The 142,238-nt window shown below is 40.7% G+C and overlaps 1 protein-coding gene and 1 long non-coding RNA gene across 4 annotated transcripts; one reads left to right on the forward strand and one right to left on the reverse strand.

Annotated features, from left to right (window-relative positions):
* The first annotated feature begins 43,215 nt into the window (after positions 1-43,215).
* On the forward strand, positions 43,216-56,966 carry LOC117021077 (uncharacterized). The gene is made up of 3 exons (XR_004422806.1): positions 43,216-43,498; positions 53,673-53,766; positions 56,811-56,966. It is a non-coding gene; the product is annotated as an uncharacterized LOC117021077 (long non-coding RNA).
* CYSLTR2 (cysteinyl leukotriene receptor 2) lies at positions 55,668-111,586 on the reverse strand. 3 transcript variants are annotated; one of them, XR_004422805.1, is made up of 4 exons: positions 111,510-111,586; positions 108,445-108,498; positions 75,012-78,494; positions 55,668-56,236 (listed from the first exon to the last, which is right to left on the reverse strand). XR_004422805.1 is itself a non-coding variant. In XM_033103826.1 (3 exons), exons 1-2 carry the CDS (start codon positions 94,770-94,772, stop codon positions 77,480-77,482), a joined length of 1,032 nt encoding a protein of 343 aa, XP_032959717.1. In that variant the 5' UTR covers positions 94,773-94,933; the 3' UTR covers positions 55,668-56,236; positions 77,445-77,479. The 3 variants fall into 3 exon arrangements, 1 of the variants encoding a protein (XP_032959717.1); XR_004422804.1 differs by lacking the exons at positions 108,445-108,498; positions 111,510-111,586 and adding an exon at positions 94,756-94,933 and having other exon boundaries at positions 75,012-75,095; positions 76,108-78,494; XM_033103826.1 differs by lacking the exons at positions 108,445-108,498; positions 111,510-111,586 and adding an exon at positions 94,756-94,933 and having other exon boundaries at positions 77,445-78,494.
* Positions 111,587-142,238: the final 30,652 nt, after the last annotated feature.

Consider the following 142,238-nt stretch of genomic DNA (forward strand, 5'->3'; position numbering starts at 1 on the left):
CCCTTTTGCATTTGCACTATGATTTTGAGCCAAGAGGTTTTGACTGTGTGTGGTAAGTGAGACTCCAATTGGACAAGACACAGTGCTTTTTGATTGACAGGCCATTAAGCCCTAGACTATGCTATGAAAGCCAGTGTAGAATCTCTTACAGTGAATGGAATATAGACCAGGTTGGAAGGCTGGTGCGCGTTCTCTGTAGAATAACCCTTTCTCCAGGTTCCTACCAGATCTATGGCTCTAAGATTTGAAAAATATGTTTTAAGCCCAAGGTCATGGCTGCTTGTGAAAAATCAATGAGGGTACAGGGCTTTCCCATTTAGCTTTATATTTTTACATCCTTAGGTCAAGCTGGTGAATGTAACACTCAGAAAAATGATAGACTGCCCTGCTCAGAGCCATGAGAAGTAAAAGGAGAAATATGGTGCACGTTCACTTCAGTGGCTGCCTTTTTGGACTTGGGCCTGGCCCACAATGCTGCTAACCTGTAAAGACCTCACCATCTGTTGATGTGACCAGAGTCCAGTGATTCTAATTCTGAATGTATTCTTTGGTGTGGTCACTCTCGCTGTGGTGCAGCCTGTTACAAAGAGCAAGAGTAGGCTTTTATAGAGGTAAAGCAGTCTTCGTTTACAACCCAGGTCATCTGCTAAGTCTCACGCGCTTCCTTTCTATAAGGAAGAATGTCATTTCTAAATTATAGCCTCTTAGATTTTTTGAATTCATCAAATATAGGCAAGAATTGTTCCCCTGTTATATATCCTGGAAAAATGGGTAAACTTTCTCATCATCTCAACTTATATAATATTTCTGCTACAAATATGTCGCTACTGAGAATACAATGGAGAAAGCCATGGACAGGTCTAGGGCATTCCAGGTAGGAGCATATGTGTCTTTACATAATACCATGTTTCCCCAAAAATAAGGCCTAGTCGGACCATCAGCTCTAATGCATGTCTTGGAGTAAAAATTAATATAAGGCCCAGTCTATTGTTGTTTTTGGTAGGAACAAGACAAACAAATGAGAAACAAAAACTCATAGACACAGACAATAGTTTAGTGGTTACCAGAGGGTAAGGGGGGTGGAGGGTGGGAGATGAGGGTAAGGGGGATCAAATATATGGTGATGGAAGGAGAACTGACTCTGGGTGGTGAACCCACAGTGGGATTTATAGATGATGTAATACAGAATTGTACACCTGAAATCTGTGTAATTTTACTAACATTGTCACCCCCATAAATTAAAAAAAAAAGACCCAGTCTAATATAATATAATATAATATAATATAATATAATATAATATAATATAATACCTGGTTTTATATTAATTTTTGCTCCAAAAGACACATTAGAGCTGATGGTCGGCTAGGGCTTATTTTCAGGGAAACGCAGTAGCTATGTCAGACTGATAGGGGCCTTGTGGCTGTAAGTGACACAAACTATTTTTGTTTGTTTGTTTTTGCACTGAGATCTCCCTTCTGCCAAAACAACAACCCGCGGCCATCAAGGAAGGCAGATAACACTGCTGTAGTCAGAGAGCTCGCTTACCAGCTCCCTGGGAAGTAAGGTCTACCTTTAAAGGACATCCTGGTGGGTGAGTGGGTTGTCTAGGAGGTGGAAATGGTGGGATCAGCAAGCTGTGCTGCTTCCACACTCTCCAATTTGAAAGAGGGGTTCAGGTTCCATTCCCCGTGGCTCTCAAAACAAAGTGGAAGCTAAAATTACCAGCTACCTCCCATCACTCCATCTATGATTCATAGAACCATTTTTGCTAGAGTGGACTGAGAACAGCATATCCCCATCAATCACTTAAATGGAGGGTGTTTGTTTCAGCTCTGAATTTTTTCCTACCCTACTCCCCACCCCATCCCCGCTTTTAGATGATGTTCTTGCCCTTCTCCTACCACTGACAATCTCTACACAGTGTCTGAAATGATGCTCAATAAACTGAGTAAGATTGATAATCCATAAGAAAAAGATGCGTTTAAGATATAACTACAGAATTCAAAATCTTGAAGTGAAGTAAATGGAACAAAATATCGCTATCAGATACCGACCACTGAATTCAATGACCACTTAATTTGGCAAGATAGAGGCCATTGATGTCCTAGCCAAGAATAGTCTCAATAGAGTGGTGAGAATCCCAGTTGAATTGGTTGGAGGAGGGCAAGCTAGAAAGGAAAAGGAGACACTGTCTAGAGGCAAGTTTTGTAAGAAGTTTTACTATGAAAGGGAATGAGGTCAAGGGAGGGTTTAAGATAGAAGCTACTAAAGCAGGTCTGTCTGCTGGTGTTGATGCTGTTTCTGATCTAGGAAAAAGAGAGCATTGATGCAACTCATTCATCTATTTTCCTTGCTCCTAAAACCAGAGTCCTCCGAGAATGATTCAATTTTGCTTAATGGCCGCTTCCTTTCCTCCTAGTTTATAACTGCTTCAGGGTAGAAATTATGTCTGATTCATTCTTGCATTTCAGAAAATGCTTTGTTGCAAGGTTCACAGGACAGGGATCAGGACTGTCTTTATCCTTGCATCCATAGTGGTTAGCGCAGTACTTAGAACATAGTAGGTTCTCAATAAACAGTTGTGGAATTGAATGATTCTGTACAGGATGAGCACATGAACATATGAATGAACAAATCCAATTATCTATTTTCTGGGGTTTCGGTTGGAAAATTTAAATCATGAGCTCTTTTCCCTCCTCTGTCCTTCCCAATTCTAAAAACTTGCTCTTGAAACACAGAAGTACACCCAGGAAATGTTAAATTTGGTAAACATTCATCTATAAAAACATATTTGTTGCAAAAGAACCTACCTACTTGCTTCAAGTTCCCCAATCAGTGTAGTTTGGGGGATTTTCCTCCATTTTGGAATATCTTTTAGCTTATAGTTTTCTTCAGAGTTATAAAGTGCTTTCATACCTGTCATATCATTCTCTTATCAGTCCTGAAAGGAAGTTAGGCTAGAAATTATTATTCCTATTTAAGGGGTGTGGAAACACAGGCCAAGAGGAGTTCAACGATTTACTCAGTCACAGAGCTCATTGGGGCAGAGCAGGACCTTGACATTCAAATAGCCTTGCTGTCAGTTCAATGAATTAGTATTTAAGTTCTTGATTTAGTAAGAGCTCTTCACCCACATCCTGTGACTCAGAGGATCCACTCCTGTTTTTATTCCACTTGTTTTATTTCTGTGCAAAGCAATAACAAATTTGTATTTCTTAGGGCAGGACATGGTTCATTAAGCTTCTGCAAAGTTTTAACCTTTTCCAAGACTAGAGGCAGATGGAACAGGCCAGAAAGAGGCTGACTTTGCTTGGTGGGAATTGCCGGGTTGGAGCAGATAAACAGCATCCAGCCTGGAAGCTGAATCCTCAAGTGGCGTTTAGGGTTTCGTGATATGCAGCCTTCTGCTGCAGGCAGGCGAGGGATGAAACATTACTGTTTACCAAATTGAAGCAGATGTTCTACTCTTGGAAAGGTGAGATTGGAGGCCCCTCCCTCTGAAAAAGATTGTTGTAATTGAGTTCTGCTTTAAAGTGTGTTGATCTGGGAAATGTTGGCTCCAGTTGCACAGAACTTGTGACTATATTATGAGACAACTTTGACAAGCAGAGGATATGTTCCCAAATCAACAGTGGACACAAGAGCCTATTGTATTTCCTGGTAAATTAAATAAACATCAGGATAAACCGAGGACTTAGTGCATACCACAGATGCTAAGGTTAGATTCACTCATATATGTGTCCAGGATGTACTCTCAGTCAAGTGCGGGGTGTTTGGCAGGGCTGCCATATGCACACAGAAAATTCAATTTCACAAGCTGTACTGTGTTTTCAGACCAGCAGTTTAATTAAAAGATTCAAAATGTGAAAAACTGGGCACTACTGCTATGCTATATCAACTCTTAAAGGGATATGTAGTTTGTTTTTTCTTTTTTTTAAATTTCAGCTTTATTGAGGTATAATTCGTAAATAAAATTGTAAGATATTTAAAGTACAGTGGTGATTTTGTATATATATAGTATTATTGTTTCTTAATCTTTAATTTCTGATTAAAAAAAGAGTAAGCTTGAAGACTTGACATTGTCAGGAGTTGACTCAGTGAAATAATGATACTAGTGAATTAGAAAAAAATATACATACATTTCTATTTACATTTTGTTTTCACATAATCATGGGGGTGTTTAATGGAAGAACTGATTATTACTGAGTTTTGATTGACTTATTTCCTCCCTTCCTCCCTTCGCAGAGCACACGCTCTGTGTTAGACTCTGCCTCGGGTATTGGGGATACAGCAGTGAATAAGGCAGACACAGTCCTTTGCCTCACGGAGCTCACGGTTGAGATGGGGGCAGTATGGTACATGGGGTGATTTAAAAGCAAAAACCACTAATTATGCAGATAATTAATTATCATGTTTATACATGCTGTGTAGAAAAGTAGGGTGCTTGAGCATGGAAGACAGAGAGAAGTGGATATATTCAAGATATAGTTAGCAAGTGGAATCAATGGGCCCAGTGATTGATTAGATGTGGGTGGGGGTGGTAGTGAGGGTGAGTCAGGGGTCAAGGATAGAACCGGATGATTAGCTGGACGGATGGTAACCTTCTACTTGGAGCAGGAAGACAGAGTCGAACAGCTGGTAAGTCACATCCAAGGGAAACATCTGAGTGAAGGATCATACATGGATATTTCTCTCTCTCAATCTCTCTCTCTCTCTCTCTCTCTCTCTCCCTCTCTGTCTCATTCTCTCTTCCTCTCTCCTGTCTCTCCTTCCCCACCTCCCTCTCAAAGAAAATAGAAAATTTGAAAGTCCTTTGGTTCTCCAAAAGAAAGTTGTCATCTTAATGAGCCATGCAGACAGGTCCAGAAAAAACCTGTTGCACAGGCTTTTCCACACCTGACTAAGGACCATTCTAATCTCACCCTCTTTAGGAACCATGATGGTGATCCACTTGGTTATTTAATGGCCTGCCACTTATATGCTTTTCCTCTCCTTGTTATATATTGTTCTGTGAGCTTCCTGAGGGTGAAGGTAGCATTCATTTTCTTTTCTCCCTCGGTCTAATATATTGTGGCATTTAGTCGGTAACACAAGTAAATTATAACACAGTAGTACGCACGCTGGCTATAATGAACTTGTATTCTTTTGCACTTGCCTAGACATTGTGTGGTCCTCCTTAGCAGGGTGTATATTCATGTGTGGCTCCTTTTAGGGAAGGAGTGTGCCTGTCTTTCCAACCACTAAATCTCCAATCCTGATAGACAATTAGCTTTCAAAAATACTTGTTCTGTTTTTGAGGCAAGGAGGGCAAAGTGATTCAAAAATCTCTGAAAGCATTGTGCATATTACACAGGGTAAAGTAATAGATAGATAGATAGATACATACATACATACATACATACATACATACATACATACATAGATAGATTGATCCATCTATCTATCTATCTATCTATCTATCTATCTATCTATCTATCTATCTATCTATCTATCTATCTATCTATCTATATGCCACTGGTAAAACTGAAGAGCCACAGAGGTTTGCTGAAGCTTATTTACAGAGGAGAGCATTGTTACCCACGGACTGTTTACTTTTAGGTTAGCCAAGTTTGGTTCAGGTATTAATTAGATCCTAAGTTACCTTTCACAGTTGACAAAAAATTGGACTACTCTGACACATTGAGACTCAAACTTGAAAGGATGGGGACTTTATTAGTTTTCAACAGTGTTTCAGGAGACTTTGGGGTTTCATGGAAACCTTGAGTAAAGCAATTGGAGGGGGCTCCAACCTCTTAGTTCTGCCTTCATCCAGGGCAGCTCATTGGTATTTGCCTTGTTTACATATCTGTAAAGCTTCCTTTGAAGGACAAGCTTCATGCTTAAAAGAAAAACTTCAAAACCAGTGTCACATAACAATCCTAAAACTGTTGTACATAACTGTAGTATTCCTACATGTAAAATTCCTATGTTGGTAGTGGCATGCTAGTTGTCTTAGGAAAACAAGTTTGGTCTCACAGAAAGCATGAAAACTTTTATCAGTTAAAATGTCAGAAAGCTACAGATATGTTTGCAAACAACACAACACATTGAAATCATTGCGTTTATTCTTTTTTTAAAAAGCTCCCTGTTTTCTTGTGTGTGTCTGTCAACTAAATTGTAAACTCTTTGAGAGCAGTAACAATAATTTTTGTCTCTATTGAGTTAAGCACAGTGCCTAGCATGATAAAGTTATACTGAATGAATAAATGGATGGATGGATGGATGGATGGATGGATGGATGGATGGATGGATGGATGACTTTGACTGAAAGAAAAATGACTGTGACACAACACCAATAGCTGGGACTTGGTAATTGTGTTCTAATCCTGTCTTAGCAATTCTGTTTTTGTAAGACCCTGAATAAATTAATTTTGTATCTCATTATGTTAATATAAAATTAAAAAATAGAGTGTGTATTGCAAATTAAGGATGATGAGTCACTGTTTCTTGGGAATAAAGGGTGCATGAGAAAATTAATTATAAAGGCTTATGTTATTATAATTACAATGTTAATTATTACACATAGCTGCTGTTGATGAAACTAGCCCAGAAAACAAATGTAATATGAGCAGTTGGTTCAAATCTTGGGGTGATACTGTGTTGGACAAAATTATTATTCATTACTCAGAGGACCTTAGACCAAAGTTTGATGCAATATAGGCCGTGTTGGATTTCTGCAGATTCAGTAACAGCAATGATCTAGTAGCCAAAGAAGACATTGAAAACCAAAGCAAGTCTGAAGGGCAAAAGCAAACAGTTGTAAAGGTAAAGTTTTTTACCCCTCATCCACTGCCATGCTGGATGAAAGTGTGTATGAACACATTTGGTAGAATTTACTAAGCTGCTTTCCTGTGCAAGATCTGCTGTGGAAGGAAATTAGAGATGAGTTACTAAATCAAGGGAGTCAGGACATATACATCTAACAAGGAAATTATTAGGGGCCACAAGAGAATCAGTATTCAAGTGGTATGAGAAGTCATGAGGAGGAGAATAATCTTTCTATAAATATTGCTTATTACTTGGATTACTTATGCCTGGATTTTCAAATAAAATAATACCTTTCATCTTCTCCACAGAGTCTTTAGCATAAATAAATATGTAGATAGTGTTTCTGCCAAGGTATGCATTCCCTAAAGAAGGAAGCATTTCCATAAACATAAACTTTTCTTTGTTCTGATAGTTAGCTCCATTTTGTTTCCATTTTGTGGCATAAAGGCACTTGAAATTGCGAAGCTGTCTCTGACTCTGGGCCAAAGTTGAATCATCAGATTGACTGACCTCACTATGCCATGTGTTTTGTATTAAAAATATGTGTGTGTGTGTGTGTGTGTGTGTGTGTGTGCATGCGAACATGTATGTGTTTAGCAAATGAAAATGAGGATTCCCTAAGTCCTACATTCTTTCTTACTAATCCATTTACCAATGTTTTTACTATACTGTGAAAACAATGTGTCTCTGATATATTTAAAGTACCTCATTTTTACAATGTAGGATGTTAATATAATCTAGAAAGACTAAGAATAAAATTGGTATGCATATCTGCTTCAAAACAACCGAAACTTTTGACCTTCCTATAAATCTTTAAATTTGCATGTGTTTGATCAATTTTCCTTAAAAAAAAAAAGATAAATAGATCTAAAAGAAAGGTTGAAAAACAAAGACATACATAATCTCATCCTAATTTAATACTCAATTTTTTTATTTTCACATATTTCCTCCCAGTTATTTTTGTATTCACGTCCTTACCTTCCACTCATTCCTAACCCACCCTAGTCTGACTTCTGTCCCTACCAGGCCCCTGAAATTCCTCTTGTTATCGTGTCCTAAACCCGGTGGATGGCCTTTCAGTTCTTACCAGTCTGCGTGGCCTATCAATGGCGTTCAGCGCAGCTGAGACCCGCAGCCTGGCCCTCATTCTCTATGTTGCAGGCAGTTGGGGCTTGATTCAATTTTTTGTACACACTGTGTTCTTTCCCTCCCCAGGCCTTCTATGGAGATGTGTTCTATACTTCCTTCTTGGAAGGTTCTTCTTCCCAGTTCCTCCTTCCTCTTTACCCAGTTAACCTCTTCTCTTTTTTCAGGTCTCAACGTAACTGTTATGATGTTAGATTAGATCACTGCAATTCTGCTTCAAAACAGTCATCAGACAGGTAATTGCAGGTTCTCTCTCTCTCTCTCTCTCTCTCTCTCTCTCTCTCTCTCTCTCTCTTTCTCTCTCTCTCTCTCCCCATGTCTCTCTCTCCCTTACCCTATAAGTCCCTGGAAGGCAGAGGCCACTATTATCTTCACTGTTGATAACTCAGTACTTAGTTCATTGCCTGGCACATAGTAGATGTTAAAAATTTTTGTTGTGGTTGAACGGATTTATGAATAGTTGCAGTCATCGTCTACATACAATTTTATATCCTGCTTTTTAATACTACGTGCATATCTCCATGTTATTCCATTATTTTTACTTTTATCAAAATTATACATGTATCCATGTACAAGAATGCTCAAACTGGAAATAACTCAAAAGTCCATTAATAGGAGAATGGGTAAATTGTGGTGTTTTCATTAAATGGAATATTATACAGCAATATTGCAAGTGTTACTACACATAGCATGGATGAACCTTACAAGCATACTAGCAAAAGAAGCCAGAAACAAAAGAGTACATGTATATGATTTCATTTACACAAATTTCGAAACCAGTGAATCCTGATTTATGATGTCACAAGTCAGGATACTGGTTATTACTGGTGGGAAGTTGGGAGGGGGCAAAAACGGGACTTTTTGGTAAAGTTCTATCTTTTGATTTGGGTGCTGTTGCATGCTGTTGCTCACATGGTAAAAAAAATGCATTGAATTTATGATTTGTATCTCCTCTCAACTTATAGCTCAAGAAAATCAGAAATTAATGAATTTTACATGCACATCTTTTAAAGAATCAAATCACTCTACAAGATTTAAAAGCAGCATTTCTCTGCTTCCCATTCCCTTACATTCACTCTGCAATAACTCCCCACAGATAATGTTTCAACTTTTTTTAGTTGATTCTTTTGCTTTTGACCTCTATCGCACTACATAACATGCTTGATTGCATTTCCTAATTTTTCAGTTTGAAGCATTATCTATTGACTTCTCAACATGAAAGATGGGGTTGTACTTTTTCTTTCATACACTCCCTGTATATATTTATATATTCTTTTCCACATATATATATGTATCCTTTCCTGCCTCTATAACCTCCCAATATGGGTTATTTGTCATTTTGGCTTGATTAATATTTAATGTTTATGTGATATTTTCTATATAAGTTTTTGTGCAGAAGTGACTCCATTTAGAAGCTAATCTACCATCTTGACTTCTGAGTCAACCCAGACCCTTGACCCCTCCCAGTTCCCCAGGTGGATTCTGGAATGTGTACAGAGGTTCCAGGTAAATCACGGAATTCCCATTAATCCTTCTGCTAGGGTGAGGTGCCCTCAATGTTATCTGGTTCTTAACTCACTCTGGTGCCAGAGTCTCCCAGGCCCTCCCCCTTTGATCATCCACGCATTCCTTTCCTAGCACGTAGGCTCACTGCTTAGGGGATATAAGCAGATAAGCATAGTCTGCGGGGTAGAAGGTATGGGAATATGACTGTTTTGTGGCCACCCAAGACTGCGTCTCTGTACATAAGTTCCCTATTAAACTCATTAATAAACAAGCTGAACTCGTCCCCCTGGTTCTTTAGTTTCTCCACTCCTTCGGCTTTTGGGGGCTGCTTTACATATATGACCTTTTCACAAAACTGTTATTACAGCTGAGCTATGTAATAAACTATAATCTCTTCTCTTTCTTGTTTTCTTTGCTTTGTTTGCTTGTTTAATTTTCAGAGAATTCCAATCCCAAATGTTTCACCACTTGTTTAAATCTTCCTTCGTGGTAATCAGACTTATTTGTTAAACTATCAATTTAATCTTGAAGAAATCTCTTCTAGATTCTTGTGATTTTCTCCATTCCAGGCTGATTGCCCTCTATATCTGGTTCAAAGTTCTTACCCAGAGACTTCCCTTCAAAATTATTCTGGGCATTCACTTTACCGTCTTCTGTGTTGGTTTTCTGTTTCCTGTTTTACATGTAGTCTTCCTTTTTTGTTTATTTCCTTGGTTTAATGGAGAGCATCCTTTAGTAGCTTTCTGAGACAAGGGTACATGGGACATAAAATGTTAAGGCCTTGCATTCATGAGAATGTTTTCGTTCTGCTCTCACACTTGATTAATGGTTTGGTTTGGTGTAGAATTCTATATTCAAAATAATTCCCTTTCAGAATTTTGAGAACATTGCTCCATTGTCTTATAACTTTCTGTGCTGATATTCAGAAGTCTGTGGCCACTCTCATTTCTCTTTTGTGTATGTGATCTGTTTTTTCTTTCTTGTAGGAGCTTCTCTTTATACCTAATGATCTGACATTTCATATTGCTGTGTCTTGCTGTATGTAGACCTAATTTCACCTAATATGCTGATCATTGAGTAGGGCCTTTTTATTCCGAAAATTTAAGGCTTTCTGCTCTGGGAAATTTCTTGAATTATTTTGTTAATGATTCCTCTCCTCTGTGTTCTCTGTTCTCTCTTACTAAAACTCTTACTATTAGATCTCCTGGATTAATTCTCTAATTTTCTTATCTATAATTTCCAATTTCCTGGTTTTTTTCATGGTTGTAATATACTCTTATCTCTCTGAGAATATCAATGATTTCCTTTTTCCTTCCTCATGCATAGTCTTTGTTTTCTACAAGTCATTTTATTTAATTATTTTTACTGCATATTTATTTTGGTCTCAGTCTTTCAAACTAATGACTGCTCAGATGTCTGGTAATCTTGATAAAAAGTTCAGTAAATTTGATCATAGCTGAGGGATTGGAAACTCTGAGCATATGGGTGGGACTTACTGATTACTGTAGGGTGATGAAACACCCATGGTTTCTCTGGGACTATCCCAGTTTTAACACCGAAAGTCCCCCATATTAGGAAACCCCTCCATCCCAGCTGAGGTCACCCTAGTTACAATTATTTACATAAGGTGAACTGTCTGGAAATTTTCCTTGGGAGCTCAATGCCAGTCAGTGTCTGTAGTTCTTTTCCCCTGAGTTGGCAGATTCCCCAAAGGATGTTATTCCAACATCCTGCAGGGAGACCAAAGCCTTGTTGTGAACTTTTTTGAGCTCGGGTTAGGGGAGTGCAGCAGGGATTGTCAGCTTCCAATATGAAAATATCCTCTTAATCTCACTTCAGCTGTGTCTGGTTCTTCTCATTTACTATTTAGTGAATGCCTGTCATGTGTCAGGTTTTCATGCCATAGGCCTAGAACCAAGGCAACCCTGTTGGCCAGTTTGAGTCATAGTACTAGTATCCCAAGTGATGTTCAAGGATAACTTTGATCATGTATGAGACTGCCTCCATACTCAAAAGTTTGGGGACAAAAGTGACTATAGCATGTTTGGTCTGCAACTAAATTAAATGGTATTGTCCAACTTTTTTTGTTCTGGTGTTTGAGGGTTTTGATTTTTCTACTCACTAAGTTGATTTTCACTGATGATATGCGTGTGACCCTTTCTGATCAGGAAATCCTTCCCTTCTTTGTTTACTGGCAAATTTAAAGCCATCTTTCCAGGCTAAGCTCAGTCCTGAAGCCTTCCCAAGTACTTGCTGGCAAATTAGGCCAACGTATCCAGACCATTGTGTATGAAGCACTAGTGTAGCAGTTATGATGTTGAGTCACCATTGTTTGCATGTCTCTCTCCCCTCTAGCCTGTGTATGTCTCTAGAATAGGGACTGTACTGTGTATATTAGTTTTTGTAACCCCAGTGTTTAATGAAATGCTTAGCACGTGGTAGACATTTAATAAGTATTGTTGAATGAATGAACCAGGAATGGAAAGTGAGGTAGAAAGAGAACCATGGTATAGATAGAGGTGTCAAAATATCCAAGAAAAACATTTAAGAATGGAAATTGGTCAATGAGAGGAATAATTACTACTAGTTATCAAAGGCCTTCTGTATTCAAATAGCTCTATATGCACTATAATCTTCCTTACGCATCGCCTTACTCATTTTATGGATGAAGAAAAGTTAGCACTAGAGAATTTAAGTAACTTGCCCAGAATCCCATGACTAGTAAGGTGAAGCAAGGATTTGAATCCAGTTTGTGCGTTTCCACTACTTTCCCCTGCTTCCCTGATTCAACCCTGTCAGAGGCTAAAGAGAAATCAAGTGGGGTGATCAAAAAGCATCCACTGAATTTGGCTATTAGGAGGTTATTGGGACCCTTAGTGATTTCAAGGCTTGCATCCTATGTGTCCAACTTTATTTCCCATAATGAAATTTCTGATCACAAAGTGTCTTGTCCGAACATAACTCTTTATTAACAGAAGTGCCATTGAGTACCCTTCAAGAGACCACTAGGTCTCCAAAAGGAAGCTCAAGTTCACTATGGAGAAGTGGGTCTCTGTTGTTCAGAACATTCAGGCCTGGGACTCATTTTCAGGGAAAAATTAGGAGACACGTCCTTGCATCGGGCAGGATGTAGCCTCTGGATCCAGGCCCTTGAAGAGAACTTTCTGGAGAGGAGTGGGGTGAGTGGGGGAAGGATGTATGTGTGTAGAGGAAGGGATGTGTGTCATTCTTGAGATAAGCTCCCAAGGATTGATGACGGTGGGAAAAGCTGATCTCTGAGCTAATGAGGATGCATCTATTTACGTAGCATTGGGACAATGACTAAAGTCCACTTGCTTTCTGGATAAAAATATTATGCTGATGCAGTGCTAAATGGAGGTTTGCTAAGTGTGAGTCATGATGACGAACCACTGTAACAAGATATATTGAAATACCCTCCCATACTCAAAGTCATTGTTGGCTACGATGGTTCCAAAATTTAAAATTTCCCCAATTTCTTTATTTATAACTTTGCTAAATTAAATGTAATAACGTGGTTTTGGCTAAACCTGTGTGGAACTTAAACCTGTAGAAACAGAGAGTGCCTCCTCCTGGACCCCCAACCAGCCATAAGATGATAGGGATGAAGACTTCCTTTCTGTCTGAAGGGGGAGAGGAGATATTCGGGCATGGGCAGGGAAGTGAGGAGAGAGATGGAAAGAAGGTGAGTCAGTCAGTGTCCAGTTCCCAGCCCAGCCCAAGCAGAGACCACATTTAACTTTCTGAAAGAGGGTCTGCAGGCAGAAACCAAGGAAACTTGGGCAAAGGAACTCTTTGAGATTTGGGGTCCAAGTAATTCTGCTTTGGAGTCCAGTGACAAAGGACAACACAGAGTAGGGGAGAGGGGCACCAGTGCCATGAAGCTCTGTTATCCTGCAGCTCAGTGCAGCCTCTATGAGGGGTGCAGTGCCTGAGGAGGCAGAGAGAGCCACTGGGGCACGGTGTTCTGTTCTCTCTGAGGGCCCAGCAGCTGTGACAGGGGAAGGCAGGCAGCAGACCCTGCTGAGCTGGTTGGGGTGGAAGAGCATGAAGAGATCTGTCACTGAGCAAACATGAGATACACCTGAAGAACCTCAAATAAATGGGAAGGCTATCGGGGCAGAGATGGTGGGATGAGGGTCTGCACATACACAATTAATGTTCATGGGTTCCATCTGAACCCACAGACTGCTGAGGTACAGGAACGTCTGAGTGGTATCAATATGGAACCAAGAGGATTAAAAATATATGTGATCTTTTCCGTGAATGTGGAACTGTGCTTGTAGATGGCTGTGATGAAAATAATAATAATGAGACTGTATTTTTATAGTGCTATAAATTTTAAGATGTACTTGTATATGCTTTCTCTTATTTGAGCTCCTCACTAAGCTTGTAAGAGGAGCTGGGACCCTCCATTTTGCAGATGAGGAAACTGAGGCATAGAGTAAAGATATCTAAGTCTATCCCAGGTTCATGACCCAGTTTGAACCTCGGTCTATATCCCTCCACATCCAGTGCTTCTTCCACTAGATAAAGCCATTGCATTGCACAACTGGAATGGCACCCCTGGAGTTGTGCCATGTGTACCACAGCTGGTACACTTAACCAAGGTGGCCCTGCCACCAGGCTACATGATGCCACAAGAATGGAATAACTTAAGTGTACTCCTGGCTGCAAACTAACAATTCTCATCTTATTTTCAGAGTGGTGTGTGTATGTATGTTTCAGAAGACAAGGCTTGTCACTGGTTTTACCCCAAGTATTTGGCAGGCAGGCAGGTCCTATGAAGGTCATGGGGAGGTCATATGAGGCTGTGCATGTATGTGTATGCATGTGTGTGCGTGTGAGTATGAGCGTGTGTGTATGTGCATGTGCCTGTGCTAGCGTATGTGTACATTGTCTACCGTGCACTCTGCCCCACTGCTCCACATCTGGAAGGACACATGGGCTCCACGCTGGTGGTCTTGGTCTGGTGATCTAAATAATAATGGTACTCTCCACTGAAGTCTGCTGTCATTCTTAATATAGTGTGGAAGATGTGAGCCTCCCAGATTTTCGTTCCCTACTTGGCAACTCCTGGGACACGCTCCCTTTCTGTGCTTGGCTCTCACAAATCACCCCCATTGCTCTTGGCTAGGCTTAGGTGGACCAGCCATGATAGAATCTTCAGGGAGGGTCAGTAGTGGGGCCAAGCAGTGGTTTGGGTGCCTTTAGCTACCTATAATTTCCTTCAGCCCCCTGAGTAAGCCATCCTAAATAGATATGCAATGTAAGTAAAAAAACGGGCTTGTTATGCAAATGCAGTTTCAAGAGAAATCTCTTAGCATCTTCCCTGACTAGCAGAATGTTGCCCTTCAGTTTACCCTACATAGAAATGTATTTCTTTCTCCTTATCCCTGCCCTCCTGGGTGCTCCCATGGCTGTTTGTACCTCCAGAGTGATGCTCTCTGCTGTATCAGAGAGACAACTGCATGTTTGCCACGTCTCTCCTTCTGGATCCCGAGCTTCCTGGAGGCAAGGCTGTCTCTTATTCATGTCCGAATTCCCCACATTCTATAGGATCCCCATAGCAGGTACTCATTCAACCAACATTAGTCTACTTGAATAAGAATATGGTACCCACAGCTCCAATATCATCTCAGCCCAATCCTTGTCACTGAGAGGCTGGCACCACAGCTGAGGTTCTAATCTAACACTGCCCTCTCCCAGGCTTCAAGATATCTGTCCACTATTCTTCATATTGGGGAAAAATAATGGAATATGAAAGGATTGCTTCTTGCTCTCCCGTCCCCTGTTGACACTCACCACTTTTGGTCCTGCTGACTTGTCTTCTTCTCGAATCCCCTCTCGCATTACAGGGCTTTGGGACCACGGAAAGACACCCTTCTCTGGCTGAAGTCTGCGCTCCCCCTCTGGTCCCTACAAATGCCATTCTTGGAGACCTGGTTCTGTGATTACCACTCTCCCTTAACATGCATAATCTCCTATCTAGGTCTCATCTCAATAAAGCTAGATCAGAGCTCTCAACCTTAGCACCACTGACATTTTAGACTAGATAAATCTTTATTGTGGGGCTGTCCTATGCATTATTGGATGTTTAGCAGTAACCCTGGCCTTTATGTAGTAGGGTCTGCCTCTTCCTCCTTCAGTTATGACAACCAAAAATATCTCTAGACATTGCCAAATATCCCCTGGGCGGCAGAATTATCCCCGGGCAAGAACCACTGTTCAAGCCTAACTGATATTTCATAAAAATAGATGAACAGCATTGAGCCTAGACATTGGGAGTCCAAAGAACTGGCACTTGGTAGTACTCACCCAGCTGTGTGCTGGGAAGGGAATGCCCTGAGCCTCACTGCAGTTATCTCCTGATAGTAGGAAAGAGGCACGGACATCACATGCCACTGTTATGGGCTATTGATATCCTCCAAGTAAAGTCTTTGCTCTGATTCCTGTCTTGCTGGAAGACTTTAAAATGACCTTTCATAAAGTAATTACCTTGAAAGGGTCAGCCAGTTTTTCTCAAACCCCATCTTCCCTTCTCCTCATTATCTCCAGACTTATATTATGCCCCAGGGATCCAATTACAAAGTCAACCCCAGAAAGAAGACTTTCATAACTAAACAATTGCAAAATTTTGCTAGCTTATGTCAGCAAATATTGTGAATACTTTTGGAAATGGATGCTGAGGGTACTAGACCAAGGATAAAGAATATAACTTTAGATCAAACTGTATTTACTCACATGAATCACTTATCAGAGCCTCTGGGTTCAATCTACTAGTTTTAGCAGCTGGGAGTGTTTCTAAATGTTTGCTTCATTGGTCGACTAAAACTTCACTTTAATGGTGGTCTTCATTTTTTAAAGTTGATAGGCCAGAAGTTCTTTGGTATAATATAGAGCATGGAAGCCAAAGCTTGGGAAATAGGCATGTTGGAGGGGATTTAAAGTGGGTGATCTGTTCACCCACACTCTAACTATTTCTTTCCAGAAGTCCCAGAGAGCACCCCCTTCACCAAGCCTTTGAGAAATGTATTGATTGGTGAAGAGAATGTCAGCACATTTTAAAGGTACTGTGGGGACTACAAACTTTAGGTCAGGGAATCTAATAAGAAACACTGCCATTGAAATATAATCCCGATTTTACATGGGGATACCAGGAAACTGGGATGGCAGAGGCCAAGTAATACTACTTAACTGTCAGAGGCAAAGCACGTATGGCTACCATTATCGGCATCAAAATCAGTACATAAATCAGGATAAACAACAAGCAACAGTCTTTATAAGAAGACTAATTCATTGGTTCTCACACTTTTGTGTATACCAGAATTACTTGGAAGGCTTGTTAAACCACAGAGATGGCTAGGTCCCATCCCCAGAGCTTCTGATATAGTAGGTATGGATGGAATCTAAGCATTTGATTTACTAACTAATAATCTCCCAGGTTATGTTGATACAGCTGGTCCAGGGACACTATGAAAACCATTGATCTCATTGATCTTCAGTCCTGAGAACCAGTGTAGATAAGGAGACCATAAAGATATGACTTAATTTGTAAATCCTTCCCCCAACTCAAAGAATTATGAAGGAAGTCTTTACCTGAGTCACCACAAAAGACTCACTCTCTCCCACTCTATTCCCAGGTTGAGTCAATTTACAGCTAAGAGCCCCTTGAATGGAGATAGGCTGGTACCACTTACAGAAGGACCAACCAGGCAATCATCAGACATGCACTTTATTCATAATTATTATTATAAATAATAATGTTATTATAATTATTTTATAATATAGTATTATAAATATTTATATGTAATATTATAAATGTTTGAAAGGCCTATATGCTGAAAACTGTAAGACATTTTTAAAAGAAATTGAAGAAGACACAAAGAAATGGAAAGACATTCTGTGCTCATGGATTGGAAGAATCAACATAGTTAAAATGGCCATATTAACCAAGGCAATATATAGATTTAATGCAATCCCCATCAAAATCCCAATGGCATTTTTAAAAGAAATAGAACAAAAAATCATCAGATTTGTTTGGAACCACAAAAGACCCCAAATAGCCAAAGTAATCCTAAGAAAAAAGAATAATTCTTGAGGCATCACACTCCCTGACTTTAGCTTATACTACAGAGCAACAATAATCAAAACAGCATGGTATTGGCAGAAAAACAGACACATAGACCAATGGAATAGAACTGAGATCCCAGAAATAAAACCACATAAATATGGACAGATAATCTTTGACAAAGAAGCAAAAAACATACAATGGAGAAAAGACAGCCTCTTCAATAAACGGTGCTGGCAGAATTGGAAAGCCACGTGCAAAAGAATGAAACTGGGCTGCTATCTGTCACCATGTACCAAAATTAATTCAAAATGGATCAAAGACTTAAGCATAAGACCTGAAACAATAAACTGCATAGAAGAAAACATAGGTACTAAACTTATGGACCTTGGGCTCAAAGAGCATTTTATGAATTTGACTCCAAAGGCAAGGGAAGTAAAAGCTAAAATAAATGAATGGGACTACATCAAACTTAAAAGCTTCTGCACAGCAAAAGAAACCATCAACAAAATAAAGAGACAACCAACTGAATGGGAGAAGATTTTTGCAAACAGTACCTCCGATAAGGGGCTAGTATCAAAAATATACAAGGAACTCATACAACTCAACAATAAAAAAACAAACAACCCAATTGAAAAATGGGCAGAGGACCTGAAGAGACATTTCTCCAAAGAGGACATACAAGTGGCCAATAGACATATGAAAAAATGCTCAACATCACTAATCATCAGAGAAATGCAAATAAAAACCACAATGAGATATCACCTCACACCAGTTAGAAGGGTTATCATCAACAAGACAAACAGTAACAAGTGTTGGAGAGGCTGTGGAGAGAAAGGAACCCTCATACACTGTTGCTGGAAATGCAGACTGGTGCAGCCGCTATGGAAGGCAGTTTCTCAAAAAATTAAGAATAGAATTACCATGTGACCCGGCAATCCCTCTCCTGAGTATCTACCCAAAAAATCTGAAAACACTTATCCATGAAGACAAGTGTGCTCCAGTGTTTGTTGCAGCTTTATTTACAATGGCCAAGACATGGAAATAACCAAAATGTCCTTCGATAGATGAATGGATAAAGAAGTTGTGATATTAATACACAGTGGAATACTATTCGGCAATACGAAAAGATGAAATAGGACCATTTGTGACAACATGGATGGATCTTGAGATTATAATGCTAAGCTAAATAAGTCAGATAGAAAAAGTAGAGAACCATATGATTTCACTGATATGTGGTATATAAACCAAAAACAAAAAAAGAACAAGACAAGCAAATGAGAAACAAAAACTCACAGACACATACAATAGTTTAGTGGTTACCAGCGAGTAAGGGGTGGGGGGTGGTGGATGAGTGTAAAGGGGATCAAATATATGATGATGGAAGGAGAACTGACTCTGGGTGGAAAACATACAATGTGATTTATAGAGGATGTAATGCAGAATTGTATACCTGAAATTTATGTAACTTTATTAACAATTGTCATCCCAATAAACTTTAATTTAAAAATATTTATGATATAGTATAATATATTCTAACAGAATATCACAAAATATTTATAATATAATATTATTATATTTGTAATCATCAGACATGTACTTTCATCCTATAGTTTCTCCAAAAGATCCTGTGATCACTTACCTACTCTATACAGGACATTACACACTGTCTCTGAATAACACTAATTTCCAGAAACCCTCTAATCCACTCTAATCCAGTCACAGTAGAGGCTAATCAGGGTCATGTGATAAATGGAGATTTAACTTGAGTTCCGCCTCACAGTAGGCTCATGGAGACCCCATAGTTATTTCCCTAGTGTCTTAGCTTATCATTGGCATACATTTACTCAACAATACTCGAATACCCTCATTAGGTCCTTGACCAATAGAATAGGATTATTCTAGTTAGAAGAGTCAATTAGAAACTGCCAGCTCTCTCCCTTCGTACTAAAACAGTAAATCAAAAGTAATGTCTCATCCTTGTTAAAATCAAAGAACATAAATGCCATCATTATGGACCTGAGAAGATACAGGGGTGGGACGGCTTGCACATTCTCATTTGATTGCCATTTTGGCCAGTATTCAAAATGAAAAGATTTTCGATAATGACAGCAATAATTTGAAAGCTTAATCAGGGAATAATTACAATTGCATCTATTGTTCTGTATGTGTTTTGTTGTTGTTGTTGTTTTTTCTTCTTTTTTTTTTTTTTACTAAAGCAAGTATACACATTGTATGGCATCAGCATGCAGCTCTAATTCTCCATCCTCCACGAACAGAAGATATCTAAAGTAGTTTGCCTTCACCTAGTGAGGAGAGCTGTATACTTTCAGTGTATTGCTCAGGGTGACATCAACTCCCTGTCCTTGTGCCACAAGTCAGTCTTCAGTGACCTTGATGATTTCATCATCTCACAGAAGAGCATGCTGTTCCACTATAGTAATGAAATAGACACCAGGGAGCAAAAAGTTGCTGGAACTCGATGTGTATTGCTATGGTTGAGGATGCCAGATGTTGGGAGAGAAACCCATGAATACTAGGCTCAATACCTCACGGAACTTTTTGAGGGTCCAGTAGTCTGGGGCACACTGGGATAACTTTAAAATCTGAAGGCTTGTTGTTGCATCTTGTAACCCCTACCAGTAAGGAAAAAGAAAATGCTTAGTGGAAATATTTGGTTTGTGTAGAAAATGTGTACATTTGGGTATTCTGCTTCTACCCATTACCTCTCGAAAGACAGGCAGCTTTGAATGGAAGCTGGAACAGAGAATTTTCTCCAGCTGGTCAAGGTTGAAGTGGCAGAGCAACAATGCTCAAAGTACTAGTATTTGTGGCAAGTTGTGATGTCAAACGAAGCCTATAGAAAGTCCCAGTGGGATTATCACAGAGGAGATCCCTAAAATTTAAGAGCAAGTAAAGGCGCTATTAACCTTTGAAAAATATCTCTTGCTTGCTAGTATCACTGTTAGGGACCAATAGTGGGACAAAAGGTAACTACTCATATATGGTGTCAGCTCTTCAGAGTTATATTTTCTCTATATATTTCTTTCCTTTCAGTGTCATGCTTATATTTTAACTAGTTTTCTTCTTTTCTCTCCCCCATTATTTTGCACAGAATGAGTTTATAGTAGTTTCCTTTATAATCTAGTCCACAGAATATTATAGATATTATAGAATATCAATACAGGTATTCTTCTAGAAATAGAAAACGCCCATTCAGAGTTCCAGAACATGAGCTGGAGGTAGGTAGTACCTGACGAGATTTGGTGTTATCTTTTTGAGGAAGGAGTGAGAGACTGCATGATTATATGAGGGATGGTTGAATTATTTTAGGCAGGAGCATTTAAGATGGAGAAGAATGTGTGTTAATGTTGGACCGCCAAAGGGATGGACAGCGGTGGGCATTTGTCATTCCGACTAACAACATCTCAAACTCCTTAGTGATTCTCAAACCAAGTGTGGTACCTAATATTCAGTGGCTGAAGCAGAGCATTCTTACCACACCAGTTCTTAGGCATGATCTGGGGACTTGCTCTTGGTTACATACCCAAACTTGATTCTATAGCCATTCATGATTCCAAATGTTACCCAGTACTATTTTAATAAATTACTTTTGTACTTAAATCCATTTGCATAGTCATTTTCTACTGCATCTAACTGAAAACCTTAACCGATCTTCTCACTAAAACAAAACTTCTGGCCATGATAATAAGGAAGGGGATTCCTTGGATAATGGATACAAGCATTCCTGTCCCTGTAAAGGGATATCTCCCACGGAATATTAAATAAATTGACATTCTAATGCAAACATTGATCTCTTGTAAGTTTGGTTAGCATATATCCATCTCTGCTGAGCCTAGTCTCTTCTGGGCACACTAATAAAATCCAGTAACTTTGTGACAGCCAACTATGAGGTTCTGTCTTAATGGTTACCACTGATCCCCTGTGATCTCTGTCTCTTTCCCCCTCAACTCAAAAATCGTGCCATCATCTACCTCCTAGAGCTCACATCTCTATGGAACATTCACATGCATTTCTATCTTCAATCTAGAGACAAAAGAATTAAAGTGAAGGGAAACAGTCAAACATCTAGAGACAAAAGAACTAAAGTTAAGAGAAGAAGATACATTCAACCAGCTAGTGAGAAACAGATCAGAACCCAGAACTTGAGACTTTGGACTCCTAGACTATCCTACTGCAGAGAGTGACAGCCTCACTTACCTGATTCACAGGAGCCACAGAGATGGAGAGATGCTGCGTCTGGAGCTAACTCCTTCCGTGTCCATCAACGAACACCTGTAGAGATCATGGGAGAGACCTAAGTGAATATAATTCATTTCTCCAGGGCTTGAGAGTTTCCACACCTGTGTCTTATGCTTGTTTTGTTTGTGTTTGCATTGTTTTGAGCTCCTAAGTTGTGTTTACACTGCTGTCTGATATCTATACTTCTTATTCCCATGGAACCTTATGGTTGCTTTTCCCATAGCCAGATTCACACAAATGTGAATGTATTGTTCACCAGTACCCTAGGATTCTCATACTGAGCCCATGGGTAATGCGAGAGATTTCACTCTTTCCAGAACATGCAATAGTGAAGCACAGAGATAAGCTGGTTCAAAGGGGTTCTGTGGCAACTAGTGGCAGATTTTTTCACTTCTTCACAGATTACTTATTATTAAGTAGATCACCAAGATTGATAAATTATACAGATCACCATGGGAACAAAGTTCTTATGAAAATAAACCTTTCATTGAGAGGTTCCTTTTTTGAGAGCACACAGAAAATGAGCCTTAACCCTCTGGACTGTGCACATACATTTTCATCCCTTTAAGTTTGTTTTCAACTCCCACTGTACGACTTTGTTCTAGGACCCACCTCAGTATATTAAACTGAAATTGTCACTTACTTTACTTTGTCACATCTGAAATTTACCAGCAGACCCTATTGCTTACATTACCCTTTCAGAAACTTACAACACCCAAATATTTCTTTCCTTATGTTACTCTTACATAGTAAATCATTTCTAGGGTTTTTTTTTATATTGCTGATAATTCAAAATCAAAATGAATAGGCTTCTATGAACTAGTATTCATCTTCTAAAGAGGATAAATCAAGGTATTCTAGCAGCTCTTCACCTTTGCTGTTCCCTTTCTATGGCAATGCTATTCATTCATTCATTTGTTCATTCATGCAATCATTCATTCAGTTGGTTCAATCATTCATTCAATCATCTGTTAGGGATTCAGCCCTATATAAATGTCATTAATTGTGTTTTAAAAGAAGACAGCATGACCCCTTCTAATCAGGAGCCTACTACCTAGTTAGGTTGTGAGATGTAACTAGAGATTATATGGAACATAATGTAACTATATAAACACGTCCATATGCGTTCTGAGAAATACAAATGGTCTGTGCATTCTGTAACATGATATACAAGTATAGGGTACATCCTTTAAATTTTGGCAAAAGTGAACAATTTCCTCAGCTGACAGAATTCTTGAGGATCTAGAATAGGCTTAATTGCTTGAACTGCTCACTGATTGCTGACAACTTTTGTTATATGTTGGCCATGAGTTCTCTGTCAACGGTCCTGGGATGCAGACCTCCCTAACTCAGCTGGTGGTCTCCCCACTTTCCTGCTAACTGCTTAACTAGCACTAGGGAAGGCAACCTTCCCAACCATGTGGCAGAAGATGACAGAAGGAGAACAGACCACAGAACCTCATCTCCATGAAATGCAGCAAGACCACATGGCAGTCTTTCCAATCAGAGGGGACTAACTTTCTTCTTACTAAAAAGGAAAGGAATCATCTACATGGCGGACTCTATTAAGAATCTTTTTTGGTATCTTCTAGATCAATTTCATTTTTAGGTTTACATTAAATATTAGCAATTCTCTTAACAGAAAGTATTATTTGAGTTATCTGAAATTGACATAGATAGAAGTGGGAAGATTATATATTCACATTTGAGGATTTTAACCACAAGTTTTAGATAGAAAACTTATTAGTTTAAATGGAGCCTTAAATAACCCTAATATAGTCTCCTCCAATATTATGGGTGGTAATATGTTACTTTTATTTCTGATCTCATCAGCCCATCTTCTTTTCTCTACCCAAAGTTCAAGTCAAACCACAGAGTGTGTTAAACAGGCTGTGGTTTACCATTTGAGCCTGTGTTTCTTTGTTAGGATTGACTCATCTAACAAGACTAAATTGTTTCAGATCTAGAATCTATTTTTTTCCATAAAGAAAGTCTGTTCATTTCTATATAGTCTTCCTGAAAATGGAGATAGGGCCCTCTTCTCTCAGGCTTTCCTTGCAAATGACCTCGGAGAACCCATAGCACATACCATAGTTCCAATAAAGTTGAAGTCTGTTATTTATCTTCTATCTATCTATCTATCTATCTATCTATCTATCTGTCTGTCTGTCTGTCTGTCTGTCTGTCTGTCTGTCTGTCTATCTATCTATCTGTCATTATCTATCTATCATCCATCAGTCTGCCTGTCTGTCTGTCTGCCTGTCTGTCTATCTATCTATCTTGTCTGTTCGTCCATCTTTCCATTCTCCACTCAAACATGTATTGATCACTCCCCAAGCCATGCCAAGCATAGTGTTGGGCACAAAGATACACAGATGAATTCATGGAAACAGAAGTAATAGTGTAGTAGAGGAGATAGACAGGTAATCAGACTAATTAAAATACTGTATAGGCATGTGTTTTTAACTATATTTTCACCCTTGCATTTCTTCTATTGAGAATGGTGCCTAGCACAGAATAGGCACTCAAATACTAATTGGAGCAGAGTGAGTGAAAGGGAGACATGTGGATGAGGCCAGAGATTGTTTTATTGTTTCTGAGTTCATTAAACTGCCTGTCTGTGTTTTCTTGCATCTCATTGAGTTTTAAGGACAGCAATCTTGAATTCTCTGTCATTTAAGTCACTTAATTCCATATCTTTAAGTTCATATTCTGGAGACATTTCATTTTCTTTCTGAGCTGTTTTGTTACCTTGGTTATTCATGGCAATCAAGGAATTATTATTTCTCTTCCTAGACATCTACAGGAGTGGTTTCTGCAACAGTTTGATAAGAAGAGGTCTTTCTTTTGCTTTCCACTAGGTGTTGGTAGAGTGTTTTATTTTCTCTCCTATGGCAGCCTTTTATTCTCTCTCATATTGTAGTGAGAATAAACATTTTCTCTGCACTGTTCTGGCTTCTCACACAATGGGTGGATTCCCTGGAAGGCAGGCTTCTCCTCTGTGAACAGTTCACCTGGGTCATAGGACACCGCCTCCATGGGGGGATGTGGAGAGTTTCTGAAGTTTCAAAGCTCTTCCTGCACCAGATTCAGAGTCTGTGTGTTTCAGTGGCTCTGCTTACTCCTGCAGTGATCCTCCCAGATAGGTGGGGACACGGGTGGGGTAGTTTGTGAGAGGTGGCCCAGAGCAATGGTGGTGACCGCCACCACAGCCAGTTCTGTACCCAAACCCCCTTCTCTTTGCCAGAACTAGCTAGTTGGGTTGCGAGTCCATGGCTGGCAGCCACAGTTCTCAGAACTGCAAATATTCTGTTATTTTGATCTAACACTGCTACTGTTCCGCTTCTAGCACTGCGGAGGTGGGGTGAGCTCTGAAAGGATAGGGAGCGGGCGGCTAGGCTCAATGCCTATGCCTTCTGTTCTCTGCTCAGCAGTGAGGGCTTAAACCTCCATTTTCACCCTTTTTCCCTCAGTCTTTGCTCCGAGTTCTCTGCCATGATTGTTGGGTTCAGCTGCATTATATGCTGATGCCTCAGGCAGGACTGTGGGCCACAAGTGTAGCACTATGTAGCAGTCCAAGTTCTTCCCTCTCCCGCAGTTGTGGTAGTTCTGGGATGCAGCAAGTTCAGAGCACCAAGCTAGGTCTGCGTCCTATGCCCTCAGGTCCACATCTCCACACTTCCCACTTTCCTCCTCCCTGCACCCACTCGCTGAATTTGCCCACCTTTAGATGTTTTCATTTGCCACCTCTTAGTCTTGCCTGTCTGCTGTGCAGGAAGTCCTTTGTGGAGTTATAGTTCAATTTGTTGTAAATTCTGGTAGTGATTTCAAGAGGCTCACCTCACACTGCCATTTTTATGACATAATCTTCCATGTGCTCTTTAATTCAGGAATGACCATGTGACTCATTTTGGCCAATGAAATGTGAGCAGGTAGTACTTCTGCCATTTTCAGGTGAAACCCTTAACAGCTGGTACATGCTTCCCCTCATTTTCTGTAGCCTCTGCCAGAGCAATTAGAAACATTTACTTGGATCTATCTTTCTTTTCTTTTTTTTTTAAGATTTTTATTTTATTTTATTTTATTATTATTGGGGAAGGGGAACAGGACTTTCTTGGGGAACAGTGTGTACTTCCAGGACTTTTTTCCAAGTCAAGTTGTTGTCCTTTCAATCTTAGTTGTGGAGAGTGCAGTCCAGCCCAACTTGTTGTCCTTTTAGTCTTAGTTGTGGAGGGCACAGCTCAGGTCCAGGTCCAGTTGCCGTTGTTAGTTGCAGGGGGCACAGCCCACCATCCCTTGCGGGAGTCGAGGATTCGAACCGGCAACCTTGTGGTTGAGAGCCCACTGGCCCATGTGGGAATTGAACCGGCAGCCCTCGGAGCTAGGAGCATGGAGCTCCAACCGCCTGAGCCACCGGGCCGCCCCGAATTGGGTCTATCTTTAGACTGAGGAACGTAGAGCTAAGCCCCATCTGACCTTCAGTGATCATGTAGCATTATCTAGAAGCAAATTTTTGTTATAAACCACTAAGATTTCGGGGGCTGTTTGTTATTGTAACATGATCCATCCTATCCTGACTGATACATCACCCTAAATATAATACTCTCAACTCCTTCCCCAGTTCCCCATCACCCTCAATTTTACCACCTCCTAACATAGAATATATTGATTTTTCTTTCTTTGTTTTTAATTTTCTCCCTCTTATTTGAATGAATTCTCCATAAGGACAGAGACCTTGTCTGATGTGTTTGCTGTGGTGTCTAGCCCTTAGAACAGTATTTGGTTTGTAGCAGGTGATACAGAAACACTTGTTCTGTGAATGAGGAAAAGCCTGGGCTATCAGTGAGCACTTTTACAAAACAGAGAGTATTGAAGCTGTATCTCCACGAATGCCTAGGAATGTGTCAAGAAGAGGAAATAGCCTATCGAAAGACCTGGCAAGTCCAGGGGACTCTAAGAAGTTCAGCATCCTTAGAATGTAGGGTGAGTATAGACAGTTGTGGAAGGAATTGAGGTTTGGGGAGATGGAGTGATGAAAGATGCAACTAGAGAGATAGATTGTATCCAGTTTATGGAGGAGCTTCTATGCCCTACTAATATACTTGGACTTTAGTTTTTGAGCAGTGAAGAGCCAATGAAGTTTTTAAGTCAGGAAATGAAAAGATCAGTTTTGACTCTGCCCAAACAAATTACTTTCAGGGAGCAATCTCTGATCGACTAATATTTTCATTTCTATTTGCCCACTGCAGCTATGTCACCTTTCATCAAATCATTTATCCATCTTTTCCCAACAGATATTTACTACTTTCTATGAGCAATGTACTACGGAAGGTGCATGGCAAACAAACAGATGCAAAAGACACTGCTTGGCTTAAATGAGTTTCCCTAATCTGGGATTCAAAACTAACACACATAAGGAGTAATTATGCCAATCAGGTGAGCAAAACCCTGCATTGGGGTCTCTGGCCTCTATGAACTCTTCTTTCCATTGACGCATTGACTCTTATTCCACATGTGAAATTCTCTGAGGTTTACGTCCCCATTTCACATCACTTTCTTCTATAAGAAACAATCATTGTCATTGTTATTGCCGTCATCCTCATATCATCATCACAAAACAGCAAAAGTTAACATTTATATAACACTTCACAGTACACAAATCACACTGATATCCATTATCTCATTTAATCCTTACAAGAACCCTATGAAGAAGTGTTACAGATGAAAAAACAAAACAAAACAAAACACTAAGTTCTGAGAAGTTGTAACTTGTCCAAAGTCACATACTCAGACATGCCTGGAATCTAGGTCATGAGGAATAGAGAGATGTCAGAAATGGTCCATGCCCCACTTGCAGATTTTCTCACCTATAGTTTCCTACTTCATTTGTTTCTCCCTCTGAACACAAGTATTTTCTGAGCATCCATGGCATTTTAGGACTGCAGAAATAGTGGTAAAGAGAACACACATAGCCTCTGCTTTCTTGGAATTTCGTAGGGCTTCGTCTAGCTTACCCCACGGGCACTTTCCTTTCACTGCCACTCCTGGTAAGTTGGTGAGGGAGGCCTTCCTCTCCATTGGTCCGTGCACAGAATGGGCACCCTGCCAACGTTTCTCCACCCCAGCAACAGCCCCTCTTCATTGGTGCTTTGTTTCCTCCTGGTGGAGCACATACACGTTGGGTTCTGCTGTTCCTGCCATTGTCTTGCCTCAATAGCCACTAGACAGTAGCTCTCTCTTGCTGGCCGGGGACATTAAGTTGCCTGGCCCTCAGGCATCCTAACTATTCTAGGCAACAAGAAAATCTCCTTAGAAAGCCTGTGTCACTTGTCCCTTTCCTCACCACACCTTCCTCTCTGTGGCCAGAACTATTGGAATCTTGGTAACTTCTAGGGTCAATATGCAGCCAGTCAAGGGGTTGAGTTCGGTCAGGGACTGGAAAGTACCACAGGCAGCCAACAGGCTTGTCATTCTGCACTGGAAAAGCCCCACCTGAATGCATTTTGCAATTTTTTCCTTATGAATGCCTCTGGGTCAGCAAGCCTAGTTCATTGAGCCAATCCCGAGGTTCCCATTTATAATCCTGCTATCTCTTGGTCTTTAGTGTGCCTGTCCTCCTGCTCTTCCAGCCAGGGCTGGGCTACCTGGAGGGTGTAACATCCTGTTGGTGCCCAATAAATAATTCCTTATCCCTGATAGTCCCTGATCTACTGGAGATGTCTGCAGGCCACAGCACAGCCTGTGGACTTTTCCTCTGCTACCAGAATTCTATCTAAATCCAAAACAGGAATAAAGAATTTGTAACCACGGACTGGACTTTTGATCCCAAAGATTGACAATGATGGTCAACCGGGCCTGAACTACCAGTCTACAGTACGTCTGGCCTAGTGACCTTAAATGACAATAGAAGAGGGGATCTGTGGGTAACAGGGGGATCTGTGGGTGTCTTTGGTTGGGGGGCTTTCATAGTCATCACAGCTGCTGCTCTCTCACTTTGTTTTGATCCATTTACTGACCTTCAGGTGGCTTGTGAAGCTAGGAACTGGGAACTCATCTGGATGTCACTGGAAAGCTCCTGACAGGGATAGTGACACAGGTATTTGTAGGCTGCAGACTGTGCCTCTGTCTAATTCTGCTCCAAATAGTCCCTCCACCCATCCACAGCCTTTGCAGTGGGGTTTACCTTCAGCACCTGAAAGTTCTCTATCCTTAAATCCTAACAGCCCAATCTTCCCCTGGTGTGGGGCTGAGAAGGGCGAGGGAAGCTTCTCTCAATAGAAACGAAATGATTTCAGACATGGAGAGCAAGATGGAAACAGGCAGAGCAGAACATAACTTCCTATCTGGAAAATGAATAATGTAGAGATGAAACTCCATACCACAGGCAGCAAGAGTGATGGAAGACAGGGATGATGAGAAAGGGAAGATGTGTGTGTTTCTTTCTTAGTTCTTTTTTTTTTTTATGCAAGTTACTGTATTTCTGATTATAAAAGTAATACAAACTCACTGTGGAGAATTTGGAAAACGCAAAAAGGAACTACAAAGAAAATACCCATAATAATTGTACGTAACATTTCAAAGTGCTGCTTTTGACTTTTTTCTCAGTCTATAAATACATAAATAAAACTCCTCTCTTATTTTTGAATATTTAAAATATTTTCTTTCTTTTCTTTAATATTTTCAATTTTGCAGTTATACAACTTCGTGCTGAACCTGTTTGTTCGCAAATATTTCTCTAAATTATTTCATAGTGATGTCTTTCTTCATGACAGAATGAAAACACCTCAAGAGGAGGTGAGAGTGGATGTCTTTTGGGGGGTTCGATGGAGGAGGGGCACCCTGGGAGAATGACCAAAAAGTCAGGGTTCATAGAGGTCAAGATTTTTTGTGTAGCTTCTTTCTCTTGTGTGCTTACACTACTGCAGTTTCAGACTATTGTTGACCTTGTAGCGTATGGAATCATATAAAAAATCCGTGTGATTCACACTTCCATCCTTTTCACTTTAGCTTCATTTTATGAGTATCTGTCAGTTTGGCCTAAACATTGATTGCCTGGAATGTTATTGTGTGTATTGACAAGCTCTACTAGAAGTCCAACCCTTTTTTATCATAGCATGGGGAGATGGGAAGCTAAAATTGACATTTCCCATGCTTTCTTTTAGTTAGGTTTCAGGATGTGGTTTAAAGGCTGCCAATCAGATGTGCTCATGGTAGAAGGGATTTGGAACTGAACCAGGAGGAAGAGGAGGAGAAAAGGAGGAAGCAGGCATTCTTTTGCATTGCAAATAAGGCTCAAGTTTCATCTGCCCACCTCCCCAATCCTTGTTCTTTTCCCACCCCAACACTGCTAACAGATTGATGTGCATTGTTCCATTCTCCTTTCCGTCCATTTTCCTCATATACCTATTCACGTATATTCTATTTTTGTTTTGTTTCTCCAATTTTTTGTGATAAAATTCACATAACATGTAAGTTACCATCTTAATTGTTTTTAAGTATACAGTTCAGTGGTATTAAATACATTCATGACGTTGTGCAGCCATCACTGCCATCCATCTCCAGTACTCTTTTCATCTTCACAAACTGAAACTCCACACCTATTAAACAATAACTCCCCATTCCCTATAGCCCCTGGAAACCATCATTCTACTTTCTATGAATTTGACTACTTTAAGTACCTCATATAAGTGGACTCATACCGTATATGTCTTTGTGTGTCTGGCTTATTTCATTTAACATAATATCCTGAAGTTTCATCCACATTGTCGTGTATGTCAGAATTTCCTTCCTTTTTAAGGCTGAATAATATTCCACTATTTGTATAGGCCACATTTTGCTACCCCATTCATCCATTGGTGGGCACTTGGGCTGCTTCTGTGTTGCAGCTATTGTAATCTTCTACGAATATGGGTGTACAAATATCTTATCAAGACCCTGATTGCATGGTATCAATGAGCTGAGGCCTGTAACACTTAGCACAGTCTGGCACATAGTAAACGATGATGGAGGTGGCTCTTCTTGCTGCTATTGCTATACCTCTCAAAGTCCCTCTGTAGATGGAGTCATTCTGTTACAGCCCTTGTGGAATTTCCATCATTTTGTTATTACTGCCAGATTGTCTGCTATTGAAAGGTGCTAACATACTGTGCAGCATTTCTAAACTGGCCCTTTGAAAGGAACCCACCTGATGTGGACTCCCATCTCATGAAACTACTTGATACTTTTAGTTTAATATACTGAGTATGTGCATGAGTCCTGTTCAAATTCTTCCTGAAAGAACCACTTTTCTGTGCACTTGAGGTTACCTACACTTTTCAAAGGTTTTCCATACAAGAGGCTACAATTAAGTTAATCTCTTCAGAATGTCTATTTTCAAATGAAGTGAACTGCACTCATTAACATATTCAGTTTAAGGAAAAGGAACATATGGCCCCATTGTAAAAAAAGGCCGTTAGAGTAACACAGGCTCTCATGGCGGGGAGAGAGAATGTGACTAGCGTCAGAGAGGCCCAGGGCTGACTCCCTTCCCTGCCTCTTATTAGCAGTGAAAGACCCTTAACATTTCTGAGCCTCAATATTCTCATATTTATATTTACTTCACGAGGTTGTTAAGAAGATTTAACGAGATAATGTGTGTAAGGGCTGGCCACATAGGACAGCCTTAGATAATGTTCATTCCCGACTACCCTTTTAGTCATTTACATGCCCCTCTGAATTCACCATCTGTTTATTGAGTGTCAGCTACATGCCAGTAGGCACTTTATGCGAATGTTGTGGCCATAGGGGAAAGAGACACATCAGAGAGACAGTCCCAACTTCAGAGGGGTTTTAAACTAGTGAGGAAGACGAGACAAGGCTAAGTGAACTCAAGAAAATGATAAGTACAATAATTACACTGTGTCCTGTGTTCTCATCTCCCAGGAAATAAGAAAGGCCGTCACAGAAGTGACACTTGAGTTGCATCTTGAAGGATGAGAATGAGTTCACCAGGCAGGTAAGAAGGACAGATGTAAAAGCAAAGGTAGAAAGAGCATGGAGTTTTGTATTATAAAACTGATGAGCAGTTCTCTTTCTTCTCTAGAATACCTGGCCCAGAATTCTTACAGTGTCCTTCGGCTCATATCCATGTTCAAATCTCTGGGTATTGCAAGTCAATAGAGAAGCCGAGAATGACAAATGCCCATGGCAGAGTAGAGCTCACAGCTCCATAAATGAGCCCAGCCTGTAAGTCTATCTGGAAAATGCTTAGCTCCTACTTTTGTCTCTGCTATCATTTCATGGGGAGAACTAAGCTAATCACAACGGTGGGGTCTGGCTGTACATAGGTCCTGCGTGTCATTGTTGATCATGTGTATAGAGCATTAATTATGAATATAAACTGGACGCTAATCATTTTGATAGTTACGTCAGTCACAAAGCGGCAGTCACGCCAGAGCATCTCGTGAAAGGCGTGACCAGTGAACACCCTAAGCAGATAACTCCAGAGCAGGGTGGGGTGTGACCATCTGGACAGCTCTATCAGATTGCAGATGGGTGCACCGCACCCAGTCTTGAGCATAAAATCAGAGCTCTCTGATGGCTCATTCCTCAGGCCTCAACTTATGAACTGACAGCCGCACCTGTGTCATCCCAGATGGAACACTTGAAGCCTCGCTTCCTGACCATCTTACCAGCCTGGCCTGACCCCTGATGCTATGCACCCCGGCACTGAAGGGACTCTCACTGAAAACCAGACTCTCTTTTGTCCTTCTTTCATAAGACTCTGTTTACCTTGCTTAACCCTATTGCTTGCAAACCTGTGTGACCCTATTGTATGAAACCACTCTACCTCAACTATTGGAGGCCGTCTTCTGGCCAGAGCCTTGGTGAATGCCCGTGGTAAACCAAGTCAATAGGACTAGATACATGGCTTTATTCTAATAAAGTCTGACATTGTGGAAAGACACAAACATGGGTAAGAATGCTCCTTTGATAGCCACACTTGCTCAGGACAGCATGAGAGATTTTTCTCTCTGGTATCACATCATTTCACCTCATTCCTAAAAGTAGTGCTCAGGTGCTGGGTGGGTAGATACTGCTCATAACAACAAATGATCAATGATTCTTCCAGCAACTATAGTAGAAAGGTCACCTAGTGGGTAGAAAAGTGTGTTCCTCCATGTCCATTTAATTAAAAAAAGTCCAGAGCAAGAATCAGTGTGTTATTAAAAGTGGCGATTCCCAGATATAGTTCTATGTCCCTGTAGTCTTTTATAAACCATGGGCACCTGCCAGCTGCTGCTGCTGAGATGGGAATGTTTACACCAGACAGAGGGACAACAACTTGGTAGAGAATGAGCAAGTTGAAACCAGTAAGAAGAAATACTGGAAGAAAAATGCACAATCAAATTTTGTTGTGTATTTTAAAAGAAATTCTAGCCCACTGGTAGCTAAGAGATGATTCATCCTGTCTACAGAAGGACCAAGAGAAATGAAGCAGAAGGGATGAACAAAAACAAGATTCTGTTTTACATAATTCTCATTTTCATGCAAAGAACTATTCAAACAGCTCATGAAATTAGCCAGCAATTTACTTCATTATTTAGAGTGTCAGGCAAAGTGCACGAAATTTTCCTAGATAAGGATTATGACAGCTGGTCAATAAGATAGCTGTCATAGACCTTGTCGCACCACACAGAACACTAGGAAAGTGTAAAAGCCTCTCAGAAAGACTGGGAGAGTGATGTTGCGGATCTTTTGGTTGCAACAGAGACCCATTCAAGTGACCTCAGAAAAGGGCGTTCAGAGAGTTATCAGTAATTCTCAAACTTGGCTATACATTCACTTCACCTGAGGAATTTTAAAACTACTGAGGTCTGGGTCTCATTCCAGATATTGTCATTTATTCAGTCTGGAGTGTGACTTACAAATGAGAACACTTAAAAATTCTTTTTATTTACCCTTTTTAAAGGTAGTTCTAACATGCAGCACAGCTTAAGAACCACTGATAGCAATATATAACTACTGGAACTACCATCGAAAGATGCCCAGAAGAAAAACCATCAGGGCAACCACATTGCAGATTCAGGGAGCACCCATCACAAGGCATTCTGTGTGAATGGTGCCCCGTAGAATACAACTCCAGATGTGCAATCTTGCGGCAGTATTGACGATTGATACTTTCTCCATCCCTTTAATTAGGGGACAGATTTTTACTCACGTCTCAAACGCTATCTCGTGCCATTTCGTTATAGCTATGTTCCTAATCACCCAAGTCACTCGATTTCCCAATTTCAAATTCTTGAGAGAGGAATTTAATATATCCAGCTCATCTTTTTGAGATAGATGACAATCACCTGCTTCTGACCAGCCTATGGTACACTTGAGTTAAGTAGCAACCCCAGTTTATCATGAGTGGGGAAACATGGGGTGCTGGCCATTAAGGGACCAGAGAGAGCTCTGGGCATAGCATTTTCTCTCAGGAAGTGTGAGTAGGAATGTGATGACTTGTATCTTAAATACAAAGAGTTTGCCAGAAGCTGACAGATTTCATTAACAAGGGTTGCAGTTTGGCTGACCATAGAATTAACTGACCAGATCAGGACACTTTTGAGAATGAAAGAGTGCTATATATAATAACATTGGGACAGTAGGTGTACACTGGGACAGTCCCAGGCACAGTGGCATGTATGGCCACCCTAGTTTGGCTTAAAATTATGATAGAAAAAGAGAATAAAGGACCTAGATAAAATTTCAGGATATGGACATGAAAAGTAATCATGTGTTATAGATATAGAAGTAAGAACCATAATGAAGAAAGGGCGGGGAAGAAACATACTCAGGTGATTTCTCCTACATGGAAATTCATGAAGACAAAGGTCCTTCATTCTGGCAGGTGTAGATGAGCCGACTACCCACCTATGACATGTATATTAATCTAAAGCTACCATAACAAATGATCACAAATTGGACGGCTTAAAACAATTTATCCTCTCACAGTTTTGGAGGCCAGAAGTCCAAAATTAGAGTGTCCCTGGGCTCGTGTTGAAGCCTCTGGGGGAAATTCCCTTCTTGCCTCTTGCATCTTCTGGCGGCTTCTGGTGCTCCTTGGCTCATGGATGCATAACTCCAACATTTGTCTCTGCCATCACATGACCTTCCTCTCTTTCCTGTCCATGTCTTGTCCTCTTTTGTCTCTTATAAGGACACTTGTTATTGGATTTAGGGCCGACCCAGTTATTTCAGTATATCTTATTTTGAGATCTTAAACTTAATTACACCTGCAAAGACCTTTTTTGCAAATAAGATCACATTTACAGGTTCCAGGTGGACATATCTTTTGAGGAGCCACCATTCAACCCACCACAGCAGATAAGGACCTGAGTCAGCTTCATCTAGAATAGTATGGCCTGAAGAAAATGTATTCAAGAATCAATCCATTTTCAGGTGCTATATGTTATAATAGTTAGACTCTACATTGCAAGTAGCAGTAAATCTATCTAAAACTGGCCTAAACAATAAAGTAAATTTGTGGGCTCATGAAAAGTCATGATATAGGGTTAGCTTCAAGTGAGGCTTGAATCAGCAGCTCAATCACATTTAATTCTAAGCTTCCACTTTACCCTTCATAGAGTTGCTTTCTCATAAACCTGATTTCATTTGTGATCCTATGAAATGGCAGCCTGTAGCTCCTGGGGCTGGAAATATTCTTTTTTTTTTTTTTTTAAAGATTTTATTGGGGAAGGGGAACAGGACTTTATTGGGGAACAGTGTGTACTTCCAGGCCTGTTTTCCAAGTCAAGTTGTTGTCCTTTCAATCTTAGTTGTGGAGGGTGCCGTTCAGCTTCAAGTTGTTGTCCTTTCAGTCTTAGTTGTGTCGGGCGCAACTCAGCTCCAGGTCCAGTTGCTGTTGCTAGTTGCAGGGGGCACAGCCCACCATCCCTTGCGGGAGTTGAACCGGCAACCTTGTGGTTGAGAGGACACACTCCAACCAACTGAGCCATCCGGGAGCTCAGCGGCAGCTCAGCTCAAGGTGCCGTGTTCAATCTTAGTTGCAGGGGGCGCAGCCCACCATCCCTTGCGGGACTTGAGGAATTGAACTGGCAACCTTGTGGTTGAGAGCCCACTGGCCCATGTGGGAATCGAACCGGCAGCCTACGGAGTTAGGAGCACGGAGCTCCAACCGCCTGAGCCACCGGGCCGGCCCTGGAAATATTCTTATTCAGGCAGGATCTCCAGGGAAGAAGAGTCCATCTTCTTTTTTTTTTTTTTTTTTTTAATTTACATTGGGAAACATTGGGGAACAGTGTGTTTTCCATCAGCTCCATGTCAAGTCGTTGTTTTCAATTTACTTGTGGAGGGCGCAGCTCACTGGCCCATGTGGGAATCTAACTGGTGACCTTGGTGTTATGAGCACTACGCTCTAACCACTGAACCAACTGGCTGTCCCAAGAGTCCACTTTTTAATGATGCAAACTGAAACCACTGGAATTAATCTGTTTGGGCTGTCATTGGTCTTGACTTAAGGTAATGGGATGCTCAAATTGGCGTAAGTCAATTGGCACTCTCACCCCTAGAGTTGGGATGGGGTCAACTGAACCCTAACCTCATGGCTGAGACTTAAGATACTATTTAAAAGAAGGAAAATAATAAGGATGTTGGAGACATAACCAGCATCACAGAACCACTGCATGTAATCATCAAATAATGAAAATGAGAAATTAATGACTAAAAGTAATATTTTCTGAGTGCTCATCATGCACCATATACCACACATGAACTATATCATATGTTCACCACAATTATAAGAGGTACTATAATTATTCCCATTTTACAGATCAGAAAACAGACATGAGATGTTAAATAGCTTACTCAAAGTCAGTCAACTAGTAAGTGTATTATTCTGAAAGCAATGAGGGCTGTCATGATCAAATTTATTTTAGAAATATCATTCTGATAGTATCATGGAGAAAGGATTGGGAGGACAAGAGGGGCTGCTGGAAGGCCAGTAATCTAGAAAAGCAACAATGAAGACCTGAACACGGGCATGGCCAGAGAGGAAAGGGAGAAGGAACTGGTGTGAGGAATATCAAGGAAGTAGAACCACTGGACTTGGTAAATGCATGTGCAGGGACAATATAGGAATCAGTAATGAGCCCCAGGTCTGCAACTTGAATGACTCAGCTCATTTACTGCTACCGTGTTTCCCCGAAAATAAGACCTAGGCAGACCATTAGCAAAAATTAATATAAGACCCGGTATTATATTATATTATATTATATTATATTATATTATATTATATTATATTATATTATATTATACTATATTATATTATATAAGACCCGGTCTTATAGTATAGTAAAATAAGACCAGGTCTTATATTAATTTTTGTTCCAAAAGATGCATTAGAGCTGATGGTCCGGTTAGGTCTTATTTTTGGGAAACAGGATATTAACTGAAATTGTAATAATATTAGGTTGGTGCAAAAGTAATTGCCGTTTAAAAGGTTAAAAATAATTTCAAAGACTGCAATTACTTATGCACCAACCTAATACATTTATAGAATGCTTACTTTGTACCAAGCACTTCACAGGGACTTGCTCATTTAATCTTCACAATATCCTTAATGCTACATGACAAACAACCACAAAATGTCAGTAGCACTTATCAATAAGCATTTATTTAGCCAATGTGTGTCTGCGAGTGGGGGACGGAAGTCAGCTAAGGCACAGCTGAGGAGGTTTGGCTCTGTCCCACATGTCTCATCCTCCCATTGGGACCTGCTGGTCCCAGAAACCTCTCGTACCAGATAACACTTATTGCAAGTATGTATCTAATCTAAGATAGTGTGATATTTGCTTAGAGATAAATAAACCAATGGGATTTTTCCCCAAAAAAAACGTTGGTGAGGGCATGAAGAAATGGAAACTTTGTCATTGTTATTGGCAGTGTAAATCAATACAACCACTTTAGAGAACAATTTGGCAATATCTAGTTAAGTTAAAGATGTCTATAATCTATGACCCACCAATTCCACTCTTAAGCTGAAAGAGCAGAATCCTAGTATAAGGAAATCTGATACATGACAGAAGTAGCATTCCAAGTCAGTGGGAAAAGGATGGACTCTTCTATAAATGGTACACTAGTACATTACACAGAAAAAGTTGAAATTAGTGCCATATCATGCATTAACACGAAGATAGATTTCAAATGGATGAAAGATCTAAAATTATCTTTATGTCTCTAAGAATGTCTTAGACCTTGGGATGGAGAAAGATTTCTTACAAAGTTGAAAATCATTAAGGGAAAGGTTGATATATTTTAATACTAAAATTAAAAACCTCTGTTTGACAACATAGCCAAGGATTATAGCTAACATTTCCTTTAACTGGCAATCATTTAGTATCCAAAATATACCTAGAACTTGTTTAAATCAATTAAAAATGGTAAACAACATATTACTGAGGCAGGCAAAGGATATTAAGGAACAAAAATAAAAAAAGAAATTTGAACTGCCCATATGATTATAAAAGTTTTCTCAACTTCACTAGGAATCAAAGAAAAACAAATTCAAATCACCACCAATGTTGCAAAGATTAAAAAGTCTGACATTATCAAGAGTTAGCAAGCATAAAAAATGTCAGGATCATGGTATATTTTTTAAAAGGCTGGGGAATTTTTCTAGATTAAAAGGGGTTAAAGGAGATTAAAGATACATGACAATTAAATGCCATATTCTATCCCTAATTATATTCTGGACTGGGGGAAAAACTATAAAGAGCTTTGTTATAGGTCAATGGGGAAATTAGAATTTGGACTATATAATAGATAGTAGAAATGTATCAATTTCCTGAGTGTAATGATTGCATTATGCTACGTAGCATAGTGTCTTTGTTCTAGGATATATATACATATATATACATATATACATATATATGTATATATAAATATATGGAATATAGTACTTATTTTGAATATATTAATGGATAAATATATATATTTCAATATATGTGTATGTGTTGAAATATGGAAAACGAGATTCCAATTTTAAAGTGAGAGAAAAGGAAAGCACATATAGCATAATGTTAATAATTATTGAATCAAGGTGAAGCATATGCATGTGTTCATTGTACCATTTTCAGCAACTTTTCTGTAAATTTGAAATTTTTGTCATAAAAAGAAGGGGCCTGTACATTAAAAAATGGAAACTTTTTATTTTTATTGACCATATAAATTAATACAGCCAGTTTAGGGAACAATTTGGCAATATCTAGTAAAGTTAAAGATATCTAATGCTCTAACCCACCAGTTCTACTCTTTTTTTTTTTTTTTTAAGGAGGGCGAAGCTCACAATGGCCCATGCGGGGATCGAACCGGCAACCTTGGTGTTATCAGCACCATGCTCTGACCAACTGAGTTAACCGGCCACCCCATACTCTTAATTTTATCAAATTGCACAAGTAGATGTGTTTAAGACAGTTCACTGCAGTATTGTTTGTACAGGAAAAAAATGGAGACCAACAAAATAGAGACCAATAACAAAATAGATAAAGCATTTAGTTCTACAATTCAGTAGACTGAATGATCTAGTCCTACGTGTACCAATATTTTAAAATCTCAATAATAATATTGAGTGAAGAGAGCAGTTTACAGAAGGGTCAATGCAGTAATATGTCATTTCTATACTGTTAAAATAGTTCAAATCAGTATTAAATCTTGTTTATGGATCCATACATATGTAGTCAATGTTTAAAAATATTGGGGATGATAAACATCAAAATTCAAGGTAGTGGAGGGAGAGGAAGGAATGTGATTGTGGCCCCCTCCCCCCCATAGGAATCTTCAACCTTATCTACAATTTGCTTCTAAAAATAAGCAATTAGGGAACAGTACAGCAAAATGTTAACACATGATGAAGCTGGGAGGTAGACAACAGATGTTTGTTATATTTTTCTACCATAAGCAGTAAAATATTCACAATTTATTTTTGAAATTTTTAGCAAGACAGGTCTGGGATATATGTATTTTATTTTGCTTTTGTAGGAGGCATGCTAGAAACTTGCTCAAAACCCAGGAGAGGCTAATTTCAGAAAGTATTTCTTGTGAGATGGTAAGATTGTCGCAGTGATTTTGTACCCATGGACACCACTAAATTGACACTGTGAGCATTGAGTCGACACTAAAACACTACATCACTGTAGTTTAAAAATGCACACATCCATATCTGCAAAGAATTTAGAACAGTGGGTGCAAGCTATGGCCCTAGAGTGCCTCATAATTAAAAGTAGACAAACAGCCTGAAAGTTAATTATGAATAAAGCAAATCGACTGACAGCTGGGTTTCCCTCAGGAAGAGGCCCTAGCTATTACTGAGAATGAGAGGGACATGGGGGCCAGAGAGATTGGCCCCCACCCTGACTCCTTACTACAAACAGGGACCTCCAGTCAAGCATCCACAGGCTCTTGAGGAAGCCCCAGGGATGACTTTCCAGATTTCCCTGTAATAGGCTCAGCGACGTCCAGCACGACCCAGACTCTCGCTTGTTTTGGAATGCAAGTGAGGCCTGGAGCTCAGAAGTGGAATTGCACAGAGCCTGCTCCTGCTTTTAAATATGAACTAGTTCTATGGCTCTCTAACCTGAGAACAAACAGGTATTAAAGAATTCATTCATTTGTAAACATTCAATAGTGAGCCTCTATTTTGTGCCAGGTACTGGGCTGGACTGAGTGGCTGAAGATGAACAGGGCAGGTCTGGGCCCTCAGAGAGCTCATAGTCTAGTGTGAGGGGCAGGCAAATGGGTAACACACAGTCAGAGAAGTGGTCCAGTGTAGTTGTTGCAGAATCCCCTGGGAGCAGAGAAGAGAGTACGTGGATGTCTGATGGTGGCCATGAGGTTCTGCAGACGAGCTAGGTCTGAGCTGATGACAAGTGGCCAAGAGGGCATGTGCAAGGCCTGGGCATGTGAGAGAGCTTAGTGAGTTCAGGGCTGTGCCTTTGAAAGAAGGAAGATGGAGAAAAGAGATTCCCAAAGCGTTCAAGGCACATAGTACTGTATTTGAACAACCACGACTTGAAGTCTGTTTGGGTTGGAGATTTCTAAATGTGCAGGCTTTCATTTTGGAATAATGAATGTCTTGTTTTGTACCCAGCCACAGAGGGCCCAGTGACAAACACCTGTTTGATGGAGCTGTTTATCCTTAGGCTCCTCACTCCTTCAGTGTAACCTCAGGTGACACTTCAGCTCCTGGAATGTCCAGCCAGCCCAGGAAGCTGTTTCTCTGCAGGCAATTTAGTTCACCAAGAGGTCTGGGTACAACTGGGAGGAGAAGAGGCTGGAAAGAACACTGCAGAACATTCAGGAGTCGTGCCAACCCCCTCAGACTTCCTGTATGCTCTTGGAGTCAGGATGCTGAGGTTTCAATCCTGTCTCTGGATTCTAGCTGTGTGCCCTGAGACAAATTATTTAACTTCTCTAATCATTAGTTTGCTAATTTGTCAAGTGAGAATATTAATAATTCTCGTGGGGTGGTTGTAAGGACTAAATGAGATAAAGCATATAAGGCAGATAGCACTGTATGCACTTAATAAATGTTAATTATCATTACTGTTGTTAATATTATGTTCATGCTTCTTGATAGCTTCTTAAAAATCCATGTCCTTTCAATGCTTTTTCACTCTATCTTTTCCATATAGCCACAGGATAGATTCCATCAAGCTTTACTTCCTGTGTTTATATTATGAAAAAGTAGGCATATTAAATGTGCTTTCTCAAACCACTCCTGCTCCCCTGGAGGTCCTGACACCAGTTTCCCTCCCCACCCTGCACCACTGGTTGACAAATGGGTCACTGTATGCTTTAAAGCAGAAGAGACATAAGACTAGATGAGGTTGCTTGCAATATCACTTAATTATCTTAGAATCACATTTATAACTTGTCTAAAAATAGTTTATAAGCTCTTGTGTCTGTATTTGTCAGCCACCTTAATTTTTTATTTCTGGGGAGATGATACACAGGCTTATCGTGTCTATTGTCCTACTCTGGGCCCAGAGATGTTACATTTTACATGCTGTTGAAATAAGCCCTTGTCATTTTCTGAGCTAACATTCCCTGGATGAGTCAGATATTTGCCTCTGGGTGGCATGGCCTCTGCAAGTGGCCTTGCCTCCAAGGGTCAGGCTGCTCTTAACTCTGAGGGATCCCAGCTTGGCTGCCACCTAATGGCAACTTTCGTCAGTGAAAAATGGCTCTTAGAAATACTTCAAACTCACCCTTGGAAATGAGACCTTCTGTCACTGTGAGTCATTCCGGATGAGAGCATGATAGACATTTATTCATCTTTATAAAAGATGACTAAGTGCTTCTGGCCGATGGGGGCTGTCTTTGAAAAAGAATTCTATTTTGTTTTCTTCAAATATGAATTTCAGGACTTTCTAAAGATATGAATGATCTTTCTCTTCAACACTCACCCTGGCAGGGGAAGGACTACGCTAGCAGGGGTGAGGGGGAGGATATATTGCTAACATTTGTCAAGCTTTTAGTGTGTACTAAGTTCTGTTGTAAGATTAAGAATATCTCACTTAATCCTTATTTTAATCCTGTGGTAGATATGGCAATAAAACAAAACTAATGATGATTATTTTTGTTATTGTTGTGGTTGTTATTTTATACATGAGGGAATTAAGGTTAAGGTCGGTCTAACACCACTTAGCTAGTGTGTGGCAGGAATTTTAACCCGGGCTTGTCTGACGTCAGTAACTGTGTGCGTGACCACTCCGCTCTTGACCTTCACTTCTCTACATCTGCTGGGTTCCAACATCAACTCCTTCTGCAACTATGTGTCAAGGCCAAGAATGTGCACTCTATTAAGTACTGGTTATCAGTCAGCAGACCCTTCCCTCACGGAGCTTATAGTCTAGTGGGAGAAAAATAAATACATAAATAAGAAACTGCAATAGAGCTTGTAAATGCTACATGCATTTATCACATGTAGATAAGCACAGGGTGCTAGGGGGCCAGATATATAAGTGGTTTGTGGTGTAACCTTTGGGCAGTCAGGGTAGACTTCCCAGAGCGGGTGACCAAGGTAACTTCTGTGGGACGAATGGGAACTAGACAAGTCCAAAGAAGGACACTTCAGGCAGAATAAGCAGCAGGCACAAGGGACCAGAGTTCCAGGTAGGTGCCAAGTACTGGGAAAACACTCTCATGAATGGAGACTTTCAGAGCAGGGCCAAGGAGTAGGCTCATTTGGATGCTGACGTTTATGTTCTGTGTCTAGCAGGGGGCTGGCCACCTCATTCCAAAAAGAACATTGTTTGGCAAAGGAGAGGCTCTGAGACAGAGGTAAGAAAGTTTTTCTTCCTCATTATGGCCTGAAATGGTTGTGTGAATGCCATCCTGGGCCTCAGTGGGAATCTCTGAGAAGCCTGGTGACGATGCTCTGTTAGAGAGCTCCAAGCTCAACCGTGGCGGACCTGGTGGACTGGCAAATGGCTGTGCGGTCAGGACATCACAGCGCCACATCAAAGGGCCCTGGTGCATCTCAAAGCCAAAATCTGAAAAGATGAATCTTGGTTTCCTATTCAACATAACTGCAGAGGAGAAGGAAACCACTGTAATGGAGTGAATCAATGAGAAGGCTCCCTCTTGTGTGCGGCTAGTACCTCCACAGATGGTGTGAAGGAAATCTGGGCTCTTCTCTAAAGGGTGAGACCTTTCCCTTTGCTTTTTCCATGGCACTTCCCCACCAGTGGTCTTCAGCACAACTCTGTTAGTTGGATGCTTGTTGGGCAAAGCCACTTCACAAAATTATGGGTAAACCACGAAGCAGGTAACTTACAGGTATGCCATACATTCAGTCTACTGGATTTGGGTCCACACAGTGATTGGGCTGTTGCATTTTTGTCTCTTCCGTTTACTACCTGCTTAATTGGTCACCTCACCTGGGCCTTTGGAGATACTTTGGACTTTCTTGTTAGATTTAACCCTTTGATTCGGGTTGGAATGGTTGTTTCATAGCCTCCTGAATCCCAGTCTTGTGTTTCTTTAGCATTTTGCTGTCTCTCTTAACCAAATCTCCCCTCCTGGGCCTTTTCTTTCCTCATGGAGAAAGTCTCCCTCAGTGATTGAATTCCTTTATTTAAGTCTTTGTAGAAGCAGTGGGGGTCTTCCAGTCTCACTGGCAGTGAATCCCAAATAGGAGAAATTGCTATGGCACATGGGAGGAATTGGCACCAATTTTTCCATATCCGACTTGTATTTAGTATCCTGTTAAACCACTTTCATGATGTGGTGGTTAAGAACATGGCTCAAGTTCTGCCACAGCCTAACTAGAAAAATCTTGGACAAATTTCTTAACCTCTTTGTGCCGCATTTTCTTCACCCGTAAACTGCTATCATAAGAGTACTTAGTTCACGGTGTTGTCCTGAGGACTAATGAGCTGCACCTGTGCAGCGCTGAGAACAGTGCCTAAGCCAGAGTAAGCACTATTGAGTGTTTGCTTTCTTCTGGTCGGCTACGCTCTTTTCTGACTACTTCCTGTGATCCCTCCAACCATGATCAAATCATCACTTATGTCTTGTTTAGATAACATTTGCCTACAGAAACAAGTTGCCAAGGAGTTCACAATGTTTATTCAGGAAGTAGCATTCCAGCTCATTCCTCCTACTCAACAAAACCACACTCTAGCTTTCTCTAGGGCCCCCTTCCAAATGCCCAACTGTAGACTGTTCTAGTTGTTGCGCCCACTTCCTCTTCTAGTATTAGTTCTGAACCGTCTCAAGTAATCTCAAGTAGTAGGTGTAACTAATTTCTATTAGATAGTTTTCTATTAAAATTTGTAATTTATACTCATGTAGATTAATATTCTATTGCGTGCTATTTTACACTTGTTGGTCTTGGAATCTGCTTCATGCATTTGTGGGTTTATGAACGAAGTTTAGATAGACGTCTACCTTGGTGTTTTTAATATATTCTATAAGCCTGAGCAAAAGCCTGACATGGCACTGCACACCCAACATTTCCTTCTCCTCAGGAATTACTCTGTGCAGTAACAAAATGCTATTCCTTCTTAGTGATTTGTTTGTGACAAAAGAGCCAGAAATTATATCCTGCTGGAGAAAGATCATATTTGCCTTTAAAAACAAAATTCTATTTCTTTCAGGTATAATATAATTTGATTTGTCATTTGCTTCATGGATATTATATTTTAATCTTTGTTTTTCTGAATTCTAATATTCTAGTTTACTCTGTTTTATCATGGAGAAGATGAGAATTTATGGCAAAATTTCTCAGTACTTTTACCTTTGCAAAAGTGTAAGAGATAAAATGATCATTCCTGATGTTAGCTCCTCTGCCCTGTGGAAGGGACAACGATAAATTTAACGGGAAGCCATGCCCTAGTGACTTTGCAGTTGAGAAATGGTAAGGGTAAGGAATAGCATCTTTATTCACTGCCACGACTATTTGGCAACAAGGAGAAACACTCTAAGCTGTTAAGAGAATACATTAGCATAGTGGCTGTGACATCTGAGTAGGTTACTGTATGTGCACTTTATAGGATTGAATCTCCTAGTCACTGGGTGATTTCAAATTCATCTATATAACCTTTCCATAGTCGGATGGGAAACTGGAAATCTCATATAGGGCCTCCTCAGTAAAAGGGCTCGTGTGTCTCCTGCTTATAAGATCACAGACCCCCATGCCTCACCCTGAGCTGGTGGTGGCCTTGGGTGCTCCTTGACAGCATATCCTAAGTGGAGGCCACCTAGGATACCTTTCCACATTCCTTTCAGGGACCCTTCACTCCCCTCTGGGCTCACTAATCCTCTGGAATCTCTGGTTACCCAGAGCCCTTTGCTGTTGAGCCTTACCCTTGGCAGCATTTACCCCTTTCCCTTCTTTCTTGCTGCCTTTGATAGAAAAGATAAACACGTAACATTAGCTTTTCACACCTACTTCCATTTCAAAACTCTCTGTCTCTCTACTTATCATCTACATCAATGATTTTTAAAATTACTTTACTGAAAAAAAAGAGAGAATAATAAACCCTGATATTTGGATAGTAAAAATAAGTAAGTAAATAAATTAAAATTGTTTAATTTTTCCAATAAAATAAAGCATGTATAGGACTTGTTTGCTGAAAACTACAAAATACTGTTAAAAGAAATCAAGGAAGACCTAAATAAATGGAAAGACATTCCATGTTCCTAGTTTGGAAGACAACGTATATTTGGTCAGTTCTACCCAAATTGATTCATAGATTTAATGCAATTTCTATGAAAATCCAAGTAAGATTTTATTTTTTTGTAGATATAAACACATTTATTCTAAAATTTATATGGGAAAACAAAGAATTATAGTAACTAAAACAATTTTGAAAAAGAATATAATGGATGGATTCACTCCACACAATTTTAAGGCTTACTACATACTGTAGTAATCAAGACAGTGTGGTGCTGGCAAAAGGATAGAAACATAGATCAATGGAACAAAATAAAGAATCGAGAAAAAGATCCACACGGAACTGATTTTTCACAAAGATGCAAGAGCAATTCAATGAAGAAATGGTATTGGAACAATCAGACATCCACAAGCAAAAAACAAATAAAAAACCCTGACCTAAACCTCACATTTTAAATGAAAATTATCTCAAAATAGGTCATAGATTTAAATGTAAAACATTTAGGAGAAAACACAGAAGAAAATCTTCAGGATCTAGAACCAGATGAGAAGGTCTTAGATGTGATACCAAAACTATGATTCATAAAAGAAAAAAGAATCAATGAATTGGACTTCATCAAAATGAAAAAGTTTTACTGTACAAAAGGCTATTAAAATGATGAAAAGACAAAACTGGAAGGAAATATTTGCAAACCACATATCTAACAAAAGATTTACATTTAGAATATACAAAGAACTCTCAAAACTCAAGAATAGAAAAAAAATACAAAAATCCAATTAGAAAATGGGCAAAAGACATAAACAGACATTTCATCAAAGAGGATATACAGATTGCAAATAAGAACATAAAAATTTGTCCACCATCATTCACCATTAGGGAAGTGCAAATTAAATATCACTACAAACCTATTAAAACATCTAAAAGAAGCCATTCTGGCTCTGCAGCATAGCAAGAATTCAGCTGTTCTGGACAACCAAGATGGCGCAGTAGGTAAATGCTGTGTTCACCTTCTCTCACAACCACATCAATATTACAACTAATCTACAAAACAACCACTATTGAGAATCACCCAAAATCAAGCTGAACTGAAGCCTTTCAACTAAGGACTTGCAGAAGAAGCCACCTCCAAACTGGTAGGAAGATCAGAGACGCAGAACAGGCTGGTCCCACACCCGCATGACTATTAAAGATTGGGAGGGCTATTTTGGCAGTGGGGGTCCCCCCAGCCCCTAAAGAAGTGAGAGATACCAGCCTCACCCCAGCCCAGGGTTCCAGTGCTGGGAAGAGAAGTCCTCATAATTTTTGGTTGAGAAAAACAGTGAAGATTGTGACTGAGCGAGACAGTGTGGCTGTACTCACAGGTGTCCCTCTTAAAGGGACCATGCATGGACTTACCCACCAGTGGAATCACTCGCTCAGAGCTCCAGAACTGGGGCAGCTGCTGGAAATGCGGCAGGGACAAATGGTGGGGAACTGAGTTGTCTGGCTTGGAACGGGAGCTGGAGAGGAGGCTTTCTCCTGGACAGGGGAACTTGTGGAGGCCACTGTTTCTTTGTTGAGCCCTCCACCTTCCCAGCATGCAAACACAGGTGGCCACCATTTCTGAGTCTCTGCCCTGGCAATTTGAGATCTGGCCCCGCCCAACTTTCAGGCACACCCAAGCTGCTTTCAATGGCTGTCTCATGCAGACTACCTGCTTTGGCTCAAGCTACAGACTTTCCTAGGGTCTCTCAAAGGTTCGTAGAACCCAGACAAGCAGCATCTGGCTTGAGCATATCCTGTACATCTGGCTGAGCAGCCCTAAGCCGGCACTAGCGGCAGCTGGCCTTGGTTCATGGCTTGGCCTCTCAAGGTGCTTCCAGGCACAGCACAGGTGGCATCCATCTGCGGATTTCTTTCTGGGTCTAGCTAGGTGGCCCTGGGTGGGGCATGGGCTGTGGCTGAAGTAGACCTACAGCGGATCCCCTCCAAGATGGTCCTGGGGCTGGCACCATCAGTAGCCAGCTTCAAAATGAGCTGGAACACTAACTAGCCATCTCCAAGTATGACACACCCAAAGGGCAGATTGGGCAGGTACCAGAGTCCTGCTGAGTTAGATCCTGCTGTGTGGGATCAGCCCTGCACAACAGCTCTTCCAGTGTAGTCAAGGCCAGTCCTCACAACCAGTGAACACAAGGGTCAGTCCCTCATACTGATGTGCAATTATGAATCAAGGCTTGACTACGAGAGGAGGGCACACACAATCCACACAAGAGATGCACCTGGAGCGTATGGCTCAGGTGACCAGAAAGACTGCACCACTGAATCCCACAGCACACCTACTACATAAAGCCACTCTACTAAGACCAGAAGACATAGCAGCCCTACTTAATAAATAGAAACAAACACAGGGAGACAGCCAAACTGGAGTGACAAAGAAACAGGTTCTAAGTGAAAGAATAGAACAAAACTCCAGAAAAAGAACCAAGAGAAACGGAGACAAGCAATCTATCAGATGCAGAATTCCAAACACTGGGTATAAGAATGCTCAATGATCTCATAAAAATGGAGATGGGAACCATAAAAACCATAAAAAAGAACCAGTCAGAAATTAAGGATACAATAATGGAAATGAAGAATATATTATAGGGAATATATTAGATTAGATGAAGCAGAGGAACTAACCAGTGATGTAAAAGATAAGGTAGCAGAAAACATCCAACCAGAACAGCAAAAAGAAAACAGAATCCAAAAAATTGAGGAGAATTTAAGGTTCTTCTGGGGCGATATCAAGCATACCAACACTCACTTTATAAGCGTACCAGAAGGAGAAGAGACTGAGCAAGGAAGTGAAAACGAATTTGAAGAAATAATGACAGAAAATTTCCCTAGCCTGGTGAAGGAAATGGACATACAAACCCAGGAAGCACAGGGAGTCCCAAACAAGATAAACCCAAAGAGGCCAACACCAAGTCACATCATAATTAAAACGGCAAAGGTTAAATACAAAGAGAGAATTTTAAAAGCCGCAAGAGAAAAGCAGTTAGTTACTTACAAGGGAGCCCCCATAAGACTGTCAGCTGATTTCTCAACAGAAACTTTACAGGCAAGAAGGGAGTGGCAGGAAATATTCCAAGTGATGAGAAGCAATGACATACAACCATGATTGCTCTACCCAGCCATGCTATCATTTAGAATTGAAGGAGAGATAACGAGCTTCCCAGGCAAGAAAAAGCTGAAGGAGTTCATCACCACTAAACTAGTATTACAAAGACTCTTAGAGGGACTTCTTTAAGATGGGAGGGGAGTTCAGGATGGGTGAAAAGGGAAGGGATTAAGAAGAACAAATTGGGTGTTATACAGTAGTCATGGGGATGTAGGTTATAGCCTAAGAAACATAGTCAACAATATTGTAATAACTAGGTCTGGTGCCAGATAGGTACTAGAACTACCAGGGTGATAGATGGGAATGAGGTTGGGGTCAGGGTGAAAAACGTGAAGGCATTAATAAATATAAATTGATAGTTAATACAGTATGGGGAATACAATCAACAATATTGTAAAGATCATGTAAGGTGCCAGATGGGCACTGGACTTATCAGAGGGATCACTGTGTAGATGCTCGACCACTGCGCTATACACCTGAAGAGCTTAAGTAGAATAATATTGAATGTCAACTATAACTAAATATTTAGGTATATATAGTCACAGGATGTGGAGTACAGCATGGGGAAGATAGTCAATGTTATTGTAACAGCTATTTAAGATGTCAGAGGGGTGGTGGCTTGGGGGTGGGTCATCACTTTATGAGGGGTTTAAATGTCTAACTATTACGTTGCTTTCTACACCTGAAACTAATTTTAAAAATTAATTAAAAAAACCTAAAAGAAGAAATAGTGATAATAGCAGATGTTGGTAAGGATGCTGAGCAATTGGATTGCTTACTTATACATTGCTGGTGGGACTGTAAATGGTACAGTCATTCTGGAAAATAGTTTGGCAGTTTCTTAAAAAACTAAACATATTCTTACCTTATGATTTAGCAATCACAATTCTGGGCATTTATCTCAGAGAAATAAAAAATTATGTCCACACACAAACATGTACACAAATGTTTTTGGAAACTTTATTTGTAATAGACAAAAACTGGAATCAACCCATGTATCCTTCAATGGATGAATGGTTAAACAAATGATGGTACATCCATACCATGGGCTGCTACTCAGCAATAAAAAGAAACGAACTATTGATATATGCAACAATTGAATAGATATCAAGGAAATTATGCTGAATAAAAGAAAAGCCACTCTCAAGAGGTTACATACTGTTACAATTCCATTTACATAACATTCTTGAAATGACAAAATTATAAAAATGGAGAACAGATTTCTGGTTGCCATGTATCAGGGTGTGGGGAGGATGGAAGGGGAATGGGTGTGACTGTAAAGGGGTTGCATGAGGGATCTTTGTAGTGATGGAACCACTGTGTATCTTGGTTGTGGCGGTGGTTACACAAATCTATATATGTGATAAAATTGCATAGAACTATATGTACACACACACACACACATACACACACACACACACAAGTGCATATAAAGCTTCTGAGATCTGAATAATATCTATGGATTGTGCCAGTGTCAATTTCCTGGCTTTGCTATTGTACTATTATTTTATAAGATGTTACTATGAGGGTAACGTGGATGAAAAGAACTCAGAGGGTAAGGGGGCAGAGGGGTGGTAGATGAGGGTGAAGGGGATCAAATATATGGTGATGGAAGGAGAACTGACTCTGGGTGGTGAACATACAATGTGATTTATAGATGATGTAATATCGAATTGTACATCTGAAATCTATGTAACTTTACTAACAATTGTCACCCCAATAAACTTTAATTTAAAAAAAAAAGAAAAAAAAGAAAGGAACTCAGGATTCTCTGGACTGTTTTTGTAATTTCTAATGAATCTATAGTTATTTTCAAATAAAAGGTATAATAGGAAAAATATAGGTTCATAGTAACCACTTATACTATATGGTATCTCTAAAAAAGGTGATAATCCTACCTTCTTTTAACTCCAGTCCCCAAAGACATCAAAGTCTAGTGTGTAGGCTTCCTTATCTTTCATGTAACAAACAAAAATACATATGTTTTTGTTTCTTCAGGTTTTTTAGTTTATTTGTTTACAAGTATACGTAACACATGCATTGCCCTGCAACTTGTTTCTGGCCCTTAACAATACAGCACGAACATTGCTGCACTGTTAGGTCAATTTACGTATGTAGAGCTAGCTGATTATGTTGACAGCTACAGTGGTTTGGCACAATGACTATGCTGCAGTTTATTCAACTGTTCCTTTATTGATAGACTTTCAAGTTGTCTCCAGTTTTTTATTGTCACTGTCAATAATAATGCCTCTGCATTTACACTGGTAGGCCAGCTCCCCCAACAATGATTTTGAAATTTTATTTTAGTAGTGGAAGATTTTTTTTTCAAATTAACTCTTGTCGCAAACTCCGTAAGTAAAACACATAGACCTGCTCAGGTGGAATGGGGGTGGGAAAAGCTTGGAGACTTTCTGTTCCTTTAGCAGCTCTTGAGGCATCTCTGTGAACCATTAAGGTTTAGGGAACAAAAAAACAGAAAACCATCGTTCTACACCTTGTGATTCCTGGGCTGTCACCTCTCTTCTCCCGACCAGAATTCTGATCTTGTCCACATCCTCCAATCCTGGGGTTCCTATTTTAGTTGGGCAGACCCTCCGAATTCAAGATCCTTGAGGTCCAGCCTTCTGGCTCCATGGGTCCTGCCCCCACCCCACCTGCTTGGACACCTCCATATCAATGTCAGCCTGAGCCAATCTTGCATTTGTTATGACTCTAGTACCACGCTTTTTCTGACGCTAGCCTTATAGTCAAAATGGTTCTGCCCCCTACCTTTGTTTTCCTGATTTACTGCCCTCTCTCTCCCCACCCCCACCCCATCCTGTCGCTAAGGGCCCAGCAATTGTTAGACAATTGCTATGGAGCCCTTCGTTTCAGGATGAATACCCTAGCCTATTATCTTCATCCCACCCTACTGGCTTTTCAGCCCTGCTCTTTCAATTGTCCTTGATCTCTTTTAAGACTTTCAGTATCTCCTCAGTCTTCTCTGCCTTAAATCTCACACAGGCTCTCACAGTCTGAAGCAGAACTGTCATAATTCCAGCTATCCCCTCCACCCAAATCCTATTTGCAGCCGGAATTCATTCTCCACCTCTGTATTGGATCTCCTGTACCTTGCTGGTGATTTCACCTTCACTTGCTGGTTGTCTGACCAGAACTTAAATCTAACTTGTTTAGGCAGACAATACATTGTCCTGCAAATAAGCTCCGCTTCCCCACCTTTACCTGCGATGGCCTGGCTTCTCCTGTCGTCTCGTTAAGTCCACTATCTGCTTGCTCTCCAATTGGTATTTAACTTGTCCGGTATTTCTCTTTCCCTCTACGGTCATCCTAGTTCAGGTTCTTATCATTTCTCATCAGATCTTTTCTGTAGTCCTCAAACTACTGCCCCACCTGGGGTGTCTTCTTTTGCTCCTTAGTGACAGCCCCCTCCAAGCACCATTGCCAACATAATTTTCCTAAAACGCCACTTTCAGCATGCCATTTTTCTGCTCAAAAATATTCAGTGACTTCACTATCTAAAGGAGAGAAGCCCAAACTCCCTTTATTGATCCCAATTATCTTTACAAACTTGATTTCCACCATTCTAAAAGAAGTGAATGAAACAATCTCTCAATGCCCTAAACACAGTGGGCAAATTTCCATTTTGGTGTCTTTGCTCAAGCTGTTTCTTCTGCCTAGAATGCTTTCCCATGTTGTCCTTTCTGTTTCCTCAAGTTCTGTAGATCCTTGAATACCCGTGACTTATTTCTTAGTTTCCACGTACCTTCCCTGCACCTGCACATGTATTGATTTATCTCTCACTTGTCACACTGCAAGCACTGACTAGGTTTACTTTCTCCAGTTCAGCACATTCAGTCTGTGCCCAGGTTTCCTGAGGGCAGGGAGCGCCACACATCGATTCACCAATGTCCCTAGCGCAGTTCTCTGCAGGTAGCCCAGCTCAGGACACAGCTAAGTTAAGTGCCTGAATGATAGACATTATCTAAGGGCAAAGTGCCTTGTTGTGTTTCATTCTTTCTTAAAATTGAGTCCAAAGGCATGCAGACTATAATGAAATCACAGGAAATTGGATATGAAGGGACTGAAACTCATGCCGGAGAGCAGCTGCTTCCCAGGAATTATTTAAACACTGTTCTCAGGAAGTACCATGGTTTAGCCAAACAGGGGCCATATCCATGCAGATTGAGAAGCAGCCACCAGCATTCACAGGGCATTGGCAAGGGAAGCAAAGCCTTTTGTAGAGATCAAGTTGATAAAGATGCTGGACTTAAAAGCTACAATTTCAGCAATTACGTAAACAAAGGCTAAGAAGTCAGCACTACCAGCTCTGAAGCAGGAAATGGACATTTCAGCAGAGGCAATGAAGAAAATAAGACACAAGAGGGTTCCTAGGATGTGGCAGACAAACATTACGGTGTGGGCCTTTACATGGCCTCGCCACATGAGGGCAACTCTCCTGTCTTAAGTGAAGATAAACAGGAGTTTGATGCCAGAATTCAGCAGGGATCACCATACAACAATGTCTTAATATTGTTCTCATTAATACACACAGGTTCAGCCATCTTTACCAAATCCCTTTGTCATCTTCATAAAGTCTTGAGTTGAAGAACACGTGTGGGTGGAATGTGTGAATAAGGTTGACCCAGGTGAGTCTTCCAGAGTGGACAGAACCCAGTAAGGAGCCCCTGCAGAGCCTTTCCTCATCTGATGCACTTTTGCCTTTTGTGTCTGTTACAAATGCACACCTCTGAAGGTGGGCACAAGGAAGAGAGGTGGAAGGGGAAACAGGAGAACTGTTTGCTCAACACCAACTCTATCCCAGGCCCTTTGTTAAGCATTTCATTAACATGATCTGTAATCCTTACAGTTGCCCTGAAAGGTGGAAATTTTAACTTCATTATACAAACAAGGACACTGAGGTTAGAGAGATGAAGCCATCCTGGTAGACATCACAGCTGGGAGACTCTGAAGCTGGGCTCCACCCACCTCCAAAGCTTACACTGTGTGGCCTCCTGTAACTGGCTTCCTGAAAATCTGCAGCTGTGGGCAGGTTTCCTTCAACATGTCATCAGCCTGTAGAGCAGGAGCCGTCACTATGATTTGCAAAGTCACTTCTTAACACAAACCACAATCTTGCCAAGTAAGGTAGCTTCTTGGTAAAGAGGTTTGGAAACTCCTGCAGGAAATGACAGGTGTATCGGCAGAGCACAAGCCCTTGAGAAGTCTGCATGGGAAAGCTTCTTACTGTGTGCGTGCCCGGGCAGTCATTAATGGATTCCGCAGAGTGGTCATTCGGAGAAGGGTGAAGGGAGTTTTGACTTGGTAGAAAAGAACACATAGGAATAGCTTCCCATTTTTGCCTTGCAACTCCGCCCCTCCAATATATTATCTAATTTAATCCCTGTTTTCCAAGGAAGGAAGCAGAGTCCCCAAGAGGGTGAGGAAGCTGTCAAGGCCACACAACTCCTAGAGCAGGGTCACTCAGACTCAGGTGTTCCGCCTCGGGAACTCGGGAAGTCTCTGCTGTGTTGCACATGTGACACTTCCCAGAAGAGCCTGTTTGTCCTCCCTGAGAATCAGCGTCATGCCGCAAGCAGCCTCCAGCTGGCCAACTCCACGTGTGATTTTCAGAGACACTAAGGGGGCCACCCACTGACCCCTAGACTCTTCCTCCCACCTGTTTCCTCAGGTTTGGAATTTCTTTTAAAACAGGGAACACATCCTTTCATTCCGTAACTAGAGATGTTGCAAAATGCAAACTCTGACACAAAAGGTAACAGCACTGATTTAAATTTGCACTAAAGTGAACACAGGTAACACAGCCCAAAGGGAAGAGCATGGGCTTTAGAGTCGGCATTGATTTCAAACCTGGCTCTATCGGATGTGAATTGTATGGCCTGGAGCTTATTGTTTCATCTCTTTGCACCTCAGACTCCTCATCTGTACAGTGAGAATTATACTACTTATCTCGGAGGATGAGCAGAAAGATTATATGAGAAGTGCCCAACACAGCGCCTGGCATACAGTATACGCTGAATCCATGAGAAGCATTCTTTTTCTAACATCCCAACTTCTCAATATTTTGGAGTTCCTCGAAGGTGTAGCCATATAGAACAAATAGCAGCTGTTATTTGCTGGCTTCAGCTCCACCACTTGGTAGCTCTGTAATCCTGGGTACCTCACTTCCCTCTTAGACTTAGTTTCCTTACTCTAAAACCAGACTGTGTGAGGATGAAGTGAAATAATACATGAGAAAGGGCTTTGTAACATGGGAAGTCTATGTCTATATGTAGTTATGGTGGATGTTTGAAAAGTAGAGGGTAATACAGAAGTAGTATCAATGTGTGGTTATAACATTATTGACTAGAGTATTAATTACAGGTTATAGAATGTTGATGGCAGAATCTTGCTGGAGTTATAAAGAAATTTCACCCTAATGCTATTATATATCTCTACTAGTGTGTATATATGTAAATAGACACATAAGTTTTATAGACGTGTAATAATATGTTATATGATGATACCAGTCTAGTTATGCATCACATAAATCCAGCAAGAGGTTTGTCCTTCTGTTTGGAAGCATTTTCTAGTGTTACCCTCAGGCCAGTCTGGAAATAAATGCTGCTGTACATGTTGACTTACAAAAATAAAACATGACACAGCAAGCTGAGCCACCAAACACTCAGATGAAACCCTGACGTCACAGTAAGCCCTGAAGACTACGTGCCTCTGAACAGATCTGAATTTTCCACGATTGGTATGAAAACATTCACAGATGTGGGCTTCCGAGGCAACTGGAAAACAAATATGAAAAAGCTCTTCACAAGGTCTCCCAAATAAGGTCAGAAATAGGATCCACAGACTGGAAAGCATCTTTGAAGTTGTCTGTGAGCAGCTGCTGGCGGCTACTGGCTCTGGGGTCTGGCAGCCCAGCTCCTCCGGAAAGCATTGTCTCCTTCACAGAATGCCTTCTCTCTTCTACCCTCTTCCATCAGCTAAACTCATGTTTTTAGTGTTCATCTGCTCACCACAAATTCTTGGGCTGTGTTTTACTAGAAGATTCACTTCCCTCCAGAGAATTTGCCAATATGGCTCAGCATACAGAGCAGTTTTACCCTAGAGAAATAAATACAGCCTTTTAGGATGCAAATAAATGCAAGACGGAGAAACACAGATTGTTTTGTGGAACTAGTGGCCAATTGGATATAGTTAGGAGCTATCCAGCCCTTGAAATATGAAAATTAATTAAATTCAACTTGATGAATGAGAATAATCACTTCAAATAGGATAATGTGGTAAATAACCCCTTACATAAGGAAAATAATCATTTCCATGCTACAGGTGCCTTATTTTGAGGATTGCTAGAATGCAAATAATAATAATCACAAAATAAATAAAATAGAAAAATAAATCCAAGCTTATTAAGCTAATGGTCTGAATGAGAATGATGTGCTGCCCTCAAGTTCCTCCCTGCAGGACTCCTGCTTCTCATACTTCTCCCAGTATGCATTTCCTATTGTTGCTGTAACAAAGTACCACAAACCTAGAGGCTTACAACAGCTTTTTGTTCTCTTCTTGTTCTGTACCTCAGAAGTCTGATATGGGTCTCACTGGGCTACAATGAAGGTGTCGGCAGGGCTGTGTTCCTTTTGGAAACTTTAGGGAATAATCCATTTTTTGTCTTTTCCAGCTTCTAGAAGCCACATACGTTCCTGGCTCACGGCCCCCGTTCTGCATCTTCAAAGCCTCAAATCTCTCACTCTGACCAGTTTCCAGTTTGGCATATAAGCGCCTGGTGTGTATACATTTGTCCAAACCCACAGAACATACTACACCAAGAGTGAACCTTAAGGTAAACTGTGGACTTGGGATAATGATATGTTATTGTAGGTTCATCAGTTGTAACACATGTACCATTCTGGTAGGGGTGCTGCTAGTACGGATGGCTGTGCATCTCTGGGGAAGAAACCATATGGGAAATCTCTGGACTTTCTGTTCTATTTTGCTGTGACCCTAAAATCTCTTTAAAAAAAAAAAAAAAAACTCTTTTTTTGTAAGTCTTATAAGGGAAGAATGTTCTTTCTTTAATTTTTCTTTTTCAATTACAGTTGATATTCAATATTACTTTAGGTTCAGGTGTACAGCACAATGGTTAGACATTAACAAAATAAATGAACAAACAAAACAAAAATAGACTCATAGATACAGAGAACAAACTTATGGTTGACAGATGGGAGGGGGTTTGGGGGACAGGGTGAAAAAGGCAAAGCGATTAAGAAGTACAAATTGGTAGTCACAAAATAGTCATGGGGATGTGAAGTACAGCAAAGGAAATATAGTCAATGATATGGTAATAACTATGTATAGTGCCAGGTGGGTACTAGGCTAGTCAGGGCCATCATTTCGCAAGTTATATAAATGTCTAACCACTGTGAGCAATGTTCTTGAAAAAGTTTGGAACCACTGCACTAAGCTGTAAGCTTCTTCAGAGAAGAGATTCTAACTTATTTCAACTTTATGTCCTAAGAGCCACACAAATGCCTGTCCATGGTGGGAGCTAAATCCATGACTGAAGACGGGAAGGAGACCAGGGTGTAGTAAGGTTTCATGCAGCCCATGGTCACCCTCAGTGACAGTGCCTCCCTTTGCAGCGTGACAGCTCCTCCTGTAGCTCAGAGAAGAAGTGGGAACAGGAAACCAGCCCTGCTCAGCCCTGTGCCAAGCTCTTCTGTATCATCCCACTTCAGGCTCATAATAACTCTACGAGATAAATATTAACTTTTCACTTTTTAAATGAGAATAATGGGCCAAGTTATGGGCGGAAGGGCCTCAATTCCAATCTAAGTTTGTGTGAAAGCAAAGCTCATGCCAGACTGCTTCCTCAAGTGACAAGAGTAGAGAAGGGTGGTTCTTTGTATGTGTTCTGAGCTCTGGATGTGGGAAATGATGTAGAAAAATGGACCTGCAAACCAGGAGGGGTCCCCAGGAAGGGTTCACTGTTGGAGACAGCCTCGTATATTCAGATAAAAGACTGGTTGACCCTGGAGGAATTCCTAGCCTTGGTAAATGCCAGTGAGTGGTCCCTGTAGGCTTTTCCAGGACGGGAGAGCCAGCAGACGGGACCAAGCAGTGCTGGAACAGAGAGCGGCCAGTAGAGGGCGCTGTGCAGACGTGGTAGCCCGGTCTTTCCAAGGCCCCTGGCCAGCACAGACCCTCCAAAGCCAAGAGTCCCAGAGGTGCCCAGGGCTAAGGCAGAGATGGAGAAATGTCTTTTTGAACTAAATTGGTTTCTTCCCTGAGACAAAGTAACACAGAGAATATTTTTCAGAAAGCACTGGAAAGTGAAGTTCGCCTCTTGCAACACTACTACTTGTGGTTTCTTTCTCTTACATAAAATTTCCTTTTGTCACAGTGGGTTGGTGGCAGTGCAGAAAATGGGTATAGCAGAGAAAGTATGTATACGTGTATACAATTCTACATCTGTCTATTATGAGAGGTGTGGGTTTTCTCTGAGCCTCCTTTTTGTCTTCTGTAAGCTGGAGATCAAAGGCTTTATCTTACAGGTCTGTTCTGAAAACTAACGAGAATGTACAGAAAAGATAAGTACATGATCTCACAGTTTGCAATTATTTTGGTCTTGTGACCCCTTTACATTCTTAAAAATTATTGAAGACTCAAAGAGTTTTCGTTAATGTGGGTTCTATTAATCAATATTTACCATATTATGTAAGCTAAAATTTACTTTTCAATTAAATTTCTCTTCAAAATATTTATTTTGTTAGATCAAAATAACAGTAATAGGCCCATCACATGCTAACTTTAAAAACATGTTTTTATGAAAAGTAACTATAATTTCAAAGTGAAAAATATTTAGTTAGAAGAGTGACTGTTTTTCATTTTTGCAAACCTATTCTGTGGTCAGACCGTTGTGACTTCACATATCACATAGCCTCTAGAAAACTCTACTGTACACTTGTGAATGAACGGGAGTGAAAAAGGCAATAGTTTCTTAGTGTTCTATGAAAATCGTTTTGAGCTGGACACTCAATAAGTGATACTAATTACGCTGTTCCCTGAGTGAGTTCATCCCAAATTTCTGGGTAGCAACTGCAGCCTGTAACACAGTATGCTCTATGAGGTAAATTTCTCCTTGGAGAAAGTGTCTGACATCAGAGTTCTGAGAGGTTTTACCCAGCATGCAAAGGGCTTGATGAGAAATCAGGTAGTCGACGAGATGAGTCAGACATGCACAGTTGGAACAAGCCTGAGTTCACAGACCTTCTAGTGTATGCCAAAGTGATGTCTATCTTGAACATACAAAATCAGAGAGTGATGGGTTAACCAAATATTTTATTACAAATTAAAATAAAATCTGCCTTTCAATGACTTCCAACTGTTTCATTTCCTTCCTGCCTTGGATGATGAGATGCATTTACTGTGTTTTCATCTCCTCCCCAGCAGGCATCCAAGCCTGATGAATCCTGTGTTAAGGGACTCCTGCCTCCTGCTGAGCCCTGTGCCACTTCCATGGGCCTGAATTGCCCTGTGCCCGCCCAGGTGGGCAGGAGGCCTTCCCCAGGCCACCTTGTCCAGAGGGATAACATCAGCCAGCAGAGCCCGTGTGGGCGGCTGTGTCAATAGCTTCCTCTTCCTCCCCAACTCCATCATTCCTGGCCATCCTGTTACAAAGCTCCCTCTCCTCCATCCTTTGGACTCTCAGAACTCTTGGTAACCCCCATTTCTCCTCTAGTTTCCTCTGTCCACCCAGCCTGAATCCTCCTCACCACTGACTCATTGCTCTTTCCCTGTCCAGGCTCACCTCTCCATTCATGACCTTCTTCCTGCCTCTTCTCTCTTCTCTGCCTGTGACAGAACACCCTTCACATGCAGGGGATCCAGAATCCCAGGCATGAGGGGGCTTATGAGCCATGGTAAGCTGTTAGGATTTGAACTCAGGACTTCTGATTCCAGGTATAGTGCTCTTTACATTGCATCACGTGGCCTCTTCAAGGGGTTATCATAGGAGATAGTCCAGTTTTGAAGATCAGCAAAATGATGGTTTGGACTCTCTTGACATTTGCTTTCCTTCAGTTTACTTGCAAACCAACCAACAATGAGAGTGAAGGTCACGCACAAGATCAAGAATACAAAGGATGCTTCCTAACACCTCCCTTATTCTTAACAAAGGACCCAAGTTCTAAGTCCATATAGCTCATGAGGAGAGAGGAATCTGCCATCAAGAGGAGCCCAGAACAATTGGACTGAAGAAAGTCATGTTGCCCTCAGGGGCTCTGCCTCGAATGTATTGTTGCACTCTTATGAACTGAACTGTGCCCCCCACCAAATCCACATGTTGAAGCCTAACGCCCAATATGACTGTATTTGGAGATAAGGCCTTTGCGGAGGTAAATAAGGTCATAATTGTGGGGCCCTAACCTGACAGGACTAGTGTCCTAATAAGGAGAGAAAGAGATACCAGAGAACTCAGGAGGAGAGGCCTCCCTGGAAACCAACCCTGATGACACCTTGATCTTGGATCTAGTCTCCAAAACTGAGAAAATAAATGTCTGTGTTGAACCCACCCACCTGTATTTTATGGCAGCTCGAGCAGACTAATATACACTCCAATGAATTATTTCTGTGTTCTGTTTCTTATTGCATCAGTGGACCTCTAGCAGGCCAAATCATAGCCTGCCTTGCCATCAAACTGCGGAGGAAGTTCCCTCTGATGCCTAGGAAGGGCAGTTTTTCTTGTAGGAGGGTGGTTTGGAAGCCAGGATGCCTTAAATTGTTTATGCAACTGTCTCTTCGTCTATAAAATGGGGATGATAATACCAGTGTTTTGGGGGAAGTTCTAAATATAAAATTCAGTTGAACAAATAGTTGCTGACATCATTTATGTATAAGCTGTTATGCTGGGAAGGATATAAGGGTAAATGTGTATGTATCTTTTAAGGGAAATTTTGCTCAATAATAATGTATGTGTGTAAAATAGTTGCGAAAGCATTTAAGGGTGTGACATACGTAAATGAGGAGGTGTTTTATTTATAAGATTAACAATCTTGTCACTTATTGAATGTAAATGTACTGATTTTTGTAATCATTATGATAGTCTAAGTGTTGTCTCTTAAGGTGTTAAATTATTTACAAGGCCCTAATATATCTGTGAATTTAACATTTAGAAATGTTGGATTAGGTTTGCAATGCTTAAATATTTGGGAAATTTTACTTCATTACATTTATGTATTTTGATTTATTGGTAATGCAAGTAGTCTGAGAATATTTAGATAGTTATTGATTATTTACTGTTCAAAGAAATGTTAATTATTTAATAAGAGTATGAATAAAATTACTACATTATGCATCACCCTGGGTAACAAAAAATGGGGAAAAGTGTTAAGAATCCAGAGTAGGGAGATGTGGAGAGATCCTGGAGCAGGTGCCAGATGTTTGAGAGATAATGACAGAGAAAAGGATGGGGGAAATTTTGCTATATGCTAAGGAAACAATTCCTCTTGGGCTTTTCCTTGAAGGATGTAATACAGTTTCTTATTGCTTAATTACTCTTTGGCTGCCAGACTGTTTCTTTGAATGGGACCCCATGCTATGACTAGACCATAAGAATATCCAGCTTAACACAGGTTCCGAGAGTAAATGTGCTCAGAAAATGCAAAGAGTTATTAAAATGAAGCAGCTTTCTCTGCAGTACCATCCAAATAGACCCGAAGTTTCCCTTCTGGGAAGTACAAATGGACTAAACTTAAAATTCCTGCAAAATGACAGTGACCAACTTGCCTTATAGATAGAGAATGGTGTATTTAAATCAAAGCATCTTAAAAGGACCACAAAGTCTGTCAGTTGTAACTCCCATCTAACGCTGGAAATGTTTCCCTTTTGATTTAAAAATGACCACACACACACACACACACACTCACACACACACACACTGAGCTGGGATTTTTTTTTCAGTTCCTGCTTTCATTATTATGTGCTTTATTATAATAATTCAAAATTTCTGACCCTATGGTTTGGTGGGTCTCAAAATATGGCACCTTGGCAGATTGAGTATTTTGGGTTGAGAGAGCTTGAGAGAACGGCAGAAGCAGAAAGGTCACTCTGACCCTTCCCTCCATCTACTCTTCTCCCTTGAAACAAGTCATAAAACCTTAATGTGAGCGGTGCCCTCCTTATATCCAGAGGAAAGGAGCAGCTTTATCTCCAAAGACAAAGCAATGCTGAGTAGAATCCCAAAATAGGCCTTGCTAATTTTTTCCCAGTTCTCTACACTTACCCCATACTCCTTAACTCATATTTTTACGCGACTGCCCACTCTTCATCAAGCCTAGCATGAAAATACTCAGGTCTGTTTCTTTCAGATCTTCATTTTCTTATAAAGGCTCCTGTGTCATGTCAAATTTATATTAAATAAATTTGTGTGCTTTTCTCTTGTTTATCTGTTCTAAGGTGTGTTTTTCCAATACCACCAAGCAGTTAACTTAATTTTATCTACCAGGAGATGGCATCAGATTCTGCAGGTTCTGGGCTCAGTCCTATAAAACTGCCCCCCTTCTCCAGATTAGATGTCAATCCCAAATCCAGGTTCTGAAATTCCCATGATTGCCTCCTCGGGTTCACTCAATTTGCTGGAGCGGCTCACAGAATTCAGAGAAACATTTACTTATTTACCCATTTTTTAAAAAATATTTACATACTTTTACTTATTTACATTTACCAGTTTATTTTAAGGATATTATAAAGGATACAGATGAAGAGTCATAAGAAGAGGTACATATGGTGAAATCTAGAAGGGACTCGCGTGCAGGAGCTTCTGTCCCCATGGAATGGAACTAGGGTACGCCACCCTCCAAGCATGTGGATGTGTTCACTAACCCAGAAGCTCATCAACCCTTATTCAAGAGTTTTTATAGTCCCCCGCCCCTTCCCAGAGGACAGCGGATGAGACTGAAAGCTCCAATCCTCTAATCACTTGGTCTTCCTACTGACCAGCCCCATCCTGAGGCTGTCTAGGGGTCTCCACCCTAAGGCATTTTATTAGCATAAACTCAGGTGTGCTTAAAAGGTGCACCTTAAGAATAATAAAAGGCACTCCTATCACATAGAGAAATGCCAGAAGTTTTAGGAACTTTGTGCTAGGACCTGAGGATAGAGAGCAAATATGTTTCTTATTTTACCTCATCTATTTTTGTCAGTTTAATATTCAGACCCAGCCAGGGACCCTAAGAGGATCAAGAAGAAAATTTTCCCTCCCCACAGATTCCCCCTATTAAAATAAGCAAAATGTATCCAGCACCTACTCTGTACCCAGTACTTTTTCAGTTGCTTTTACATATGTTATCTCATGTAATCTTCACAACACTATGAGGTAGATTTTAATATTTGCAGTTTTACAGATTAGAAAATTGAGGCTTTGAGAGATTGCCACCCTCACCTGAGAACTCTGGAGCCAGAATTCAGGCACAAATCTCCCACACTGCAAACCCATGGCCTCCCCGCTACACTAAACTACTCCCCAAAACCTTAGCCTTGCGTCCTCCGTGTGACCCATAGCCTAGTCCTGATCATTCTCCAGTTTTCTCTTTCTTGCAGACTTGTGGTAAAATGAAAACAAACCAACACAGAATAAAACCCTTAACTTTTGGTTTATGGTTATGGATTTCAACTACCCCTAATAACAGGTGGTCAGGACTGAGTTCAACCAGGTTTGGGTTATTCTTGATTTCTACCACAGCTTTGATAGTCTAACCCTTATCCTTTGAGACAATGGGTTTATTTCTGTATTTGTGGAAGTTACTGAGTATATTTATGTAAGAGACTGTTTATAGATGTCTGCATTTGAGAGGAGGTTAAGGAGACCCAGAGTGGCTTTGAATCATTAAGAATTTGGCGTTCATGACGTCACTTCTAACGCAAAGAGGATTAAAGTCATTTGTTCCAGGAGCCCCTGCGGGGCATCTGGAGGAGTTCCAGGATGCTCTCTTCTCCCTCATCACCAGGGTGAATGCCAACTTCCGAACTCCCTTCTGTTCAGCACTGCATTATTCCCAGAATAATCATTGCAATCTTTTAAGTAGGAGCATGAATAAGTCCTATTTTCAGAGCATTCAAAATAGCAAAATTCAAATACAGAGAACAAATTAGGGACTGACTCATCACAAAATAATTATTTGCTTTAAGCAAATATTCACTGACCATTTCATTTGTGTAGCAGACTCCCCAAAGGCAATTAAAATGTAATTTAATAAAAACTCTATTTATATGAAGTATCTAGTAGCATATGACTGCTTGCATCTCTAGGGTTTTATAGATTTCAAAAGAATTTGGCATGTGTTTTCATACTTTTATTGTCCTCATAACTGCTTTGCAAGATGGGGCAAGTATTATCATTCCAACGTTACAGATGAGTAAACTAAGGCAGAGAGCTAAGTCTTTAGCCCAAAGTCACCAAGCTGAATAGTGGCAGAGCTAAGGCTAGATCTCAGCCTACTTGACTTCTTGCTAAAACACCCTTTCTTTATAAGCAGACTTCTTTTTTCAGATTTATATTTTCCCTTGAAACAGAACTCAGATAGTTAGGAACTATTTTGGAATATATTCAAATTTGGAATGGAGAACTATTTGTAAAAAATTATTTGATTTTTTTCAAACAGGGTAGTTGGAGATCTGTAAGGTTTTGAAAAGAGGATATAAAAATATACTTCATCAGACTCACTAGTAAAGCTCTTAAAAAACACAGATGATCAGGCCAGACTGTTTCGGCAGACTCAAAGGGTCTGCTTGCCTGCACTCATCCAAGCCAAAAAAAGACACAGGCATAAGTTTGCAGCAAAGAAAGTAAAGGTTTATTTAAAGAGTTGGCATCAAGCCCAGAGACACAGGTGAGCTAATGCTCTCAAAAACCTGGCTCCCCTATGGCTTCTAGTGGCTACATTAAATATGGGAAAAATCATTAATTATGGTTGCTATGGGAGTTGGGGTAATGGTCTCTACTGATTGGTCAAAACTAAGGCAGGAGCAATTGATTATGGCTTCAGGTCCTAGTGTCAGCATGGCATTGTTCTGTCCAGTATCCAGGGGATGCGGTCGGCCGTTCTGCATTCATGAGTCTGGAGTTGAAACATAACTGAGGCCAAGACGTTAGCTTTGTTTGACTAAAACCTTAGTCTAGTTTGCAGGTTGGTTATTGTATCTGGTCATGGTTGATAGACCTGAGGCATTATTCCTAAGTGAGTTTAACGCTGGCCAGAACCTAATGTCCTAAGGGCTTAATGATTAAAGGAGTGGACATACAATATATGTACAGATAGGAGGACTTGGGGGAAAGAGTGCAAGTGAGTTATAGTTTTATCAGGCCAAACAAAGTAAGCTTGGATTAAAGCAGACTGTATGCTAAAGAAATGAAGTTCATGTGCAGTTACAATTCTACAAATATATTCCATATGAATTTCCAGGTCTGGGTTATTTTTTTTGGTTTTGTTTTGTTTTTAGCTAAAGAGTTGGTTCAGCCAAAACTGAAAAGCGCAAGTTCAAATGTGGCCAGAGTGAGGCAATCTGAAAACTGGTGAAAAGAGTCTTAGATTTTTAAAGTGGCTCCTGTGCTCAAAGATATATGCCATTTCCTTGCAGGCAAACCTAATAAAATTAATTTGTATTTATCTCCTCTAACAGAGAAGAAGAGAGGATGAATCATATGCAATTGAAGATAATTAAGAATAAATTCTATTTAGCTTTAGGTCATGGTTCTATATTTATGTTGAAAATCTAGCCTTTATGTTCCTTATACATGGATGACTGTAATCATTACGCTCCTCTCCTCAGAAGTCTTCCGTGTCTCCCCATTGCCTCCTGAATTGCAGCACTCCCCTTTGCATGGCACTCCCGGTCCTCCATGCTCCTATCCTGCTCTTACAGCCTTTATACATTACTACTCCCCTCCAGGGAGGTCTTTGTCCACCAATCCATATCAGAGTGCTCACAATTTTCAAAAAACACTAGGTTTTGAAGGGGGGGAGTATCTTAGCTAAAATGCCCTTCTCTTTTCCCTTTCTTAATGTCTAGCCATTAAATTCTGCTCTTTCTTTTAGGATTAAGCCAAACAGCCCATTTTCCACAAAGCCATCACTTGAACTAAATTTCTTCCTTTTCTGTGCTCTGCTGGTGGTTGATCTGTACCTCACTTGTAATACCCGTCACTTTCTGACTTATGTCTAGGTGTTTTGTGTCTGTGTTTTAGGTCTTTTGCTAGACTTATCTTATTTATTTTTATACCCTCAAGGGGCCCAGCACAGTATTTGATACATAACCAGTGGGTACCCAGTAAAATAACTTGTGGAATTGAACTAAATGGTAGTTCTCTTATTTTGGAATTTCATTCCAAATAAAATCATGAAGGCTTTCCTTAAAAGTCTTGCCTGGGAAGAGAGTAAATTATTTTCAATTTCTCTGTCTTGTAGCCAACAAAAGAAGCGGGGGTGTAAACTGCTGGGGGTGGTTAGAGAAACTGACCAGGCTACTGAGGTTGGCAAAGGAAGAGGCAGCAGGGGAGAAACTACCTTTGTCAGAACTACAAATTATTTGATACCAAGATATTCAAGGTTGCAGAAAGGACAAACCAGTGATGATGCAATCCTCAGAAAATCTGTTCCAACTCATTGGGATCCCTGGTTACTGGATGAGTGAAATCAGGCAGAATGGAGCCACCAAAAAACAGAGTTTGGCGAAAGATAAGCAGAGCTTGGGATCTCAAAGAAATGGACTGGGATTCAGTCTGTGGTACTAAATGAATGAATCAAAAAACAAAAAGAAATAACAACAGCAAAACATCTACATAGGTCTCTAATCAAAACCTGTTTGAAAGAGTAGCCAGATATACAAGGAAAACTAAGAGACTGTGATGTCATAAAGACCAAGAAAAATGTTACAAGAGTAAGTGTTAGTTACAACTCTGTCTAATGCAACAGAGATCATGGAAATTGAGGCTAAAGAAGAGACCAGATCTAACAACACGAAGGCCATTGGTGATTTTGGCAAAGCTAGTTTGAGAACAATGTTGGAAACAGAAGCTGAATTGCAGGGGATTGAAAAGTGAATACAAGTAAGCATTCTTAGAAAATTGTAACATAGGTTTGTACCAAATTCATAACAAAATCCTAGAGCTAAACCTATTGCCTTTCTTACAAAGAAACTAAAAGGCTTTAATTTCTGAAATTATGGAGACAGATATTACCTCAAATTCTGACCTGATAAAAATGATATAGTCGTAATTTTTAAGTGCACTACAGAGTGCAGAATACGGGGGTTGGGGGGAATCCAGAGTGGTCAAAACAGAATAAAAGTATAAACTTTGAGAAATAAAGAAATGCCAAGAATCACTTTCACCCTGAGAGTATTTTCTAAGCCCCAGGGAACTTTGTTGATGTTTTGATGACTTCATAGAATGAGGGAAATTGGCGCTAAAGCCTAGATTCCACCCAAAATAGAAAGTCTAACAGATGAATCCTTGTGTAAAACAACCACCCCAAGATTTAGTGGCCTAAAATAACAATGTATTATTAAACTCTATGTGTTGACAGTGCTCAGCTATGATTTCTCCCTTGGGGAGACTTCTGGGTTATAGCCAGATCAAGGTTTTAGTCATTTGAAGGCTTAGCTGTCCATCCAGAAGGGTTCACTCACATGGCTCACAGTTAATGCTAGCTGTTGGCGGGGAGCTCAGCTGGGGCTGTTAACCAAAATACCTATACACTATCTCTCCAGGTATCTTGGTCTTCTCACAGAATGAAAGTTGAGTTCCAAGAGGAAGCATCTCAAGAGCAATGTTCCAAGAGATTCAAGCAGAAGCCACAAGGCTTGCTATGACTTAGTCTTGGAAGTCCCAGAATGTCACCTCTGCTGTATCCTACTGGCCAAACAAGTCATTAAGCCCAACGCAGATTCAAGAGGAGGGGAATTAGATTCCACGTTTTGATATGATGAGCAGCAAGCACGGGTAGAGAAGGAATCGATGGTGACAATTTTTGGGGAAGATCTACTATATCCCTGAATAAAGCTTGAATGCTATAATTTCCATTCTCAGTCTAAGGACATATGAGAAACAAACTTACCATGCAGAAGGGAATAGGAATGGACCTTGCTTGTTCAGACACCTCCCTCAGGTGAAGACGGAAAAATATCTCTCCTAAAAATTTTGAATCACAAGCTGATTATTGGGGAAGTTATGGCCAGAATTTTCACTATCTATGTGGTGCAAAAAAATAAAAAATAAAAAAAAATAAAGTAGGCACTTTAATTTAATATGGACCTAGGATTGTATTGTATCCAAGAACCTGGAAGAAATAAATGTAAAACCTCTCTGGAGGAAAGTCAACATAAGCCTCAAAAAAAAAAAAAAAAAGAAAGAAAGAAAGAAATAAAGAAAGACGGAAGGAAAGAAAGAAAGAAAAGAAAAAAACCCATTGATAAAGTTCCAAAGAACAGGGGAGCATAATCAAAAATCAGAAAACATATCAAGTCACTATGGGTAAGGGACAGCATAAATGATACACAGCAGAATCAGACCATCAAAAACTTCACAATGAAATTATTAGTCTCAGAGTATAAAACAAGTATATTTCAAGAAATAAAGAGGGTTGAAGAAATTAAGAAGAGCAATAAACTATAAATTATAACCATGCCACTTAGAAAAAATACATTTCTAGAAATGAAAAGTAGAAATAATTGAAATGAATAATGTAAAACATGGGTTTAGCAATGGATTAGGCACAGCTGAATCCAAATCAGAGTAATTAAAACAAATCTCTACCTCAATATATTATAGTAATATTTCAGAACACATTAACAAAAGACAAAGATCTTAAGACTAACCAGATCTTAAGTCTCAGAGCATAGTGCAATGAAATAGCTGATATTATAAGGTAGTACAGTGACATGTGTGGTTGGTAAGAACATAAGCTCTGTAGTTGCCTGATTGGGTTTCAATACTGGTTCTGTCACTAGCAATTACATTTTGACAAGTTACTTCACCTTACTATGACTCAGTTTCCTCATCTATAAAACACGAGTAACCACATATTTGTTCAGTTCTTCTATTACATGAAAAATGTACACCCATTTCCTAAAAGAATGGGTAGCATTAATAAATGCTAGCTATTATTATAAAGGAACTGGCGAGGGGTTTATCATCCACAATAACAAAAAGCAGAAGGTAGTCAACCTAGCTATCAACCTAGAATTTTTGATTTATTAATATATTTACCTACATCTTTGCTCACTATTACTTCTTGCATTTCAGACTGTCCATTTGTTATCGTTTTCTTTTACCAAAAGTATAACCTTTAGAATATCCTTTTGTGAAAATTTATTGGTAGTTAACTCCCTCAAGTTAAATAATACATGAAAGTCACAGTGAAATATGAAAACCACAACGAAAGTCACTTGAAACATACCAGGATTCAACAGGTTAAAAGTCTGACTATCACAAATGCTTCTGAGGAGGTAGACACACGGGAGTTCTCAGATGTTGCTGTCAGGGGTGTGAATTAGTAAAACCAGTTTGGAAGAGAGTTGGTATTACCTAGAAATGTTAATTAGGAACACATTCCAAAGTGTATAATCTGGAGAAGCACTGAAAGACGTGTATGAAAATATTCATAGGAACATTGTTACTAATAGCCAAAATCTGACAATTATCTAAGTCTCCATTAACAGAAGTATAGATAATTAAATTGGGTTACACTCATATTAGCAGCAGTATCACGATTGACTCTGAAAAAGATAAAGGCTGAATAGAAAAAATATTAATCGTTACTATATTATTCCATTTATAAAAAGTGAAAAAACATGCAAAAACTAAATAATATTTTGCTTATTTATGGGGATACATTTATGTGCTAAAGACTTATTAACACAAAATTCAGAATAATGATTTCCCTCTAGGATCAGTGGTACATAAATGAGTATGGAGGTGCTAATAATATTCTATTTCTCAGACTAGCGAGTAAGAACAGAGGTAACAATTTTATTACTAGTCTTTAATTCTCACAGTTTTGTTTGTATGAAAGATCTTGGGAATAAAGAAAGCATCATGTTGAATTTCAAGAAAATTAATTTACCTTAGACTTAAAGCACGCATCTCACAAGGCTAACAGGAAATTCAGTTTCGGTCATTACAAGGGTTCTCCAATTTGAGAATTATAAAACTGCTTTCCCTAATTTAAGGGGTATGCAAAGATCCCAAGGTCCTGCTTGAGCCAGCACATCAAGGAAGCTCCTTTGATCATTAGCCACTGTCCACACTGGCCCACTGACCCAGGCTGCATGTTGCTTTTATGTCCAGTAGCCCCTGGTATATCTATTCCTCACTTGGAATACAGGAATCATTGTGGACAAGGGAGCAGGGGAGAACCTGGAAGTCCCCGGGCCTAGAATTCAGACTCCTCATCATATCACACAGCTAACCCTTCTGAGACCTTTCCAACTCCCCATGTAATTTAGCCTTTGTTGTCAAGCTGTGTGTTTCTTTGATCTCTTTGTGGATTTTTATGACAGTGCCATATTCTTTTTTACTTATTAGAGCTTTGTAATATATATTAACTTTTTAATACGTCCTCTTTCATTATATTTTTCCTTGTGGCTTTTATTAGCTGTTAAGTAGCTGCCTCTATCTACTACGGGATGAAATGTCCTCAGAGAAAGAGTCTCCCATCACCATATCCTCTAGATTGCCCCCTCCCTGTCCCCATTCTCCCCTAATAAGGTCTCTATTTTCAAGCTCCTTTCCAAGAAGAGAAATGAATTTTCTATTGGAAGCCATCTCTCTTGCTGATCTTCCTTCCTAATCTGTTTTTAGCCAGTTTGACATCATCTCTACTTCAGAATAAAATGCAAATTAGCTTAATTAAATTTAAAACAGAGAATTGGTCATTTAAAATAGTTACAAAAATATGGTGGCATTTGCTTCTTAGGTTCCCCCTGAAAAAGCACAGTTCCAGTATCATAATTCTACTAAAGATTACACAACCAAAAGCCTTTCTCCCAGTTGAACAATTTATGCATTTGCTTGAGGGGATATCTAATATCTCAAACAAAAAGAACTGTATCTAAAACTCCAGGGCACTCTTGACTTTCATTTTGTTAAATAAAGAGTTCCATTTTGTTTTCTTCCTCAAGGACAATATTCTTCACCAAGTGAGAAAATGAGTTGTTTCACTCTCAGTAGAAAAAGGAAAAGTCTGAGACTTCCCATCAAGATGATGATGTAGGTAAATGCTATGCTAGCCTCCTCCCATGATCACATCAAAATTACAACTAAATTACACAACAGCCATCATTGAGAATTGCCTGAAGTCTAACTGAACAGAAGTCCAATAACTAAGGACATACAAGGAAGGCACTTTAAGACTGGTAGGAGGGACAGAGACAGAGATCAGGCAGGTCCCACACTTATGATGTGGTGGTTAAGAAAAGAGAGGATATCTTGGCTGTGGAGGACCCCCCACAGCCAGGGATCTGAAGTGAAAAGCAAGGGATCTCAGCACCACACCAGGCTCCCTAGCCCAAGGTTACAATGCTGGGAGAAGAACTCCCCATAACTTCTGGTTGTGAAAACCAGCGAAGATTGTGGCTGAGTGAAATGGAGGGCTCCTGAAGGCCCAGTCATTCCTCTTAAAGGTCCCATGCATGGACTTACTCTCTGAGCTCCAGCACTGAGGCAGCGGGGACATAGGGGAGGAACTGAATTGTCTGGCATCAGGATGAGGGCTTAAGGGGCAACTTCTCAGACAGAAGTGCTGACAGAAGCCATTGTTTCTTGTTGAGCCCTCCTCCCACCCAGCAGCCTGTCTGAGTCTTCATCAACCTTGCTGACACTGTTTGTCCCACCCTGGTGATTCCCTGAGACCCCAAGGCACCCAACTTGTAGGCACACCCAAGCTGCTTCCAGTGGCTTTTCAACTGTCTTGGCTCATGCTACAGATTTTCCTAAAATCTCTTTTAAAGCTTCACAAATCCCAAATAAGTAGCATCTGGCCTTAGCGGGGCCCTATATCTCTTGCTAAGTGTCCTGAAGCCTGGCACTAGTGACAGCCAGCCTTGGTTCACAGGATAGCTGCTCCCAGGCACCTCCAAGCCCAGCACAAGCAGCAACCATCTGCAGATCACTTTCTAGCTCCTAACAGGTGACCCCTGGCAAAGCATAGGCAGCAGCTGACCTTGGACTGTATTGGAGCCCCTCCCAAGAGGCACCAGAAACAACACACCTGGTGGCCAGCTTCAGATCACACCAGAGCACTACCCAACCACCTCCACAAACTACTACACACCCAAAGGGCAGACTCAATAGGCATCAGAGCCCTACTAAAGTGAATCCTGCTCTGTCTGGTAAGTGCCTGCACAACAGCTCCTCCACTCTAGTCATGGCCAGTCTTCATAGCCAATCAGCCTTAATTCCTCCCATTGAAATGCCAAGAGCAACCAAGGCTCAACTATAAGAGGAGGGCACACATAACCCACACAAGGGACACACCTAGAGTGCCCACCTCAGGTGACTAAGGAGACTGCACCACTGAGCCTAACAACACACCTATTACATAAGACCACTCTACCAAGACCAGGAGACATAACAGCTCTACCTAATACATAGTAACAAACAAAGGGAGGTAGCCACAATGAGGAGACAAAGAAACACATCCAAATGAAAGAACAGAATAGAACTTCAGAAAAAGAACTAAATGAAATGAAGGCAATCAAACTACCAGATGCAGAGTGCAAAACACTTGTTATAAGGATGCTTAATGAACTTAAGGGCAGAGTTGATGAACTCAGTGAGAACTTTAACAAGGAGGTAGGAAATATAAAAACTGATATAGAAAACTTAAAAAAGGACCAGTCAAAAGTGAAGAATACAATAACTGAAATACAGAATACACGAGAGGGAATCAATAGTAGAGTAAGTGAAAGAAAAGACTGAATCAGTGATTTGGAAGATGAGATAGCAGAAAACACCCAATCAGAACAAGTAAAATAAATAAGAACCAAAAAAAAATTAGGATAGTTTATAAGGCCTCAGGGACAACATCAAGCATACCAGCATTTGCATCATAGGGGTACCAAAAGGAGAAAAGAGAGCAAAAAGAAAGCAAATAGAATTGAAAGTCTATTTGCAAAAATAATGATGGAAAACTTCCTTAACCTGGTGAAGGAAATAGACATACAAGTCCAGGAAGAGCCGACTTTGGGACAACATGGATGGACCTAAATGGTATTATGTTAAGTGAAACAAGAGAAAGAAAAATACCATATGATTTCACTTATATGTGGGATCTAAAAAACAAAATGAAAAAACAAACAAACAAACAAAGCAGAAACAAACTCATAGATACAAAGAACATTCATTTTGATGGTTGTCAGCTGGGAAGGAGGTGAGGGGGTGAAAAGGGAAAAGGGTTTAAGATGTGCAAATTGCCAGTTATAAAAACAGTTATAGGGATATAAAGTACAGCTTAGGGAATATAGTCAATAATATTGTAATAACTATATATGGTGTTGGATGGGTACTAGAATTATCAGGGTGATCACTTTATAAGTTATATAAATGTCTAATCACTATATTGTATACATGAAACTAATGTAATACTGTATGTCAACTGTAATTGAAAAATAAAAAATTATCTTTTAAAAAAGTAAAGAAAGAATAAAAAGGAAAAGTCTTGGAAAGAGGAAAAATAAGTTATTAAGCTCTCTCTCTCTCTCTCTCTCTCTCTCTCTCTCTCTCTCTCACACACACACACACACACACACACACACACACACCATAGACTTACAGACACTAATAACTCGCATCCCCTGTATTACTGCTCATCCCAAGAACCTTAGTTGCTCTCAGTTATTCCCAGCTTTCTCTGGTATAGCTTACCCTTGGAGAGTTAAGATTTCTAGTTGCCATGTAAAAATCCCTATAACTTTACAATATAAATTTATATTTTAGCTGTCATCCTTCTTCCTTAAGTGTATCGTCCTTTCCACCCTCCTCAATTTCTGAGCCTGCTGCTTAGGAACAAGCCACACCTGACATGGATGCCTAGATGGCTGGCAGCTCTCTTTCCACCTCATTACAATGCAGAGTGTGGCTTCTGCAAGCCCCATTTCACCCCTCTCCCAGCTGAGATTTCCGTGGTTTAACTCCAATCCCAACTCTAGGTGTCGTCTGTGATCATCCTCACTCAATAAGAGCAATCCCTTCTTCCGTGGTTTAGTTTAGGAGCCATTGTGTAATCTGAGTAGGTTTGATCAAAAGGAAGCCTATGACTTTTGTTGGTTGACTTGTGCAGGGATATCCTGTTTCTTCTCCTGGATACAAGAAGCATGTAGCCTCATGCTGCTTGCAGTCAGCCTGTTCCCATGAGGGGATTATGCCATGGAACCAAGCCAATACTTAGAGGGAGAGGCTCATAGGAAAGGGAGTCTCACAGAACATTGGTTGAATAGAGCCTGAAGTCCAACTTCCTTTTGTATGTTCCAGTTATGTGAGATAATGATTGTTTAAGCCACTTGGAGTTGGTATTTTCTGTTACGTGCAACTACAAAATATCTTGATATACCAAATCACCGCTGACCCAGGAAGTGATGCTCCTCAGCCCAAGAGTCTATGTGGGCATCCCTCAGGGTCCCAAAGCCAAGTCTAGTCCTTTTCTGCCTTTCTTTCTCCCGTCAGCATTCAATTTCCAATTCTGGTGGCTTTCTTTTTGTCATTTTTAAAAAAAACAGAGAATTAATTTGAATTTTAAAATTTTAACTTATTTTTTAATTATATTTCAGCAACATATATTCACAAGTTAGGCAGTTAAATTGTTCTTAAAAGGAAAAGAGAAATCCTCACCCTATCTTTTCACCCGCGACTTCTCTCCAGAGGCAATCTCCGTCAGTTTTTTTCACTGTTTCTTCTGGACTTTAGCTCCTATTGCTAAATAACATTTTTATAGTTATTCATTGTCCTCTAGTTATGTATTTTCGGTGATGGAAGATGGGGACCTAGATTTTTTACACCCCTCCTCCCCCACTTACAAATCCTCTCGCTTCATTTCTTGAAAAACAAATTATATCATAGTCTTTGATATTTATGTTATTCTCTAGGTAAATATTATTCACAGCTAAGCCATGTAGTGTATTATTTCCTTTCTTACACAAGTTTCTTTTTCCCTAGTATTTAATAGGTGCTTTGTCTTTTCCCTTGCTTATTTTTCTATGTATTTTCACTAGCTCATCCTAAGCTGTCCAAGAAAAATATAAATCCCTCTAGTGTGGGCAAATCAATTAGTTTCTTGTTTTTCTGCTACATACTAACTTCCTGGGAATTTTTTTTCACCTTTTCCTGTGTTGGATTCCTTGTTTCCTAGATGTCATGTTTTCCTCTATCTTGGTTTAATCTATTATTTTGGAGGAGCACATCCTCCAGTAGGTTTCTGATAAAAATTGCAAGGGTGATAAAAATATTGAGACCTTTCATACTGAAAATGTTTCTATTCACCCTTTCATTTATTTGTTGGTGCTTTCCTTATCTGGGTGTTTTCCTCCAATGTGTAGTAGTCATTGACTGCTCATAATTAAGACTGAGTAGAAGAGATTAGTTGCAGTGTGGGCTTTCCTGTCAGGTAGATAATAGGGCAGGACCTGACTTTTATGTTGGGGAACCCCGAACAGTCTATATCTGTTGGTCTTTTTTCTTGGTTTAGCAGTTTTTCCATAGGAGGATCCTCCAGGTTCCCCTCTTTACAGGATACAGTCTATCACCATTCTGGCAGCTCAATAAGGGGAAGGCTCTAGGGCTCTTGTTTACCATGAGGAATCTCACTTAATCCCTCCCAACCTGCAGAATATCACCTGCCTCCCACCCCTCACTCTGCCTGGGGTCAACAAATCCAAAGAGAAAAAGATTGGTCTTCAGTGCTCTCATTAGAGTGAGGAGGGGTAGGTACCTGGTGGGGAAGAGAAGTCTTATTCTGACTTTCAACCAATATTCATGGAGGTTTGCAGGAGACACAGTTGAGGTTGTATCCAACCAACCCTTCTTCAGAGAGGTTCTTCAAACTCTCATGAACTCTGTGAACTTAACAAGTTTCCTAATTTCTTTGAGCTTCAGGTTCTTCGTCTGTAAAATGGAAACACCAGGCTTTGGTGTGAGTGTTAAATGGGATCAATGAACGTGAAGTGCCTGGCACAGTCTGCCCAGCATGAAGAGGGCACTCAATTCTTGGCAATACAATGGTCTTGGTGGTAGTGTCCTTAGCCTTGTTTCAATGAACAGAGAGGAACCCTTTCTACTATCCAGTGCTTTCCCACACTCTCTCAAAAGGACCCCACCCTACTTATGTTCTGCCAAAATGTTAATAGAATTTCAGGGGTATAAAAGCCTTTTCAACTTGTCATCTACCCTACTCTCTTTCTGAGTGCCCACCCAAACCCTTAGAGACACCTCCTCTATTCTGGCTCCCATCTCAATGGATTAACATGCAAGATTGAGAACTGCAGTGAAGTCAGTCTAAACCCAAATCTCAAGAGTAAAATTGAGCCCTTTTCTCCCCTATTGTACACATAATCCTTTCAGTCCCCTATGGCAATGCCTCAGGTCATCCTCCTACTCTTCCTGTCCTTATTAACCCCTGGCAAGAGAGAGTCAAAAGGGGCCTTCTTGCCTTCAGTGTGCTAGAGCCCCTTTCCCAGTGCAAAATTAAATTCCTCCTTCCCCCTCCTCACCAACTCTTTCTTGCCCTAGTCCTTCTCCCTCTTCTTCTCTCACTGCTCTCATTTGGGAACTTGATCACACTTTGTTAGAGGACAGCCTTTCTCTTTATCATCAAGGTCTTTTCCCTGAGTTCTTAGAATGCTTTTCTTATTTGATCTGGGGCCTCCAGCAGCTTTGCTAATTGGCTATAGCTCAGGGGATTGAAGAGGAACTGAAGAAGCTGGGGAAGTTGGGGTTATCTTAAAGTTAAGAATTTAGAATGCTTATTGGGCCAGAGATCTGATACAGAATCTGATGAAAAGTAGCACCCATTCTGCTCAGCATTTTTCCCGCCTGATGCTTCAGGTTGCAAGACTCTATCTAGTATGGAATTTTCCTGCTATGTTCCTCATTTAGACTTAATCATTGAAAATACATCCAATGAAATTTTTGAAGTAGACCTTATTAGCAAAATGTCATGGTCAAGTAAATGTTGGGACTAGACCTTTTTTGGGAATGGTGTAAATACATGGTCTTTTGGAGACTATGTGTGAATGACCGTAGACACAAGAAGACAAGAACAGGCCTCACCTAATAATCCCTTACATTCTTGTTTCCTTTTTCAATCACACACAGGCAGGAAAGCTGCACTTTGTCTTCTGTGGATGAACTTTTCTGAATGCAGACCTTAGTCTGTCCTTAAAATTCTCCCCAGTAAAGTAATAAAGCAAAGGGTTGAGGCAGGTGTTAGATGCTGCCAAGGCCAATGTGATGATCACGGCCTTATGCAGCCAGTCTCTGCATATACCCGCTTTCCACACGACCAGGTGGAAGGTCCTCAGTATGTGATAGGGCAGGAAACACAGGAGGAAGATGATCAAGGTAATGATGATAGTAGTCAGTGCCTTCTTGTGAGCAACCCGCAGCCCCAATTCTGGGACCTCCACCTTTAACAGCGTGCGAATGATCAGCAGGTAACAGATGTTGAGCGTACAGAATGGCAGCAGGAAGCCTATCACCAAGGCGATGTGGTTCATGGTCTTCAGTTTAACAAGTTTATTGAATTTCAGCTCTAAGCATGTTGTGACATTACCCTCTTGCTCAGAGCCATTGTTCAGAAGCGTTATTGAGGAAGCCATGATAAAGATCCATATGATCCCACACAGAATCCAGGCACTTCTAATGCTGGTGACATGGAGGAGCCGGAAAGGGTGAACAGTTGCCAGAAAGCGTATAACGCTCAGCACAGTCAGGAAATAAATACTGCTGTACATGTTGACATATATGGAATAAGACATAATCCTGCAGGCCACATCCCCAAATATCCAATTGGAGCCTCTCAGGTAATAGTCAGCCCTGAAGGGCAGTGTGGTTGTGAATAAGAGATCCGAAATGGCCAGGTTTAGCATGAAAACATTCACAGATGTGGACTTCTTATGAGGCTGCAGAAAAACAAATATGGAAAAGCCATTTCCCAAGGCTCCGCAGACAAATATTATCAGGTATACAATAGGATAAAAATCCCTCTTGAAGTTTTCAATTGTGCAGTTCCTATGGCTATTGTTATTGCTGAAGTTGCCATTGGGTTCCATTTCTGATGTGAAGATGGATGGAGGCAAGGACAAAAGTTTTCTCTCCATGCTGGATTAAAAAGAAATAGACACAAAGAGTTACTTCCTGCTCATTGCTTACATCATTCCAGGGTTTAACGGAAATGGAGAAATACTATCTTTTCTTTGAAACTTGCATCAAAAAATATCAGCTAAGTCTTTACTACATGCTCTATTACATTTCATGATAAATTTCTAGAATGCAGAATAAACATTAATGTATTTAATTGAAGCTGAAGCCTCAAACGTGGGGGGCTTTTGGCCTAGTGCTCATGTTGAAACGAGTGCCCTGTAACACTGCAGTCTAAATCTACTGGATGGCAGATTTCTGATCGGAATCTATGGAAGGCAGAAGGAAGTGGTGCAACATTTTTCAAGTGCTGAAAGAAAAGATGAACTGAGAGTCCTATTTCTAACAAAAATATCCTTCAACTATGAAGGAATAATCAAGGTATTCTCAGATAACAGAAAACTAAGAGAATTTGTTGCCAAAAATCCTACTTTAGAAATTCTCTAAACAGAAAGGAATCGATAAGTAAAGGATCCTTGGACCATCATAAAAGAAGAAAGAACACAAACAAAAATATGGGTATATGTAATAGACTTTTCTTCTCTTTTTGAGTCTAAGTAATGTTTGATGGTTGAAACAAAAACTATAACACTGTCTGATGTGGTTCTAAATGGATGTAGAGGAATTTTTAAAGATAATTATATAAATTGGGGAGGGTGAAGGGACATAAAGGTAGTAAGGTTTTCACACTTCACTTGAACTAGTAAAACGATGATGCCAATAGACTGTGGTAATGTGGGTATAATGTACCTAAAGTAGTCACTAAAAAGCTATACAAAGAGATACACTCAAAACCACTGAAGATAAATCAAAATAGAATTCTAAAAAATATTCAACTAACCATCAGAGAAATGCAAATAAAAACCACAATGAGATACCACCTCACCCCAGTCAAAATGGCTATCATCAATAAATCAACAAACAACAAGTGCTGGCGCGGATGTGGAGAAAAGGGAACGCTTGTGCACTGTTGGTGGGATTGCAGATTGGTGCAGCCACTATGGAAAACAGTATGGAGGTATCTCAAAAATCTGAAAATGGAACTACCCTATGATCCAGTAATTCCACTCCTAGGTATCTATCCGGAGAAATCCAAAACTTCAATTCAAAAATCTTTATGCACTCCTATGTTTATTGCAGCACTATACACAATAGCTAAGACATGGAAACAACCAAAATGCCCATCGGTAGATGACTGGATTAAGAAACTGTGGTACATTTATACAATGGAGTATTATGCAGCCATAAAGAAGAAAGAAATCTTACCATTTGCAACAACATGGATGGATCTAGAGAACATTATGTTAAGTGAAATAAGTCAGACAGAGAAAGATAAGTACCATATGATCTCACTTATTTGCGGATTCTAAAGAAAAGAATAAGTGAATGAACTAATCAGAAACAGTTTTGGAGACAATGAGGAAAAACTGAGGGTTGCTAGATGGGCGGGACGGGTGGGAGGTGGGGGGGAGGGTAAGGGGATTGGAGGGAAGTCGGTGACCACAGGATGGCCACGGGTTTGAAAATTAATCTGGGGAACATAATTTGGTGGTTACCAGAAGGTAAAGGGGTTGGGGGGTGGGGGATGAGGGTGAGGGGGATCAAATGTATGGTGATGGAAGGGGAGCTGACTCTGGGTGGTGAACACACAGTGTGATTTATGGATGATGTGATACAGAATTGCACACCTGAAATCTATGTAATTTTACTAACAATTGTCACCCCAATAAATTAAAAAAAAAAATATTCAGATAACCAAAAGAATGGCAGGAAAAAGTAGGTAATACAAACAGAAAAATAAAAGAAACTGTAAGACTTGTCCCTAATAAATAAATAATTACATGAAATATATAAACAGTATAAATATACCAATTAAAAGACAGATTGGCAAACTAGAATATATATAGTCACATGACTTACTTATATGCTGTCTATAAGACACTCACTTCAAATACCAATATTGGCAGTTTGAAAGTAAAAGAATAAAAAACACAAACATTAATCAAAGGAAATCAGGAGTGGCTATTAATATCAGATAAAGTAAACGTCAGAACAAAGTAAATTACCAGAGACATAGGGGCATTATATAATAATAAAAGATTTTATTCACAAATCCAGTCAAGATGACACAGTAGGTAAATGCTGTGCTTATCTCATCTCACCACCATATCAAAATTATAACAAAACTACAGAACACCCATCATTAAGAATTGCCTGAACTGAAGCCCTACAACTAAGGACATCAGAAGAAGCCACCTAGAGACCTGTAGGAGGGGCAGAGATGTGGAATGGGTTGGTCCCACACACGTGGGTGACCATTAAAAATTGGGACGAATATCTTGGCTGCAGAAGTCCCCACCCCCTTGAGGAGCAAGGAGTCCTAGCCCCACACCAGGCTCCCCAGCCCAGGATTCCAGGAGAGAAGTCCCTATAACTTCTGGCTATGAAAACTAGTGGAGATTGCGGCTGAGTGAAACAGAGGGCAGCTAAAGTTCCAAGCACTCCTCTTAAAGGGCACATGGACTTACTCACTGAGGGACTCACTGACCCAGCATTGGGGCAGCAGCTCAAAAGGCACCAGGGACATACACGGAAGAACTGAATTGTCTGCCTAGAGGGGCAGCTTTCTCCTGGGTGGAGGAGCTGGCAGAAACCATTGTTTCTTCATTGAGCCCTCCCCCTCATTCGTGCAGACTCATATCTAAGTCTCCATCAACCTGGCTAACTGTTCATTCGCCCTCATACCCAGATACCTTGTTCAATCTGACTTCCAGGCCCATCCAAGCTGCTTCTAGTGGCTTTTCTGTTTATACAGCTGTTTGTCTTGGCTCATGTTGTGAACTGTCCCAAAAATATCTTGAAGTTTCACAAAACCCAAACAAGCAGCATCTGGCTTCAGCATGTCCCATAACTGTGGCTGAACAGCCATAAGCCCAGCAGTAGTGACAGCTGGTGACAGTTTGCAGATTGGCCTCTTGAGGCATCCCAAAGCTAGAGCAAGGGGCAGCCATCTGCAGATTGGTTTGTGACTCATGCCAGATGGCCCCAGGCAGGGCATTGACTGCAGCTGAACTTGGCCTGTGGTGAGACCTCTCCCAGAAAGACTCTGGGCTGGCACACCCAGTCGCCAGCTTTGGACCCAGACAAATCATCACCCAGCAGCCTCTGGGGATGACACACCCAAAGGGCATGTTTGGCAGGCACCAGAGCCCTGCTAAAGCAAATCCTGCTCCACAGGATCAGCCCCTGAACCCTAGCTCCTCCACTGTAATCACAACAAGTCCTCACAACCAATCAGCCCAAGAATCAATCCTTCCCATTAATGTGCAAACAGCAACCAAGGCTCAATTACAACAGGAAAGCACACACAACCCACACAAGGGATACACCTGGAGTACCTGGTTTAAGTGACGAGGAAGACTGCACCACTGAGCCCCACAGCACACCTACTGCATAAGGCCACTATACTAAGACTGGGAAGCATAGCAGCCCTACCTAATACATAGAAACAAACACAGGGAGGCAGCCAAAATGGGGAGACAAAGAAACATATCCCAAATGAAACAACATAACAAAGCTCCTATGTTCTAGGAAAGGAACTAAGCAAAATGGAGACAAGCAATATACCAAATGCAGAGTTCAAAACACTGGTTATAAGGATGCTCAGTGATGTCAGGGAGAACTTCAACAAAGAGATAGGAATCATAAAAATGGAGATAGAAAACATAAAAAAAAGAAAGTGAGGAATAAAGAATACAATAACTGAAATGAAGAATATATTAAAGGGAATCAACAGTAGATTAGATGAAGCAGAGGATTGAGTCACTGGTTTAGAAGATAAGGTAGCAGAAAACACCCAATTAGAACAGTAAAGAGAAAAAGATTCCAAAAAAAAAAATGAAGATAGTTTAAGGGGCCTCTGGGACAACATCAAGCATACCAACCTTCGCATTATAAGGGTACCAGAAGGAGAAAAGAAAGAACAAAACCTATTTGAAGAAATAATGATGGAAAACTTCCCTAACCTGGTGAAGGAAATAGATTACAAGCCCAGGAAGTGCAGAGAGTCCCAAACAAGGTTAACCCAAAGAGACCCACATCAAGACACATTATAATTAAAATGCCAAAGGTTAAAGGTAAAGAAAGACTCTTAAAAGCAGCAAGAGAAAAGCAGTTATTTACCTATAAGGGAGCTCCCATAAGGCTGTCAGGTTGATTTATCAACAGAAACTTTGCAGGCCAGAAGGGATTGGCACAAAATATTCAAAGTGATGAAAAGTAAGTATGCACAACCAAGATTACTCTACTCAGAGAAGCTATCATTTAGAATCAAAGGACAAATAAAGAGCTTCCCAGACAAGAAAAAGCTAAAGGAGTTCATCATCACTGAACCAGGATTACAAGGAATCTTAGAGGGACTACTTTAAAAAGAACAATGACAAAAAGACCAAAAATATGAATAATAAAATGGCAATAACTACATATCTATCAACAATTACTTTCAATGTAAATAAATTAAATGCTCCAATCAAAAGATAGGGTGGCCAAATTGATAAGAAAATAAGACCCATACATATGCTGCCTACAAGAGATTCACTTCAGCTCAAAAGGCTGAATATATATTTCATGAAAAATATATTTCATGAAAATGAAAACAAACAAACAAATAAAAGCTGGTGTAACAATATTTATACCAGAAAAAACAGACTTTAAAACAAGGCTATAACAAGAGACAAAGAAGGACCCAGTAATCCCACGTCTGGGTATTTATCCTCAAGAAACCTAAAACGCTACTTTGAGGGGATGTGTGCATCTATATGTTCATTGCAGCATTGTTTACAGTGGCCAAGAGGTGGAGGCAAACTGAGTGTTTGTCAATGGATGAGTGTAGAAAGAGGAGATGGTATACATGTATACAACGTAATATTGCTTTGCCAGGGAAGGGAATGGATTCTTGCCATTCAGCAGCATCAATGGACCTGGAGGGTGTTTTGCTGAGTGAAGTATATCAGACAGAGAAAGACACATGCAATGGGATTTTGCTTATATGTGGAATCTAAAGAACAAAATAAACAAACCAAACAAACAAACTCATAGATATAGAGAACATTTTGATGGTTGCCAGATGGGAGGGAAAAGGGATGGGTCAAAAAGGGGAAAGGATTAAGAAGTACAAATTGGTTGTTACACAGTAGTCATGGGGATGTAGGGTATAGCATAAGGAATGTAGTCAGTGATATTGTAATAACTATGCATGGAGTCAAATGGGCACTAGATATATTGGGGTGATAGATGGGAAGGGGTAGGAAGGCTGGGTGAAAAAGGTGAAGGGATTAAGAAGTACAAATTTGTAGTTACAAAATAGTCATGGGGATGTAAAGTAAAGCATAGGGAATACAGTCAATAAGATGGTAATAACTGTATAGTGCCAGTTGGGTACTAGATTAGTTAGGGAGATCACTTCTTAAATTATAAAATGTCTAACCATGATGATGTACACCTGAAATTAGTATAAAATAATATTGAATGTCAATTGTAACTGAAAAATTTAAAGCGGGGGAGAATGTGAAGGGGAATAAGAGGTTCGTATTTCCAGGTATGACTGCAAAACAAGTAAGTCATGTAATGTAATGCACAGCACAGGGAATATAGTCAATAATATTGTGATAGTGGGGTCCCATATCATATGGTTGTTGGACTTATGGTGATCACTTCTTTACGTATATAAATGTTGAATAACTATTGTGCATACCTGAAACTAACATAATATTGTATGTTAGCTATATTTTAATAAAAATCTTTTTAAAAAGAGTTTATCCACTAAGAAGACATACTAATTCTAAAAGTATATGCAACAGAATTACAAACTATGTGAAGCAAAAACTGATAGAATTGAAAGGAGAAATAGAAAAACCCACAATTATAGCAGTTGGTAAGTTCAAGACCCTCTCTCAACAGGGTCAAATGGACAAAATGGACAAATGGATAAAAACTCAGCAAGGATATAGAAAAACTAAAAAACACCATCAACTAACAGGACCCAATTGACAGTTATAGAACATATCATCCAACAACAGCAGGATACACATTCTTTTTAAGTGTCCACAGAACATGTACCCAAATAAATCATATCTTGAACCTTAAAACAAATCTTGACAGATTTAAAAGAACTGAAATCAGAGTGTTCTCTATATCTATAATGGAGTCAAAGTAGAAATCAACAACAGAAAGATAACAGAAGAGTCTCCAAACACTTTGAAACTAAAAACACACTTCTAAATAATTCATGGCTCAAAGAGGAAGTTTCAAGGGAAACCAAATAATATATTGGACTGAATTAAAATGAAAATACAACATATCAAAGGAATATAGCGAAAGGGATGTAGCAAAAGCAGTGCTGATAGGGAACTGTATAACACTAGTTACATACATTACAAAAGAAAAACAAGGAAGGAAATAATACAGATAAGAGCAAAAATCAAGGAAATTGTAAACAGAAAAAAAAAAAAGGAGAAAAATCAATGAAACTTAGAACTAGTTCTCCAAAAAAAATCAATACAATTGACAAACTAGAGCAAGATGGACAAAAGAAAAGATAGAGCAGACACAAACTACTGTTACCAGGAATGAAACAAAACATCATTATGGACACTGCAGACATCAAAAGGATAATAAGGGGATACTATGAATACTTCACAAACATAAACTTGACAACTGCAGTGAAATGGATTAAAATTACAAACTATCCCAACTCACCAAGTATGAAACAGATAATCTGAACTATTAAGAAAAATAATTTACTTTTTAAATTTTTATTAAATTTATCGGGATGATATTGGTTAGCAAAATTATATAGGTGTCAAGTATATAATTCTATAATACATCATCTATATATTTCATTGTATGTTCACCACCCACAGTCAGTTCTCCTTCCATCACCAAAACTCAATAAAGAAATCTCCAGATCCAGGTGGTTTCACTGGAGAATTCTACCAAATATTTAAATAAGAATTAACACCAATTCCATACAATATCATCCAGAATATACAAAAGGAGAATACACATCCCATTTATTTTGTGAAGTCAGTATTAACCTGATATCAAAACCAAAGATAATATAAAACAAACAAACAAATCCACAAAAGACTACAGACCAATATTACTTATGAAAATAGATGTAAAATCTCTTAGCAAAGTATTAGCCAGTAGAATTTAGCAATATACAAAAAGAATTTTACCCCATGACCAAGTAGGATTTATTCCATGAATTCAAGGCTGGTTCAATATTTTTAAAACAGTCAATGTAATTCATGTAAACAGGTGAAGGAAAAAAATCACATGATCATATGAATCGATGCAAACAAAACATTTGCCAAAATCCAATAGCTATGCGTGATCAAAACTCTCAGAAACAGAGGAACAGAGGGCAGTTCCTCAACATGATAAAGATTATCTCAAAAAATCTACAGCTACCATACTTAATGGTGAAAAACTGAATGCCTTCTCCCTAAAATTGGGAACAATACAAGAATGTCCACTCTCACTGCTCTTATTCAACATAGTGCTATAAGTTTTAGCCAGTGAAATAAGGCAAGAAAGTAAATAAACATACAGATTAAAAGGAAAAAAATAAAACACTTCCCACTTGCAGATGACTTGATTGTTTATATAAAAACTCACAATTAATCTACACAAAAAAGTTGTAGAAGTAACAAGTGAATTCAGCAATGTTGCAGGATGTAAGATAAACATACAAAAATCAATTTTGTATATACTAGCAATGAACATATGGACACACTAAAACTAAAAATACAGTTTCATTTGCAATCATTCAAAAGTAAAATGAGACACTTATGTGTAAATCTAACAACACATTACAAGATTTGTATGCTGAAAACGACAAAATGCTGATGAAAAAAATCAAACTTCTAAATAAATGGAGATACATACCATGTTTGTGAATTTGAAGGTCAACAGAATAAAGATGTCAATCCCCCTCAATTTGATACACAGGATTAAAGCAATTCCTAATAAAACCCTTTTAAGACTTTTTTGTACCTATAGACAAAATTTTTCTAAACTTTATGTAGAAAGGCAAAAGAACTAAAACATTTAAAAACAGGAGAACATAGGAAAAAAATCCATCTACCCAATTTCAAGACTTATTTTACAGCTAAAGTTATGAAGATTGTGTGGTAATACAGGGATAGACACATAAATCAATGGAACAAAATAGAGAACCTAGAAACAGATGCACACAAATATGCCTAACTAATTTTTGATAAAGGTGCAGAAGTGATTCAACAGAGGAAAGAAAAACTGAAAACAAGTCAGATGTCCTTCAATGATTAAATAGCTGTGGTAAAAAATGCATACCATGGATACGCACTACTCAGCAATGGAAAGGAATGAAAAGGAGTGAACTATCGATACCTGCAATAATTTGGAAAAATCTCCCAGGAATTATGCTATGCGAAAATAAAAAGCCAATCTCAAAAAATTATATAAAGTACAATACCATTTATATAAAATCTTTAAAATGACAAAATTATAGAAATGAACACAGATTAGTAGTTACCAGGAATTAAGGTGATGGGGATGGGAGGGAAGGGGATATGGCTATAAAAGAGCAGTTTGAGGAATCCTTGTGATAGAAATGTTCTGTGTCATAACTGTATCAATATCAGTAACTGGTTGTGATATTATCCTATAGCTTTGTAAGAGGTTACTACTGGGAAAAGAGTACAAAAAAGTGATTTCTCTACTATTTCTTATAACTATGGGAAGCTATAATTATCTCAAAATGAAAATTTTAATTAAGAAAAAGTTGAATGTGGTTTGATCAGGATACCCTAAGACGATTGCAGAATTCCATCTGGAAAGAATTGCTTGGTATTTCTTGTGTTTAAGGCCTTTTTGTTGTTGTTGTGAAAGATCCCCTTCCCCACACACAGCATTCTTCTCCAACCTTTGCACACTGTATGCCTGGAGAGGTCATCCCAAGGAAAATGGAAGAAGACTCTCAGGAGCCTTGTTGGAATTAATAATAAAGCCACCTTGTTCACTACCAGGTGTGTTTCTGGTGGGCTTTGGCTGGAGGACACTGACAACTTGGAGTTTCACTGAGACTCCTGGGAAGTCCTTCCTGCCTTGAACAAGTACCTCATCTTAGTGTGCACATCTGTGACCCCCGCTTGTGGCTGGAAATAAGTTCACACTGCATTGAGCTCTGATATTTTGTTGAGAACCTTCAGCAGTATGTATCTTGTTTTCCAAGGAATAAATCTTCTGAGACATTTTAGTTACTGATCAGATTTGTAAATCTGGTAAATTGTAATAATTGTTTTCTAGCCTTCTAACACTCGTTCTATAGTCTGTCTGTGGGCTTGAGTATTGTTTGTCTACCAGAGGAAAAGTCTATAAGGAAAAAACAAGCAAAGGTCCCAGCAGTCCATCCTCCAGCTGCCCCCAGGGCTGAGTTCAGAAGGCATGGCATTCCTTGGACATATTTTGTCCTTTGGATAAACTTTGTGTCAGGTCATTTCAAAACTTAGGACTTCCTCTGTCTTAACTTTGTGACCCTGAGAACTGTTTTCTCTAGTTTTTTAAGCCCTAATTGGAGACAATTGACCATTACCCAAATTCCAGAGACAGAAATTCATAAAAGTATCATCCTTTCATTACTGCAGTTCTCATGGGGCCTATTCAACCTAGAATTGCACCTCTTCCGGGCCCAAGAACTGTTTCCTTCAGCTTTTCTCCCTGTTACACAAACATGTGTGCTTATCTCTACAACTGGCACAATTTTACCAGGGACAATTTGGAATGCAATAGCCACTTTGGGGAACTTTGACATAAGACTGTTTACTTGAGAGGCACTTTAAAACAATAAGAGAATAAACTTCAAGAGATGATTGTATGTCTAAAAGAGAGATTCTTTTGTTTAATGTTGGCAATGACTCCCTCCTTTGCTTCCATACTTTGGGGATTAATAAGTGCTGGCTTTTTAATCAGAGTTACTGATAAAATTGTCAAGGACTTAAACTAATTTTAATGTCACTCTTTTTTGTGTGTGTATTTCAAAATCTATTTTCTATATATGAACTTTATTTCCTTTCTTTTCAAGGGAACATAATTATCTTTTTTCAGTGTTAATGTCATATTCATATGAAGCAGGCTCCCTTCTCATTTTTTTTCAATTCCTCTTCCTCTCTTTTCCCCTCTGTTAACAAATTAATGATTACCTGATCAAAAAGTCATTCACTTTTTATGCGCACATTCAAGAAATATCTAGTCCAGATAAACAGTCAAAATGTCCAAATAAAGTAAGGAAAAGTTATTAAAATGTGTTTCAGTTTGTGAACACTAAAAGTATATTTACATAATGAGTTTTATTATTATGGTTGTGAGAAAAGAAGAAAGGGCATTATCTTTAAGTTAAAAGAAGATAATGTTTTTGGCATGATTTAGTTTTTAAAAATATGTTAGTTTTATATATAAAACTAGTGTCAACACAATATTTTGGTTTGTACAGGCCAGGGTTAAATTTTTTTTTATTAAACTGAATTTTCTACATTGTTTTTATGAGATAAGCAAGATCCCACTATTTCCATACTTTGTTTAAAATTTAAAAATATACATATAAAATTGTATTCAACTAAAATGAGTGATAATAATGTACATCTTTTGAAAAGTTTAATTTTATAAAATTCTGACATTGCTGTAAATCATAAGGATTTAATGTATTAACCAAAATTATAACTTCCTGACCCTTAACTAACTTTGAGGCTTTTAATTAATAAATCTTTGGATGCCTAAACAATTTCTAAATAAGAAACATACAAAATACTGGTTACCTTATTTGTCAGAAAGGCAACAGATGAACAAAATATGCAAATGCTGAATTATATTATATGTTTATACATAAAATTGTTTTAATTGAATGAAATAAATGCTAGTCGACAGGAAAAAAATCTAAATAATTCTTTATTTTATCTCCTCTAACTTTTTTTATGCCTCAAGAAAAGGAAAATTAATTACTTTGATTGAAAATGATAATTAAAATAAATGGTTAAAATAGAGAAATACAAATCTGTATATAAGACAGTGAATATGATTTTCTATTTGTTTATTAGGAAAGCTGAAACAGTTTATTCAGAGGGTAAATTTAATATGATATACACAATATTTTATTTAGCAGATTTAATTTTAAAGCTATAGTTAAACGCTTTAAATTTATTATTTATATATTTACATATTTTTGAATGCCTAACTAGATACATATTAATGTAAAGTGCATATTAATACATCTTTTACTGTGAATTGTTACATGAATAATGTACAAAAAGAGTGAAATTAGAATTTGGGTCTTCTTAATATAAAATAATTAGGTTCTTTTATGCTCACATTAGTAAAGATTTCTTTTTTGTCAATAAAATATTCAGTTAACTCTGTTGCTGATATACTTTTAAATCATTTTAAAAAGATTCCTTGCTTTAAAAAAATTAAGTTCCTAAGTATAACAATGTAAGTATTGTTAATTGCTGAGCATTTTTACAATGTTACCTATAATTATTTCTTGACTCTAGATATTTAAAACTTACATCTTGTCTCCTCAAATAACTATTCTTGATTCTTCCTTTCTTAAATCCAGGTCCCAAATTCAGAATGAAGCTATTAATATGTCTTTTGTTCCTAAACTACCTTTGGGTTACTACAATGGCCAATAGGTAACACAAGTTTTGTTCCTTTATCCTATGAAAGGAAGGACAATAGGAATAATTAGATTTCTAAAAATATTTTTAATTTTTATTAATTTAAAACCATTATGAGAATGGGTTTGTTTATCAAACTTAGTAATAAAAACTGATAAATTACAAAAAAGGCTGATTTTGCTAAGTCAATTATACTTAAGTAAAACATGCTAATATAAATATCTTTCAAGGATTACATACTTTCTAAGTTAAAAGCAGCATGCTCATGTTTAAATACAAAGATTACTATAATAAACGAGTATCAAAAGACTTATTTTCAGGATTATAAATTCACAAACCCTTTTTCCTTTTCTGCCATGACAAGTCTGAACAAGCACTAGGGGTTCAATTACATGGGACCCATCAGAGACCATTTACTTCAGTATTTCATTAGATGCAGGAGCCACGCATAACCATCTTGTTTAAGAGCTGTAATAGCTGCAGCAAGGCTTGTAGAAGCCTTAAATCAACTTAGTCAACTTAGTTCTAGGGTCTCCACTAAACTTAATAGTTTCTCTGCTGTACAGATGCTTTTCATTGGCAGAAATAACTCAGGACTTTTCAGCTAACTACCTAACCTATGCAATTTTTCTGGTTTCCCTTCAGACATCACCATTCATTGCTGTAACACTCTAAACTGAGCTACCCTTCTTCCCTTCTCTGTAGAAAAACACACTCATGATACCTTGCATGGACCTTCTAGATTCTCCCTTGGATATCCTTAATTTAATTTTGTTTGTTGGTTGGTTCATACTTAAAAAGAAAAACTGAAAATTGTCAAGCAGTCTATGCTATCACTGACTTGAATTTACCCTTGAATTTAGCCTGAAATAAAATAAATTCAGATGGTTAAATGAATTACCTTTACCCAGACTTGCCAGTTGTCAAAATGATAAAAGGACAAGCATTTACACTGACATATGGCATATAATTTTGGATTCACCCATGAATTCAACATGCTTCAGAAACTGCAATTTCCTGTCACTACAAGAACCCCTACAAAATGGATGATGAATGAAAGAACCTTGAGATGCTTTACTATTACCTAAAGAGAGAGCCATAATATAAGTAGAGTTTAGCAAGGCTGCTTTATGATATTACCTACAATAGCAGGGATATACTGGCAATGATATTTAACCAACAGTGGTGGGGTAACTTTAAGATTGTTGCTAAAGGATGTTTCGATGCTTGCCCTACCCTCCATCAACACAATGCTAGCGAGACTGCAGGTAGGACATAGACAACCACAGCCTTAAGGCTCCTTTGAACATCTCTAAAAGGTCTATGAATGTGTTCTGGTTATTGCTGATTCTCAGAGTCCGTTAAAAGCTTTTCCTTGCTGAAGAGCGCTGGCTGTAGTAGTAGGGAAAAAAATCACTTCATTTTGTAATCCCAACTTGTCTCTCCAGTAAAAAAGACACACATTTCACTGATATACAGTCAATAAAGAACTGTAAGCATTTCCCTTTTATTTAGAAACATCTTTGTCCTTATGCACAAACAACAAAGAAAGTAACAAGAACTGATGGAATCTACAACACTCAAACATCTAATGTCTCAAGTATTTCTACTGACCTTGATGGCAGGTAATAAGAGCAATCTCCTCTAGGACCCACAAATTAAATCCTTCTGAGTAAATAACAGGTTGTCTTATGCATGTGGGAATTATTTCCAATTTTTGATCCTACCTTATTGCAATCTAATGTGATATCTGCAGGAGAGCTGCATTTCCAAAATATCTTCCAAAATGGCCTTGGTGTGATGTGAAACCTAGATATTTGATATTCTGGAAAAGACATCAGAGAATAACTTCTCTTGAACCTGATGGAAAGGACCTTATTGGTACTTTTAACAACTGGCACAGTATTAAGATTCCAATATTTTAATCTTTGGATTCATGTTTCCCAACTAAAAGACATACATACTTCCTGTCAACTACTGGAAGTTCATTCCTTTGAAAGACCTCAAACTGAAGATTTTTAGAAATTCTCCGGAAGCTGTTGATTTACAGATGTGGACAGCTTCTGCCCAAAATAGCAGAGCAAACTACTGACTGCAGAAGCAGACAGCTTTCCCACACGACAGAACAAAATTAATTTTCTGATTCTTTAGCACGCTTTTTCTTTCCCTTCACTACTCATCTTGTCCATCACTGTACTTTCGCTCCCTCTATTAACTAAAATGATCTCCCTTCTCTTTATCCTGTGACCCATTATGGTCTTCTGCCACTTAAGAAAAAAAAATATCTGTTGTGGTTTTCTCAGACCATAGCTACTGTTCTGAAGTCAACTGATTGCTGACAAAATTTAATAACTTAAAAAAAAGAAGAAAAACCACTTCAAAAGGTAAATTTTCTTCTACATATCCCTTCTGATATTTAAGTTCCCCTTGTATAATTAATCCCAAACTTCAGTCTGTTAACAATTTTACAGTGAACCCCATCAGCAAAATACTTCTGCTGAGGTCTTCACCAGAAGACCTAAGCCGTTAGGAGTGGGAACAAAGGTGGGGCCTATTTTAGATTAAAAATAGTTTCTTTGTTTTCTTCAGAGATATTCCAGCCTGCTTTGCAGGACATGTTTGACTCCCCCAAGGAATTTATCCACCTCCAGTGGCCCCCCCACTCCTGCAACCCCTACAGAGGCTCACATAAAGAGAAGGCCTGTTGTGATCAATGATTCTTAAATTCCCAATACCAACACAGTCCTTGCCTCACTAGGATACTTCTTATTTATTTGGACACCAGGTTTACACCCACCCGCCACACGCTAACTTAGCCTGTGTATTCAGGATAATTGTTAGAGAATTTCAAAGGTTTGAATTATTACTCCCTCCAGCGAATCCTGTTTCCCTAAAAAGAATACACAGAAACCTTAGAAAAAGGTAAGCACAGGCTAACTGAGAGAACACTTGGGAAGCATAACTAACTCCCATGCATGCAGACTGTCATGCTGGAGACCCTGCTCGCTCCGCCATTTGTCGTGCGGGGTGGCCTGCAGGGTCTCTGGTCCTGCTCCCCACATAAGAACGCAGGGTGTGGCTAGGACAAAAAGGAACACCCACGGAGCCATAGTTAGGGCAGTCATACCACTATAGTCTCACTGGAGGCTGGATTCACACAATCCGCAACCTGCTGTCCGATTCTCTGCCTGCCAATCAACCGATTCACTAACCAACGCAGCCGTGGAAGTTCTATCAGTGGCCAACTGGCTAACTGGTTACAGCTGACAGCCATCCACCACCCGAGCCAGCACCTTTCCACATGAGGCTGAGAGCCTGGAAACGGCTCTCTGGGACTCTGTCCCCACACAGACTGTGCAAGCAACTACTACCAGAGCTGAGAGAGCAATAAGAAAGGACTATGCAAAACTTGTCTCCGACCCTGGCAAAAGTCACAAAGTATACAACTTCTCTGGAAGCTGACAATATTCTCTCCCTGATCAAACTCTAGCCAGGCTCCTGTGAGCCCTCTTCCCAACTAGGTTTCCACCTGGGCCTAATAAAACACTAACATCGTTCTTAATGGCTCAAGTCCACATCTCTAGGATGACCCTAACCTCCCCTTTTTAACATAGCCTGAGATAACTCAAGTCTGTCAAAAGAATTTACTCTTTGTTTGAACCAACACCTGAAGAAAGGGCCCCTGTCTACCAGCCTCTGTAAGAAGGTAGGAGGCTAACCCTCTGTAAGTGCCAGTTAGCAAACCCAGATGCATTTCACATAGACCAAGCTTCCCTTCCAACTTTTTGGAATTTTCTACTGAGCACCTTTTCATCCCCTCTTTCTCCCTTGAAAATGTCCTGTTACCTCCATAAAAATTGAAGTTGAGTTCAGTTCATGTTGGATTCTTTTCTCTATTGCAATAGTATATTATTGATTAAAATCTGTCCTTCTCACTTTAACTAGTGTCTGGCTTTATCTATGATAAAGCCCAGGTTTAAATGTAAATTTATTAGGCAGAGTTGTCATGCATAATGACATAATTCTTAATTTCTTCTTAGCTAGCCAAAGAGAAATATATGCTGAAGTAAGCACTTCTTATAGAACCTGTATAAATACTACAGAACAGCTCGAGACTGGGGTAGGGGTGGGGGAAACTTCCTCGATGTCTAGAAAAAAACAGGTAAATTCTGGGGGCCATCTTTTCATTATTTGGGTGTGATAGTCTAGGTCCCTGTTTTTCAGAGTCTATTATGAGAACTAATAACCATTTTTGTTCCTGGAAATTCCTGCTTCCTTGAATCTCATCCCCAAATTACTTAACACAAGCACAAATCCTCTAATAATTCCTCATATCTTCGTTCTGAGTTTCCCAAGGTGTGCATTCTCCCTTGGTACAACAAATCAATACACCCAACTTTGTTCCAATACAGGCATGTTTCTAATGGATGTGGACTAGAAGACACTGCGAGAATCCGCACAATAAAGAATAAAAGGGGTATGGTGAAACATTAGTTACATTAACCTACCCAAAGGGATGGTTCATAAATATATTTCTGATGCAGTATGGATGTTTTTCAATTCTCCTTCAGAGACCTATGTGAAGATGTAACTCAGAAAACATGGTTGGCTTGTAAATGATGTCAAAAAAAAAGAAAAGCTTTCTTTCTTTAATTCAGCATTTCCCGAAGTATCTTCCGTAGCATATGAGTTCCATACGATGTTCTCTGTAAAAGAAAAGACTTCCATGTTCAAATCAGCCTGAGAAACACAGCAAGTTCTACTATCCCTCCTTTTGGAGATTTATAATGCATGTTAAAGGCTCCATTAGGGGTCCTGCAGGGAAAAAGAAAGGCTGATTTATACATAGGATGCCTCTCTTTTTTGACCCTAAAAACTTTTTTTGCACATTAACACATTCTATTATCCCACAGGATTAATGTTCTACACAACTTTACTTGGGAAATGCTGATGTTATTATATAATCCATTGGGAAGATGATTTTGATAGAGGAGAAAGAGAACCCCTACCTAATGGGTCAGATCAACAAGCAAGTGTTCAAGTGTTTGGAGTCACAGAGTTCTAAGCACTTACTTTTGGGTGAATTTGCATTTTTGAGCACCCATTACTTCATTGGTGAAATGGAGATTGTATTAATTTCCTAGGCCTGCCTTAACAGAGTACTACAATTTGAGTGGCTTAAAACAACAGAAATTTATTCTCTCACCGTTCTGGAGGCTAGAAGTCTGAAATCAAGGTGTTAGCAGGGGCATGCTTCCTTCAAAGGCCCTAGGGAGGGAAGAATTTTCTTCTTGCCTCTTCTAATTTCTGGTGGTTACCAGCAATCTTGGTATTCCTTGGCTTGTGGAGGCATCACCCTAATCTTGACTCTATCACATGGTGTTTTCATTCTGTGTCTTCACATTGTCTTCCCAATATGTATTCGGTGTCACAATGTCTTCTCTTCTTAAAAGAACACCAGTTATTCAGCTTAGGGCTCATCTTAATCCAGTGTGACCTCCTCTTAACTTATTACATCTGCCAAGATGCTATTTCCAAATAAGGTCACATTTACCTTATTAGTTACCTGGGGTTAGGACTTGTATGTATCTTTTTGGGGATCATAATTCAACCCACAACAGGGACATACAACATCTATGCACTGAGTTGTAAGGATTAAATGAGAGAGAGTGTGTGTGTGTGTGTTTCACAAGAGTACGTGGTACTAGGTAAGTACCACTAGCTGCTTCACTCTCATGAATGAATGTAAGGATGCTCTAGCTTCAACATCCATCATTCCACTGTCCATGTGGATGAGTTGATGACAATTCTCTCATTCATATGAAGTGTACAAAGTAGATTCCTCTTTGTGTTTGTTGGAAAGCATACTCTGCAGAAGCATACTCTGCAGAAGCATACTCTCAGGTTATTCTGACGTGTTTATGATGAAAATCTCTCAAGAGAACTCCACTCGTTGGTTCTGAGTCTATCCCTACCAGGGAACCTTCTGATAACTCATCTTCTTAATTTCTGGAAGAGTGGACTGTGGATTGTGAACTGGAAGATTCCAACAAAGGGAAAGTAGAATCCCCCATTATAAAAGTACAAATCAGAATTCTGGGTTGAAAATTCATCCCGTGTGAGTTTAGTTTGTGTAAGTTGATTTCTTGAGGTCTATGAGCTGACTGACAAGATGAAATACCTCCTGTGCAGAACTGAGGGCCACATCCTATTTCTGAGATGGCCCCAGGCCTTGGTGCTAACTATAAGGATCTCTCTTTTTGATCTGGCTCAACAGTAAATCTGAGGTTTCTAGCTTGGGTTATAGGAAGCATGGTGAGGCCATTTGCTAGAATGAAGAGCACAGAACTCAGGAGACAGGTCAAGGCTGCAGATACAGTTCAGGGAGATGGTCACGAAGAGATTGGAAGTCTGTATGCCTGACTTGGGAAAGGGAAGATAGCAAAATAAGAGGCTTGGAGATAATGTTTTAACCAGTTTGATAGAGAGCTAAAGTTTCTATTCGTTGGCCAAGCGAGGACAGAAGGATCAAACCTCAAATCAGGAAGTACGGTGTTGAAGTGCTGGACGTCATACAGACAGCATGCACAAACCAGGACCATGAAGCAAACATGGAGTTGGATCAGATGTCACAGTTATGGGTCAGCTCTGGATGGGAAGAACACTGGAATCAGGGTTAACACTCAGAGCCTAGGGGATAGGAGACAAGGCAAGGAAACTAAGACTGGTATGTGACCAGCCAGAGGAATTTTCATGGAAGTGTTCCATTACAAACTGGTTTTTTGAAAAGGACAGAGACCTGTCCCTATGGCCATATAGAAACTCTTTAGTTTGAAAGATCCTGACTTTGGAGCCAGGATTCTGATAGCATCATAAGGAAAGCCTATATCTAAGAGGCCAGGGAAGGGTCTGAGTTAGTACAAATAGACTCGAAAGCAATCAAGTCCTTAAACTTTTTGACCGTGAGGAGCACCAATCCTCCCATCTCAAGACCAACAGGGCTTGTGAATTACAATGAGAAGGGCAGCCTAGGATGTGGCAAGCCTTCAGGGACACTGCCAGCTACAGATGCTGGGGCAAAGTCCCTTACCATAGGCAGAGCATGGACTCTAGCAGACAAGAAACCAGCAAAGAGAGATGGTAACAGGTGGTCCACCAGGGAGTTGAGGAATGTGAGGGGAAACAAAAATAGACCCTAGCAACAGGGACTCCTTGAGCAACTGGGGAGGAAGGCAGACCACATGGGGAGGTCAGTCTGCAGGAAGGAAGACCCTTTGCCGCCAAGCCACGGTGCAAGAAAAGGACTTTGGACCTGAGAGGAGGCCTGGCCAGTTCAGGCAAGCTCTGCATCCTAGAGGGCCCAAGTGCTGGAAAAATCCTTGGACACAGAGACTCAGACCCGGGGTGCCAAGACAGGGGTCCATTTCCCCCGGTGAGGCAAGGACTGAAACTCAGGAATAAGAGATGTGTCCAATTTTAGAATCAAGGCACAAGATCAAGGTCAAATCAACCCCAAAGGTAACACTACGTCCCAGAGTTACTTCAGTTCCTCTACCTGAGACTGGGATTGGTTCTGGGCCCCAGAAGGGGCTGCAGGGCAGTGGGAAGGGTTGATGACTATCAGACAGGTTGCAAGGAGAGGATAACTACACAGGCTGGGGCTTTGATTTCAAACAACACCTCCAAGACCATCTTAATCCCTGGAAATCTAAAGAAAGAAAATATACAAACATCCTCCCTAAAAGCCTCATTTAGCTAATAGCCACAGACCAAAAGCAGGACCAGCTCAGATACAAAATTTCATTTAGCTCAATATTTTCTCTTGAGAACCTTTAAAACATTTGGATTGTTCCTTCCTGCTAATATAAAATACATTTGACTACACCACATTGTAATCTTTCACTAGACTGTAAAAAAAAAAAAGAAAGAAAGAAAGAAAGAAAGAAAGAAAGAAAGAAAGAAAGAAAGAAAGAAAGAAAGAAAGAAAGAAAAGAAAAAGAAAAAAGAAAAAAACTTCCCTGCTAGATGTGGCTATAAAAACCGGCCAGACCAATTAAATATGTGAAGGAAAGGTGAGAAATATATGAACAGGTAAATTCAAGGGAAATTAGGAAATAAATTGACAGCATAATTTCCACTGCTTTAGAGGGAGAGTGTGCATGGCTTTTTGTACCGAAAGGGGGCTTGGAACAAATTAAGGCTTCATCTCCTACAGCTTTACTGGTAATAAAGTAACAAAGAAATAGTGAGAAGCAGCAGCAGATGGAGATTCCATATTTCATTTAGGAAGAACACCAAAGAGAGGTAATAGCTCACATTGTTGCTTACGCGATTTTCATGGTCATAGCAAAGCTTCAACTGTCCCACACCTCACAGAAGTTATTTTCCTTTATACTTAGGAAAATATACATTTGGATGCATGGACGGGGTGATGGTTAGCCCTCGTCACCGGGGCCCCCTCCCCCCCTCCCATCAGCACTGACAGGGAATGTGAGCCCACAGATGTGCTCACCTCCAGTTCTCAGATCTGGGCCTGGGACCTGTGCTCAGGACCTGAAGAGTGAGGCACTCAGACACACTGACACAGACATACCCAAGAGCAGCGAACGACGTGCTGCTAGACAACCAGCTGCCGCGACGCTGTGGTAAACTGCTGAGGAACAGATAACCTTCTGGAGAATCAAGGTTGGTACAGTCTGCACCATCTTTTTAAGGCCTTAGTGCACAGCAGTCCTGCGGGCGACAGCAGCAGCACCAAACCTGCCAGCGCCTCGTCAGAAGGAGAACTGGTAGACCTGCCATGCTGCAGCTTCCCTGACTGCTATTCAGTGACGTTCTGAGTCTTCTGTTTGGCCACTGTTGCCAGGCCTTCTAACCTCCACACTGAAAATCCTTCTGATAAATTGACATCAGTGCCCTTGTCTGTCTGATCTCATCAGCCACCCTCACTACCCCTCACTTTAAGCCCCCCAGCTTTGGCCAAAACTGCCTAAGGGCTCTGGGAAAGCATATTTCCTTTCTCAGCTCACCTCCATCTCCACCTCAAGCCACAGATGCTTGTTCATTCAACTTGGAGCAACAGCCAACCTGTGCTGCGTTTACTCTGTGGTAAGCACTCGGCAAAGCTCCTTTGTGTATTGTGTAAGGATTGACTCCATGAATCCTTAAATAGTCTTAGGTACTCTGAATTGGTCATTTCATAGATGAGAAAAGCCAAAGTACAGAGACATGGAATACTTCCTGTGCCTAAGTTTGCCTGTCAACTAGTGGTCGGATGGGCCTGAACCCAGTTGTCATCTCTCAATCACAAAACTGTCCTGTCTCTCTCTGAGCCGAATATACAGTTGACCCTTGAACAATGTGGGGGTTGGGATACTAAGTTTTAACCGCCCCCCACCAAACATCACTACTTTCATTAAGAGTAACTTACATTCACACTAAGGCATTTGGGTTTTATCCTGAGAGCAATGAGAGACCTTGGATTATCTCTCAATGCAAAGCAGCTTTGCATTGTACAGGGGTGATTCTAGCAGCAGACAGAGAGCAGTTTGGAAAGAGGCAAGCCTCAGTTCCAAGGGACTCATAGGGATACTCTTGTGATTGTTCAGGGCAGAGGGGTGGACATAGCTAGGTGGGATTGAGAGATATAAAGAAATGAGAGTTGTTGTTTGGAAGACAATGAGTTCAATTTGGAGGCATTTTAAACTTGAGATATTTATGAAACATGCAAATGGAACTGTCCCATTGCAGTCTAGAGCTGGGGAGGAGTGAGGGCAGCCTGATGCATTTCTGCGCCATCGGCACTTAATGATAACCAAAGTAGTGGGTGAGCTCATGCAGGGTGTGACAATAGAGAAGCCAAGAGTCAAGGACAGAACCTTGGGAAACATCAACAATTAAGGGACGTGCAAAGAGAACAGCAGCCTGGAAGGAAAGACTGTCCAACAGTAAGAGATGATGAATCAAAAACACAATGTCAAGGAAGCCAGTAGAAAGACTGCTTTAAGCAGGGAGGAGTCAGTGGGGATAAAAAGTATCAAGAGAGTTAGCAATATGACGGTTATCTGTGATCAAGGGGGTGGGGTGGAAGCCCAAGGACAGGAAACTGGTAAAGCAGCACAGTTTTGAAAGTGATCACAATGAGGGGGAGAGGACCTCTCAAGCCCTGCAGCTATGAAGGGTTTGTTGCTGGAGGAAGATCAGAGAGGGAGATGCCTGTCTTCTCTGGAGACACCTTGATTCTTACTCTCAGCCCATCTCCCTCAAGTGATTTCAACTTCTTCCTCTCTCTTCAAACCTCATACTCCTGAACGCGCTAGAGTAGAATGTACTCTGTACTTGAAGCCCAGTAAACCTGGTATGACTCCTGACCCACCCACTTTCTAGCTGTATAACCATTATTCTCTGAGGTTTAGCTTTCTCACCTTTAAAATGGGGTTAATTAAGACAGTCCCTTACGGTGGCTTTTAGTTATAAATGAAAGAATGTGCATATTATGCATAGCATGTGATCAACCAGATGTCCTGTCCTCTTCCACCTAACCGTAATCTATTCAAATTTCTATTTTTCATTGTCCTTTTATGCCTAAAGTCCCTAAATCACTGGGCTCACTGTTGTCACTTCTTTCTCATCTTCCTCGTCTTAATCTACAGCAATAGCTGCCCTGCCCCATCCCCACCACCTCAGAGACCCTCCTTTGAATCATACATTAGTAGGAGAAGGTCATGTGTTATTGCTCAGCAGCTGGGTCTCCTGCTCTTTCCTCAAGCTTCCTTCTTAGTCACTCCAGAATATCATCCTCGCATCTTGTTTGCAACCTCCACTCCTTCCCTGACTTTTGTGGCCCTGGGTACTTACGGTTTGCCGTTTCCTGACTGCTCAGCCCTTTCCAAGCCGCTGTCATTTCTTCGTCACCTTACTGTGGACACCCACTGGAGACCCACGATTGTCCTCAGCTCCTTCTCTCTCTAATACCCCAAGAACTCACCCACCATGTAACTTTACCACCATGTCTCTGCCTCAGACTCCCAGATATGTTTTTTACATAAGAAAATACCATATTTTCATCTTTTCATTTGTAAAGAATTTTCATCTCAGTTATCTCACTTGCTCCACTTGGATTTCTTTTGGGATAGACTTAGTTGGCATCATTATCTCAATTTTACAAATAAAGAAAAAAAATTTACAAATAAAGAAAAAAAACCAACAGAATTTAAGTGTTTTTTTGTTTGTTTTTTCTGAATTATACCTGAGCTATATTTCCACATTTCTAGTTGTCTACAGGATAAACTTATTTGGAGAGACTGTCTCTACCTGAAACCTTACCTAAATTTACACTGCTCCTCAAACCAATCCCACTCAGCTGGTATGTTTGTGCCCTCCCCTACCCCAACGTATACGTTGAAGCTCCAATATCCACGTGACTATATTTAGAGACAGGGCCTTTATGGAGGTAGTTAGGTTAAATGAGGTCATAGGGAGGGACCTTGATCCAATAGGATTGGTGTCCTTAGAAGAAAAAACACTCTCTGCCATGTGAAGGCACAGCAAGAAGATGGCCACCTACAAGCCAAGAGAAGAGGCCTCAGAATGAAACCTACCTTGCTGGCACCTTGACCTTAGACTTTCCAGCTTCCAGAACTATGAGAAATAGATCTCTGTTATTTAAGCCACCCAGTCTGTGGTACTTAGTTATGGAAGCCCATACAGACTAATGTAGCTGGTAACCAATTTGGAGATATTTTCTTCAGTTTTTCTCCTTCTTTTAAATCTCACATCCAATCAACTGGCAGAGTTCTCTCCATTGTATTTATGTGGTGTGCCTTGAATTCTATCCTTACTCTGCATGTGCAAAGTCACCATCCTCACCTTAGACTTCCTCAGCTGATGCTTAGAAACTGTTAGGATCTCCTGACCTGTATACCATGGGGAGAGTAAACCAATTAAAACATCATTTTTGTGTCATCATGAACCTATAATTACCTATCAGACCAAATGCAAATTCCTCAACCAGAAATATAAGACTTTTTACCACTTGTCCCAGCCATACCTGAATTCTTCTATATAAAATTCAGCACCGACTAGTGGAGCCATGCAGTGAGGTGACAGATGGCAGAAAGAGCACAGAGATCTGGGTTCTGGTCTGCCGCTTCCTAAACACAGGTGGCTTTGGCTAACACATCACTTAACTTCTTTGAGGAAGTGTATCTGTAAAATGAGGATAAGGATACCGCTCAACCCTATATCTGCAGAGGCCTCAGAGAGGAGCAAATGTAATAATAAATACGAAAGCACTTGGGAAGCTGTGTAGCTAGCATTATTGTTGTTTTACTGCTCCTCAACCCCAGGCAGCCCAGACCTGGATGTGTACTTCATCATGCATATTCCTCTGCCTTTCTCTCTGCTCTCTTCTGTCTCTGCCTTTCCTCTTCTTCCCAACCCACAAGGTGCCTCACTCATCAAGCCAAAACCTCTTCTTCAACATCTATGTTGCCTTCTGCACATCACCTCACCCAACTGACACTTCCCATGGGCCTCTCTCTTTTTCATCTTTCTGGCAGCAGTTGGGAATGAACCACTGCAGCCTAACATTAGTTCTTCATGCGCTTTGATAGATAGATTTGAGGCAGGCACATCACCTTGGCCTCTCCAGATGATGAGCTTTGCAGGAGGAACGGACAGTCCTTTATCGATTTTGCATCTCCTATTTTGCTGAGCACACACTGGGAGAACTCGGTAAACTCTTAATCACTAGACAAATGAGAGTTATTGTAGCAGGCGCACAAAGTGTGTGTCCGACGTGGAATCACAGGATTTTACAGACTCATTAGGCCACTCCTTTTCCTCCTCACTTATGTCTCTGTCTGCCCGCTGTGTCTTGCTGTGGGGGGTTCCTGTTCTCCACAGTAAGAGGCGTCTGCTTTAATAACTCACCCTGCGATTCACAACTCCCCCACAACAGTGCTCTTCGTTTTACCTAACAACTTTCGAGCACAACTTGGATTTTAGCTCCCAGAGCTACTGCATATTATGGAATGCCAAATAAGACATTCTTTTTAAGGTTCATAGAAATTATCACAGATGGGAGTTGGTATAAGGTCATAGACCCACTTACAAACTTGGGAGTCTTGGGCAAGTGACTTATCTTCTCTGGGCCTCAGTTTCCTTATCTGTAAATGGCATAATGAATGTATCTTACAACATAAGCAGTCAATGACGTGAACTGTTATGATTAAACCCCAAATGTTGGGATTAGAGAAATTAAAGAGGTGAAAAGGATCTCAGGGCATCAGTAAAAATATAAAAGCAAGGGCTGAGAGATGATTCCATAACCAGAAAAAAAAAAATGGTGAGAGGCAGGACAGTGAAGCAAGGGAGCAGCACCAGAGCAGCAGGTAGGAGCACAGACGCTGGCTCTGAGCCTGGGTTCCTGCACTCACTAGCTCTGTGACCTGGGGCAGCTGACTTTACCTCTCTGTGCCTCCGGTCCTTATCAGTAAAATGCAGATAATGATAATAGTCTCTACTTCACAGGTTGTTGTGAGGATTGAGTGAGATGACACAGGAATGGTACTGAGACCAGGACAGGACCAGCGAAAGCGCCCTGTATTAGCTGCTGTTCTTATTGCAAAAGCTCACTTACCTCCTCAAAGTTGGCAGAGAGGATACGATCCTCTGGATTGGAAGCTTCTACATGTTTGACCCTCAAAATCCCTGAGGTCCCAGACTGTTGAGCTAATACGCCCCCTTCCACCCCAAAACAAGCAAGTATCAGTGGAGGTCTAGTTCTTGAAATCCAACACTGCTAGCTCAGCCCTTAGCTCCAAATGTCATGGGAGAAACACGCATCTTTGCAAACTTTTCTGGCCTCCTGGGAACAGTCTTACACTTTCAGAATTTTTTCAAAGGGATAAAGTGAATTAAGTTCTTGGAGATCAAAACAGAAATAAAGACGAAAAGAATTGACATCACAATATCTTTTGAATGAGGAACTGAGCTGCTCTCCAGGCTTCCCAAATAAATGGGGGCAGGGGAGTGAACCCCATAGGGCCCCATTTCCATGGAGTCAGCACTTCGGATCATCCTGTGGCTTCGATCTCTCCTCCACGCTATCTCCCCCAAAGTTCCTCAAAGTGCCCCAAAGTCCAAGTCACTTGATGAACCACCAAGGTACTGCCCCTCTGTCTTCTGAATATCATTTACTTTCCCATGCCTCATAATTGTGAGGTCAGCAGCGCGGGCCCGTTGGTGAAAGGGATACTTGGAGATCCCTTAAGCAGCAGGCGTTGACTAGCATGTATGGCTCTGGAAGTTCCCGGAGGGAATTCTCCAATCCACTGTCTCTGTACTACCAAGGTTCTTTTCAACAACACTGGGGCCCAGAGGGATTTCTGAGCCAGAGTGCTGGGGCCTGCTAACTTACCCTGCAGGATGACTGAAGTTTCCCCTCTGGGATCTATGCAGAGTTTTATTGTCTCATTTTTGTCTTCTGAGTAGGACTCCACGTTTGGAAGCTGCAAAGTGTTTTGGGCCCTCTTCCCAGATCCCAGTCCCACGTTGCCTGACTTAGTCTGGAGCTCAACAGACAGAAAATTCAGTGTGTTGCTCATAGGATTACCACGGGATCCTGGAATAACTTGGAGCCCCTAAGGAACATCTTTGGAACCAGTCTGTTTTCCATCGGGGGAAAACCTGTGTAAGATCTTATAGCAAGGGTGGGAAGGCTTTAACCAATTGTAACAACAGGCAGAGGATCCCTGTGGGAGACCAAGTGCACTGGGCAGTTTCTCCCTTGTAATGGCCTAATATAATTGGCGTCTTTTACAAGCGAACTTTCCAGCCCCCCTTCACCATCTCTCCTCAGATTCCTCAGGAATCCACCATCATAGAGCCAGTAGGAAGGGGGATATTGGTGATTGATTTATCTCTCTGACCTGCCTCCTGACTAAATTCCAGAATGGTCAGAGAAAGTCCAGAAATCCCCAAAATAACTTCTGAATTTCATTAACTTGATTTTCTATTTTAGTTCTAAAGACAAGACATGTCCTATGATATTAAGTTTTCTAATTAGAATATTTTCTTGAAATTACTGTAGTTGTGTTGTCAACTTTTCAGTAATTTCTCCCAGCTGCCAATCCACACGTGCCCTTCAGCTTGCGTCCGCCTCTTTCTGCTTCTAGCACTTTCCCTATCTCCTGAGAGCCCATGGGAGCCAACAGAGTCTTTCTTGCCTGGACTCTGCTGAAGGCTCCTGGGTCTTCTTGAAATATTGTCCAGTTTGAAGGTAAGGCTGGCATGCAGCACACACCAGCTGGGGCCTCCTTTCACTAAAAGAAGAACTTTGCTCAGACCACAGAACGTGTGGTAAAATGACATCCACCACCACAAACGTTCATGGACAGATGAAAAAAGAGGCACCTCCACAAAATGTGTGTTGCCAGAGCTTCCTTTAGGGGAAAGATCTGCTTGGGTAAAAATTGATAATTTGGAAAGTTCTGGTGTGGCCAAAATGTCAGACCCGTTAAGTATCAGTGTTGGACTGATGGTTTAGCAATAGTTGTCTTATTTCTATCCTTCTCTGACAAGATTTTCCCCTCTGTTTGCTTGATTGGGCAGTTGGCACATTCTCCTCTGAAGTTCCTTTCCTGAGAATTCCTCTGTGCAAAAAGGTGCCTATGGTTATGGACACATTTGGAGGTAACCACCCCTTAAAATTGGAGTCGTTTCACAATTTGATTCTTTCTTCTGCTATTTTGAGGGGACAAATTCTCCCAGAGGACAACATCCCCAGGGACATCACAGAAGCTGAACCCTAAGAGGAGGTTAGCATCCGAGCACATGAGGGAGTCTCTCCACCTCCAAGAGCAAGGCACATGGCATTGTCTCTTCCCACCTCAGTCTTTGCAAAATCCCCTTGTTTCATTCTCTAATATTCTCCAAAAGCTAGCTTTCCTTCCATGTTTATCCTGATCACTAACACTTAGCCACTACCATAAACAAACAAAGGCATATTCAACACAAAGAAAATTTTTACTACTATGTAAGAAGAGCTCAGAGCTCCTAGAAGATATGACTTCATTTTTAAAAGTATTATTTTGACTAAGTGCTGTCTTCTCTCTGGCTCTCACAACTTTCCTCAGCTCTTTCTTATTAATAGGACATATGAGCCTATGATACTGATTATGAATTTAATTTTATAAAACTATCTCCACAAATTTTTGTCATTTTTCTAGTGCACTTTCTCAGTGTATTAAGGAAGATCAGAGGTATCTATTATTAGTCCAGTTGCTGATCTAAGACCACAGAATCATTCTGCATTTGAGTCTCTGATTCCCAAGTCTTCTGATTTCAAAGGCAGAAAAAAGACAGAAGCTCAGCAAATGTTATCTCAGAGGCCGGTTGCACAACTCGTTCCAATAATGTCCTAGAGATTGTGTCAGCATAAGGATTCTCTCCGTCCACAATCAAAGTGACTAAATGACATGACTCAGGGGCTCGCTTAAAGCCAACTTATTCAAATTAAAACTCCTTCTCTCTTCCCTCCCACCTAGGCATTTCCACTGTTAAATACACTTCCTAGAACAAAGGAATTATTTACAAAGGTAGCTTGTTAAACATCATATGTTTCCTGGAATGATATAGAAGCATTGTAGTACCATGGATCCAAAGAGGATCCAAATCCTGGCTCTACCTCTTGCCACCTGTGTGAGCATCCGCAAGTACTCACCTTCTCGGAGGTATTGAGAGGACCAGAGGAGGCGACACATGTGAAAGCCTCCTACACAACTTCACTGAGCCTGGCACATTATGCATCCAATGCATTATCATTCCTGTTGCAACCCTCTCTTTTGTCAAGGGAAGGAATGCCTAAGCACTTTTTAGAATGCTGGGTATAGAATACCTGCATAAGATAGTAAGAAATAAATAGATAAGGAGAGATGTTTTCATATGTCTGGAAATTTTGAAAATCAGGGGAAATGCCCTAGGCAGCTGCCAGTAGCCTGGGGGCAGTGGGTATCTGTTCCTAAAGAAGAGAAGGCAAGGAACAAAAGCAAGCTGCCAGCTTTCCTCTTCTCCCAGCCCATCCTGCAGTCCTGTGACTCCTTTGAGGAAGACCTGGCCTCATTACCCATCTGTCTCCACCAGCCCCTCCTTCCATCGTAGGGGCCAGCTTAGGGCCGTCCTAGCACAGCTGTCGTCTCTAACGTGGATGACAGAGGGCAGTTTCTTGAGTGGCTCTCAGCCTCCACTCTTGCTATTTGCAATCCATTCTCCACACAGTGGCCAGAGTGACCTTTCCAAAATGCATATCTTACCATGTTACTCTTCTGCTTAAAACCCATCAACACTTCAGAGTGAAGTTCAGCTCCAGGCTTTTCACATTTTGGATCTTGTCATCCAGCATCTTCTCTCCCTACCACTCCCTTCAGTAAAATCTACTCCAGCCCCACTGAACTGAACTTCATAGAGTGCCTTAAACACACCTGGCTCTCTCTTGCCTATTCACTCTGAGCTCCAGCTCATCACCTGGCTATCGCTTACCAAACCTCAATTTCTGTCTAGATATCACTCCTAGAAAAAGGCTTTTCTGACCCCTCCAGTTTTGGCTGGTTGCTGCTCCCCCTGCCCCTGCAGCCTCATGGGTTTCCTGTCCTTGCTCCAACCCCATATGGCAGAAACCAGCTCCTGTCTATGCCCACCCAGCAGACTGTTCGTGCACTGACAGCAAGAATGGAGTCTCACTTGACCACTGCTGTATCCCCAGGCCCTAGCACAACTTGTGGCTCAAATAAGTGACCAATAAGTGAGCTAATGAAGCTATTATCTACCTCCCTCATTAATGTCTCATAATAAATCTCTTCAATGGGGAGGATTCCCAATGGTCTTTTTCAACAAAATGATGTTAGCGCATTTTCCCTCACAAAACTGTCTGTCTCTGAAATTCAAATCTAAGATCTGAGGACCGCAATACACAGAGGCAAGGGATTCAAACAGTGCTTTATCTTGACATTGTAGCAAGTGTCACTACTTGTAGCTCTAAAGGTTGCAAATTGTCTTTTTGACTTCATGCCAACAAGTTCCTGGTGGGGATTTGTGTCTGCTACTGCTAACAAGAGGAGACGGCTTCAAATCTCTCAGAGAATTTATAAGAGAGCAAAGTTATTGTTAAGGTAAGACTCAAAAAGAAATCAGCTTACCTTAGGGAATCTGTAATGCCTCCAAGTCTTCTGTAGGTAATCGTGTTTTCTGCACTAGAGGTGAAAACAAGGTAAAAATACTCTATAGCTTCATGGCACATTTATATGGGAAGTAGTTGTTTTGTTTTGGTTTTTAATTCATGGTAAAGTACAGTAGAGCTAATAACCATGGACTGGATCCTTTTCAATTCTCCCAGCTTAAGTAATCTTTAAACTTCCAAAGCAAATAGGCTGCCCTCCTGCCCTCTCCCTCCTCTCTCTTCCTCTCCCTTTCCCTCCCCCAGTCTGTCTTCCCCTTCCCTCCCTCTCTTTCTTCTTGTTCTTCCACTGATCTGCTTCCCCTGTTCTTGAAACCTCTCCTTTAAACACTAAAGATGCAAAAACCTTTGGGACGTGACCCTTGCTTTTCCCAAGGAGACTTCCAACTTTGGGATTCTTTGGCTCCAACTCATTGCTCAGGACCCCACTACTTTCTTTGTCAACCCATACGGCCCCACATTATCAGTCCGATAGGAGAAGTTTTCCTTTAAATATTGTCAAAGATGGTACCATTTTCTCCATGGGTCAGTTAGTATAAAGAGGTTAACAGAGATAAACATGAGCTGTTAACTAAAGTCCACATTCATTGGTGAATTAATTTATTTACACCTATTTATTCTTTTTAAAATCATTTTTATTTTTTGATTACAGTTGACATTCAATATTATTTTATATTAATTTCAGGTGTACAGCATAGTGGTTAGACATTTATATAATTTAAGAAGTGATGACCCTGACTAGTCTAGTACCCACCTGGCATTATACATAGTTATTGCCATCTTATTGACTGTATTCCCTTTGTGTACTTTACTTTCCTATTTATTTATTTATTTATTTATTTATTTATTTATTTATTTATTTATTTTATCAGGGAAGGAGAAAAGGACTTTATAGGGGAACAGTGTATACTTCCAGGCCTTTTTCCCAAGTCAAGTTGTTATCCTTTCAATCTTAGTCGTGGAGGGTGCCGTTCAGCTTCAAGTTGTTCTTTCAGTCTTAGTTGTGTGCAGCTCAGCTCCAGGTCCGGTTGCCGTTGCTAGTTGCAGGGGGCGCAGCCCACCATCCCTTGTGGGACTTGAGGAATTGAACTGGCAACCTTGTGGTTGAGAGCCAGTGCTCCAGCCAGCTGAGCCATCCGGGAGCTCAGCAGCAGCTCAGCTCAAGGTGCCGTGTTCAATCTTAGTTGCAGGGGGCGGAACCCACCATCCCTTGGGGGACTCAAAGGAGTTGAACCGGCAACCTTGTGGTTGAGAGCCCACTGGCCCATGTGGGAATCAAACCGGCAGCCTTCACAGTTAGGAGCACAGAGCTCCAACCTCCTGAGCCACTGGGCCGGCCCTTCCCATCTATTCTTAATGGACCCCATGTACTGGGTTTCCTGTGAGGACGCCATCCTGAAGCATTCTTGGTCCGGTCGAAGGATGAGACCCTCACATAAGTAACTCCAGTACAAAGAAGGCAGTGGTCAGCACCCCGAGAAAAGCATAGAGACAGTGCTGAGAGTTCTGACAGGGATTTGCTATGACTCTATAGCAAAGCCAAGCAACCCAGGCAAATGCTTGCCTTTCTCTGCATTGTCCAGCTTGGCTGCTGCATTAACCAGAGCTCACTGGGTTAACAAGCCAAGCTCCTGTTAGGCTTTCATCTTCCAGGCTTAGCCTCGGGTGGCCTAGCATGCCTTAGATGTCTGGTGTGCAAAACAAACTAGAAAAGCAAGAGGAGTCCCCGAGCCAGGAATACACATGAGATTCCAAATATGCCCAAGCTGCTCCCGACACAAAGCAATGAGTACGCTACAAAAGCATAACATCTTTCTTCCAGAACGGTTGTTGCTTAGATAGTGGGAGTACCCCACGGGACCTTGGGTGGGTAGGAGGCAGAATACTAACAGATGCTGGGCTTAATTTTGATACATTTAGAACATTCTGAAGCCTCAATATCTCTCACTTTTAACCATCAATGCACTGAAAACAAATCCATTTGTTTAAAGCATTAGTAAATTGAAACTCTCAAGTATATTCTCATCTCAAGAGTTTATGTGGTTGAGGTGGATGATAGAAATTTCTAGAAGGCTTCTGTTTCCCACAAGTTACTTTTGCATTGTTAATACCGTATTGAAAGGGAGATTTGGGTGGCTTGCCTGAAATTGTACCTCTTTCCTTTAATATGTATTATTCTCAGGTGTGTGTCAGAGACAGAAAAATATTTTAAATGACGTAGGTAAACTGTTATTATGCTGGCTGCCTATTAGAACCACCTAAAATTTTCACAAAAAAGAAAAGCAAAAAACTACTGCAGATGACTGCCTTATCTTCACAAGTTAAGTTTCAAATTTCCTGGGGGTAATTTTCTAATCTCCTCAGGATCAGGTAAAGTTGAGAACCACTGATCCGAAAGGGGGAATAAACAGATTATAAACATATGCTCTCACACACTCTTTCCCTTCACCAACTGTACCTCTGAGTAAAACAAATGAAATCTACATTTTCAAATTTAACCTCCTCTCACCCAAAATAAGACCCTGAATGGAAAAAATACATCTTACATAATAAAATGACCCAGTCTATGAAAAATAAGAAAGATGTCATATGGCCAAAAATAAGGGTATAGTAAATTACAGTAAATCTCCTCAATGCAATATTATCCAGCAATTTTTCATCTCAATTATGAAGAATTTATAGCCATGTGAAAAAAAATTATGCTCTAATGGAAAAAATAAGTATAAATATATCCATACTATATGACAACAACTGTGAAAGTCAAACTAAAGTTATAGACAGACACACAAAAAAGAATGGAAAGAAATACCCCCAAAATGTCAATAAAGGCGATCTCAGTCATGGTTTTTTGCTTCCTTTTACTGTTTTGTACTTTCCTAATATTTTTCTACTATGTATATGGTAGAAATAAATTTATAGTCAAACAAAAATAATTTACTTTTCAAAAACTATTCTTCTATGTATGAAGTGATAAAGGAGGCATAATTCTCAACAGTGAATTAACAAAGCAAAGATAAAAATGTTCACCTGAAGTTTTCTTTCTTTGAGATGCCTTGGCTTCTGCTCTTCTAGCTCTCCTGCCTCCCTCCTCCAAGTACTCAGCTTGCTTATTTAAAAGAAAAGCGAAACAGCAAATTGTATTTCATGAACGCTGTCAGCCAATAGCAAGAAAATAAGGAAGTTTTTGGTCACTGGGTCATCTGTGCTTTATATAACTTGGTGTGGGTGTTGGTGTAGGCCTCCTTCTCAAGAAGGGGAAAGATTTCCAGTTAGGAACTACATTTAAAAGGAAGAAACCTGGATTAACCCTTATGCTGTAAATGACTTTTTATCAGCATCTTTCACAACAAATCAAAGGGATGGGATGGGCTAGACTCAGGGAGCTTAAGTAGCTTTTAGTTCTCCTAACTGCTTTTTTGTTTCCATGACAACAATAACATCAACACTTTAGAGCCTTAAGCAACAGCCCTTTAGATATGTTTAGAGCACTTCGCATCTCTCCCTTGCTTTTTCAATTTACTTGCACTCAGACGGAGGCCTTACCCATTCTGCTGAAATGCTGTCAAAGGTTACTAATGACCGTCTCATTGCTCATGTAAAAGGTTCTTTCTCAGTCCTCATCTGCCTTCTTCAAGTTGTTACACAGTTAACTAGTGCCACTTCCTTGAAATTTTCTCCTCCATGTTTCTCTGACTTTCCTGAATTTTTTCTACCCCTTGGGTTATTTCCCATTTGTCTCTTCTTCCATCCCTTTTCTAAATGTGAGCTTTCCCTCAAAGTCTGTCTTCTAATCTCTTCTCACAGTACTCTCTTACTTATATCTACATTATCTATATCCACAGCCAAATTTAATATGGCCAAAACAGAGCTTTTCTCTTTCCCTCTCAATCATACATTCCTCTATCTACACCATTTAATCAAATGGTACCACAATGACTTAGCCAATAAATCCATATATAAATCTAGAAGTCATCATTAACTCCTCTTTTTCTCCCACAATTTAAGCCAACCTCCAAGCCAACCAATTCTGTTTATTTTACCTGCAAAATATGTCCCAAATCCAACCATTACTCATCTCCCTCACCCCTATTAAAATCCTTGTTATTTCTAGGATAGAATGCTGCAGCAACATTAGGCAAGAAATAAAGAAATCCAAGTTGGAAAGAAAGAAGTGAAATTATCTGTTTGCAGATTATGTACTCTCATATGTAGAAAACCCTAAAGATTCCACAAAAAAACCCGTTAGAACTAATAAATGAATTCAGCAAAGTTGCAGAACACAAAATCAACACATAAAAATCAGTTGCATTTCTATACACTAACAATGAACAATCCAAAATGGAAATTAAAAAAACAATACCAATTACAATAGCATCAAAAAGAATAATATACTTAACTAAAGAGGTGAAAGATTTGTACACTGAAAGCTACAAAACATTGCAGAAATTAAACAAGATAAATAAATGAAAAGACACTTCATGTTCATGGATTGGAATACTTAAAATTAAGATATCAATACTACCTAAACTATTCTACAGATTCAACAAAATCCCCATCAAAATGCCAATGATTATTTTTCAGAAGTAGAAAAATACATCTTAAAATTCATATGGAATCTAATAGGACCTCTGAATAGCCAAAATACTCTTGAAAAAATTTTAATATGGCCAAAACAGAGCTTTTCTCTTCCCCTTTCAAGCATATATTCCTCCATCTACACCATTTAATCAAATGGTACCACAATGATTTAGCCAATAAATCCATATATAAACCTTACTATAACTTACTATAAACCTTACCAAAACTTACTATAACATGACAGTAATCAAAACACTGTAGTTTTGGCATAAAGACAGATATATGTCCTAAATGAGTAGAATGGCCCAGAAATAAACCTTCACATATATGTTCAAATGATTTTTGACAAGGGTGCTAAGACTATTTGTGGGAAAAGACAATGTTTTGAACAAATGGTTCTGGGAAAACTGGATATTTACATGCAAAAGAATGAAGTTGGATTCTTACCTAACACCATATGCAAATTAACACAAAATGGATCAAAGACCTAAACATAAGAGCTAAAACTATAAAGAGCTAAAACTGTTTAGAAGAAAACAGAGGGAAAGCTTCCTGGATTTGGCAATGATTTTTTAGATGTGACACCAAAGGCACAGGCTTTAAAAGAAAAAATAGAGAAATTGTACTTCACCAAAATTTAACACTTTGGTGCATCAAAGGACGCTATCAGCAGAGTAAAAAGGCAATGCACAGAAAATGTTTGCAGTATATCTGATTTGTACAAAGCTGCATAATATCTGATAAGTATTAATGTCCAGAATACAAATAAAACTCCTACAACTCAACAACAACAAAAATAAACAACCCAAAGGACTTGAAAAGACATTCCTCCAAAGATAATATACAAATGGCCAATAAGCACATGAAAAGATACTCAACATCACTAATCAATAGGGAAACACAAATCAAAACCACAAGATACCACTTACTACTCATTAGGATGGCTATTACAAAAACCAACAGACAGTAACAAGTGTTGTCAAGGATGTGAAGAAATTCAACCTTTGTTCATTGCTGGTAGAAAAATAAAATGTTGCAGCTATTATGGGAAACAGTACGCTGGTTTATCAAAAAATTAAAAATAGAATTACCATATGATGCAGCAATCCCATTTCTGAATATATTCCAAAGAATGGAAAGCAGGGTCTTGAAGAGATATTTGTACACCCATGTTAATAGAAGCATTATTCACAATAGCCAAAAGGTGGAAGCAACCTAAGTGTTCATTGATGGATGAATGGATAAATAAACTGTGGCATATACATACAATGGAATATTATCCAGCCTCAAAAAGGAAGGAAATTCTGACAAATGTATATTACAACACGGATGATCCTTGAGAACATTACTGTAACTGAAATAAACCAATTACAAAAAGACAAATATTATATGATTACACTTATATAAGACATCTAGAGCAGTCAAATTCATAGAGATAGAAAGTAGAAGGGTGGTTGCCCGAGGCTGAAGGCAGAGGGGGAAATGAGGAATTATTGTTTGATGGGCACAGAGTTTCAGTCTTGTAAGATAAAAATCTGAGGATGGATATGGTTGCAGAACAACGTAAATGTACTTAATGCCACTGAACTTTGCACTGAAAAATGGTTAAAATAGTAATTTTATATTATGCATATTCTACCACAATTTTAAAAAACAGATCGGAAGAAGTGAAAAACAATGCTGTAGTAACATCCTTCCTAATTGTCTTCCTGTTTCCATCCTTGCTGTCTACTGTCAGGCTATTGAGGAGTAAATCAGATCATGTCAGTCCCCTAGTTGGAACTCGGCAGTGACTTCCCCTCATTCTTAGAATAAAAATGCTTTATCACGATCTGCAAAGGCCTGACCTGATCAGCCCCTCCTACGTATCTGCACAAGTTCATCTCTAGCCACAAAGACCTCCCTGCTGCTATTCCAGGCACCGGTGATGGAATACCCCTCTCCCCTCACTCCCTCACTCATTCGGGTCTCTACTGAAACATTGCCACCTCAGAAGTGACTTCCCGGACCTCCTTTTCTAAAAGAGCTCCCTCCCATACACCCCAACTCCTTAACCTGCATTATTTTGCTTTATAGTTCTCATCACCATCACTACTTCTTACAATGGCATATATTTGTTTCTAAATTGTTGGACTTCTACATGTTTGTATAGACTTCTCAGACTCCTTGGTGTTGTAGCTGGAACATGGCCACCTTAGAAGTCTGCAGCTGCCCTTGTTCTTGCCCCACCCTTAGTTCCCTCTTGTATTATAAGGAACCCCAGCCCAGTGTCCTATGGACACTCCAGCCTTCATGTCTATATGCCCACCCTTGCAAACAGCTGCCTTGGGTCACCCTAGGACATAGAGCTACATAAACAGCATGCTCCAACACTTCTGGGGCAGAGGCCACACAGCCCTTGGCTGGGGAATTCTCAAATATTCTAAGCACATTATAGACAGCACATTGTGTGTGTGGTGGGGGGTATCCTCCTAACCGTGGTGCCCAGGGCAGTGGGTCCTCATGCTCGAGTGTACAAGTGGTCTGCCTTCATGGTCCCTCTCCAGCCTCCTTTTCAGGTCACTCTTCCTGTTAGTGACTCTCTTGTTCCCTTCTCATGCTCCAGTCAAACTCAACCATTTGTTGATCTCCAAAAGTAAAAACCACTATTTTAGGACTTCAGAAGAGCATGCAATGGTAAGGAATTTAATTGCGTTGGATAGAAAATAGCAAATGCTTCCTTGAAAACAAACAAGGAAGGCTTTGTTTGTTTGCTTATTTATAATTTGCTTGATGAAACTCAGACTTAAAAAAAAACGGGGGCCAACCCGGTGGCTTGGGCGGTTGGAGCTCCATGCTCCTAACGCCGAAGGCTGCCAGTTCGATTCCCACATGGGTCAGTGGGCTCTCAACCACAAGGTTGCTGGTTCGACTCCTCGACTCTCGCAAGGGATGGTGGGCTGCGCCCCCTGCAACTAACAATGGCAACTGGACCTGGAGCTGAGCTGCGCCCTCCACAACTAAGATTGAAAGGACAACAACTTGACTTGGAAAAAGTCCTGGAAGTACACACTGTTCCCCAATAAAGTCCTGTTCCCCTTCCCCAATAAAATCTTTTTTTTAAAAAAGGGGGAGGTTATCATGATACACACGGACAAATGGAGGCTCAGGCCTACTGAGCAATGTAGTCCCTGCACACAGCTAGTTATGTCACAGAAGGCCTCGAACCCAGGGCAGGTGCCTGAAAGGCTGTTAATAATCCATAATGCCTGGCCATCCTACCCCACTCCACTAGTGTCCTCTGCTGGCCTAAAGGTTCTAGGAAAGACATCCTGGCTCTGCACACACCCTAGGTCTCCTCCACCCCTGGAAACCACTGATTCTAGTTCCCTGCCCCAGCTCTTCCCAGCCCTGACCCTGGCCTTGTGCCAGAGGGCCGAACCTATGTGTCCTTCCTCATCCTGTCTGTAGCTCCCACAAGTGACACAAATCCTGAAAGTTGGAGAAATGAAAAGTATGTCTCACTTGAAAGCTCTGGGCTGCTGTGAAGAAGAAGAGGAAGGAGGACCCTGGAACCATTGTATGAATGTCCTGTAGTTATGTGGCAATGACCATGGCCAGGACAGTGCGGTGATCTGACCTCCAGAACACAGAACTGGGGCTGCGGGCGGGAGGCAATCTGTGCTGCTTCTTTGTGGAGCTGTGGGGCCAAGGCTGCTGCTCTGAGAACTGGTTCTTCCCAGACCTGGGACTCTGTTTCTAATATTTGATTAGCCAAGAAGGATGAAGAAAACTAATCTGCAGTGGCTATATCCTATTTCTATTAAAATAAAAATCATTTCAAAGTTTTGATTTTCAATCACTCACGTTTAATTGCCCTTCAAAGGAACAATTTGGCAGTGTCAGCTCTCTGGAGAGATGCTGAGACTAGAGTGAGCATTAATGGCAACTCGGGTCCATTGAGTGGGGGAGGGAGGAGAAGAAGGAAAACTGTGCTGTGTGTTGGTCACATGACCACTCCGTCCCACCCAGCACACACCCTGATACTTTTGCAAAGCGCCTTTTAAATACATGGAATAAGTCAGTGATGAGTTGCCAAGTTAGGAATTCTGACAGGAGGTGAGTTTTCCTGGCAGAATAGTGCATGAGAATGGGAATCAGGAGACTCCAGGTCTAGATCTTAACAGCCTTTGGGAAGAACAGGTCCATTTTTCACAGTTGGGTCTACGCAGAGCTCTCTTCGTGGAGGGTATTCACATAGGGAGACAGGCCACAGTTATCTTCACACTCTTCATTCCCCTTATCAGGCCTTCCATCCCTTTTCAGACCCCCTCTCTGAGACCCCTAAAACCTCTTGTTGCCCATCCTCTAGGCCTTTTAGAGGTAATCAACTGTTGTCACTGAGGGCAAATTAGTGCCTAAGAATGCAGCATTCTGGAAAAGGACTGCAGAACTAGAGCCTCAACAAAATGGATGGTTTAGAAGAGAATCGAAACTTGCTGGTTTAGTTTCCAATCTGAAATTGCTCACCATTCCTTTCTGGTTTCTTCCAAATCCTGATGGAGGTGTGCAAAGCCGTGCATGGCTGGACCTCAGAGCTCTCTCCCTGCCTTCTGTGGCTTCAGCCTTGGCAGGAAGCGCCTTGTTCACTCCCACCTTTGACCGAGGTGACAAGTGGCCAAGTAAAAACCCAAGACAGAGTCAAGAGATGGTCTCATCCCATCTAAGCACACAAGTTTTATGGTCTTGGAAATACACTGGGGACCTTCTGTATGGGAGGAATCAATAAGTAACACAAGGAATTTCCAGGCTAAACTTAGTTTCTTTGCGCAAAAATCAATCATAATATCATCCTTCAAAACACAACATTTTAGTTCATTCCCTTCTAGACATGTTTCTATCCTGTTGTTTGCTCATTTATTTCCCTTTTTTTGACATAAATATTTGCCTCTTGCTTTTTCCCCTCTAACATATTTAAAACATTTTCTTTCCCATGTCAGCATAAATATTGTAATGAGTGAATTCTATTCCATCAACAAGGATACACTGTAGTTGGGAGAATAAACTGTTTTCATTGTTATTTTTTTTCCCTTGATATATGAAGCTTTTTCCAAATTTGAGGTGATAGACTCTTGTGCGAATGGCTCTGAGTTAATTTCAGTAATAGAATGTAAGGAAGGATTTGTAAACATGAAGTTTAACATGGCAGATGTTGGATAAGAAATATGTAAATAAGCTACCAAGAAATCCTAAAGAATGTTCTCCATCTCCTGGGTCGAGTAGGAATTTGAGGGCAGAGCTTTAAGACCTGGTTCAGGGAGAAGGATCTCCCTGGTCTCACACTCTGTCCACACTCAGGGCCAGAGCTCCTGGGCTCCCCAAGAGAGCCTTCGAGCTATTTACACCCAGTTCTGGGCAGAGCACATACACCGCAGGAGTGGTGGTGTTACCCTGACTTTCCTCCAGGCTTGGCCAGCCTGGGCACTGCCTGTGCGTGGGCACTGAGACAGCAGTCACAATGGCAGTGGGTGACAGTCTGATGATGCGTGGACCTGCTGCCTCTCCTTCTTTCCCATCTGTAGAATGACCCAACTTGAGCAGAAAATCTCAGGGACATTTGGGAAATAGAGGCATGGGGCAGGCTGGGGACAAGGACAGGAGGTAAGTAGATAGGTTGGAAACAAACTGTCACCCCCGAGCTAGACCATTGCATTTGGTCCCTCTGCCACTGAGTCTCCGAAGCCCACTGGGCACTCAGGGGCCTGGGCCTATCTACCCTTAGTCCTTGCCTCTCCCCTGCTCTGCTCTCTGTGGGTGGCTCACCCCCAAAGGCTGCATAGCTCAGACTCCTAGGTCCTCCCATCTTCTGGCGCTAGTGGAAGGTGGCATGTAGAAGAAAGGGAGAAAGAAGCCAGGGTATTTCTTCCCATCCACTTTACAAGTGGCATTTCTGATGACAGCTGTGTCTCCTCTGTGACTCCAGCTCCTGCCCCCCTGGCCTGCCATGGCCACAGATTTTTCTGGGTGACCCCCAAACTTGGGGAAAACCATGTCTTCCCTCTGTCCCTGCAGCCCTCTGTGGTACCAGCCTCCTGCTGTGCTAATCTGTTACTTCAGTCCCCCCCACACCCCTTAGCTTCTCTGCATTCCATCTTCCTGTTTGAAACATGCGGAGTGGGTTCTGTGTTCCTGGATGGTCTCAGGCAACTGTACCACCAAGGCCTGAGTGAGTGCAGGTATGGGCTGCTCTGTCAGGCTCTTCCATCCATGAGGGGCACATATTCACTACGTTTATGCTCCAACAGTCAGTTACTGGGTGCGCTTCATGTGACAGGTCTGTGACAGGCACTGCTTCATATATAGCTCATGGAGGTACTGCAGTCACCCTGTGAATGCTGTCAGATAGGACGATACCTGAACGATGAGGAGATGCTGACGGATGATGCATCCTCCTGCCATTAGCAGCTGCCAGGGATACAAACTGTAGATCCCTTTGATCTTATAAACCCATCTCGCCCATATGAGGGAATTTCTACTAACAGAGGCCAGGCATTGCCAGACCTTTAGACGACCCTCCCATTCATGTGGCACCATTGTTTCCTCAGCCTGTCAGGCTTCTCTCCATCTTACCGACCCTGAAGAGGGGAGCGGCAGATGTCTGTTAAAGTAAGCACGCTCAGTAGAATGGGCACAAGCTGATGGCCAAAGTAAAGAGTAACAAAATGTATCGTGCATTTAAGTATCTAAAGAGTGCTTTGCAGTTGCTCTAATAGCTGGAGACTTCAGAATTCCACAGAACCCAGGAAATTGCATTATTTCATCCAAGTCATTAGGGTGGCCCCACGCACCAAGCCACTTAGGAACTGCCCAGATGGGCCAATTCACTTCTCTTTTCCCAGATGAGCTCTGAGTCTCCTGTTGATAACAGCCCAGGACACAATTAGCACCACCCCCTCCTCTGGAGGGGCAGAGGGAGATGCCGTAGAAGGAGCTCTGCGTGGGAAAGCAGCTGGGGCTCTGTTCTGGGGGAGAGGAGTGAGGAAGGTTTGGCAAAGAAGTGGATGTTGCAGAAAAACAAGCAGATGGGTGACGTGCAGTGAAGAAGACTCTGAAGTCTGAATTTTCCACACTTCAGGGATGTCAGTATTTATAAATTCCTTCATCTGGTGAACATAAAAAGACTCTTCTGTTTTGAACACGTTAAGTAATTAGAAGCCTGGCAGGAGGAAACCCCAGGAAACCTAGTAGAGTACATTAAGGAACCAGCTTGCGGTAAGGCTGCTCTTTTTCCTCTCTGTGCAGAGTGGTAGAAAAGAATAAATGAGTTTCTCCTATGGGCCCAAATCAGAACATCTCACCTGTCTTTGTAGCCCCATTGTCTATGTTGCGACTGACGCATAGTAGGTGCTCAATAAATAAATGTACGTCTATGGATGAAGAAAGGAATGAAATCTCGCCAACTTCAAGAAATACATCTAGGCTCCTGCCTTCCTTCACTCTTCCTCCTATCTACTTGTTCAACAATCGTTAGGCAGAGAGCTGCCAGTCCCTGTACTGCACGAGGGTGTACAATGACATCTTAGATGTAGGTCCTGCCCTCAAGAGGGTAACTACCTAGTAGAGAGAGGCAGGAGATGAACGTTCCTGAGTACTCATGCTGGTGGAGGCCTGCAGGAAGAAACGGTCAGGCTCAGGGCCCAGATAAGCCTGCAGGCACCTCTGTGTGCAGAGCAACCCTTCTGGGTATGAGAATTCAAACAAGGTGTCTCTTTCTCGGTCAGCTGCAGCCCTGGGTTAGGGCTCGCCAGTGGCCAGAGAGCAGAGGCTGAATTTCTATCCCACCCCCCTCGGTCCAGGGCACCGCTGTTCTGACTGGCCTAGTCAGCGATTCTTCCTGAGAGAGAACACGTCAGACAAGGCTTCTTAGAGGTACTGGGGCAGGAACTGGCTCTGGGAGAGAAGCAGGTGCCCCAGGGGCAGGGAGGGCCTTCCTGGCAGATAGAATCTCAGGAGAAACGCCGGGAGCAACAGACCAACCTGGGTTCTAATCCCATATTGCCATTTCCAGCTCTGTGTGCATGTGCACATGACTGGCCCTCTCTGAGCCTCTTTGTTCCCTGTGAAATAATAACAAAAATGTAGCAGCCTCATCATCAATAAGTCAATAAAAAAACAGCAAGTGCTGGCAAGGATGTGGAGAAAAGGGATCCCTCGTGTACTGCTGATGGGATTGCAGATTGGTGCAGCCACTATGGAAATCAGTATGGAGGTATCTCAAAAAACTGGAAATGGAACAACCTTATGACCCAGCACTTCCACTCCTAGGTATCTATCCAAAGAAACCCAAAACACTAATTTGAAAAACTGTATGCATCCCTGTTTATTGCAGCACTATTCACAATAGCCAAGACATGGAAACGACCGAAATGCCCATCGAGAGACAACTGGATTAAGAAACTATGGTACATTTATACAATGGAGTATTACTTGCCCATAAAGAAGAATGAAATCTTACCATCTGCAACAATATGTGTGGACCTAGACAACATTATGCTAAGTGAAATAAGTCAGGCAGAGAAAGACAAATACCATATAATCTCACTTATATGTGGAATCTAAAGACTAGAATAAATGAATAGGCTAATTAGACACAGTTTCAGAGATATAGAGAAAAAACTGAGGGTTGCTAGATGGGTGGGGGGGTGGGGATGAGGGAGAAGGTGAGGGGATGAGAAAGCACAAATTGATAACCACAATATTGCCACGGGGATACAAAAGACAGTTTGGGGAATACAATCAATGTTGTTGTAAAGATCTGGTAGGGTACCTGATGGACACTTGTCTTATTAGGGAGACCACGTCAGGGATGGTGTAGACGCCTGACCACTGCCGTGTACACCTGAAGCTGAAGCTGAATAATGAATGCCATATATATATATATATATATGTATGTATAGTCACAGGAAGTGGAGTACAGCACTAGGAATAGAGACAGTGAGAATGTAATGGCTGTATGCGACGTCAGAGGGGTAGTAGCTTGGGGGAGGGGGTTATCACTTTGTGAGGGGTATAAATGTCTAACTATTACATTATACACCTGGCACTAATAATAATTTTTTAAAATGTAGCAGCCTAGCGGCATTGTTTTGAAGATTATCTGAGTTAATGCACATGAAGTGCTCTGCATAGGCCCTGATAACACACAGTATTCTGTTATATTTGGGGCGAGGATAGAAAGGTGAATTAAAAGTAGAGCTTACCAGCAAGAAGCTTGATGTCTAGTAGTTCAGATAAAACACATAAAAATTATAATCCAGGTAGAATGTGACCATTCCACAGAGGAAATGGATGAATTTAGACTCCTGTAATGTTGCTTATCTACTAGGCAGGTGTGATGGTTAATTTTATGTGTCTAGTTGGCTAGATTATGGTGACCAGTTGTTTGGTCAAACACCAGTCTAGAAGTTGTTGTGAAGGTATTTTTTAGATGAGATTAACACTTAAATCAGTAGACTTTGAGTAAAGCAGATTATTCTCCATCCTGTGGATGGGCCTCATCAAATCAGATGAAAGCCTTAAGAGAAACATTGAGGTTCCCCAAAGTAGAAGAAATTCTCAAGACTGTAACAGAGAAACTCGGACTGAGTTTCCAGCCTGCTGTCCTGCAGAACTTGCACTCAAGACTATACCATCAACTCTTACCAGAACTTCCAAGGTACCAGTCTGTCCTATGGTTTTCAAACTCGCCAGCCTCCACATTCACACGAGACAATCATTTAAAGTAAATTTCTGTGTGTGTAGATGTGCACGTATATTCTACTGGCTCTGTTTCTCGGGAAAACCCTGACTAATACGGAAGGATTTTGGGGAAGGCTTTTGGAAATTGCAATATGTGAAATAAATTTATGAGGAATGCTATACCCAAGGGAAAAGAGTAGGTGGATAACTGTTCTCTCTGGGAACACAGATTCATAGCATTTTTGAACGGACGTGCGGGATGGTTAATTACCAAACAAACAATCCTTCTCACAGTTTACAGGTTTCTGATTTGTGGCCCTCTCAGACTCAGTTCCACGTTGCATTAAAGCAGGACTTCCTGAGACTCTACAATTTCAGGCAAACCTCTCAAGGAATTCACTTCACTGACAAGAGTAGACAAAGCTATTTATTACTGTTTGGCACTTGGCAGGAGCTGTGTGACATTCTTACGCATGATTTATGACCTCTTTCCAACTAGATTATAAGCTTTCCTAGGCACTCTCAGCACGTAGCCTGCCATTCTAAACATAATAGGTGCTCAATAAACGTTGGTCAAATTGAATTGAGTTGAATATGTCTTCCCATAGAGCTAAGGTTGCTCCATTAGAGCATACAGTCAGCTATCCATATTCACAGGTTCTATATCTGCAAATTCAACCAACTGCAGGTCAAAATTATTCTCCCAAAAGTTGCATTGTTGTTATGTACTATGTAGTTAGGCCTATGATGTTGTATCTGTACTGAACATGTACAAACCCTTTTGTTCTTGTCATTATTCCCTAAACAATACAGTATAACAACTATATGCATAGCATTTACATTGTATCGGGTGTTATAAGTAATCTAGAAATGATTTAAAGTATATGGCAGGATATGTAGGTTATATGCAAATACCCTGTCATTTTATATAAGAAACTTGAGTATCCATGGATTTTGGTATTTGCAGAGGTCCTGGAACCAATCTCCCACGGATACCAAGTATTAAACTTCCACAAATGGCAGCATTCTGGGCAGATCCAAGGGGATGAGAGATCATTTAGAAATTTCTCTTACCTCTCTTTCTTCCCCTTTCTCCATCTTCCACACACATCACTAAATCCCATTCCTCTTCCCTGCTCCCTTCTGTACTTGGCCTCATGCCCAGCATTTAAGCAACACTTACCAAGGACCCGTGGGACATGGAGCTTGATGCCTGATGGAAGAGGAAAGGAGCAGAACCCCCCCCCCTTGGTTCTTTGGCCTCTAAGTCTCACGGTCACTTTCTCCACCCTACCTCTGCTTTCTGCCACCAGAGGCATAACCTCAACTCTGTCTTCACCACTAACCATGTCATCTCCAAATTCTCAGACATGCAGCTCATTATCGGCCGTCAGCTTCTCACCTCCTGATTCACTCGTAAACACCCTTTTTCAGTAAGTAAATAAATGTATTATAATGCAATACTTTATAATTTTGAGCTAAGTATTGTGTCCTATTGTGAGAAAATAGATATCATGTGTTAAAATCACACAGTGAAGGAGATTTATTTTGTCTGAAGCAGTCATGAGCGCAGTAACGCCTGCCACAACTTTGAGGAATGGGTAGTGTTAGAGAAATGAGTGACGGTGATGCCTCAACACTGACGGGGAAAGTCACAGCAGGAACTAGGTGAGGAGAGGACTCTGGGGGCCCATGGTGCTTAGAAATGGAAGGTACTTAGAGCTCATCTGGTACACAGTTGTCATCATTTTCAGCTGAAGAAAAAGAAACTTAGATTGGCTCAGTGACCGATGCAAGGGGGCAGAATTGAGACCTGAACCTGAGTCTACGTTTTCACTCAAGTTGTTCTTTCATTTGCAAAATGCCTTTTAGATTCTTGAACTTGATTTTACACACCTGGCTCTAATGGGTCTAAAAGTAATTCCATGCTCATTGCCAGAGATTAGTTCAAAAAGTTAGGCCCAAGCCAATCAGCACAAGGCACTCAACCAGTCACAGGTATTAGTATACACATAGGCTTGTAATGAAATCTCAGGTCCGTGAGATGTGAGAAGTTTATCGAGGGATTCTGGGGAAATTTCCTCATTCTTCACAAAGGACCTCAGGAACAGATACTAGATATTGTGCTATGTGGCTGTCAGGTCCACAATTCTTGTTCCCATTATGACACCAGCCTGAGAATGAATCTAACATATTGGAGGAGGGCAAAGCCCAGAGAATCTCAGAGAAATGGATTGAGAGCCCTGAATGACTCATGCCTGGTCTTGCCAACCCGTGGTCTTTTTCAATAACATGAGTTACTTAATCTCTATATTTTTCAAGCCACTTTGAGTTAGGCGTTCCACTACTTGGAGCTGAAAATACTCTCTGAGGCTCCATTGCCTCACCAGCAAAATGGGTATAATAATAACTATTTCATGAAATTGTTATAAGCATTAAATTAAATAAAGTATATAGTGTTTAGTACAATGTCTATTATATCATAAACTGAAATCAAATGTTATTATCACTCCTATTGCCAGGAATTTTAGCAAAATAAAAAAAATCAATAATGGAGTTAAATAAACTTGACAATCTAACATGGAATGTCTATTTTCCCAAATATAAAATTGTATGGAGGCATCAGGAGGGAAATGCCCGTAATTCCTGAAGAAAATGTAAATTGTTACTTTTACTCTCTCTCTCTCTCTCTCTCTCTCTCTGTCTTTTTCTCTCTCTCTCTCTGTCTTTTTTAGTACTTTTTTTTAAATCAACCTCTTCTATTTCTCCCACCCTCCAGCCCCTGGCCATCACTTTCCTACTCTCTCTTTCTAGGAGTTCAACTTTTTTTTCTTTAAGTGCCTGCTAAATTAAAAGACTGGCAGCAGCTTTTAAAGTATGCAGATAAACCTATTTCACGGAAAATCTCAGGAGATGGCGATGTTGCCTGCTCTCTCTGCACTGAGCCCTGATGGGAGAGGTGCAATGAGTGTTCATGCTCTTTTAAGTGCTGCTTCTTTGTTTGCTGCAGTCTTCTGGGTCTTGCGGACACCAGCTCCCCTGGGTTTCAGAGCTGGCTGTTTTGGGATCCTGTCCCTCTAATGCTGGTCTGAAAAGTTGGGGCTCCAGATGTGGGGTCCAAACCATTCGCTCCTCAGTGTTGTGAGTTCCCTCCCGATTGTATGACGCTGTGTTGGGGGGTAGACTGTGTCTCAGCCTTTCCTGTCTGTTTCAATGTGGGTATTTTCTCATTTGTCCACTGAGTAGGAGTTGCTCAGCTAGTTTCGGGATCTCTTTCAGAGGGAATTGTTCCGTGTGTAGTTGTATATTTGGTGCATCCACGGAAGGAGGGGAGCTCGAGCCTCCTGTGTTGCCATCTTGGTCACCCCAGATTCCCCTTACAGGTTTTCTTTGATTTTTTTGAAATGTAGGAGGCTGGGTATTCTGTTTGCAGATGGAGATGGATGAGTGAAAGCTTCACTTTAATTTCTTTTAATTGAGTTACATATTGAGGAAGAAGACTAGAAAATTGGATGGGGCTTAAAAAGAAAAATGATCCCTGCCCAATTCCATCAAGACCTGAAATTAACTGAAATATTACATCTTGCCAATCGACATTGAAACTGCCCCTTTCAGCTGTGCCCTTTCCTAGCTCCTTTTCCTTCCCAACCCTCCTTACCTCCAATATTGCTGTAAAATCCTCTAGGTTTATTTATTAATGGTGCACAGTATACGTAGGCTTCTCTTATAGGAAACTTAACATCCTAAATCACAGATTTGACTCAATTTGAGGACCAAAGCTTGAGTATGTGTATGCTAAGGGGTTTATCTAAACACTAAGGCAACAAAAATCATCATGGTTATAGAACGTTTAGATAGAAGGAAAAGTACAGGTTATATCACCTTCCTCAGCATCTCAATTTCCTTTAATACCCCCTCACATTTCTTGATCAATCCAGTGGTAAATGCTTTACACATGGCCTTTTGGTCTTTTCTAGGAGCCTCAGAATAGCACTTATACCCACACTTACAAATATTTTTCCAACATTCAATCTTATTTTCTTTTCTTAATTTTACATCCTTAATCCAGAAATTCTTAGACCTTTTGATTTATTCCAAGGTCTCTGAAGGCCTCACGGGGTCTCTGGCTCCACCTTCAAGCAAATAAGCCATTATAAAAGTTCATGTTGTCAAGCTAGCTGCCCATCACACATGGGTCTGGCATTCCCCAGGGCTCATTGGTTGGCTTGCAGCGTAGGACATGGAGGGCAATGCCTTAACCCTTTCGCATCCTTCATGGTCTCTGACCACCTCCTCCTCCAGTTCATTAAGATAGAAACAAGAGTCCGAGGGCAATTTCCAATATTTCCAAAAAGCTAATGGAAACTATAACGCTCACTTGGGCCTCACCAGAGAAAATGTCAGTCATCTCATTAAACAAGTGAGGTTAACGGTAAATCGAGATCTCTGTGAATATTCTGTGGGCTAGTAGCTTCCATAAGTTGAGCACCAAGTCAAAGTTTTTCTGTGTTGCTCCTATTTCTTATGTGATCCAGTTTCCTACCTATTAATGCAGGACCACAATCCTGAGTAAAGTGCCCCCTAAATATTTCCAGGAGTCCCAGGTGGTGTCTCACAGCGGTTCAAGTCCCATTAGCCATTTCTAGTCTCACCATCTTCTCTGAAGGATTAACTTAGTAGAAAAGTTCCTTTAGCTGAAATCCTGTAGTTGCCAAGTGTAATCAAACAGGTATCGTAGGCCATCGCTTCTCAGTCCAGTGGGCCAGCAACAGCTGTACCACTGGGGAGCTTGTCAGAATGACAGGATCTAGTACCCACCCTGCCCCACTGAGCCAGCACCTGCACTGACACTGCGCCCCAGGGATTCTCTGGCACATTCTGGTTGGAAACACCGTGCTCCAGGCCCTCCTTCAAGTAAGGTATGCTTGCTGCTGATGAGAGGGGGAGGGTCCCCGTGCCTCAGTGGCTCCACCTGAATCCTGAGGTAGAAAACTGACCATCCCCACCGGCCTCCTACCCGAGGACATGGCCGCTGGCTGGAGCAGGCCCAGCAAAGCCTCATTCAGGGCCATAGTGACAAGGGTGGCGGGGACCCTCTCAACTCTGTTTCCTGGCTTAGGAGGGTACATATTATAATGTTTTGATACTTATTTTAAAAATTTGTGTAGGGCTCTGAACAACTCGCTGGGTTTTCCACCACTTCCTTGGGCAAGTTTCTGAACAAATGAATTACTGGCGCAGTTTTATCATCTTAGAAAAAGGAGAATGGGGTCAGTCTCCTGAGGCTGTGTGAGGATCAAATGGATGAATCTTGTAGAGGCTGAGAACAATGTCTGGCACACAGTGAGTTACATAGGTTAGCTGTTATTGTTTTTATTATTGTTTTTATTTCAGGAAGGACAAAAGAGGTTCCATAACCTCCTTTTGGGCTTTCTTTTGTGCCTAGAAAGAGTTAACATTTAGAAGGGAACTTGAGTCCTCTGATCCATCTACATACCTAAAATTTTTGCCAGAATTGAAATTATTAGCATAAATATTTCAATCTGTACAAACTTCTCTGGCTTTCGGGCCAGTGTCTGAAGCTGTTACAATCTGACTGATGAATAAACTAACAAGTGAAAGTTGAGTTACTGGAATCAAATAGTCAACTCATAGCCTGAGGGAAAAGAGAAGACAGATCCTTGCTCTTTCCAGAGAGGAGAGCACAAAAGGAACCCACTCTGATTGGAGGGAAACAATACGAAAGCGTTTTTGTACTTTCCTCAAAGAGAGATGTTTGTATCTTCCTTGACAGAGAGAGAGAGATTGGGGGATGAGGTGAGCGGGGAGACCCTTCCAGCAGGGGACCAAAAGAAAAAGACACATTTTTTGCAACATAGACATACCAGAGTGGCAAATAGTTATCCCACTTTGGTGAGCATGGAAGCTGTCAGTTAGCTTTCCGAGACAAGGAAACCTAAAACTACAAAATGCAAAGCTGCTTGAGGAGAGACTGGCACATCCTGCCTGAAGCCTAGTCAGTGAGGAGAAATCGTCAAGTCCTGGTACCCTGGTCTCTACCAGATGGTGGGAAGAACTGTATATGTTCAAATCTGGGCTGCACTAGAAATGGAAAGTGTGTTTGGTTTGGTTCTGTTTGGTTTGGTTTTACTTGAGCTCTAAAACCTTAATAGGATGGAGTAAGGTAAATCCATGATCAGACATGTCCTAAGCCAGAGCTCTGGGAATTGGGGAAGGTGGCACCAAGGTCAGGATAAAGAGCCTTCCCACTCTCCCTGAGGATGGGTCTGGATCTGGGGCACTCCTCACTGTGAGAACAGGCTCTGCCTTTTCTCAAACAGGCTGAATTCCTAACTGTTACTAGTCCAAAAGTATGTGTGCCCAACACTTCAAAAGGCCAAAAGTCAACACATCAGAGTTTGGAGTAAAGACAGGCTTTTTGATTGAGAAGGTGCCAAATTGAGAAGATGAGAGCTCTACTAGTTCCTCAAATCCATCTTAAGAAAGTACCTAGTTCAGGTTTCTTTTATGTCCAGGGAAGGGAAAATGGGAGGGACAAGAGATGACTGACGGCCGCAGACATCTGGGCCCCAGCAGCGGTCCAAGGAGCAAAGTTTATAAATCCCTTTTCTCCCAGTCTGTTGATCTGAGTCCAGTCTTGATGCTCTTGTACATCTTTTATAAATAATCATTATTTTTATATACATTTCCCTGGAGAGAGTTGCCTTCCAGCAAGGAGCCGTTCTTGTTAAAAGCCTCAAGGAGAATCCTGTAATGACTAATGTCTGTAGTAGGAGCTATTAACCTGAAGGCCATGGGAACAGTGCAGGCTGGAATAAGATGGAGTCAGAGACAGTAAGACAGTAAGCATTTCAGTCTGATATATGACTGCCAAGTATAATCTGTAATTTTAGAATTCCTGGGAAGTAACTAAGAGAATTCAAGATCTCAACCATCTTCTCTGGAACTTTTGATTTTTTTTTTTCCATTGCTTTCCTTGGAAACCTGCCTTGGTGTCCAGCTTGGGAAGTGGACAAAACTCCGGACTTTGGAATCTTGCTGATTAGTTTTCAAAGAGAAAAGGGATTGACCCTCTATCACTCAGTGCCACAACCCTGGTTCCACCAAAGCACCAGCTGTTATTCCCCTTTTGTTATTTACTGAGCTTGAGGGCAGATGATAGAAGAAAGAAAAATCCCGCTCAAGAGAAGGGGACACTGAGGCCAATATCCTCTGCCTGGAATGTTCTTCTCCCTGCTCTTTTCAAGTCTGATTTCTTCTCATCTTTTAGCTCTCAGTTTAAATATCACTTGCCCAGAGTAGCCTTCCCAATCACCTGTATACTGTAGATACCCCTATGACATGTGACGGCTGGGCCATGGTCCCCAGATGTGGTCAAACACTATTCTAGATGTTTCTCTGAGTGTGTTTTTGGATGAGAGTTACACTTAAATAATGAGCTTTGAGTAAAGCAGACTGCCTTCCCTCATGTGGGTGGGCCTCAGCCAATCAGTGAAGGCCTGACTAGAACAAAAGGCTATCCTCCACTGAGCGCGTGGCCTTCAGGCTTCCTCTGCAATATCGGCTCTTCCTGGTTCCACAGCAGACTGCCTTTACACTCACTGCGACTTTTCCCTGAGTCTCCAAACTGCTGGCCTGTGAGTATACATACACACACACACACACACACACACACATACACATGTCCCATCGGTTCTGTTTCTCTGGAGGAACACCCACACCCACATCATTATTCGCTTCTTCAGCCCTAGTTCATGTCCTTCAGAGGCTCATTCCAATGTGCAGACATTTTATTCATTGTTTCATCTGTTTCTTTAGTGTCTTTACTGAACGTTAATTCCATGAGGGCCAGACAGGTCTGCCTGTTCTCTCTGTCTTGTTTTTTCTGAAATGCTGGGCACGTAGCATATGCTAATAAATCTTGGTTGAATGATCAAATGGCTAATGTTCTGCATTGGACTACGGACTCGAGGAACTTCTATGATACAAGCCACAGTTCAAATGTGTGAGAATATTGTGGTAAAAATGCTCACAACAACACAATGAGATACAACTTCACACCCACTAGGTTGACCAGATTCACCAAAACAAAACAAAACAAAACAAAAAGAGATAATAACAAGTAGTGGTCAGGATGTAGAAAAATCAGAACTCTCATATATTGCTGGTAGGAATGTAAACTGGTTGCAACTACTATCAAAAACAATTTGGTTATCCCTCAAAAAATTAAATACAGAGTCATTGTATGACTCAGCAATTCCACTCCCAGACATATATCCAACAGAAATGAAAACATGTCCCCACAAAAACTTGTATACAAATGTTCACAGTATTATTTATAATGACCAAAAACTGGGGGGAAAGAAAAAAGAAAAACAAAACAAATATCTGTCAATTGATGAATAGATAAACAAAATGTGACATATCCATACAATAGGATACTATCTGGCAATTCAAAGGAATGAAGTACTTGTACATGTCACAACATAGATGAACCTGGAAAACATTATGCTAGTGAAAGAAGCCAGACACACAAAGCCACATATTACATGGTTCCATTTACATGAAATGCCTAGAATAAGCAAATCCATAAACACAGAAAGTAGACTAGTGGTTTCTAGAGACTAGGAGTATGTGCTAATTGGGTACAGAGTGTGTTTTGGGGGTGATGAAAATGTTCTAGAATTGGTGGCGATGATCACACAACTTTGGAAATATATTAAAGCCACTAAATTGTACACTTTTATATGGTGAGTTTTATGGTATGTGAATTTTATCTCAATTTTTTAAAATAATAACATACCAAAAAAACCCAAATGCTCTCAAGAGGTGAGTTCTCATGGGCTGGCGATGGTGCAGAATGCAGCCTGGAGCTAATTGGAGCTACAGAATCCTAACCACTCCCTTGGAGAACAAGGGCATCTAAATGAGGATTATAATTATAATTATTATCATAAAGATACTAATATTAATACAGTTCTCTGTTTTTCTTTTTGGCATATAAATGTACTTACAGCTGATTTATCATTCTTAAAACTCACTTAGCCATTATTGAAGAACCTATAGCTGTTCCCCGTTGATAACCATGTGTCAAAAGCCCCTAGTAAGCACACACAATACTTAATAATCTTGTAGGGGTAGTAGGAAATGGCACTTTTGGCTGCCACAATAAATAAAACTCTCCAGAGGTCAGCTTGCTGGAGGAGTACTATAGATAGTCATTCAGCACAAGTCCAAACTCAACCACAAAAGCCCAGTTTCCACCTTGTTACCACTCTCTTAGCCACATTCTCTGGTTACTTCTGGTTTCTGGTTGCTGAAACCAGTAGTAGCAGCTGAGGATACACTGAGTGAGAGGAACTCTCCGGGGAGCCTGGCAACCCACAAAAAAAGCCGTCAGCACCTCACACTCCCACGGTCACCCCTGTGGTCTCGGGGAGATCCTGGTGAAGGGAGAGAGAGATTCTGCTGTGAGGATGTGCTAGACCACATCTCACACCCACACAGAAGGCCTCGTTTGTGTGGAGTGTCTGCTCCTTTCATTGGGAATTTCAGAAGAAAGGAAAGGGCACATTACGACAAGCTGTCACGTCCCAGAAGTCTGGATGCATATAGTAGAGCACGTGGGAGTCCCTTCCTCACCTAGAAAGGCCACGCGCACAGAAGTTGGTGTTAGGAAATTTTCTTCTCAAGAGGAGCAAGGAGGGTCAGCCAAGGAAGGCTGTAGCCCACTTCTGAGCACACGCTCCTAAAGCCGATTTTTGCCAGATCTAGGATGAAAAGTACCTGGTCAGAAGGACAAGATGGTCTTCAAAAATAAAAAATCAACTCTGACTGCAGCTTTTTACTTCCTAAGGATGAAAGGTAGGCACCAAAGTCCCATTTTGAATGTTATTCAGGAACAATCACCGGAAGCCTGGAGTCCAGCCAGCACACTAATCCTGGGTCCTCTTCTGAACTGTGAGCAGGGCTGTGGGCCACCAGGAATAGTGAGTGTGAGGGCTGACCATGTTTGCAGAAAGCTCCTCCCAAAGTAAACGAGTAGATGTAGATCTAGTTTTACTATACGGGTTCCTAGTTTGAGGCTGATTAACAGCTTGCTACACTAAGGGGATGGGAGGGAAAGGACCTTCAGGGTAGTCAGTACAAAAGGGTGAGTATGGGGAACTCTGAGTGTGGTAACAAAGAGGCAGAGGCAAGGGGCTGGGGAATCAGCAGTGTCCCTGTTAGAAACAGAATTCTCCTGCTAGGCCCAACCAACAGGTGACTCCTGGTATGAAGTACTGAGAAGAACTCAGCGTCATGCAGAGCAATGTGCACAGCCTGAAGCTAGTCACCAGGGAACATCAGCCCAACTCAGATGGGGGGACAGGCTACAAACTCTCTGCCCTGTTCTCCTAAAAAAGGTCAATGTCATGAAATACAAAGACTCAGGAACAATTGTAGATTAAAGGAGATTATAGACTAAAGAGACGTGACAACTGAACACCTTGCAGGTTTTTTTGCTATGAAGTATATTACTGGGCTAATTGACAGAATATGTATAAGGTTTATAGGTTAGGGAATAATATTATATCAATGTTAATTTCCTGGTTTTGATCATTGTATTGTGGTTATGTGAGAAAATTCCTTGTGTTTAAAAAATATGCGCTGAAATATTTAGGAGTAAAAGGGCACCATGTCTGTCTTACACTTAAATGATCCAGAAAAATTAGGGGAGGAGAGAGGAGAGAGGTGGCTTTCTTCATGAATAAAATCACAATTCTGCTAGCAATCAGGAAGGGAAGAATGGATGTTGGACTGCACAACAAGCACACAGATCTTAATAAGGTGGTCTTTTATTGCTGAAAAACAACTTGGGTAAATTCTACCCTCAACTATTAAAACATGCAATTATATGTAACAGAACATCAAGTGAGATTCTTCCTGTGGTCCCAGAATTAACTAGAAGCTTTAAGCACCCCATATTCAGAGAGCTGCCCTCAGCTGGGATTAGCTATTCACCACAGGGCCTGCAAGTGGCACCAGTTCAGAGCTAATCCTACTTTCCTTCCCCATATCACCCTGCACCCAGTGACTGTAAAAAGAAGCTTGAGAGGTAAGGGAGTCCTTGGCTTTTTGACTAGTGCAATGTTCCTGAAAAGAAGCTATTTCCTCCATTCTCCAAAACCAAGGGAAGGTAGGAGACCCCAAGAGAATCAGCTATAAAGGTTTGGGGAGACTACAAGAAGAGGAGAATTGCATTTTGTTCCTTGGTTGAACATCAGCTTATCTAGTAGAGGTCTAGTATGTTACTACTACTTGAGCAAGGGAAAGAGAAACTTAGAAAGACAGAAAGATGGAGAGGGCTCCACAGTGAAACGAACTGTATACCCACCATTTGATGAGACAAAGATGCATACATTTACAATAGGTCAAATGGACTCATTAACTAGGTTTAGTTCATATTGCTGATACAGATCAAAGATAGTTAACCAACAGGAAACTAGAATCCCAGGAGTAAGAGGCCATGGGATGGGCCATCTTTGGTATAGACAGGGACAATTGGGCGGGGAGGGAAGGAGCCAGTACGATTTACACAGCCACGTGGTCTGGAATGTTGTCTATCAAATCAAATCTGATCTTGACGGGTTCTCGAACCTGCTCTGAACCACATGTGTACAAACCACATTTGCCCTCAGAAACCCCAAGAACCTAGACAGGTCTACTTGGTGCTAGGAGGGTGAGGAAAAAAGAGTTTGGGATGACTTTTGAGAAGGAAGTTTTGAAATGAACAGGAATGAGTCTCAAATACCAAAATGAGACTGTTCTAAAATAAGAATGCCTAAAGAGTTATAAAATTTGACCAATGAAGAAAATATCAATGAAGAACAAGCTACCCATTGGTAAAGTTTGACAAGGTCAACTAGAAAAAACTATTAGAAAAAATAACATTTTATGTTTTAGACACGAATTTAGACTCCTGAATAAACTAGTTATGTATAGAAATTAAAATGGATAAAACACTGCCTTGAATCATAATACATCCAAATGTAACTCACACCTTCTCCATTTAATCAGTCCTGTCCTTGTGGTTGACCAACCAGCATAGAAATGTCAAGGGACCCCTCCAATCACTATGCTGACAGGACAACCAACTTTTTCCAGGAAGTTCTAAGAGAATGAAGTCAGAAAAATCAACATCAAATGACTTCTGAGGATGTGTTCCGCAGGGTCTTCCACTGCCAGGTCACCCTGGTCAGGAGTAGTTGGTCAGTGAGCAGATGCCAAAGCTGAGGTCTGTCCACTGTGTGACACAATCCCCATGACCCCACTTTCATGGGGCTGCCATCTTGTTCCAAGTCTACTATTTGGAAGGAAGGAAGGAAGGAAGGAAGGAAGGAAGGAAGGAAGGAAGGAAGGAAGGAAGAAAGGAAAGAAGGAAGGGAGGAAAGGAGGGAGGAAAGAAGGGAGGGAAAGAAAGAAAGGAGGAAGGAAAGAAGGAGGAGATTCTATCCAGGAATAGTCAGAATGTGGTTTAATTTGCCTTGGACCTCCTTATCTAAATTTAAGTGAGGTGGTTGACACAAGTATTGACATATTTCCTGGCTGCAATTATAATAGCATGAAGACATTGAGTGGGATGGGAGATGGAGTGTACATGGTAAAATCTAGTCATATTGGCTGCCGGAGTCCTGGAGGGAGAGTACGTGTGCTCAAGTCCCAGAAATCTCATCCATTAGCTATACGTACATGTCCTTGGGAAAATTATGTTCTTTCTCTATGCTTCAATTTCCTTATCATTGAGTTTTGTAAGGCTTAGAAAAGTAATTACATGTAAATCCCTTAGCACATAATAAATGTTGGATGTTGTTATCATAATAATTATAATCATTATCACTTTTAAAAGTATAGAGGCACTGAGTGGGGGTGAAAGTGAGAGTGGAGGCAAAGGAGGAGCTGGCTGCTGTTAGCACTAAGTAAACAACAAATACTGAGAGTTGGATGAAGATAAACCAACAGCTGAAGTCAGACTGAGAAACTCAAGTGAGTCCTCCTCCCACAAGAGGTCCTAGAGTTGATGGAGAGCAAAGGTATTGTCTAGCATGACCCAGGACTGGGATATCAGTAGATAGACCAGGAAGTGCCTGGTGAACACTTGCAGCTGCATTTTCATTGACTCCAAAGAACATAGAGACATACTCTGTTTCCCCGAAAATAAGACCTAGCCTGACAATCAGCTCTAATGCATCTTTTGGAACAAAAATTAATATAAGACCCGATATTATATTATATTGCATTATATTATATAGACCTGGTCTTATATTATAGTAAAATAAGACTGGGTCTTACATTTAATGGTGCTCCAAAAGACGCATTAGAGCTGACTGTCCGGCGAGGTCTTATTTTCAGGGAAACACAGTATATACAATAGAATATTACCTAGCCACAAAAAAGAATGGGTCTAGAGGGTATTATGCTAAGTAAAATAAGTCAGACAAAGACAAATACCATATAATTTTACTTATATGTGGAATTTAAAAACAAAATAAGTAAATGAAGAAAACAAACTCATAGGTACAGTGAACATTTTGATGGTTGTCATATGGGCTAGAGTTTGGGGGATTAGTTGAAAAAGGGGAAGGGACTAAGAAGTACAAATTCATAGTTACAAAATAGTCATAGGGATATAAAGTACAGTATAGGGAATATTGTCCATAATATTATAATAACTATGCATGGAGTCAGATGGGTACAAGCCTTATTGGGGTGATCACTTCTTGAGTTATATAAATGTCTAACCACTATGAGTACACCTGAAACTAATACACTATTGAATGTCAACTGTAATTGAAAAATAAAACAATTTCAATGAATAACAAAAAATAAATAACATATGGTACATCCATACAATGGAATATTAGTTGCCAATAAAAAGAAATGAAATACTAATATGTGCTATATACAACATGGCTGAACTTCAAAAACATTGTGTTAAGTGAAAGAAAGCTGTCACAAAGAACTATATATTTCATGATTCCATTTATCTGAAATGTCTAGAATAGGCAAATCTATAGAGACAGAAAATATATTAGTGGTTGCCTAGCGCTGGGGAAAATGAGGAGCTTGGGGGGACGATGGCTAAGGGATATGGAGCTCCTTTTTAGGGTAATAATATGATTCTAAAATTGATGGTGGTGATGGATGCATAATTTTGTTAATATACTAAATGCCATTAAATTGTGGTATTTATAAATGGATAGATTGCATGGTATGTGATTATATCTCAAAAATATTTGTCAAAGCTGTTTTTTGAAAAAAAAAATAAAGATTGAGAAAATTTTATGAAAAGCAATGATTAGTGCAAAAAAGTCACTAGGTTAATCCCTCCCCATATCTCCCAGTACTTGTGCATCTCGCTGGTGCCAGGTAGTTCTTGTTCAGTCTCTGCTGAGATCATACAACCGCTGAAATGTTATACTGTTCTTCTTTATCCTAGCCCTCCCCAAAGGGACCTTTGACCTTCACCAGTGTGACCATGCACTGGGTAAAAGGACACTAACTCTGAATCGACATTTAATTCCAAGAGTCTCAAAACATCCCTGTAGTCCACCAGTCAGAGTGGGGCTTATAGAGATCAGGTGATCAATGGCGTTTTAGCTCAGTCCATCTCACAGTGGGTTCAATGTGTCCCCCAACCCATCCTGTGGTTATTTCCGCACTTCCAGAATGCATAATTGGGACAGTCATACAGGATTCCCAGACAGGTGGGATTCAGTACTACAATCTAGGTCTGTCTGACTCCAGAGCCTGTGTTCTCTCTACTATGCCAAATGTCATTTGGGCACAAGATCAAATTACTAACAACAGGCCCCAGCAGCCCTGGAATTTATTCCTACTTTTCACATAATGAAGTTATGACTAGTGATCTGGTTTCTCAGTACAGCGCCGATTAGAAGCAGCAAATTAGAAGTGGATACAAATTAGACTGAGACATACTGATGACAGCTGTGAGGAATAAGCACTGACAACCCTCCGTGAGAAAACCTACAGAAAGGAGGCAGGAGCCCCTGCAAAGAGTGAAGCAGCCTGTGGGGATGGGGCAAAGATGCTCCCCACATCCCTTTATCAGCCATTTCTCAAAGTTGTGGTCTTCAGAATCATCTGGAGAGCATGTTACAGCACAGATTTCTGGGCTCTGCCCTCAGAGTTTCAGATTCAGTGTGTCTGGGGTGGGGCTGGAAAATGTACATTTCTAACAAGTTCCAGAGGTGCTGATGCCGCTGGTCCAGAGACACACTTTGAGAATTGCTGGCCTATATTCTACCCCAGGGCATTACCATGTGTGTTCACTAATGACCCTGAATCTTTAAGAAAATCTTTAAGAAAAGAGTGATTATGCTGGGTCCCTGCATTATAAAGCAGAGGTATACAAAGCATTTAAATTAGTGTTGGTCAAAACAATTTAGAATATAAGCTTTTTCATCATTTAAAGAAGTAACGTTCAGAAATTGAAAAAATTAATCCATAAGGAACCCTGCTTACAGATCACCTGAGGAAGGGAAAGGCCTTCCTTGATTTCTTTATCTAGCCTCCCCCAACAACATCTATTCCCTATTCCCCAAACCTTGCTTTCTTTCTCTTCCTAGCATTTACAACCAGATATTTTATTATACATTTTATATTTATATGTATTTGTTTACATGTTCCTGGTCTTTCTCCTCACAAAAAGTAAGCTCCATGAAGGCAGGCCTCATTTTCTTTTGTTCACCACAGAATCCCTGGAATCTAGAACAGGCCTGGTATTTAGTAAGGTCTTAATAAATAATGATTGAATGAGCAAATGAATGAAGAAAACATATTGTTTTGCTATAATGTTGGTTACAGGAGTTGTGTGTGTGTGTGTGTGTGTGTGTGTGTGTGTGTGTGTATTTGGAGGGGGGTCAGAGTATAGGAAAAAGGCTCATTCGTGGGTGGCTACAATTCAATGAAAAGAACCCTCCTCTCTGCACCTTCTTTAAGAAAATGGAATTTGAGGATAGCAGTAAGTGGGAGGAATGAAACTGCTTTTTGTGAATAAGCTGTTCTATTTCTTGATCCCGATGCTAAGAATACAATTCCAGCCTCAGGAAAGGGCAGAAACCCACCACAAGCAGGGTACTCATATGCAGACTCAAGTTTTCCTCTGTCCAGATCTGCTGGCTGAACTCAATGATACTTGGACAGTGGATTGCCAGGGCCTAAAAGCCCAGTTGGTTTATCTACCATCCAAACCCAGCATTTGATGGAAAAGAGAGGAAGGTGCTCCATTGCAAATTGCCCGCAAAGTGACTCTCCAGTATTACTGAGAACAGATAAAAGTTCCTGGTGGTGAAACAATACAGAAAAAAGAGAAACCACACATTTTTCCTTCTCTCCACTTGTCTGCCCAACTACATAATGTTTTTCCTTACATTCACCCTCCAGTGGGTCCCGCAACACACCTTCCTGACAGAGAAATATTAAACCAGGAAGCCAGAAGTTCAGGTAGTCTAGGTTCTTGATTGAAGATAAGGTAATTAAGGACCAGGAAGTAGAGGTCACTCACACAAGTTAGTAGCAGATCCAGGACTAGAATTCAATTCTGTCCATCAAGAGAGCTTTCTAAGATGTGCCCCGTCACTAGCCAACTGAGCTCCTAGAGAGAGAAGCTGCTGTGTTCATCTTATGGTCAGAGTGTCTGGTATATAGTAGGTTTCAAGAGATATCTGAGGAGGAAAAAGAATCCAAGATGGCAGAGTACATAAATGCTGTGCTTGTCTCCTCCCATGACCACATTAAAATTACAGAGCAATCAACATGGAGAACCATCAGAAGTCCAGCTGAACAGAAGTTTTGTAATTAAGGATATAAAGCAGAAGCCACGTCAAGACTGGTAGGAGGGGAGGAGATGCGGAATGGGCTGGCCCCACATCTGCTTGTGGTGGTTGAGAATTGGGAGGGCTATCTCAGCTGCAGAGGTCCTCCACCCCAGGAGGAGCAAGAAACCAGGCTCCCTAACCCCATGCTGAGCTCCCCAGCTTGGAGTACCAGTGCCAGGAAGTGGAGCCCCCACAACATCTGGCTGTGAAAAACAGTGGGGAATTCCAACCACCCAGGTGGGAGAGAAGGCTGTGAGAAACACAGATGTCCTCTTAAAGGGCCAGCACACAGACACACTCACTCACAGGCAGTTACCCTGGGCTCCAGCAAAAGGACAGTGATGTGAGGAAAGTCAGAGACATACAGTTATGTGGCTTTGGAGTGAGTATGAGAGGGACAGTCACCATTTTCCCTGTGTGGGGTCCTGCTCTCATGGAGCTGGCAAGAGGGTGCCACCTTTCCTGTGTTGAGCCCTACCCCAACACAGCCAAATCTAACTCTCAACTGGCCTGGAAGCTCCACTCGCACCACCTTGGTGACTCCTTGAGACCCCACCTGACCCAACTTGCCCAACATCAGCGGCAACTTCTTGGCCAGAAGCCAGCCCCACCCACATTGCACTCTTTCAAGGACAACTATCAGGGGTTTGTGGGCCTCAGGAGGATGGCAGCTGGCTTCAGTGTGTTCAAAGACTTTTCTGAGTAGCTCCAGGCTCAGCCCTGGCACTAAACCAGAATCTACATTAACCTGGTGACCACTAGTTGTCCAACATTAGTGACACCCTGAGACCCCACCACAACCAACTCACGCAAGGCATTATCAGTAGCTGAACTTTATGGGAGCCAGCAGGTGGCAGCAGGCCTTGGCATGTCCTGGACTTTTTGCAAGCCCTGTAGTGGTGGTAGCCAGCCTCAGTTCACAGTGTGGCCTCTCCCACATGCCTCCAGGTCCAACACAGAGAGCAACCAACCACAAATTTCTTTGTAGCTCCTACCAAGAAGTCCTCGGCCAATCACAGGCAGTAGCTGAACTGGGCCTTCACTGGAGCCCATCCCAAGAATCCCCAGAACCAACAAACCTGTAGGTCAGCTTCAGACCACAGCAGAGCAACACGCAATTAGCCTCACAAGCAACACACCTAAAGGGTGGTCTCAACAAGCAACAGAGCCCACTTTGGGAAATCCCACACCAAGGGGTAAGCCCCCACTCAGCAGCCTATAAGTTGTGGACATGGCCAAACCCCACAGCCAGTCAGCCTGAAGGTCAACCCCACTCACTGGTGTACCAATAGCAATGACAGCTCAACTATAACAGGACGGCATACACAAGCCACACAAGGGACACTCCTGGAGCACCACGCACAGGTGACCAAGGTGTCTGTGGCACCTACTATATAAGGACCCCCAGCCAAGACTCAGAGATATACCAGATCTATCTAATACATGTAAAACACACAGAGACAGCCAAAATGAGGAAACAAAGAAATGCGTCCCATATAAAAGAACAAGAGAAAACTCCAGAAAAAGAACTAAACAAAATGGAGGCAAGCAAACTACCAGATACAGAACTCAAAACAATGGTTATAAGGATGCCTAATAAACTTAGGGAAAGAATAGATGAACTTAGTGAGAACTTCAACAAAGAGACAGCAAACATAAAAAATGACATAGAAACCATACAAAAAACCAGTCAGAAATGAAGAATACAATGACTGAAATGAAGAATGCACTAGAAGGAATAACTAGCAGACTAGATGGAGCAGAGGATCAAATCAGTGATTTGAAAGAAAAGGTAGTAGAAAACACCCACTTGGAACAGCAAAAAAGAAAAAAGAATTTTTTAAAAAATGAGGATAGTTTAAGAGACCTCTGGGACAACATCAAGCACAACAACATTCGCATTATAAGGGTACCAGAAGGAGAAGAGAGAAAGCAAAGGACTGAGAACCTATTTGAAGAAACAATGACAGAAAACTTTCCTAACCTGGTGAAGGAAATAGACACACAAGTCAAGCAAGAGCAGAGTCTCCCAAACAAAATGAATCCAAACAGGCCCACTCCAAGACACATCATAATTAAAATGGCAAAGGTTAAAGACAGAATCCTAAAAGCAGCAAGAGAAAAGCAACTAGCCACTTATGAGGTAGTCCCATAAGATTGTCAGCTGATTTCTCAGTAGAAATTTTGTGGGCCAGAAAATAATGGCATGAAATATTCAAAATGATGAAAAGAAGTGACCTACAACCAAGATTACTCCACCTAGCAAGGCTGTCATTTAACATTGAAGGAGAGATAAAGAGCTTCCAGACAAGAAAAATCTAAAAGAGTTCATCACCACCAAACTAGTATTAACAGAAATGTTAAAGGGACTTCTTTAAGAAGAAGAAGGGGAAACAAACAAACAAACAAAACAAAGATGAGTAATAAAATAGCAATAACTATGTATCTATCAATAATCACTTTAAATGTAAATGGATTAAATGCTTGAATCAAAAGACATAGTGTGCCTGAGTGGATAAGAAAACAAAACCCATACATATGCTGTCTATAAGAGACCCAC

Source organism: Rhinolophus ferrumequinum, chromosome 4 (assembly GCF_004115265.2).
Source record: "Rhinolophus ferrumequinum isolate MPI-CBG mRhiFer1 chromosome 4, mRhiFer1_v1.p, whole genome shotgun sequence".
NCBI classification, from domain to species: domain Eukaryota; kingdom Metazoa; phylum Chordata; class Mammalia; order Chiroptera; family Rhinolophidae; genus Rhinolophus; species Rhinolophus ferrumequinum.